The sequence below is a fragment of the Dendrobates tinctorius genome, unplaced genomic scaffold, assembly GCF_039654945.1.
Source record: "Dendrobates tinctorius isolate UK_male_01 unplaced genomic scaffold, ASM3965494v1 ptg000038l, whole genome shotgun sequence".
NCBI classification, from domain to species: domain Eukaryota; kingdom Metazoa; phylum Chordata; class Amphibia; order Anura; family Dendrobatidae; genus Dendrobates; species Dendrobates tinctorius.
Genome location: NW_027361706.1, coordinates 24,734,593 through 24,856,488, shown reverse-complemented (window position 1 = coordinate 24,856,488; position 121,896 = coordinate 24,734,593). Strand labels below are relative to the sequence as shown.

At 42.7% G+C, this 121,896-nt stretch overlaps 1 protein-coding gene across 5 annotated transcripts; it reads left to right on the top strand.

The window, feature by feature from the left end:
- The first annotated feature begins 2,863 nt into the window (after positions 1–2,863).
- LOC141088278 (inter-alpha-trypsin inhibitor heavy chain H3-like) lies at positions 2,864–94,858 on the top strand. Of its 5 annotated transcripts, XM_073574290.1 has the most exons (23): positions 2,900–2,944; positions 3,276–3,367; positions 5,130–5,242; positions 13,095–13,112; positions 14,931–15,097; positions 18,177–18,281; positions 27,046–27,208; positions 30,281–30,391; positions 32,416–32,541; positions 38,323–38,439; positions 41,897–42,065; positions 43,253–43,378; positions 44,525–44,706; positions 48,555–48,740; positions 50,681–50,820; positions 53,528–53,688; positions 54,797–54,838; positions 71,102–71,143; positions 74,955–75,068; positions 84,351–84,555; positions 89,065–89,237; positions 89,407–89,518; positions 94,424–94,858. In XM_073574290.1, the coding sequence occupies exons 3-23, from the start codon at positions 5,150–5,152 to the stop codon at positions 94,563–94,565; spliced, it is 2,694 nt and encodes an 897-aa protein (XP_073430391.1). In that variant the 5' UTR covers positions 2,900–2,944; positions 3,276–3,367; positions 5,130–5,149; the 3' UTR covers positions 94,566–94,858. The 5 variants fall into 5 exon arrangements, with proteins under 5 accessions (XP_073430392.1, XP_073430391.1, XP_073430393.1 ...); XM_073574291.1 differs by lacking the exon at positions 3,276–3,367 and having other exon boundaries at positions 2,864–2,944; XM_073574292.1 differs by lacking the exon at positions 13,095–13,112.
- Positions 94,859–121,896: the final 27,038 nt, after the last annotated feature.

The window sequence follows — 121,896 nt, the reverse complement described above, 5'->3', positions numbered from 1 at the left end:
AGTGGGTGAATGTGATCAGTCTTCATCTTTTGCCACGAAAAACCTATATTTTTACTCAATACAGACCAGATCAAGTTGTATGAAGTGGTTTCAGGAAATGGTTGAGAGGGAACTGCTCAGTCTTTATAACCAGACTAAATCTCAAAGTAAATTGAACAAAAATGTATCCATTCATCAACATAAAATATTAAAACAATTAAAGGAGAATTCTAATCTGGTTATAAAAATGTCCGATAAAGGTGGTGTTGTAGTGGTGTTAAATTCAATGGACAATCATTCAAAAATGATGGAATTATTGTCAGATAACAGTACATGTAAGAAATTAAAATATAATCCTACCCAGGAATTCAAACAAAAAAGTGATGCCATAATCAAAGAAGGTCTTAGTCTGGGAGTACTGACAACCAATCAGGCCGACTACTTAGAAGTGAAAAATCCTGTTCTACCGATTATACACGGGGTCCCCAAAATTCATAAATCCAATGGTGTTCCACCAATGCGCCCAATAGTATCGGAGATCGAGTCAAATAACGAACACTTGTGCCAGTGGGTTGATTCGTTACTTCAACCTTTGGTACAACGAACCCCAGGATACATTAGGGATTCCAAGCAGGTTTTGAGTGTTTTTCTAAAAAAATTTGGTCCTCCAAGTATACATGGCTCACATGTGACGTGATTTCTTTATACACCTGTATTTTCCATGATGTGGCGATACAAGCTTTGCAGTATCATTTCTCAAAACATAGTAATTTTTCGGTCAAACTACAAAATTACATTTTACAGGTTGTATTCTATCTAATGACACATAATTTTTTTATGTTCAATGATGAATTTTTTTTACAATTAAAGGGAGTGGCAATGGGGGCCAAATTCTCACCAAGTCGTAGATATCCGAACTGGACTCTAACTAGGGCGCAACAAATAGTGCAAACCAAAAACGGGAAAAATTGATAGCGCCAACCCCGGTGAAAAACAGGGATAAGAATATTGAGAATAAGCCCTACATCTGTTTCCAATACAGTCCGCAATTTTCCAGTATCAGAAAAATTGTCCATAAATATTTGCCGGTACTATTTGAGGATGAAAAATTAGCGCAAATCTTGTCGCCCGGCGTTAATGTGGTGTCTAGGAGGGCTCCATCGCTGGGTAGTATATTATCGCCAAGCATGTTTTCTTTGGATCGCAATAAACCTAAGGAAAACTGGTTGACTACTAAAGGTTTTTATAAGTTCGGTGCCAATATTTGTAAAACATGCAAGCATGCGCAGGTGTCTAAAGATTTTAGCAATAGTGATCATACCTTAAATTTCAAAATTAAAAATTACGTTAATTGCAACTCTAGTAGCGTAATATATCAAATTAATTGTGACCGGTGTGAGTTGTCTTATGTTGGATGCACGTCCAGACAACTAAAAATACGAATCAGAGAGCACCTGCATGATATAACCAATACAAATAATTTTGAAAGAAACATCTCAGCAGCCTCAATGCACTTTATAGAATGTCATGCTAGAAGCACATTACATTTTAAGGTACAGGGGATTGAGCGGGTGAATTTGTCATCTCGGGGGGGAGACATCAGACGATGTCTTTTCACCCGAGAGGCATTTTGGATCTATCACCTAAATACAAGATATCCGAAAGGTCTAAACAAAAGACATGATCTAGTGTTGCACTATTGGTAATGTTTTTATTATTTGTATATGTTGTGTTCTGTTTGAACTACGATGTCTGCCTGAAATGTCTTGTGATTACTGGGAGTAATTCTATTGGACAGGTATACATATACAGTATACCCTACCCAAGGTGGAGTCTGGATATGGCTATGACAAAGACCATGTAGGTCGAAACGCGTAACCTCATCTCGTTCTAACCTGGTATGGTTATATGGAGAGACTCATGATGTGTCTATTTTAAACCGATTTAATATAGAAGAATTTTAAGCAGCTGGAGCTGAACTTTCTCCTTTCCTAACTGTTGACGTCGGTCTGTACGGAGCTCCGTGTTACTGCTTACTGGTGAGCTGGCTTCCTTTTCGTTTGCCACAATTTAACATATGATAGGAGGGAAGGTGAAGTTTTGGGGGCCTTTTTGTTTCTTTATTAAAGGGCACAGTGGCAGCTAAAATTATTATACATTACAAGAGAGAATAATATGAGATAAGCAGCAAAGTGCTATACATAACAAGAGAGGATAAAAGACAGAGATATCATAGAATCATAAAATGTTAGAGTTGAGAGGGATCTCCAGATTCATCGTGTCCAACCCCCTGCTCAATGCAGGATTCATCAAACCATCTCAGACAGATGTCTGTCCAGCCTCTGTTTGAAGACTTCCATTGAAGGAGAACTCACTCCCTCTCATGGCAGCCTGTTCCACACATTGATCAACCTCACTGTCAAAAAGGTTTTTCTAATATCTAATCTGTATCTTCTCCCTTTCAGTTTCATCCCATTGCTTCTTGCATTTCCATGTGCAAATGAGAATAAGGATGATCTACATTGTGACATCCCGTCATAGACCGCTATAAAATCTCCTCTTAGCCTTCTCTTTTACAATATGAACATTCCTTGATCTTTTAACCTGTTCCTGATCTTGTTGGTGCACACACGGTAGTTTCAAAACATGCCCACCCGCATCTCTAAACTCCTGCATGATAATTGTTAGCTATAAGCAGAAATATTACACATAAAATTACTTTATTACCTCTTTAAAATACTGATGAATCTGAAACTTCAGGAATGTGGAGGATGTAGAAAGCATTTTATCACTCAAGATAAGTAAAGCATGACATATTTACAATACCTGCAATATCAGACATAGTTAGGACCTTTCGAGCCAGGGAAATGTTGTAGGCGGGACACAATACAGAAGACACTGGATTACTGGAGGGGGCGGAGGTCCTACACTCTGTATTTATTACATGTACCATCCCAGCAAAGCGGTGAGTGTTGTTACAGTTATGCTTGTGTTATGTTAATATGTTTTATGTTTCAGATATTGTCTTTTTAGTGACACTTCCGTAAGAATTGGTATACAAAGCTTTCCGTACCTTCGAAATCCACAACTGCTTTTTTATTCTAACTTTTCCATTCCACAACCGAACATCAATTACAAACAAGAAAATCCACAATCATTAACAAGCCGCGACGCAGTGACAAGTAGTTATACTTTCCTTCCTCACTTTTCCTGTTGGCAGCGCAAAGTGTTAAAAAAGTAATAATAAGAAAATGAAAACCCTTAGTGTTAACCCCTTTTGCACTGATCAATTTTAGGATTTCAGGACAAATCATTTCCATTCAAAGAGCCACAATATTTTTATCTTCTCCGTTGATGTAACCGTACGAGGGCTCGTTTTTTTTGCAAGGTGAGTTGTGTTTATCAGTGGCACCATTTTGTGATCATATAGCGTATGACATATATAATCAGCCAGCTTTTATTAATTATTTTATGGAAAAGGATAGAAATAAACATCAATTCCGCCATTGTTTTTTACCTTTTATATTTTACACCATGGACAATTTTAGGGTTATCTTTATTCTGTGGCAGTGAGGCATAAAAATATCTGTTATCTTTTAAATAAGACGACCGTACATTCCTTTCTGAATCTGTAGAGGAAACCTGCAAAAAAAATGTAATGCTGGCTGCTTCCTGTTGGCATTGTAGCCAAAATACAAAATATGTGGAGCGTACTCCCTCCACAGAGTGCCAAACACAAATGCAGGCCACCATGTGGAAGCGCATCCACATATATGCACATAGAAGAAAAAAATAAAAACAAACAATAAAGAAAAAATAAAAAAATTATTTTCCTTCTGCATTTTGCAAAAGTTTCTTTCACTTACACAAAGGAAAACAGCGTAAAGTCACCAATGTGATCAGTCCACCAGTACAATTTCATTAACTATTCTATCCATTCCATGAATACTTCAATCATTTATTTCCTGTTTACTCTCAACCAAAAAAAAGTAATTAGGACCCCGACTCTTCAAACAATTTTCAACTGTTTTGGGGCATAAAACTGCTTGATAAGTCACCCAAAAAAAGCAAAAGTTGAATAAATTACGACAGAAATATACATCAGCTACTGACGAGAGCACATTTCTGGCGGTGGCATACGGCAGCTGCAAGATGCGCCAAATTCATTCAGAAACGTTGGTTGTAATTCACTTATGCAAAATTGTATTTTGCAGGAAAAAAAAATTGCACATGAAGATTCTTGTATTGATTTTGTTGGTTGTGTTATTCTCTGGGGTTGTCTGTCAGTCAATAAATTAAAAAATATGTACTGTTAAATATCCCAAAATTTGGAAAGTCAATTTCCCGCCAATGAAGAAGCCGGAAAAATGTTGGATATGTTGTACCCGGGGCAGATACAGACATCAGAGAGCTTCTATGCAGGAACAGTAGATGTGCAAGGTATATCCTGGTATAATGTCCCCTAACCTGGGCCCCTTTCAGTAATATATGCCCCCATCCTGGTATAATGTCCCCCATCCTGGACCCCCTGCAGTAATATACTGTACGTTCCCCATCCTGGTATAATGTCCCCTAACCTGGGCTCCTTTCAGTAATATATGCCCCCATCCTGGTATAATGTCCCCCATCCTGGACCCCCTGCAGTAATATACTGTACGTTCCCCATCCTGGTATAATGTCCCCTAACCTGGGCTCCTTTCAGTAATATACTGTACGTTCCCCATCCTGGTATAATGTGGCAAATACTGTATAATACTTTTTGCTTTTAATATATTTGAAAGTCTTGATACATCTCTAACATATTGCCAACCAAAGGATATTTCTAAACTAAAGCAAAATACGAGCAGATACAAATCATCCTAAGGCAAGAATACTGAGAATGCTATCTGGCTACAAGAAACGTGTGCGGAACTTAGGCTCCCTTTTGTCAAAGTGGATATTCAAGTGATAAAGCGAATCCAGCAGTTAGAAAACATTTATTCTGTTTTAATGAATACATTTACAACAAGGAAATAAAATTTCTAATTTAATTATCTACTGTAGATGTGGGGAATTAATGTGACAGATTCAGTCCTCACAGGCAGAGATCCTGCTGATCTTTAACTTTCTATTGCTTATTTATTACACCCTTTTTATACCTAAATACCCAGGTAATAGCCAGGTTTCCAGAATGGATCAACTCCTGCTGCTTTTTACAGTATTCATGCATGTTCTATCTCCAATAAATGGTGACCTACTGATTGAAGGACTTAGAAACATTCAGGTCAGTAAAATCTTCAATGGGCATAACTGTTATATGCAGACGTACTTTTGAATATATATATATATATATATATATATATATATAAATACACATATCAGCCATCTAAATCAGCAACAACATTAATGATCTTAATAATAATAAAAAATAACATTAATTATTTTGTTACAATGTCATATGTTAAGGTGCACTATATTAGGCAGTAAGAAGCCAGTCAGTTCTTGAATTTAACATTAATTAGGCAAAAATGGAAGGATTTGGGACACTTTGAAAGAGTCAAATTGTGTTGATTAGCTGAATGGGTCAATGCAATTCCTTAGCAGAAGGGTATTCTCGATACTCGGTGAACAAAAAATGATTCAAGAAAAGGCAACAGTAGAAGTATTGGTAGGATCATGGGTGTTCAGGGCTCATTGATACATGTGGGAAGCAAAAGGTAGTCTACATAATCCGATCCAACAGTAGAACTACTGTAGTACAAGTCTCTAAAAAAGATCAATGAATTGTCTGATTCTTAAATGGAATCTGTCACCTATTTTTCGAGTATCAGCTGCCGGCACCGCCATCAGGGGCTTATCTACAGCATTCTGCATTGCTGTAGATAAGCCCCTGATGTAACCTGAAAGATAAGAAAAATAAGTTATATTATACTCACCCAGGGGCGGTCCGGGTCCTTTTTTGGTCCAATGGTTGTCATGGTCCTGTCCGGTGCCTCCCATCTTCTAACGGTGACGTCCTCTTCTTTGCTGCCTGTCATGACTCCTGCGCAGGCACACTGCTCTGCCCTGCTGAGGGCAGAGCAGAGTCCTGCAGTGCGCAGGTGCCAGGAGAGGTCTGACACCTGCACACTGCAGTATTTTGCTCTGCCCTCAACAGGGCAGGTAAAGTACACCTGCACAGGAGCCACGACAGGCAGCAAAGAAGAGGACGGCATAATTAGAAGATGGGAGGCGCCGGACCGCAACACCCATCGGACCAAGACCGGACCACCCCCCGGTGAGTATAATCTAACTAATTTTTCTTATCTTTCAGTTACATCGGGGGCTTATCTACAGCATTAAAGAATGCTGTAGATAAGCCCCTAATGGCGGTGCCAGCATCTCATACTCGAGGGTATGGGGTGACAGATAAACGTTGGCGCTTGCTGGGCTTTGTGCAGCGCCGACGTTTATCTATTGTCGGCGGTTTTGTGCCCCCCGGGACCCCCTCATACCTTATAACGCGGGGATCCCGGTGCACAATGCATGCTGGGACCCCCGACGTCATCGAGACCTGATTGGTTCAGGTCCTGATGAAGTCGCGTCACAGCAGCCAATGAGAGAGCTCGCTGGGAAAGCTGCTTGTTTCCCGGCGATCTCCCTCATTATAATGCAACTTCTCCTCTGAGCTCATGCTGACAGATGAGCAGAGGTGAAGCAGCGTTACAGTGTGACTAGATCGCTGCCTGGCACAGCTGATCGCTGCCTGGCACAGCTGTGTCAGGCAGCGATCTTGTCACACAGTAACGCTGCTTCTCCTCTGATCATCTGTCAGTGTGAGATCAGAGGAGAAGTGGCGTTACTATGTGCCGGGCAGCGATCTTGTCACATAGTAACGCTGCTTCTCCTCTGATCATCTGCCAGTGTGAGATCAGAGGAGAAGTGGCGTTACTATGAGTCAAAAATACAAAAAATAAAAAACACAAAAAGAAAAAAAAAAGTAAAGAAAAAAAAAGCAGGTAGGCAGGCTAGGGCTATGTCTAGGGTTAGGGTTAGGGTTAGGGCTAGGGTTAGGGCTAGGGTTAGGGTTAGGGCTAGGGTTAGGGCTAGGGTTAGGGCTAGGGTTAGGGCTAGGGTTAGGGTTAGGGTTAGGGCTAGGGTTAGGGCTAGGGTTAGGGCTAGAGTTAGGGGTGTGTTGGGGTTAGGGTTGGAATTCGAATTGGGGGTTTCCACTGTTTAGGTACATCAGGGGCTCTGTAAATGCAATATGACGCCCGCAGACCATTCCATCAAAGTCTGCATTCCAGAACGTCACTACTTCCCTTCCGAGCCCCACCGTGTGCCCAAACAGTGGTCCCCCCCACATGTGGGGTACCAGCGTACTCAGGACAAATTGGACAACAACTCTTAGGGTCCAATTTCTCCTGTTACCCTTGTGAAAATAAAAATTGGGAGCTAAAAGATCATTTTTGTGGAAAAAAAATGATTTTTTTATTTTCACGGCTCTACATTATAAACTTTAGTGAAACACTTGGGGGTTCAAAGTGCTCACCACACATCTAGATAAGTTCCTTGGGGGGGTCTAGTTTCCAAAAAGGGGTCACTTATGGAGGATTTCCACTGTTTAGGCACATCAGGGGCTCTGCAAACGCGACATGACACCCGCAGACCATTCCATCAAAGTCTGCATTCCAAAACGTCACTACTTCCCTTCCGATCCCCACCGTGTGCCCAAACAGTAGTTTTCTTCCACATATGGGGTACCAGTGTACTCAGGACAAATTGGACAACAACTTTTGGGGTCCAATTTCTCCTGTTACCCTTGTGAAAATAAAAAATTGGGGGCTAAAAGATCATGTTTGTGGAACAAAAATGATTTTTTATTTTCATGGCTCTACGTTATAAACTTCTGTGAAGCACTTGGGGGTTCAAAGTGCTCACGACACGTCTAGATAAGTTCTTTAAGGGGTCTAGTTTCCAAAATGGGGTCACTTGTGGGGGTTTCCACTGTTTAGGCACATTAGGGGCTCTCCAAATGCGACATGGCGTCCTATCTCAATTCCAGCCAATTCTGCATTGAAAAAGTCAAACGGCACTCCTTCCTTTCTGAGCTCTGCCGTGTGCTCAAACAGTGGTTTAGCCCCACATACGGGGTATCGGCGTATTTGGGAGAAATTGCACAAAAAATTTTGTGGTTCATTTTCTGTTTTTACACTTGTGAAAATAAAAAAAATGGTTCTGAAGTAAAATGTTTGTGAAAAAAAGTTAAATGTTTATTTTTTCCTTCCACATTCCATTCATTCATGTGAAGCACCTGAAGGGTTAATAAACTTCTTGAATGTGGTTTTGAGTACATTGAGAGGTGCAGTTTTTAGAATGGTGTCACTTTTGGGTATTTTCTGTCATATTGACCCCCCAAACTCACTTCAAATGTGAGGTGGTCCCTAAAAAAAATGGTGTTGTAAATTTTGTTGTAAAAATGAGAAATCGCTGGTCAACTTTTAACCCTTATAACTTCCAAAAAAAAAAAATTATGTTTCCAAAATTGTGCAGATGTAAAGTAGACATGTGGGAAATGTTATTTATTAACTATTTTGTGCGATATCACTCTCTGATTTAAGGGCATAAAAATTAAAAGTTTGAAAATTGCAAAATTTTCAAAATTTTTGCCAAATTTCGATTTTTTTAACATATAAGCGCAGTTCATATCTAAGAAATTTTACCACTATCCTGAAGTACAATATGTCATGAGAAAACAATGTCAGAATCAGCAGGATCCGTTGAAGCGTTCTAGAGTTATGGCCTCATAAAGTGACACTGGTCAGAATTGAAAAAATTGGCCTGGTCACGAAGGCAAAAACAGGCTCAGGCGCGAAAGGGTTAAAGAAAGAAAAGACAAATTATACAAAGTAACAAAAAATCTACTCACCTTTTTGATCCCATACTAACAGATGATGCAGCGGTCCCGCCTCTTGTCGCTGCCAGTGACAATGTGATCACTTCACCAATACAGCCAATGAGTGGCCTCAACAGATGTGTTGTACTGACTGGCATGAACTATTGAGGAGTCACAAGTGCATCTGACCTAAATTAGTGAAAAAATTAAGTGTTAGCAAGTGTGTTTTTTTTTCTTAAACATCTTTGTCTCTTTTTATTTTTAAGCAAGACAATCTATTTGATTCTAGATACTGTAACATCTGCTGGTGCCTCCTCATGGTTCCCCTCCTTCCCACATGCAGTGATGCCAGCTTACACAATGCTCTGGCTGCAGCAGCTTCCTTGCATGCCCCCTCCTCCTTCCCTGTGTATGCCGCAATGTGTTTTGGTGGTGTGCCTAGTGTGCATGTGCGCGCCCTCCTTTGCTCTTAAAGGGGCTTCAAGTGCACATGGTAAATGCCCCCAGCTAACAGCTGTGGGGCATTTAGTTAATGTGTTCCACATGCAAGATGTCTCCCAGCCAATAGCTGGGAGGCATCTTATATAAAAGTCACCCTCCCCAGTAGGGAGGTGCCTGAGCAACCCCTAAAGTTACTGTTAGGTGGTTTGGTGTGTGCAACTGTATGTTACCAGGTCCCCCGTCACAAGTCTGTTAAATCTATTCCCGTATCCTGTGTGCCATTAGTTCAGTATAGGTTGTCATTGTTTTAGCGGTATCCATATCCTGTAATCACGTCCATGGTTTCTGTACCCCGTAACCACATCGGCGGTAGCAGAACTGTTAATGAGACCTATATGTCTGTACCTGTCCAAGTGGTGGTCCTGTCTGCACAGTCTGAACTCATCTCAAGTTGCCGTCTTGTCTGCACAGTCTGCTCTAATCCCAGTGGCCGTCCTGTCCTGTCTAGGAATTTGGATTAACGGCTTAGTCCTTTGGGGTCAGCTGCTGCTGCCGGACGCTTCCTTGGAGTGGCACCTGGCAGCTGCCTGCTGCACAAGCCTGACCTCACCACTATAGGCTCCAGTGAACATCAAGGTAGCTGATTAGTTATGTCCCTCCAAGGTAGGTCTGGTCCGTGGCACAGTGGGGCCACGAACCATGTGCGCCACCTGCGAGCATAACAGTTATCATAGAAAGACATGAAATGCAAATATACATTGAGAACAGCTCAACAAAGAGGCAGCAATCTTGATGGTTACAAACGTTCTTACAAAAGGCAACCACTTGACCAGAAATAGATTGGTACAAACATGAAAAGTGGGCTTCCACTGGGGTCATGTTTTCCAGCACCTTTTCTGGTACCGTCCCTGTGTCACTTCTATTATAGCACAGTTCTCTCACTCTCCGTGCTTGGAACAAGTGCTTCCCCCATCCCCTCTCTTGACAGCAATGCACTGCAATAGCTTGTCTGGCAATCTTGTGCACACCTACAATCTACTCACACAGTTATCCCATATGAGTTCCTCACAGTCAGGCATAAGTTTGTACAAGATTCGGGCTTTCCTGCTTTGCTCCTGTTTCCCTCTCTGTAGCAATATTGTTGGGCAGCAAATATGCAAACCCCAAATATGACAAAAAAAGCTGAACAATCAAAGTTTATAAACCCTCCATGAGTCAAATGATTTTATCAGTTTTGGAACAAATCAAGCCAGACATGTCACTTGAAGCAAGGATCACCAAGCTATGACTTGCCGTCTTTGGACACATCATATGAAGAGAACAATCACTGGAGAAGGACATCGTGTTTGGAAGAGTAGAAGGAACAGTGCAAAGAGGAAGACCAGCAACCCGATGGCTTGATACAATGAAGTTAACGGCAGAGAAAACCCTGGTGGACCTATCTAGGCTTTCACAAGATCGATCTTCTTACAGAAGCATTTATCAATCAAGTCTCCATGACTCGAGTTCGAGCAGAAGGCCGTTAATAAATAATAAATAAATGGCATATCGGTTTCCAGAACAAGTAGAGAAAAATAACTATAATTTTAAGGAAATTAAATATGAAATAATCAACAAAAAATCCTCATTAGTTTTCTGTAGCTCCCCTCCAAACCTGAATTTGGGACTGGTATAGAAAAATGAGTCAGTAATGAGCAGTCATAAAGGAGTGCTTAGGAAGCAGCCCAGGGGTGGACAGGATGTCGGGTCTCCACCGCAGCTCCAGCTGAGAACCTCCGATGGAGGATGGGAGACACAGACGAGAGATGGGATAAACATCCACCTGATGAAGACGGATCCTCCATCGAATCGCGTTGTGGTTTAACCCCATCTCTCGTCTGTGTCTCTTTCCTACGCTCCTAAGACCGTTTTGAATTTTCTCATTGGTATAGAAAAATAACACTGTGCTCCTTTTTGCAGTGAAAAAGAATACACTTATTATTGTGTCATCATGTCATGATCAAGGTAGATCACAAGTCAAAGGATAGCAGCTTTCAACATCTCCATTGACCAAAACGTTAGTCACCCTGTGATGTCTAATTTTCCTTGAATATCACATGCTGAGACATCAATAAATCTAACCTTCACTGTAAAAATGGAGTGCCATGGTTTTTCCTATACTAGAATTAAGCAAAATGTCCTACCACCATGCACCACCATCTATCTGAAATGTCAACCATAATCGTTCTGAATTCTAGACTGGCATCACTAATATTTTTTCTACATCAAGGTAGTGTCAACTTTCTTAACTTTCTCAAAGACGAATTGACAGATCAGCTTTAGGGCTCGTGCACGTGACCATAATTATTGGACGAGTGCTATGCATACCCCATGTTATTCTGTGGGACTGTGCATATGTCTGACTTTTTCATCAGAACGAGTCAGTCTAAGGAAAAAATCACAGCATGCATGATTTGCCATTGAATCAGATGGCACTTGCCCATTCATGTCTATGGGTCCATGGAAAGGATCAGAAAGCACTTGGATGACATTCAAGTGCAGTCCGAATTTCAAGGACACACTTAATGGACAAATGGAAAAAAAATAATTATCCGCATTTGAGAAAATTGGATCATAATCTGTTCAAACTCTGATCAAAATCTGATCAGAGTGTAATTGGCATAATCGGACCGATGAAAGAAAATCAGTCGTGTGACCCTAGCCTAAGGTGATACAGCCTAGTGAATTTTTTTCATTTCCAACAAAAATGTTCTATCACATGGATCTAAACTGTTTTCTAGCCATGCCATTGAGTTCATATGTCTTTCCTGTGTAACACAGGTATTCAGATGCAGTGACACAGAAGCACAGAGAAGGGGTTAACAATTTCTCGTTTTATAAGTACAGGGGTATCCTCCACGCAGGGAGCAACAAGGAATAAACAGGTAAAGAATGAGTGGTAAACAGGGAAAGAGTAATTCAAAATGACAGTCTAAAATTCCACTTAGCGTGACTCGGTTGTCTGTTTCTTTTCCTGGGTCAGATGGTTGGTTGGTTGCTGACTGAGGCTGATGCTGAGTTCTTCCGGCTTCCACGCCTAACAAATCAGTCTCACTTCTGGGGGCAGCGGGCGGTCACCGGTCTTACCTGCTGAGCCTCTAGTCCGTTATGCTGCAGCGCTGCAGAGTGGAGTCCTCCGCAATCCTCCACTCGGCGTGCATTCCTCCGTACACCCGCCGAAACCTGGGAGTCCTCGCTACACCACTACTATGCAGCCTATCTTTCCCCGCAGCCTGGCATCGGTACTGTCTGACTCCTCTCTCTGGCGGGAAGCCCCCTTCTTTTACTACGTAAACCCTTTTATACCTCCCTGGCTCGACACGCCCCTGCTACACAGGTTGAGAGTCTGCCCCATCTCCAATTTCCTTTCCCCGGCAACAGTAGGTTTGGCCCCAGCAGTTCTGGCCCCAGTGCCCTGTCAGAACCCACAACCTGGTCTTCTCCTCTACACCTGACAAAAACTTCAACACTCTTTGCTGAATGGCAAGTTGCATTATCCTCCTAAAAAATTACTTTGAAAAATGCTCATCACTTGTCGGAGAGCAGGGAACCATCAGCAGGCTTTTTGCTCTGTTTCTCTTATTGTCTTGTATCTACAATTTTCAACAGACTGGACACAGGTGTTAAACATCTGAAGTGAAAAACATCTAAATTGAGAAAACGCAATATAAAAACAAAATAGCATTATTGTTTTACATAATTCAGTCATCGTTGGTAAGATTTGTTCCATTTTTTTATATTTTTAATATGTAATTTTTTTTCGTTTTCATCTCTTCTACAGAAAAGAAGCAACGATAAGGTAAGTACTGGATACAACACAGCACATACACAGGTATAGAAAAGAGACTGGGACATTACATGGAGGTACAATAGTTCTCAATGCCAGACAGTCTTTATACATTTTAATCTTTGGCTTGGTAGCATGGATGAAAAAGAGTATGACACTTTAGGAGTCCCCACTTCACTGTTCACTGTTTGTCTTAAGACCCCCATAACTACTTGTTGATATTGATGGTCTTCTGATTCTCCCCCAACAGATGATGTTGGGGGGCTAAGGATCTGGCATGTCCAATTTCAGACTGTAGTTGCTCTTGTTCTTTAAGAGTTAACCAGCTACCAGAGAAGTTCGGCAGTGTCTCGCTAATAAGGAACACAACAGGAGTACTCGGAAGAGCACATGCTCATGGGTAAGGGTTGAAATCAAAAAAGGTTCAAACCATCGGACGTTCTGCAAGTAACCCCTTTATCGGTTACCACATACAAAAGGTAAAAGGCACATGCAACGTTTGAGCCACACTGGGCATTTTTCAAGCCAACTTCCCACCTTTTTACTACATTTGGCTTGAAAAAGACCCTCTGTGGCCGATACGTTGCATGTAGTTTTTATGTTTTGTATGCAGTAACCAATAAAGAGGTTCCTTGGAGAAGAAGATTCAGTGCCTTGGACATTTCTCAATTATTATTGATCAGGTAATAGTCTGCAGAGTTGCACCAAGACTGCATAGATCAGGGATTGATTAATGGAAATAAACATTCTTCAAACATGGGTAATTGGTGAGACAGATGAGATAATTGCTATCTAATGACATATGTGTACTTCGAGGCAAGGCACTCCAGGACACTTACATCATGGAGCGCCAAGCAGTTACATGGGTTGGCCACTTAATATATCGAAACATGCCGGAAGCAACATAACAAAAAAGCCACTTAGACACAAAGTCACTGATTTATTGTTATTATGCTCAACTCGCATTGCCGTGTAGAGTGCCATTTTACATTATACAAGACTTTGAAGTAAAATGAAAATGTACCAAAGATCAGCTGACTGCTAGTGTGTTGAGGACTCTCACTATCATCTGCCTGGATCTGCTTACTTCTCAGTCCCAAACATAGAAAAAGTCTTGTTTGGCGCTTTTTTTGTCCATCATAGAATGGAAAATGTTACTGGCCATTTCATGGGCTCCGGTATTTCTTGATACCCTACTGGAGACATGATGTTAAATGGGTATTCACAAGTTTGAAAGGTATACCCCCTATCCAAGGGGAGTCTGACCGCCGTGGTCCCCAGCAATTCCAGGAATTGTAGCATTGAATGGAGCAGAGGTTGATCATGAGCCCTGCCGCTCCATTCATTCTAAGCTGAGTGCAGAGCTTTGCAATCATTGGTGTTTCCATTAGTTGTAATAGTATCAGTGCATATGATAGATCACTGCTCCATTCAGCCAGGAGCCTTCAAACCTTACCTGGATGCGTACATTATCTACTCTATTACCAGTATGCGACCATTGAGCCGCTGGGGAACTGATTATTTGCAATATACTGTATGCTTTTCATATTGTTGACATACTGTTTTTAGTTACCCTACTGTGGTGTATATATATTTTCCTTTTACCAAGTAACCAGATTTATTTGGGAATTTCAATCCTGTAGTTAAGGAAGGGAGGCACCTTTTTTAGCCTCTTGTGTACTTGTATTATGTGTTGATTAGACAATTTGGAGTGTTCGCTCATGCTTGCTGGACCCATGGTTGTTGCTAACGTAGCGGCATTATTGATTATCATATAAACATTTCTCATACTATAATAACCTATTTTCTGTTCTGTGTTACACCATTCAGCCGCTGAATGATATCGAAGTCTACAGTACAGACATCAGCAGCCTGGTGACATCTCGCTTTGCCCATAATGTCATCACAAGCAAAGCTGTTAATAGAGCCAACGTATCAAAAGAAGCCAACTTTGATGTGGATTTACCAAAAACCGCTTTTATAACTAATTTCACGATGTAAGTACAACAAAGGTATATGTCAAGAAGTGGTAGGATTACATTTTATGGCTAGTAAAGCGCTCACTGGTACCAGGAGTCAGGGGCATAACTACAAGGAGGGCAAAGGTTGCAGATGCATCTGGGCCACAGAAACCATTAAAGGGTTTATCCAGGACAATTTTTTTCTCTGTGGACCTAAAAACTAACAGGCAGGTAGTTGCTAACTACCGGTGGTCATTGGTCACTCCTGCCGGTGACTCAGCTGCTCAACATCAACAGAGCAGCTCTTCTTCTTCAGGTCTGCTCTATCGACAGGGCGTGACTGCAGACATCATGCTGATTGACAGTCAACCCTCCTCAGCTATGCAGCAGGGAGCATCTATCAATCAGCATGACAATGGCAGTTACGCCCTATCAACAGAGCGGAAGAGAAGCTGCCCCTCTGTCAATGGGGCGTGACTGCAGACATCATGCTGATTGACAGTCAACCCTCCTCAGCTATGCAGCAGGGAGCGTCTATCAATCAGCATGACAATGGCAGTTACGCCCTATCAACAGAGCGGAAGAGAAGCTGCCCCTCTGTCAATGGGGCGTGACTGCAGACAGCATGCTGATTGACAGTCAACCCTCCTCAGTTATGCAGCAGGGAGCGTCTATCAATCAGCATGACAATGGCAGTTAAGCCCTATCAACAGAGCAGAAGAGAAGCCGCCCCTCTGTCAATGGGGCATGGCTGCAGACGTCATGCTGATTGACATCTAACTCCTCGCAGCTATGCAGGAGGGAGCGGCTGTCAATCAGCATGACATCGGCAGTCACACCCTATCAACAGAGCAGAAGAGAAGCCACTGTCCTGTCGATGTGACATCAGCAGAAGCCGTGGAATGTCTGGTAGAGATCAGTGTTGGAAACAAAAGGCAGGTAGTTAGTAATTACCTGTCTGTTAGTTTTTATGCCCGTAGTAAAAAAAAAAAATATAGTCCTGGATAACCCCTTTAAATCCACATAAGGCTATGTGCACACGGTGCGGATTCTGCTACGGATCGGCAGCGGATTTGGCCCTGCGGATCCGCAGCAGAACTGCAGGTGATGTACAGTACCATTCTAGCCTATGGAAAATTGAAACCGCTGTGAAGACGGTGCAGATTTTTCCGCGCAGTTTTGCCTGCGGTTTCAAATCCGCAGAAATAATTGACATGTCATTCTTTTCTGCGGATTTTTCCGCGCAGTTTGCCAGCTCCTCCATTGTGTAGGTGATAAACCGCAGGGTAATCCGCAGGTAAACCACAGGTCTTTTGACCTGCGGATTTACCTGCGGATTGTGCAAAATCCACAGGTGAATCCACACCGTGTGCACATAGCCTAAAGAAATGCCAATGTTGGTTTTCCCTGATCTGTGAGATCACAGTGATCCTTACCTTTTATTTCTCCAATGACTCAATGGTCAGTCATCAGTACTATAAATTTCATGAAAGTTTATGGACCTTGTTATAGAGTTCGATTCAAGGCCCAGAAACTTTAATATGCAACCCTGCCCTAAGTCCTCATTGCAGGGATTGACACAAGACCAACGTACACCTACTCAGCCCAAGGAGCTTTCTGCTTCCTTACAAGAAGTAGAAATATTCTCAGATATTCCTCACAATTTTGTCTCATAGTAACAAGTTTGGAGTTGTCTTTATTATTATTAGAGAGACTGGACCCCCCAGGGCTACGGTAACCCTTTCCTGTAAAATTGACATACATGTACATCATTGCTATCATATGGGCATAACTGCTGTGGGTGTGTAGACCTAAGCTGATTAATAGAAGAAATGACGACTGTGTCAAATATGCAGCAGCGCATCATTTTATAAGATATAAGACAATTTGACATTGAGCTGGCAACGCCTATCGGTCTGATAATTAATAGACACGGTCACATAATAGCTGCAGGCAATCAGCGGCTGCAGATCAGGTGCAACTTTTACTGTTGAGTCCAATGGAAAGAACAAGTTTCCTCCACTCCGCAAATTTGACAAAGTTGTACTGGGCTCTTATGATGAGTTGACTCTTAAGACTTGGAAGATCACTGACAATCCTGTTCCGGTGGCTCTTGTATAAGATATTATATTTTTTATTTTAAAGCACAATAAATTCCAGTGCAATTTATATATGACAAAAAATTGCTGGCTGAGAATGAGTTAACTAAGAATCTGTCAGTGAGCTTGTTCCGAAGAGGAGTCTACCAGAGTTTCTCAGCTGACTTATAATCATGTGAAAGTTCATCTCTCGTTTCATGTGGTTTGTGGTCACGCATCAGCTGAGCGCTGTAAAATACAGATAAAAGAGTTACAATCTCCCTGCCAGAACCAGCTCACTGACAGAAGGAAAACAAGAAGCCTAGAAGCCAAACGGTGCAAAATGGCTCATGAAACACAATTGCAAAATTAAATTTTAGCCAAAAAAAGTGAAAAAAAATTCTCCAAATCCTTTGTTTCATCTATATTTTCCCTTTGTTATCATCAGGACCCATGATACACCAATCCTTATATGTGACTTTTGTCTTAAAGGGAATCTGTCACCAGGCTTTTGCTACCTCGTCTGAGAGCCGCATAATGTAGGAAATAGACCCTGATTTGAGAAAGCTAACACCGCCCACACCAAGCTCTATATATACAGTGTCTATATACAATGAGCTGCTAATCAGAGGGTGTGGTCTGTCCAGGGCCCATGTGAGCTGTAGTCCAGGCAGTGATAATCTCCTAGTGAGAAACCACTCATGGTATGGAAACAACAGCACACAGCCTATTAAGACCCTACATTATACTGCTCTCAGATTACATAGCAAAAACTTGTTGACAGATTCCCTTTAATGGATCGTTCATTTTATGTCATGTTCTAGGTTATTATTTGCAATATGCTAAATAAAGCCTTAAAACATGTAAATTGAAATAATGTTAAAAATCAATAGTATTTGGCCTAAAAGCATTTCTGGATAACTTGGCTCCTTGCCGTGACATATTTATTGTTGCTATGAGTTGATTTAAAAGTTAGATATATTGTAGGTGTTTTATTGTTTTACTTGTAATGGCCATTACTTATATTAAACACATAGGATAATAGACGGAGTATCATATCCAGGAGTGATTAAGGGAAAGGAAGATGCAAAGAAACAGTATGATAAAGCTGTATCTAGGGGCCAAACAGCCGGACTGGTGAGGTAATTCTTACTATTATACAGTATGTATTCATTTTTAATGTATTGCATGCTAATATTCATTAGATAAAAGTTACATCTTTCTGAGCAGTTTAGAAAAAAAACATCTAGTTTAGGCTACTTTCACACATCCGTTTTTTTAAATCCGGCAAGATGCGGCGAAAATTGTGAAAACCAGATCCGGAATTGGATCCGGTTTTTTCACATAGAATGTAATAATCGCCGCATCGTGCCGGATGGACATGCGGCGCCTCCGGGTTTTGCCGAATACGGCAAACATGCGTCGTCCGGCGTCTGCAAAAAACGTTGGCTGAAACTTTTTTTGCAGCACTGGACCGGCTTTTTCAACAGCGCATGCCCGGGCACTGTGAGCTTTAACCCCACAAGTGCCCGGCGCGCATCTCTCTCTCCCCCTCCCCTTCTCTCTCTCCTTCTCTCTCCATATGCTTCATACTTTTCTTTGGCTGGCTCTCCCGTCCCACGCTGTCTCTCTGGCTGCTCTCTCGTCCCCCGCTGTCTCTCTGGCTGCTCTCTCGTCCCCGCTCTCTCTTTGGCTGCTCTCTCATCCCCCGCTCTCTCTTTGGCTGCTCTCTCGTCCCCCGCTGTCTCTCTGGCTGCTCTCTCGCCTCCCGATCTCTCTCCGGCTGGCTCTCTCATCCCCCGGTGCTGCGGCCCCTTTAAATGTCGTCCAAGCCGCATCAGGCGCCGCATGTACATCCGGTGTCACCGCTGCAGGCCGGATCCGGCGGCCCGACTTTTCGCCGCACGCCGCCGGACCCCTGACACCGGATGTCTGAAAGAGGCCTTAAAGGGCATTTGTGAGTAGGATCATCTCCCCTAAGCCATCTGTATGGGCATGCAAGTCATGTAGGAAAGTTGAACAAAATGATACCTTGATATCTTCAAACCGATATCTTATTCCAGAGGATCCATAAAAAGTACAAAACACAGGCCCTGACTTTGGTGTAGTCAAATAACCCCTACATGGTAGCAAATCAACCCTCAACAGGATTAAAACCATATGTATACACTAAACCAAACAGTTCATATCAGAAAATAATGCAGTATCATAAAGCTAAAATGAAGTGCTTCAGACCAATATACCACGGAAGGATAGTTCCAAAGAGCCCATGTTGATGCAGGGTCTTGGAGATTCTCTGGATCATTTGTTTGCAGCCTGATGAAGACCTTCTAGCGCAGGTTGATACTGTCACGGCCATCAGTTCAAGCTGCAAGTTGTAGTGTCAAATTGGAGAAGACTGGAATAAAGGGAACCTGTCAGCAGATTTTCAGACCCAAAACTAAATTCATATACGTAAAGCATCTGAAATGCTGATGACTTCCATATGTTGGTTTCCAAATGAGATGGCCAGTACAAGGGTCTTGGCCCTACGCTTACAGTTATCCGGTCTCTTTCTCCTTCCTTGTCAGTGACTAACAGTTCGTTCTTCTCTGTGACCTACTCTGCTGCCCGATGTTTCACCTAGGCACCGTCATTCCCAGATGCCGAGCACACATAGTGATGTCCTGATGAAATTAGGGGAGCCGGACTATCAACGAGTGCATGCGCTGCCCCTGGGAATGACATCACTTGCGTGAGATCTCGGGTGGGGAGCGGGTCAGAGAGAGGAGAGACCTATCAGTAACTGCCAGGAGGCCGGCGGAGGGATGAGAGGCCGGAGAGTTTAGTTGCAGGCCAAGCCCCCTGCACTTATGAGCTCATTCGCATAAACATTCGAGAAACAGACTTATAATACAAAGGTATGAACATAATCAACATTTCTTGTGCTTTTCAAGATGACGTTAGTTTATGTAGTTTATGGTCTAGAAAACTGCTGATATATTCCCTTTAATGCTGGTAGAGAGCTATGAGCAAAAAATTTAGTGGATCCCCATCACACCTGTATTTGACCACAAATAGGAGAGGCGTATATATTCATATATTTATAACAGTCTATGGCAGTTATCAGTGATACCCCCCCCAGACTGAAAAAGAGAGAGCCACATACAAGCATAGCCACTTCTGCACCTCTTTTTTGCTGGTCAAGATTAACAAATGACCACCAGGGAAGGTGCATGGTGAAGGCAAAGGGGGATGCTTTCTTTAATATATATCTAGTATTTCATCTATGTAACATGGATCAGTGCTACCCTAGTTTAGTCTACCGGATTTACTAAAAATATATGATGAAAGTAGCAGGGTAACGTTCACCTTCCCTTTGGTTAGGCAGCACTATTGTCATCAGCTATTTTATTAATGGTGGTAGGCCATTTGGGCTTCAGATTATCCGAATGACAATCCTGATGCTGCCATATTGGCTTGGCTTCTGTGCTGTCTGTTATCTCCACAAATTAATATTAGGTTGGTTATGTAATATTATAGGTATGCATACACAAGGAGAAAAACGAGTGACCGAATCCAACAGTTTTTTATTATAAAAATATGAGAATTTTATTATAATTGGTAAGTATAGAAAAGCACAATAATCATAATATAATTACACATAAAATATGACACCATACACCAGAAGAGGAGATACACAACAATGATAGGGGGCACCAACCCACAAAAATGCCTAAGATATAATAGCCCTTATGGGATATAATTAGCAAACTACTGCCTATGTAATAAATCCTATCGTAACCATAATATGTCTAGGGTGGCAGAGAGCTCCCAAAGCGTGCTGACATTATGGAAATGAAAACGGTAAGAGTTCAGCCATACATAATTATGCCAAAAAGCTAAAGAGATTATAATGCGAATGCTTACCAGATGATGCCCACTAGCCCCCGATTGTAAAAAGAATCTCCAACGCGCGTTTCGCGCTTGCCACTAGCGCTTTCTCAAGGAGATGCCGCTAGTACTGGCGCAGGACCTTTTGTAACCATAACGATCGTCACATGTCTGACCATGTGATATTAATGAACCAATCAAAAGCGGTTATAGCGACGCATGCGCCGCGGCGCCAGCCAGTCCTCTCACATAGAGACAGACGCCCATCGTTGGACGCACACTCAAAATCAGCGCTCACGTCACAAGTATAAAGGGCACCGCCCCCATGGGGAGGAACACGGGAGGGCACACAACGCATGCGCGCAACCGCCGAGTCACGGTCTGTCATGAATGTCTGTGGGTCACAGTTGTGCACCAATTTGAAGTGACGAGGGATCGTCTTTAAAACAGAAAGCTCGGTCACTGTCTTCGCCCCCAGAATGTCACGAACGTGCTCCCGGATCCTCACCCGGAGTTCTCTCGAGGTTAAACCCACATATATAAGAGAACACCCGCAAACGGCATAATATACCACATTATCACTGCCGCATGATATCCGTTCTGTAATCTGAAATTCTTTCGACCTGTTCGAATTATGGAATGTTGAGCACCGTGAGACATTGTGGCAGGCCAGGCAGTGGCCGCACGGGACCGAACCAGCCACAGGGCCCCTAGTGCCAAACGGGTTGATTGTGTCAGGGACATAATGGCTCTTAACCAAAAGATCCCTTAAATTCTTAGATCTTCTTGCAGTCATCAAGGGATGATCACCAACAACCTGATTCAATGCCGGTTCAGATTTCAAAATGGCCCAGTGCTTCGTAAGAATATCTTGCATATGTCCCCACTCATGATTGTGAGTAGAAACAAAACGAGAAGGACCGTGTGATCGAAAAGTACCATTTCTCCCGGAACTCTCTCTGCCAATTTGTGCATGAGGGTATAATAAGTCCCTACGTGCAGTTCTCCTCGCCCGGTCGTAACCCCTCCCTATACATCTGTTACTATACCCACGATCCTGAAAACGTGTTCTCAGGTCGCGGGCTTGTTCCTCAAATTTAACTTCTGTGGAGCAGATCCGCCTCATTCGTAGAAACTGCCCGACAGGGACGGCCCTGATGGTAGACTGATTATGTGCGGATGTGGCGTGTAACAGAGCATTCACTGAGGTAGGTTTTCTAAATACGTCAGTCTGAATGCGACGTCTATGATCTACCTCCAAGATAACGTCCAAGAAATCAATGGACCTCGAATCATATTTATAAGTAAGCTTAATGTTAAAATTATTCACATTAAGACACGCCATAAAGTCCCCGAGCTGTTGCGCCGTCCCATCCCAAAAAAATAATATATCATCAATATAGCGGTGCCAGCACAGCACATGGGAGGCGGCCGTTGCGCCTTCGTCGCCAAAAATGAATCTTTCCCATGAACCGAGGAAAAGATTAGCGTACGAAGGCGCACAGGCCGCGCCCATGGCCGTGCCGCACCGCTGAAGATAAAATTGATCCTTAAAAACAAAAAAATTATGGGTAAGGACAAAACGCAACAGCTCTAGGATCAAATCGCACAAGGAGCCGTCCAGGTCGGACATCCTCAAGAACAGGCGGACTGCATCCACCCCCAAACTATGATCAATACAGGTATATAGGGATTCGACGTCAGCCGTGACAAGGAGAGTATGAGAATCCACAAGAACGCCATCGACCCGGGTCAGGACATCCGTCGTGTCTTTGATATGGGATGGTAGTGATTCCACCAACGGTTTCAAATAGTAATCAAGAAATTTACATACTGGGTCACACAGGCTTTCCATACCAGACACGATCGGACGGCCCGGAGGGTCGAGGGTGTTCTTGTGAATTTTAGGCAGAAGGTAAAAAGTTGGTGTCTTAGGGTATTTGACCATTAGTCCCTCAAAAACTGTCTTGGAAATGATGTTTTCATCCAGGGCACGGACCAAGATACGCTGGAGTGAGAGCGAGAAGGAGGTAGTGGGGTTATATGACAACTTCTCATATGTATGAGGATTTTTCAATTGTCTATACGCCTCGCGCTCATAAAGATCCATAGGCCACACCACAATATTCCCGCCCTTATCAGCAGGCTTGAACAGTATCCCTGGGATTGACTGTAATTCTTTAATGGCCTGCCGTTGCTTATAAGTCAAGTTGTCAAATTTCCGCAGGGGGGAAAGTTTCTTAAAGTCCTCAATTACTAACTTAGTAAAAATATCAATGGCGGGACAAAGTGATAGGGGCAGGAATCTTGTGGATCTAGGCAAAATATTCGGAGGAAACTTACCCCGGATAGGAGGTTCTTGTTCACCGAGGAGATCCTCAAGGGCGCGAAGTGCCTCTCTCTCGCTCTCACTCATCATCTCTCTACTTTCATCTTTATGATGCAATTTTTGCAACAATAATTTTCGTGAGAAGAGATGTAAGTCTTTTAACGCTAGAAAGAAATTAAAGGAGTTAGTTGGGGAGAAGGTCAGACCTTTGCTCAAAACCTCTAGCTGTGGCTGGGTAAGACTATATGATGAAAGATTAATCACCTGGAGACTAGTGGCATGGCCCTCCTTAGTATACCCCGTATGATTTTTATTTTTGGCGGACTGACGAGTCACTATACGTCGTGACATGAAGTCACGTGCAGAATTCCCGCTGCGATTAGAAGCCTGCGGTGCAGTATCTTCCTCCATAGTCACATTAGATCTAGTCGATGTTGACCTTGACCTCGAACGTGAAAAGTTTCTATATGGGTAGCGAGAACATTCTACCGGGTTCCGCCATCTATACACCTTAGCGGTCGTTTTATCCTGAATATCTCTTTTTAATTTTTTAGTTTTTTGAGCCTGGATGTCCGACACCCATTTTTGCAGGTCGACATCCAGCTCATCGTTAAATTTTTTTAAGGCATCACTAGTAAGATCCTTCTGAAGTTGTACTTGTAAGGTTTCAATTTCGCTCTCGAGGGAGCTTAATGTTTTTAAATCATATTCTCTCAATAGATTCAGAAACCCTTTAGAACAGGTATTAACCAGGATTTCCCATTTATCTTTGAAGTCATTATCCTGAATCGGGAAGGAGGGAAAGACTTGGATACGAAGTCCCCTCGGGATAAGATCTTTTTGGATATATTTATCCAGAAACTCGCAATTCCACCAAACTCTGGTGCGTTTCCTTAAGAGATCTCTGAACTCGGCCATGATCTCCTGCATGTCAACACCAAATCCACCACTGCCCACACTATCACCCTCCTGGAAGGCATCATTAAGTTGTGCGCGCCAAGTAAGGTCGCGCGCCCGAAAATCCATAGTAGGGCTGAGAAATTCTGTAAAAAACACAAAGAGCAATTAGTAAAACACAATAGCCCAATACTTTACAGAACACGAATGGCAGTAACCTAAATATATGGTCTGCCATGATAAGTGGTTCCACTCCATGGAACTATGCATACACAAGGAGAAAAAGGAGTGACTGAATCCAACAGTTTTTTATTATAAAAATATGAGAATTTTATTATAATTGGTAAGTATAGAAAAGCACAATAATCATAATATAATTACACATAAAATATGACACCATACACCAGAAGAGGAGATACACAACAATGATAGGGGGCACCAACCCACAAAAATGCCTAAGATATAATAGCCCTTATGGGATATAATTAGCAAACTACTGCCTATGTAAAAAATCCTATCGTAACCATAATATGTCTAGGGTGGCAGAGATGCTCTGTTACATGCCACATCCGCACATAATCAGTCTACCATCAGGGCCGTCCCTGTCGGGCAGTTTCTACGAATGAGGCGGATCTGCTCCACAGAAGTTAAATTTGAGGAACAAGCCCGCGACCTGAGAACACGTTTTCAGGATCGCGGGTATAGTAACAGATGTATAGGGAGGGGTTACGACCGGGCGAGGAGAACTGCACGTAGGGACTTATTATACCCTCATGCACAAATTGGCAGAGAGAGTTCCGGGAGAAATGGTACTTTTCGATCACACGGCCCTTCTCGTTTTGTTTCTACTCACAATCATGAGTGGGGACATATGCGAGATATTCTTACGAAGCACTGGGCCATTTTGAAATCTGAACCGGCATTGAATCAGGTTGTTGGTGATCATCCGTTGATGACTGCAAGAAGATCTAAGAATTTAAGGGATCTTTTGGTCAAGAGCCATTATGTCCCTGACACAATCAACCCGTTTGGCACTAGGGGCCCTGTGGCTGGTTCGGTCCCGTGCGGCCACTGCCTGGCCTGCCACAATGTCTCACGGTGCTCAACATTCCATAATTCGAACAGGTCGAAAGAATTTCAGATTACAGAACGGATATCATGCGGCATTGATAATGTGGTATATTATGCCATTTGCGGGTGTTCTCTTATATATGTGGGTTTAACCTCGAGAGAACTCCGGGTGAGGATCCGGGAGCACGTTCGTGACATTCTGGGGGCGAAGACAGTGACCGATCTTTCTGTTTTAAAGACGATCCCTCGTCACTTCAAATTGGTGCACCACTGTGACCCACAGACATTCATGGTGAGGGGGATTGATAGGGTTCATCTAGGGATCAGAGCCGGTAACTATAAGAAAATTTTGGCGCAAAGAGAATCTAAGTGGATTGTTATGCTGGATACGATTACCCCGAAAGGTCTTAATGAGTCTCTGAGCTTTGCCTCTTTCCTGTAAAATAAGTTACCCTTTTGGGTTGTCCATGTCCACCACTGCCCATCATTTTCCCCGTTTGTATTTTTATTGTTCTTAATTTCTAATTGTTTCTCATTTTTTATTTCTTAGTTTTATTGTTCCTGCCACTGTTCTGGTATACATGGATCCACCGTTTTCTTTTTCACCGGCTCCAGCCATTCAGTTGCCATCGATTGGATACTGTATTTGAATCTCCCCCTGCTCTATGTATTGAACTTTTTTTACCTTTGGTTATATCTGTTAATTGAGCTGGGGATGTAGAGATCTATTCTATATCTTTGATTTTGATGGCATTCTGTGTGGGGTGGGACTGTGTGGGTGTAATCGCTACTTGATCTGTGTGTTTTTTTGACTTCTCCATGTTTGTATGTAGCCTTATTAATAGCTGTCACGTCTGTACCGTGACTCTGCGGTTGCGCGCATGCGTTGTGTGCCCTCCCGTGTTCCTCCCCATGGGGGCGGTGCCCTTTATACTTGTGACGTGAGCGCTGATTTTGAGCGCGCGTCCAACGATGGGCGTCTGTCTCTATGTGAGAGGGCTGGCTGGCGCCGCGGCGCATGCGCCGCTATAACCGCTTTTGATTGGTTCATTCATATCACATGGTCAGACATGTGATGATCGTTATGGTTACAAAAGGTCCTGCGCCAGTACTAGCGGCATCTCCTTGAGAAAGCGCTAGTGGCAAGCGCGAAACGCGCGTTGGAGATTCCTTTTACAACCGGGGGCTAGTGGGCACCATCTGGTAAGCGTTCGCATTATAATCTCTTTACCTTTTTGGCATAATTATGTATGGCTGAACTCTTACCTTTTTCATTTCCATAATGTCAGCACGCTTTGGGAGCTCTCTGCCACCCTAGACATATTATGGTTACGATAGGATTTTTTACATAGGCAGTAGTTTGCTAATTATATCCCATAAGGGCTATTATATCTTAGGCATTTTTGTGGGTTGGTGCCCCCTATCATTGTTGTGTATCTCCTCTTCTGGTGTATGGTGTCATATTTTATGTGTAATTATATTATGATTATTGTGCTTTTCTATACTTACCAATTATAATAAAATTCTCATATTTTTATAATAAAAAACTGTTGGATTCAGTCACTCCTTTTTCTCCTTGTGTATGCATAGTTCCATGGAGTGGAACCACTTATCATGGCAGACCATATATTTAGGTTACTGCCATTCGTGTTCTGTAAAGTATTGGGCTATTGTGTTTTACTAATATTATAGGTATGTGTGATAATACATTTGAATCGTGTGGATGGTTTACGCAGCTCCTCTGGAAGAGCGATGGAGAAATTTACTGTGTCCGTTCATGTGGCTCCAGAAAGTAATGTTACTTTTCAGTTGGTCTATGAAGAAATGCTGAAACGTCGTCTTGGAAAGTATGAGATGTTCATCAGAGTTCAGCCTAAAACTCTTGTTAAAAGCTTCCAGGTAAAGGTTATGTAATATTACACAGACTGACAATAAAATATTGCGTTAATTGTATTTTTTAGCTTTTCTTACTGGTACACATACAGTAAGTAGTAAAGGTGTGTCAATGCACTGGATAGAGCAAAATTTGGCACATTATTGTCTTATCGTGATTTTATCATGTGTTGCCTTTAGTTTATCATATATGAAAATGTACATTCTCGACATTAGCAAAATACATCTTCTGTCCATATGCTATTAAGGCCTTGGTATATCAAAGAGGGGACTCCCAAGTATGAGCAGTCAGAGGGAAAAGCCTCTCTGTATGAGCAACTTGTGTCCTTTTTGGCACAAGCTACCCTTGTATTACATAAACACAAAGAAAAAACACAGTATGACAAAAGTGCAAAAATGCTCTGTTGTAAAAAATATAACAGTAGACAGCAAGTGCTAATAAAAAATGATAACAAAAACAGGGTATTTAGTTGATACGTTTTTTGCAAAAAATGTATGCTAAGCCACTCCACCAACGTCACGGTATACCCATCTCGGAGCAGATTTTAACCTTGTATTACATAGATGGTCATTCAGTGATGGAGGTTGCTTGTAGCGATGGAAAGTTTTCATTGCAATACAACACAACAGAACCAGGTGCATAACAGAACCATGTCCTCTTATGTCAGCTTGCTGAGGCCGTGTAGCTCTTTAGTATAGAGCACAGAGGCAAACATATCTTTGATGAAACCTGTGCAGCATCACAGTGGCCCAAGAGATAAGGAGCACCTACTGGACTGCAAAGGGTCCTTCCTTGTATATCTGGGTCCGCCATTAATGGAGCGGAACAGCCTCCATGCACTGCTGTGCAAGCTGAGTATGGTGCTTGATGAACAAGGATGTTCTCCCTTTATTGCTAAATTCCTAAAGAATATGGAGACATTTGGAGGAACATGGAGGTCCTGTGTATCTGTATGGCATCCATTTTATAGGTCCATTTCAAATTGAACCTGTTTATGATCTCTAATGTAGAACAATGATCAGCAACTAAAACTTATCTGCATCATCTAATAGGAGTCCGAGGCAATCTAAAATCCATCTTCTGTCTCATCAGAGGCACAGGTTGCTACTTTATCTCTCATAAGTGCTTAAAGAGAATGTGTCACAAGGTTTTTGCCACCTCTTCTGAGAGCTGCATAATGTAGGCAAAGAGACCCTGATTCCAGTGATGTATCACTTAACTTCATGAGTGCAGCAGTTGCAACGCAATCATAGTTTTTAGCTGTAGCATGTAGCAGAGCTAAGAAAGCTGCCCCCGCCCACACCTGGCTCTCTGTGTACATTGTCTATTGACAGTAAGCTGCTTAGCAAAGGAGGGGGCGTGGTTGGTCTAGCAGAGATGAGCTGTAGTTCAGGCAGTGATAATCTTGGATCACCCGCCAGGGCAGCGGGGTACTCGGTACGGGGCCGGTATCTCAGAGGGAAGTGTCACAGTAGCGGTGACCCGGTCTGTGGCCCTGGGCGTCTATGTAAAAGGGGTTAAGCGTGGCTGGTTAAAGTTTATAAGTGGATGATACGTGATGCCACCTGTGGTGATCGGCAATGAAGGGGTTAAACCGACGCTGCAGGCAGATCCTCTGGGACAGATGGTATAAGGCAGCAAGATGTAATAGCTCCCCACAGGTAGTCCCAGGGCAGTGAAAATAGGTATTGAGGAAGAGGGTGTAGTGTCTGGCACAGAGATGTAGCAGTGCTGGAGGGTTTGCAGGAAGAATGCAATGACACAACAGGGTGCAGTTTCCGTTACCTTTACTGTGCTTTGTATGTGCAGTCCAGGGTCCAGATTACAGATGGAACAGAGGCTTGCCAGCTTGGAAGCAACTTAAGGAATCTCTCTATGCAGATGGGTTGTGTAGTCTCCTTTCTAGCGCTTATCTGAGGTACTTGCAGTACTGTCTTACACTGAAGTTCCACTTGCTTGTTCTCATTTAGAACTCCCTCGTATGGCAGACAGCCATAGCCTCCTTCTTCTGGCTCACACGTTGCTGTTGTGCCTCCGAGTCTTATGTGGGAACAGAGTATTTACAGCGTCCTATTCCTCCGGTTTCTGCTGCAGGAACATCAGTATCTGTACAACCTTGGAGACCAGACACCAGATCATGCGCTACAGCTAGAAGTGAGCCTGAACTCTGCTCAATCTTCCAGCTCTTCTTCTCACGTCTACACACATTTCCCTCCTCACACAAACTAACTAATTTCCCCTTCCTGGCCCCCAGAGAGCAGCTCCTCCCCCAGTTTTGGTTCAGAGCTCCCTCTGCTGGCCTGGAGTGGGAACTGTGCTGTGTGTTGTATTTAACTGATAGAGCGATCCTGCTATGCTTCCGAGCATGACATCACACTCCCTAGGAGGAAGGTAATGCCACTGTGGCAATCATACTCCTGGGGGGCCACAATCTCATGATAAAACCTTGATTGTGTAAAAACAATAGCACAAAGCCTAATAAGTGACACATAACTGAATTCAGTGTCATAACCCCTACCTCATGCTGTCCTCAGATTACATAGCAAAAAAAGTCTGACAGATTCTCTTTAAAAGGGGTTGTCCATTTCTTGAAAGAAAAGCAGCTGTAAATAATGTAAAATAGCAAAAAATACCATTCCCTTCTTCAATCGCCAGCCGATTCCCATCATGGTTTATTTATAAACTGCCTGCTATGACACTAGTCACTACTCACGGACAAGCCGAGAGGTTGGGTAATCAAAAGGTCCGAGGTCAGAAGCCGAGAGAGTATGTCATAGACAGAGGGGTAAGGCAAAAGAATAGTCAGGTCCCGGTCCAAGTGTCAAAAGCAAGGAGGGTACGTCATACACTGAGGTATGAGACAAAAAAATAGTACATGGTGTGTTGGCTTCCAATAAAGCAAAGATAAAATGATTTTCACCTTCTTAACCACCAGCCCACAATAGATTACCATTTAACTACCCTATACACGATAAAATAAACCTAACTAAGGATGACGTTCTGGAAATTAATTTACAGGTTGAATCACAAAGTTTATACATTTTCTGAATAAGCTGAATTTTGTTTCCTAAATTTAGATTGACATAAATATACATGAACCGCAAGGCATCAGCTTTCTAGATGCTCAAGCGTCTTTCATAAACAATGATCTGCGTCCTGCTATCAAAAAAACTCTTCTTGGAGAAAAGGTAATTTTTTTGTGAGCTATGAAATAGCAAATATAAGTAATAGATAAACATCAGAAGGCACAGAATGAATATATAATAATAATTATAATAATAATAAAAACCTATTAATACCTGCATGTTGTAACAGTATACTTCATAATAAGAGGATTTCATTGCTCTCCCAATACATGTTTTTTTTGTAAATTCTTGTAATTCCAATGAAATACCAATGATGGAGAAACTCGGAGCTTTGTACCAAGGGCTGCAGAGCCGTAAGCCAAACTTCAACCTCCACTGTTCACCCTCACTCCGACTCCACCTCCGACCTCTTCATAAACAGCTCATGTATTTACTTTAGTAATGACAAATTTACTGTAGTAAATGGTAACATCACACTTTTCATTACCATCACCATCATAATCTAATTCCTATGAAAGTAAATGTGCAAAAAGTTGTGCATTTAGTAATAAATTATTATACAATATTAAGAATATATTATTTCATATTTTTATTTTGATGTAAAAGTTGGAGTCAATACATTTCTACCAGCTGCAACTTCACCCCAGAACAGTGCAATGTGGTTGCTCCTAATACTGTACCACCTGTGTACCCCAACACTGCACCAAATGTCTGCCAAACCTAATTTAATTCTATCCATGCAGTCATGTCTGACCCTTTGACACTCTGTGGGCCAGTCCTCACCAGGATTTCTTGTTTTCCATGGCTTCTTTCAATTGCATGATGTTCATTCCCATGTCATTCTTGATGGTGTCCAGCCAACAGGCCTTTGATCTCCCGCATTTCCTTTCACTACTGACCATTCCGAGTAGCGTCTCCTTTTCTAATGAATTTGCTCTCATCATATGTCCAAAATATCGACTACATCTTCAGCAAAAATTAAAGAGATACATTTTCTCTACAAAACTCTACTAGACACAGACTGTGGCTCTGATCACCAACCGCTCGTAGCCAAAGTCACGATCCGACTATGCAAGATCAAACATGCAGCCATTCAAAAGAAGTTTGATGTTAGTAAGATCTCTGGGCAATATGCATTCATAGTGAGCAACAGTTTCAACTTGCTTTTCCAGGTAGAAGTGGGTTCAGGTGAATTTTGGACAGAGATTAAAGGAGCCATCACTGAAACTGCTGAAGACCATGTACCATACAAGAAGCCAATAAGTGGTGGGAATTAATTAACTGCAACCACCCTCTATATTGCTAGTAATAGGAGCGAAGCCATGGTTAAGGGAAGATTGAATGAGGCAATGAGACTTATAATGACGGCTTCCAAAGAAAAGCGAGGAACGACAAGAACAACTTGTCATGAATGCATGAACCTCAAGGAAACCTAGAAGTAAGATCACACCAAGGAATTATTTGCCATGGTGCAACAAGTAAAGAAGCTTTTATTTGCACACCAAAGAATGATCAAAGACCATGATGGGAATGAAATTAGTGACCGGGACATGAAGCAGAGATGCAATGAATATACAGATGAACTATACCAGCACTGACAATCATCATAAGGAGCAAATGGCATTGAAGCTGCTCTCACCAGTCTCAAGAGCCACTGGAGAAGTCTTCTACGAATCTCGGTAGGATCACGAACAAAGATATTGCCAATCATTTAAACCCAGAGATGTTCCTTGAAGTCAAGATCATCAGACAGACACTTCCAAAGGAAAACTATACCTTTTCCTGAACCTGAGCCATGTTTCATGAAAATCCTCAACCAACCGGATCTCAGAAGGCCCCTCATTCACTAAAATGATCAATTAAAATTAGGATATATCATAATTTTCAGTTGAGACATTGTTAGTGCAGGTGAAGGTGAAGGCACCACTCAGTAGGAAACATTTCTAGATCTCCTTTGTAAGGGCTGTAACATATTGAAGCATCAGTAAGCTACAGAACTATATCTATAATAAGGATGTTAGTGATAGTTTTCGTTTACTACAGTCCCTCTTTAGTTTTTTGAAAACCTGAAAAGCGCTGGCAGCATGAAAACCTTCAAATTGGTCTGTTTGTTTTTTTTACTTCAGGGTCACATCTCTTTTAAGCCCGCCATAGATCAGCAGCGCTCATGTGCCAACTGTACAACCACTTTACTGGATGGCGATTTTACTGTGACCTATGATGTTCGTCGAGAATTCCCTGGAAACATAAAGGTGAGGGTGGGATCATTTGGCTTTTATTAAATTGTAATATATAATAAATTTTGAGTTGAAAATCAGCCCTGGCATGCAAACCTTGCAAAGTGGCCTACATACAAATCTCTATTTTTGAAATGGGATTATATCGGTTTGATTGCTTGATTATTTGTATTATATAATGCAATACTTTAGTATTGCAGTGTATAAAACTAGTCCAATTTCCCCTTCCTTTTAGGCTAAGTGCACACGTAGCAGAAAATTTCTGTTGAAAAACCTGACTCCCTTCCCAGAAACCGCGTTTTTTGCGCAAAAAATGCGCGGTTTTTATGTGTTTTTTTTCGCGCGTTTTCAAGACGCATAGAAACAGCCAGAAATGCGGAAAAATTTGCGAAATTAATGAGCATGCTGCGTTTTTTACCGCAATGCGGTTTTTTCGCGGTAAAAAACGCATCAGTATGCATAAAAAGTGCAAAATGCATAGAAATGAATGGGAAGCTTATTTTTAGCGGTTTTATAGGAAAAAACACTAAAAATACCGCTAAAAAAACGCTGTGTGTGCACACACACTTATAGTTATACCAAGATGTTGACGACAGGGATCTTCAGAATATCCCTGGTAGCATTGGTAACACATAGGTCACTTTTCCTAGTTGTGAGTAACCATTTAAAAGCCATGATTGACAGCTAGTATAAATGGTGAAAATCTTGGCTGTTAGACACAAGTTCTGGCTGTATAACACAGCTTGCACCTGCACCTGCCCTGTATGGATGGAGATCTTTCCATACACCTGCACCATGCATATGATGTACATGTATATCTGGGGGTGAGACGTGACTAAGGTTTTACCCATGTGGGAAATCTATGGCATATTCATTGCACGTGCCAGAAAGGCATTATAGATATTGGTCTCTGGCAGTGGCGTAGCTACCGGGGGGTGCAAAGGGGGCATTATCCCAGATGGGCCCACCTGGAGCTACAGCTAACATAAACTGTATACAATTAGGCTGGACGGTAGATCATGGAGACACTGTCTCCCTCCACTACTACTCAGCATCAGGGCCATGTCAGGATGATGCCGAGGCTGAGGCGCCAGTGAACTCATAGGACATCAGAGTCCCAATGACATCATTGCGCCACATTGAGACTCTGATGGCCTGTATATGCACTGACTCCTCGGCGATGGCATCATCCCGACGTGGCCGAGAGGCTGAACGGTAGTGCAGGGAAATCATCATGTTAATTCACTTGGTGAACTCGTCAGGATCCTGGATTAGGAGTATATGATGACATTTATTTTACTTAAAATTTTTGTTGTGGGAAGAGGGCTCTCATACATTTTAGGGGTTATTGTGGGGGGCCCGCAAAGTGTGAGGGACATTATACAGCATTTAATGAGGGGCCCTCATACAGTGTTGGGACTAATGTGGTGGCGATCATATGGTGTGGGAATTAATGAGCTGGGCCCTCACACAGCATGGGGGTTAATGTGGAGGACCACCATATGGTGTGGAAATTATTGTGAGAGCCTTCATACAGTATGCAAGTTAATGTTGGGGCAATCAGATGGTGTGGAAACTATTGTTAGGGCCCTCATACAATACAGTATATTAGTGTTTGTCATTGAATAGAAATTTATTTTTAGTAATGGTATAGTCATCTGCTGAGGTTCCCCTATGCCTACTTTTAGGATCCACCACCAAAGCTGTAATCAGGGATACTAGGATAGGGGCCCACTCAGAGGTTTCTTCCCCATTTAACTGAACACCTAGCTACGCCTCTGGTCTCTGAGAACCGCGTTTATATAAAGATTGTGTCTGCGACTCACAATTTTTGGGTAATGAGTGGTGGCATACCTCAAGGAATGTAGCTATAGGATCTACAGAATTGACAGTTGTTGCACCTTGTCACTGATAATATAGGGAACCGCTTTCCCCTGATCAGTGGTGGACAGGGCCGGACTGGCTATTTGGCAATCTGGCAAATGCCAGAAGGGCCTGTCTGGTCATGGGCCACCTTGTCTGCTATGTTGTTAACAGAATCGGTGTTCTTAAGACACTCATACTGTTAGGAGGTATCATTAGAAATATTGGTCTTGTAGTATATCTTGCTTTCCTCCATCCAGGGTAATATTAGTAATATATCCCATCTGGTGCTTGGAGACAGGGACAACATGGGCCTGTGTGATTGCAAATGCCAAAGCTGAATTTTAGCCCCAGTCTGGACCTGGTGGTGGACATCTCATTGGTGCACCTGTAAAGCCACACAGGGGCCCAAGAGGCAATGGGGTCCATTTCCATCTCCAGAACAGGTGGAATGGTGCATTATGATCAACTTTTGGACTGTAAAGGGTCCATACATTGTTCTTGCACAAGTGCCTTTTCTGTCTGTGTCTGTCAATGCCCTTAATATATTACAATGTTTTAGTTATAGGTGCGGCAGGGCAGATTTATGATGGGCTACTGCTGCAGGGGGACAGAGAGTCAGGTTATTATAGCGGCAATAATTTATTATCTCAGCCCTTCCTTTGGATATCATATCGGTGTGGGTCCGGCACCTGGCATCCTCACTGATGGTCTTTCATAAGCTTCGATGGCAGCTGAATGTAAACATATTGAGCACAGCTGCACCGATTAGCTTCATTCCATGTATTGCTGCTAGATACACCAGAACAGCTGGTATTTAAAGGAACAGAATCTATTCTGCAGTACCCGACAGCAGCTACTACACATTGAATGGAGCTGTGCTGTGCAGCTATCTGCTATGTGTTGTAAGATAGCCCTCACTGAGTGCTTTGGGGGACACTCACTTGGCTGCGATATTGAGGCACACAGGAACACTTTCACTTAAAACAGTCCAATGCAGTTTATTATGGCATTATAAACTGCACCGTAAGCCATGTTATACTTCACAGGCTTACACATAGTCCATCACATTTCTTAACATACAGCTTAACTCGCGGTCTCTAAACACGCTGGACTTCTCATTGTCCAGTTACTGGGGTGACCGCATGCTGTACAGTTCATTAATGTCCATAGAACATGACAGGCACCAACAGTCATGTCCCCATGTCCGGGGTTACCTTACAGGAGCTCCTGCTCCGACTCTTTGGTAGTACAGTCATGGCTAAAAGTTTTGAGAATGACACAAATATTAATTTTTACAAAGTCTACTGCTTCATTTTTTCTAATGGCAATTTGCATATACTCCAGAATGTTATAAAGAGTGATCAGCTTAACAGCAATTACTTGCAAAGTCAATATTTGCCTAGAAAATTAACTTTATCCCCCAAAACACATTTCAACATCATTGCAGCCCTGCCTTAAAAGGACCAGCTAACATCGTTTCAGTGATTGCTCCATTAACACAGGTGTGGGTGTTGATGAGGACAGGGCTGGAGATCAATCTGTCATGATTAAGTAAGAATGACACCACTGGACACTTTAAAAGGAGGCTGGTGCTTGGCATCATTGTTTCTCTTCTGTTAACCATGGTTATCTCTAAAGAAACACGTGCAGTCATCATTGCACTGCACAAAAATGGCCTAACAGGGAAGAGTATCGCAGCTAGAAAGATTGCACCTCAGTCAACAATCTATCGCATCATCAAGAACTTCAAGGAGAGAGGTTCCCTTGTTGCCAAAAAGGCTCCAGGGCGCCCAAGAAAGACCAGCAAGCGCCAGGACCGTCTCTTAAAAGTGTTTCAGCTGCGGGATCGGGCTAACAGCAGTGCAGAGCTTGCTCAGGAATGGCAGCAGGCAGGTGTGAGTGCGTCTGCACGCACTGTGAGGCGGAGACTCTCGGAGCAAGGCCTGGTCTCAAGGAGGGCAGCAAAGAAGCCACTTGTCTCCAGAAAAAACATCATGGACAGACTGATATTCTGCAAGAGGTACAGGGAGTGGACTGCTGAGGACTGGGGTAAAGTCATTTTCTCTGATGAATCCCCTTTTCGATTGTTTGGGACATCTGGCAAACGGCTTATTCGGAGAAGACCAGGTGAGCGCTACCACCAGCCTTGTCTCATGCCAACTGTCAAGCATCCTGAAACCATTCATGTGTGGAGTGGCTTCTCAGCCAAGGGAATGGGCTCTCTCTCATTCTTGCCTAAAAACACAGCCATGAATAAAGAATGGTACCAGAATGTCCTCCAAGAGCAACTTCTCCCAACCGTCCAAGAGCAGTTTGGCGATCAACAATGCCTTTTTCAACATGATGGAGCACCTTGCCATAAAGCAAAGGTGATAACTAAATGGCTCAGGGAACAAAACATAGAGATTTTGGGACCATGGCCTGGAAACTCCCCAGATCTTAATCCCATTGAGAACTTGTGGTCAATCATCAAGAGACGGGTGGACAAACAAAAACCTTCAAATTCAGACAAAATAAAAGCATTGATTTTGCAAGAATGGACTGCTATCAGTCAGGATTTGATCCAGAAGTTGATTGAGAGCATGCCAGGGAGAATTGCTGAGGTCCTGAAGAAGAATTGTCAACACTGCAAATATTGACTTGCTGCATTAACTCATTCTAACTGTCAATATAACCTTTTGTTACTCATAATATGATTGCAATTATATTTCTGTATGTGATAAAAACATCTGACAAGCACATAAAAACCAGAGGCCAGCAGATCATGTGAAAATATAATATTTGTGTCATTCTCTAAACTTTTGGCTATGACTGTACTCTCTCCCAGGGAAGCTGCCGAACTGGAATCACCGTCCCAGACAACGCCTTGCTCACCAGACCAACTGACAGTCCAGATCCATGGATGGATGGGGGCTCCCCCAAAGCAGTGCCGACACTGACTCTGCAACCACGTGGCCACACCGGGTGCTGTTCAGGACGTCCGTCCCCTCCGGGGACCGTCCAACACCCAGGCCTCACCGGGTGCTATTCAGGGATCCGACCCTACTCCCAGGGTCTCCCAACACACCGACCTCACCAGGTCCAGGGCCTCAGCGGGTGCTATTCAGGACGTCCATCCCCTCCTGAGACCGTCCAACACTCATGCCTCATCGGGTGCTATTCAGGGATCCGATCCTCCTCCCAGGATCTCCCAACATACTGGCCTCACCAGGTCCAAGGTCGCAGCATGTGCTCCAGGGATCCGATCCTTCTCCCAGGATCACCCAAAACAGACCCTCCAGGACCTTGCACCCTGAACCATTCAGGTATACACTCTCTCTCCTTGTGACCAGATCTCAGGCACATTATATGGTACATAACCACGCCCACAGCTGAGATAAAGATCACATGGTCATGACCTCACTACAGGTCCTTTAAACACACCCAGTCACACACACACACAGGTTTTACTTTGGGCGTTCAGACACACACCCCTGGGTGGGTATGTAGGTGACTGGTCCCACCCATCTTACCAAGTCACCTGGAAGCTTCCCTAATACACAGTAACAAACCCTCAGCAGTAGATCTGCTGAACAACACACATTCCAGCTTCCATCACAAGACCATCTATCCTTGTGATACATATCGGCCATTTACAACCGGCCGCTTACCATTTCCCCATCATATTAAAGGAAACGACTGCATGCATGTCCTGGGCAGCCCATACAGCGCCCCCTAGCTGTCACAGGGGTCACTGCATCACAGTGTTTTCATCTACCCATTGTCAGAGCTTGTAATGTCTGATCTGTATTGGACCTGTACCAAACTCATATTGATGCTCTATCCTTAAGCATAGGTCATCAATATATTTTAACTAGATAAACCCTTTAGTATTTGTCAATAAATATATTATCCAACATTAATCAAATATAATTGTTCTGTATTTTTTAGGTTGTGAATGGATATTTTGTTCACTTTTTTGCTCCCCCCAAGTTATCCGGTGTTCCAAAAAATATAGTTTATGTCATAGACAAAAGTAGATCAATGTGGGGTAGAAAAATGGAGCAGGTAAGATATGCTAATTTTGATTTAACTCACATTTACATTCACATTATTTGTCGTAATTATAGAGTTATTCCCTATTTTATGTTTTTAAAGTCATTAGAAATAAGCAAACCATATCAATACTTATATATCAATATATAGTTATTATAAATATATAAATATTTGCGCTAAAAAATGTGTCCTAAAGTACAAAGACAAACACCCTAAAATTTGACATACAATACCCATAAAAAGTAATAGACGAGAATAAACCACTAAAGGGCCTGTCACACAAACGATATCGCTAGCAATATCGCTATAACGTCACTGGTTTTGTGACGTAGCAGCGATATTGCTAGCGATATCGCTATGTCTGATACTTACCTCCGACCGGCTCCCCCGCTGCTCATCGCTGGTCGCGCGAGAACGTCCTGGACCGTTTCTCGTCGGGCGCTTCCTGCTGGGCTTCCTGTGGCGCTGACAAGCGTCGCGTGGACGTGGTCGGGAGGACGTCAGGATCGCCTCGTCTGACAGGTAAGTAGCGACCCCCGACCCCTGCTATGTCGCTGGTGAGATCTGCCTGTGTGGCAGCTCACTAGCGACCACTTAGCGATGCACCAGCGATCCATATCGTTGTCGGGATCGCTGGTGCATCGTTAAGTGTGACAGTACCCTAATATGCTTGGAGAAATAAGCTCAGGGAGGTTTTAAGATGAAACACAATTATGTTAACTGGACAAATACCTTTCAACACCAGAATAAAGCCATGTTCAGACGATGCTCTGTAGTCCCAATTCAAGACTGAATACACAGAGTGGCTGCTCCCACTGGAAGCCGAAGGCCTTGTGCTGAAAAGATGTCCCGTTGTAATCCAAGTGAAAAAGCATCCAAAATTGGTGTCAAGGGTTAAATAATAGAGTGCCCCTAATGTGATGGCAGGTAAATGACGATGCCCCGGGTGGTGACAATCGTCCACCCTGTTAGCAAAATCACACCGCAGCACAGCGACAGACACGCTGTGTAAAGGCTGAAAGCCGGCAAGGAACAGGACCTTGCGTGACGTCACAATCACGTGATAGGTCACGTGATCGGCTAAGGCGCACTAGAAGGACCAAATTTCCTTCGTCAGGGATGGTCCTTGTTTCAGAGATAGCACTTAAATACCTGCCCCACATGCAGAGGAATATTAAACATTAAAAGCAAATAATTCTATTTCGCTATTTAATCCATTTGGCATTAAAGTATTCATTTTAAATATCCACTCACTTTCGTCTTTGGACATCAGGTTGATATAGTTACCCTTTCTCCAACTTTTTTTTTAACAATTTTGATCCCATTTACCTTAATGTCTCTAATAGAACCTCCATGGTGTAAAAAAAAGTGGTTAGACAAAGTGTGACCAGTGAACTTCTTAGTAATATTTCGAAGATGTTCAGCAATCCTTATGCACATTGGACGTATAGTCCTGCCAATATACATTTTCCCACATGGACATGTGATCCAATAGATGACTCCTTTAGTTTCACAAGTAATAAAATCCATAATATTAATTTCAATGTATTTGTTGGCAATTACCATTTGTTTTTTCGTGCCTAATTTTTTACACGGACCACATTTTTTACATGGGAAAAAAACCGTAAGGGGTCTTGATTCACCTATATTACTTCTCGTTAGATTTCTTGGAATTAAAGGCGCAATCATATTTCCCAAATTATTGGTCTTTCTGAAAACGAACCTCGGATGTGTTGGTAATACTTCACCCACAATCTTGTCATTTTGTAAAATATTCCAATGTTTCCTGACAATATTTTTAATTATTTTGACATTGGAATTATATTGAAGGATAATCGGAATTTCCTCTCTAGAGTAAAAATTGTCCTTATCCTTTTCTTTAGGGTTCTGAAGTTCTTCCCTTTGCATTTTACCCACCAATTCTGTAGTTCTTATCAGGGAGTCCATATCATAGCCCTTATGTTTGTATAGTTATATAGGTTGTAAAAAGTCACAGGTCCGTGAAGTTCAAAAAGATTATGCACACTACCACATTACGGCTCCATGAACGCTCCAAGAACCACTAAACCATTTTATGGTGCCCTTTAAAATCTATGTAACTTTACTGTATTTCCATAAGTCTCCTATTAAAGTTTTTTCCAGACCTTGATCCATCACACCTTGTATTTTGAACCAATGACTTTTGGAGAGAAGAAGTCTAGAATCTGGCACTGTACTGAAAAATCATATGTTTCTGAAATATTCTAAGGCCAAATGCCAAAGCCCTGCACAGATTTAAAGGTGTTGTCCACAAAAAAAGTACATTTTAACCAATAGATGCTGGAATATTAAGAAGTTCCACAGTTGGATGTGTTTAAAAACTGTTGTGCTGAGATAATCTTATGAAGGTGCTTCTGCTGTGTACTGTGTAACTAGCTGTGCCTGACCATGTAGAGATGCTGCAGCTTAGGGTCGTGCACGCACAGCTTATTGCCTTGGGGGGAAGCATATGTGCGTATACTGATGTCACTGGCATGGACTCTTTCGACTACGGCTTTCTGCGAGGTAACTCATTTTCCTGCCTAAGGACTCAATCAGATATCAGTTTTTCTTGCACAAGTACTATCTGTGTTTTTCGCTAGTACTCACTCCTATGATGGTCTTAAGGGGTAGTTTACATGTCTGATTTTTTCATCGGCTTGAGTGGTCAGCACAAAAGCACAGATACTTATATGATATTGATCCGAGTGTCAGAACAAACTCATTAATGCAAGTCTATGGTCAGTAAAAAAAATTAGACTCTGATGCCATGTGTGTGCTGTCCATTTTTCATGGACTGATAGTTGAAGCTTGAGAAACCTCCATCAGTTTGTTTTTTTTCATCCAATTGAGGATAGGTACACGCGAGCGTATAAAAAATCTGTCATCGCTTATCCAGAAAAGTGGGACTTTTTTTCTCACTTGTTGTCCGTATACAATCAATTTTTTACACCAGCTATTAATCCTTTACAAATAAATATACAGTTTTCTATGTTACAGAATCACAATGTATCTCCGTAAAATCGGATGTAATACTGTGGCTTCGTATGACATCTGATCTTGTTTACGCCCCTGTAGAGTTGAACAGGCGAGTCTCATCCGATTTATGTAAGAAACTAGTACATATTGCAATTTTGTTTCATGCGCAGATTAGGTCAGTGAAAAAAGAATCGCTTATCTGCACTACCCCATTGGTACGAAGCGTGTCCGTTTTTTTTTTTTCGTGGACCGAAAATATAGTCAGGTGCATGAGCGCTAAAACTGACAAAACTCTAATGGTAAAAACTGACATTGACCAAACTCTGATCAAAAACACTGATGAAATTTGGACCTTTTTTGTGGACGAGAAAAATCACTGAACCGCGAAGGAGCCCTTATTGCAGAGTCACGTGAGGATCCAACATATACCCTGTATAAATGCATGCTTACTTAAGAATTTATCTGTACTTAGACTAAAGAAGCCCTTCTGCGAATTCTGGATGACACTTCGGAGCATGATCACTTTAATTTCATTTTGTTTTCCTACAATGGTGACATTTGGAAAGATTCTTTAGTAGAAGCTACTCCAGAAAACCTAGACAAGGCAAGAACATTTGTCAAGGAGATTACTACAGATGGCAGTAAGTACGGTAAAATTGTCTCCTGAGCCGCAGTGTAAAATCTGTTATGGACCTTCCTTTCCTTATGTACAAGGCGCCATTTAGCATTGGCATATTCTTATGTAAACCTTGAGCTCCCTGAGGCACCTGGGTCTGAGTGAAGGCTGTACGCATTATAGCTACATCCCCGATCAATGGTGTGTATGCAAATTTTAGTCGAATGACAATCGATACCCTATATTGCAGAACGATACTCTATAAGGATGCATTCAGATGGCCGTAAAAAAAATCAGACCGATATCGAAACGTAGTGCATGACCTGGCCGGCAGCTCTCTCGACCCGAGCTTGAAAGCTTCATGTATTTCCATGGAGCTACCACGCCCTGGTCGTAAGAGCCTCAGCAAGTTTGAGCATTACAGTCCAATCTTGCTTCCAATTTTTATGACCGTCTGACTGCACCCTGATTTAAAGGCTTTGCTGTGCACAATCTGCAATACTTGTGTATTAATAAATCTACAAAACGAGGTGTACAATCCGCCTCTGTGCACGCCTATATGGAGGCAAAAAAAAAATACAATTGTTTCCTGTTATAACGAATTCTGTATTATAGAACCTTGATCATCCTAAAGGATTCATCCCACCTTTCCATAGGTTAGGTGATAAGTGTATGATTGGTGGAGAGATGATCTTGAGAATGAGGGTCCTTTGTCCCCCTTGTGAATGGAAATTGTGGAGTGTATACATTACCACTGCTGCATTGAAGGGAATTTGTCACCAAGTGTATGTTTCTGGACCTATTATAAAGTAGGAACAGAGACCCTGATTTCAGCGGTGTCACTTACTGGGCTACTTGCTCCAAATTTGACAAAATCACAGTTTTATGTGCTGCAGATCTGCTAGTCCTCTCAGTGATGACCTTTATGTAATCCTACCCACACCAAATGAGGGATTTCTGAATAAACTGTGCACGGGCAGAAAACCGCCAATCAGTTGTGAGGCTTATGGTTATCAAGGACTACATAGCAACAGTTCATCATTGAGAGGACTAGCAGAGCTGCAGCAGATATAACAGGGTATAACAGCATTTTATCACCAATACATTAAGAAGTTCAGTTTCTATAAACATTAATTCTATGCAGGAACTCTAAAATTTCTCTAAATTGTGAACATAAACCTTAATCATTATAATGTGCCTTATTGATTGTAGGTACAAACATTAATGACCCTTTATTAATGGCTGTTGAATTGCTGAATAAAGCCTACAATTCTAAAATTGTACCTGAGAGGAGTGTTTCGTTAATTATACTCCTCACTGATGGGGAAGCCAATACAGGTGGGTAAAATAAAAGATTTTGTAAGATTTTTATAGTTTATATACCGACATAATAGTGAAATTTTATGCACCTGTCATGAGAACAGTTAAACAGGTCAGAGGACAGAGAAAAGTGATACGCACCATGGCATAATACAGGTAGACAAGGTCTCCCAACATTTGGGTATATTTTAAACACAAATTAGGTTCGAAGCTGCACTGCAGATAAGGCCTGTTTCACATTTGACATACGGATGTTAGCTGACCACTTTTTAGGACGGATCCGCGGAAGATGCAAAGTGGCGTAATTTAAAGCGACCGCGACCTGGAAAAGGAGATAGAGAGAGAGAGAGAGAGAGCAAATCTTTGCTCTGATTTGTTTGGGCACCTTGTCTTGTTCGGTGAACTCTTGGATTAGATCTCTGAATTTGTGTCCAATATTGTTTTTTTGTCTCAGATTCTGTCAAATTCCAGAAATCAAATAGTATGATCTCCCACAGGCTACATTTTAGAGATATTCCTTTAGAAAATCATTGCTTATGTGGAGAACCATATCATTTGATTCATGCTTCCCAAACCAGGGGCAACATGAATCAGAGCCTGGCTACCCGTTTGCAACCGGGTATATATTTCTCTGAAATGCTCCAGCCACGCGCCGATCCAGGCGATTGACACGTGTCTTGCATGTGTGTAATGTACTTATCAAGAGAACTGTCAATCTCCTGGAGGGGTGTTAGGAAAAGCTGGAAGTGATGGACTAGTCTTGTATTTGTCTATGGTCCCCAGTTATTCAAACTATATGTTCTTTGACAAGCTGGAGCTTTTCAGAGAAAAATATACCTGGTTGCAATTGTGTAACTGGGCTCTGATTCATGCTGCCTTTGGTTTTGGCAACATGCACAGAGTGACAGGATCCCTATAATGCAATAACATCATATTGCAATCACTATCCAACAACCTACAGACTGTAGGGAGTCCTTGTGCTGCCATACAGGGTCTGCACACATAGCAGTGCTACGTTCTTCAACCCTTAGCAAATTGAAACCCTCCCGTGCTTTAGTGCAATGGTCAATTCATAGGTCATCTCTTCTGCATCATTGAGGAATTGAGGAAAAGACAGTGTGCAAGACAAAAATAAAGTAAAATTCTACACCATTTTCATTTAAGGTGAATCTAACCCTGCAAAAATACAGGAGAATGTAAAGAAAGCCAATCAAGGAAAATACACCTTATACAGTCTTGGTTTCGGTCATGGGGTTGATTATCCTTTTCTGGAGAAGTTAGCACATGAAAATTCAGGAATTGCCCGTCGCATATATGAAGACTCAGACGCTGCTTTACAGTTACAGGTAACTTTGTATAGAGAAGGAATATTATTATTAAATATTATTAGTATATAATTCCCAGGATAACCAGGGATAGTAATTAGGAAATGGACCACTAGGTAACCAAGAATATCTAACGAACCAATGGATAATTAGGGAAACAAAAATAGCACTGAGCCACCAGATCACCATAAAGAACTGAGTTAATTGGGTAATAACTCATTAGAAATAATAATAATATTTATATAGCGCCAACATATTCCGCTGCAACTCATTGGGTCAGGATGGACTGTGTATTGCATCATTGGTTTGGTTTAGGTGTGTAAAAGAGCTTCATAAAATAGTTATACCCACTTCTCGGATAGTGCTTCCACATGGCGTATGTAAGGCTAGTTTCACACTAGCGTTACCAGGCGCAGCGCAGGGCCGCTGCTAAGCTCCGCCCCCGGCCGTACCTCCTCCGGTCACCTCCTCCTCTGGGCGCATGACGCTGCATGCAACCAGCTTACCCTATATTTAGCGTTGGGTATGCTGGCCGTGCGCTGGTATGTTTTTGCCATCGCATGCGCCCTTTTTGCACTGTGCAGAGCGCACAAAAATGCAACACAGTGCGTTTGGCGCACGTCGGCGCAGCGCAAAAAGGGCACATGCGCCGGCAAAAAATTACCAGCGCACGGCCAGCGTACTCAACGCTAAATATAGGGTACGCTGATCGCATGCAGCGTCATGCGCCCAGAGGAGCTGACCGGAGGAGGCGCGGCCTGGGGCAGAGCTTAGCGGCGGCCCTGCACTGCACCTGGTAACGGTAGTGTGAAACTAGCCTAAGGCAGTGGCTTTCACGTCCATTTGGTAATGAGGCAGTGAACCAAGAAAGTTCAACATAATGTCTTTATTTGTCAATTTACAAAAATAAATCCAAACTTTATCATGTGGTTCGCAGCTGGAACATCCATATCAGTCATATCAACCCGTTGCCGTGGTTGACTGCACCATAGTATAACTTGTGGGTTCGGCAATGGCTGTGTTTTAGTCTCTGGCTCTCGTCTGTGTTCAGTCTCACACAGACAGGCATACACAAATCCTCCTGCTCTGATGCTTGTGGGTCACCCTCTCAGGGCTGTGGGGTACTCGGTACCGGGCCGGTCTCTCAGAGGGGAATGTCACAGCAGCGGTGACCCAGTCCGTGGCCCTCGGTGCCCATGTAAAAGGGGATTGAGTGGTGGAATAAAGTTTATGAGTGATTCGTGACGCCACCTGTGGTATTCGGCAATGAAGATGTTAAGCCGACGCTGCAGACAGATCCTCTGGGACAGATGGTGTGGTGCAGCAATGATGGTGTAGCCCTCCACAAGCAGGGCTGTAGTCCCAGGGCAGTGTAGATCGGTGTTGGGGAAGAGAGTGCAGTGTCTGGCACAGAGATGTAGCAGTGCTGGAGAAGTTGCAGAAAGAAGGCAAGGACACAGCAAAGTGCAGTTTATTTACCTTTACTTTGTAAGTGCAGTCCAGGGTCCAAATTACAGATGGCACAGGAGCTGATTAGCCTGGAAGCAACTCAGGAATCTCTCTATGCAGATAGGTTGTGTAGTCTCCTCTCTAGCGCTTACTTGAGGTACATGCAGTACTATGTTACACTGACGTTCCGCCTTGTTTCCTCTCAAATCTACCTCGTATGGCAGACAGCTGTAGCCTTCTATCTCCTTTGGCTCACATGTCGCTGTTGTTCCTCCGAGTCTTAGAAGGGAATAGAGCATTTTTCAGCTTCCTATTCCTCTGGTTTCTGTTGCAGGACCGTCAGTATCCATACAACCTTGGAGACCAGGCTCCAGATCATGCGCTCCAGCTGGGAACGAGCTCTCAACTCTGCTCGGTCCCCCAGCTTCTCTCTCCGTGTCTACACACTTCGGCCTCCTCACACTAACTGACTAATTTCCCTTCCTGGCCCTCAGAGAGCACTCCTCCCCCAATTCTGGTTCAGAGCTCCCTCTGCTGGCCTGGAGTGGGAACTGTATTGCATGATATGGTTAACTGCTAGAGAGACCCTTCACTGCTTCCAAGCCTGACATCACCCTCCCTGAGGAAGGCAATGCCACTGTGGCAACCATACTCCTGGGGGCGCCATTTTTGCAAACCAACCCTTAACTGAAAGTTTAAATGGGAATCATGGACATGGGCCACTGCCAAGATCTGGACTGGAGGGAGAGATCCATCCCACTACCTTCCTACAGATCTCTCCAAAAATAAAAGTCCATGTGAGGTTTTGACCCAGTCCACATTCACTATTATTTTGTGTTATAACCACAGCCGTGGTTAAAATTACAACACTCTCCAGTGAGTTCAGTATGTTACTATATCCTGGGGGACACTTAACGACCATCGTATATGATTCTCCTCACTACTTTACAGTGAGACACCCAGTATGCACACAATTGAGAACCCGTAGCAGAGGTATCGGGGGGAAAGAAGATGCGGCCACTGTGGATTCCGAAGAATCTACAGATGAAGACCTATGAGGAGTGCATTATATTATATCGAGGCCTATGGGAGTGCATTATACTATATTGAGGACAATGGGTGCTCTATACCATGTAGAGGTCTATGGGTGGTGCATTATACTATATATAGGACTATGGGGAGTGCATTATACTATATTGAGGATTATGGGGAGTGCATTATACTGTATGGAGGTGTATGGGGAGTGCATTATACTATACCGAGGACAATGGGTGCATTGTACTATATAGAGGTCTATGCACTGTGCATTATACTATATGGAGGACTATGGGGAGTGAGTTATACTATATTGAGGACTATTGAATGCATTGTACTATATGGAAGATTATGGAGAGTGAATTATACTATATAGGGGTCTATGGGGAGTGCATTATACTATATAAAGGCCTATGGGGAGTGCATTATACTATATTGAGGACTATGGGGAGTGCAATATACTGTATAGAGGCTTATAGGGAGTGAGTTATACTGTATGAAGGCCTATGGGAGTGCATTATAGTATATGGAGGCGTATGGGGAGTGCATTATACTATATTGAGGACAATGGGGTGAATTATAGTATACAGAGGTCCATGGGCACTGCATAATACTATATGGAGGACTATGGGGAGTGCATTATACTATATTGAAGACTATGATGTGTATTATACTGTATGGACCACTAGGGAGAGTGCATTATATTGTATGGAGAACTATGGGGAGTGCATTATATTATATAAAGGTTATTTAAAGGCTCATCATACAGTGTGGGGATGTCAGTGTTGGGGCCATCAAAAAGTACGGCAGCAGCGGATCAGTATTGGGATATCAGCAGGATAAGGAGTTTGCAGGTTGGCAATAGATGGGGACGGTGTAGGAAATGTGAGAAGTGAGATGTGTCTTTGTTGTAATGTCTGCAGACGAGTCCTGGCTGGAAAATGTTGTCATGTCGTTCTGGGCCAGATGGGAAAGACAGTAAAAGTGAATGACTTCATCAGAAACAATGTCAGCTGTAAGTCACTATCTGTAGCTGTGCTGTAATTTCTTACATTTTCTGCAGGACTAGCATCTACCATTATATGGTCACCATATCGTCGTAATATCAGTGTTGGTCATTGTATAGGTATTTTCAGTAACATCATATTCATCTGTTGTAGTTCCTCTATACTCACTATTAGGAACTGCCACCCTAGTTGTAATCAGGGTTACCTGGTTAGGGACCCACTGAGAAGTTACAGCTTTCCTGAACCAAAACCCTAGCTGCGCCTCTGAGTGCCGATTCTGCCACAATCAGGTTTTGGGCAATTTGTGGCTTGCCTAAATTGATGCATTCAAATTATTCTGAAGATTTCCGTAAGTGACATTTTGCTCTCACATTTCAGGGCTTCTACACTGAAATTGCAAACCCAACACTGATTAACATAGAAATGCAGTATCCTGAGAACACAATCGCTGACCTCACTGAGAACAACTTCAGACATTACTTTGAAGGGAGTGAAATTGTCGTTGCCGGACGAGTAACAGATAACGACCTGAACTCATTTACTGTGGATGTAAAGGCTGATGGGGTAAGTATAGATCGTGTTCTGTGAGTGCTATAAGATAATATGTTAATTTCTGTATGTCAGTAGTCAGCTGAGTGTTTTTAGTGTTTCCTATGGGGAAAGTGGAGAACAAGAAGGTTTGGGATTTAAATTAAAACTATCCAATTTTTATCATCCCCGACATTATCTATCGGGGGAGACTTGGGAGGTCCCCATACACATTAGATTGCCAGATGATCCAGTTGAAAGGTAACATGTAAGGGAGCCTTTAGGCTTTGCTCTAGTTTTTTGTGATATTTCCTGCAATCCGAAAAAATTTTTTAAAAATAAAGTTACAAATTGTACTTTTTTTAATGTAGTTATTTAATTGCACCAACCCTATATCTAGCCATAACTCTAACTCTTTGCAAAACCCTATCCCCACATCCTAAACCTAACCCTAGCCCTAAACCTATGCTTAACACTAGTCCTATCCCTAACCCAAACCTTAAACCTAATCCTAGCCATAGTTAGGGTTACAAAAAGTGTAAAAATGTATAAGTTGCTCTTCATAAAAATGAACGCAGTATTGAATCATATGCAACTTGAAATCTTGGTTGCTGCCTATGCAGAGTTCAGAAACCAATCACAAACTCATCTCTTTATTGCTCTGGATAGGCAGGGTGAACACTTACAGCTTGCTGTTGCCACTCCTTTGACGGTAGATGTGGAAGGGAAAAGAGAAAAATGTTGTACCCCCATAGACTTTCTCATCATACTATTGGAAGGCAAAGTGCTTTCTAAGCATAAAAATATCTATTGTTGTATACAGATGTAGCAAACTTTAAATGGACATTGATTCAAGGTACCAAGCAATTGCGGCATCAATACAAAGTTATTAAAGGGAATCTGTCGGCAGGTTTTGATATACAATCTGAAGACAGCAGGAGATAGGGGCTGAAACACTGAATTGAGAGATGTGTAAAGGTCCTGTTACACTAAACGATGCACCAGCGATCCCGACAACGATACGACCTTGTCAGAATCGCTGGGGCATCGCTACATGATCGCTGGTGAGCTGCCAAACAGGCAGCTTCACCAGTGATCAGCGCCAGCGAGGACGCTCGTATCTAAGGTAAATATCTGGTAACTAAGCCAGCGCGTCACTTAGTTACCCGCTGTGTAGCTTGGTTACCAGCTCCCAGAGCGAGCACGCAGGTTTCTAAGATACACATCGGGTAACTAAGTGATGCGCTGGCTTAGTAACACGATATTTACCTTAGATACCAGCTCCCAGCGTCGCTGATCGTTGGCTCCCGCTGCCACACGCAGCGATGCGTGCTGGCGAGCGGGAGACCAACGATCATAAAATGGCCCAGGGCGATCAAGCACGATCAGCGATACATGGCGGGGGGGCCGGTCGCTGATGCCTGTCACACACAGTGAGATCGCTGGTGAGATCGCTGTGGCGTCACAAAATCAGCGATCTCGCTAGCGATCTAGCTGTGTGTGACGGGCCCTTAACTTATCAGGCTGTGTGCTGTTGCTTACTTACAATGAAGGATTTATTACCATGAGATTACCACTTCCAGGACTGGTGCAGGCATGTTGAGTGGTCCAACCACGCCCCTTCCTCTGATAAGTAGCTTACTGTTAATATACAATGTACACAGAGAGCCTGGTCTGGGCGGGATTAGCTTTCTAAATTCTTCTACATGCTACATCTAAGAACTTTGATTGTGTCACAACTGATGCATCCAGTATACTAAGTGATACATCGCTGCAATCAGGGTCCTTCTTCCTACATTACGGTGCTGTCAGATGAGGTAGCAAAAACCTGGTGACAGATTCCCTTTAAGTGGATGTTTGCGCCGATGCACTACCACACCACTGTAGCATATACTTGTGACTTTCTACATCTGTAACGTGAACCGTTATGCAGAATGCTAAATTTTGTTCAGGTGTAATGTAATGTTGTTATGTAGGCAGATACATCTTTAACATACGCTGAAAACGTGCAACTGAAAGAGAATGATGACATGAGCGAACAGCAAAAATACATCTTTGGAGACTTTACAGAGAGGCTCTGGGCATATCTCACCATACAGCAGCTCTTGGAGAAACGGTATGTAGAGGGATGAATGGTAGTGATCATAGTGTTATCTACTAGGACAACATACTGGGATATGCCTAAGGCCGGAGTCACACTAGAGAGAAATACGGACGAGTGCTATGCAATAAAAAAATCGCATAGCACTCGGACCAATGTTAATCTATGGGGCAGCTCCCATCATCCGATTTTTTCTCGCCCGTATTATAAGTGCAGAGGAAATCACAGCATGCTGCGATTTGCACCGTATTACGGCCAAGACTCGCCAATGCAAGTCTATGGGGGCGAGAAAAAAAAAGATTACACATGGACCATGCATGTGACATGCGAGAAATACGCACCGGTGTCCTTTAGAGAAGTCGGCAATTCAGTGCACTATACTGTAAAATCACACTGGCAGGTTAACATAGAACAGATAGAATACATGTATACACATAGTATAGGTGTATATAGCAGAATAGGTGAGAATTCAATTATTGGCATCTGTAAAATCATTACAGAACCAGACAGGATATGAGACATGGTTTACATATAGTAAACCATTGCATATCCATTATTATTATTATTTTTTTTATATGTCCCGCACAAATAATGTTAGTAGTGTATGTGTGTTAAATTTCGGAGCTGTAGGTGTTAAATTAAAGGATTAATTCACAGAAAAAGCTGGCGTGGGCTCCCTCCCAATTTTCTCCGCCAGAGAGGGCAAGCCAGTGACTGAGGGCAGATATTAATAGCCAAGAATGGGACCATTGTTTTTGGGCCACCCCTGGCTAAAAAAATCTGCCCCCAGCCACCCCAGAAAAGGCGCATCTGTAAGATGCACCAATTCCGGCACTTACCCGCTCTCTTCCCATTACCGTGTAGCGGTGGCATATGGGGTAATAAGGGGCAAATGTCACCTTGCTATTGTAAGGTGACATTAAACCTGGTTAATAATGGAAAGGTGTCAATAAAACACCTATCCATTATTAATCCACTAGTCTGAAAGGGGTTACACACTTTAAGAAAAAAGACTTTTAATGAAATAAATAAATATACATTTTTTCCATTTTATTATTACACAGCTAATCCAATATCGAAGCCATCGTCCTCCTGTAAGAAAAACAAAATAAAAAAGCAACAATATCCATACCTGTCCGCTGTACAGTCAAGTCCCACGCTGCAATCCATCTGAAGGGTTTCCCAAGCTGTCAGTTCATCGCAGGTCAGGCAGGGAGACTGCGCAGCCTCAGTGACTACCGGTGACATCAATGAGGCTGCGCAGACTCCCCGCTTGACCTGAGGTGAACGTGAGAGCATGGGAAAATGTTCAGAAACTTTCCCACGCTAATCAGTTCATCTCTGGTCAGGTGGGGAGGCTGCGCAGGCAGCTTTTACTTCATTCCTCCGTGGTTTCCAGCTGGGCCGGTCACATTAGCACCGGTCCCATTTGTAAACTATTTAACTCCTTCAGATGGATTGCGACATGGGACTTGACTGTACAGCGGACAGGTATGGATATTGTTGCTTTTTTATTTTGGATATTTTTACAGGAGAACGATGGCTTCGATATTGGATTAGCTGTGTAATAAAGATGAAAAAATGTGTGTTTATTTATTTCATTAAAAGTCTTTTTTCTTAATGTGTGTAACCCCTTTCAGACTAGTGGATTAATAATGGAGAGGTGTCTAATTGACACCTCTCCATTATTAACCCGGCTTAATGTCACCTTACAATAGCAAGCAAACCCCTTATTACCCCATGTGCCACCGCTACACGGCAATGGGAAGAGAGCGGGTAAGTCCCGCAATAGGCGCATCTTACAGATGCGCCTTTTCTGGGGTGGCTGGGGGCAGATTTTTTTAGCCAGGGGTGGCATAAAAACAATTGTCCCATTCCTGGCTATTAATATCTGCCCTCAGTCACTGGCTTGCCCTCTCTGGCAGAGAAAATTGTGCGGGAGCCCACGCCAGTTTTTTCCGTGAATTAATCCTTTAATTTAACACCTACAGCTCCGAAATTTAACACACATAAACTGCTAACATTATTAGTGAGGGACATATAAAAAAAATAACGGATATGCAATGGTTTACTGTATGTAAACCATGTCTCATATCCTGTCGGGTTCTGTAATGATTTTACAGAAGCCGGCAATTCAATTACTGGCTATTCTGCTATGTATCTCTCTCTGAAATATAAATATATATGTGTGTTTCAATGACATGTGTATATATATATATATATATATTGTGTATCATATGTGTATATATCTATTCTTTATTTTCTATTTTAACCTGCCATTGGGATCCATTATATGTCCATTTTGCAAGCCTGCAAGAAAGTCTTGCCATACGGATGCCGTACGGATGTCACACAGATGCTTAGATGCAAGAAAATTGCATCCTCGCATTGCAACCGGATGACATAAGTACAGATCACTGTTCATGAAACATTTGTGCGATTCTCGGCCGTGTAAAATGGACCGATTTTTTTTATGCGTTGTGTGTGACTCCAGCCTAAAGCTAAAATTCTTAACCTATTCTTACGAGTATTGTTATGCCCCTGATTCACTTGATGCATAGGCTATATAGTATAAGTACAGAAGCACTGACCATATTTTATTATCCATAATGCATTAAAATATGTGAAAAAGATCTTTGCTAAGAAATCTCTTTTGTATTAGTTATAGGCGATGTAAAGCTGGTTACATGTCGGTCTCTAAATTAAGTTTGTTTCCTCTAAGACTCCTGGCAGAGCCATCAGAAAAAGTGAACCTGACAGCGCAGGCGCTTGAGCTTTCGCTGAAGTTCAAATTTGTGACTCCATTAACTTCAATGGTAGTTACTAAACCAGAGGAAAAAGATGGGGAAGAAGAAACATTAATTGCTGACAAATTTGTGGAAGGTAACAAAAATTTACGTAAAGCAACACAAAAATTTGTAAACAACATTGGTTTTGTTGTAGTTTGAGGTTTAGGCTTCATCCTGATGTCTGTTTCATGTATGGTATGAGCCCATTATAGTATACAGGGTGATTCAAATGTCAGTGTCTGCAAAAAAAATAATAAAATGAAGACATGTCCAATTTTGATCTGAGCCACAAAGCAAAATTGCACATTTCAAGTCTTAGGGTCTATGAAAAAACTTGGACAGCACACTGATGGCATCCTAGTTGCATCCTAGTGCTGTCAGGAGTTCACAGTTGCTAGGAGAAAAATTGACAAAAATATGATCCAACACACTGATGGAAAAGTGTCGGATTTTTTTCACATATGAGAAATAATGTATTTGTAAGCCAAAATCAGGAGTGGAACAATCAGAGGAAAAGTCTAATAGAAACACGTCACCACTTCTGTATTTATCACCCACTGCTGCTTTTTTTGACTTAAGGTACCGTCACACATAGCGACTCACCAGCGATCCCGACAATGATATCAGCGTGTCAGGATTGCTGGTGAGTCACTATGTGATCGCTGGTGAGCTGTCACACAGAGTGCTTCACCAGCGATCAGCACAGCGACGCCGAGCGCCCGGCGTCGCAGTGTACTTTAGTTACCAGCGCACTGATGCAGGGAGCTGGTAACTAAGGTACACATCGGGTATCTAAGGGACGTGCATCAGCTGATCGCTGGTCTCCCGCCTGCCACATGCAGCGATGCGTGAGGGCCAGCGGGAGACCAGCAATCAAAGAAATGTCCAGGGCTTTCCAAGAGCGATCAGCGATACCGGCAGGGGGGCCGGTCGCTGATCGCTGTCACACACAGCGTCGCTGTTGCGTCACAAAACTTGTGACTCAGCAGCGATCTCGCTAGCGAGATCGCTATGTGTGACGGGGCCCTTACAAATACTGATGTAAAATATTGACCAAATACAGAGTTTGTGAACGTGGTCTTAAGGTGTGGTTATTCTGGGCACTATACTTAGTGCCTCTTGAAGCCTATTAAAGTTGATTTTCTACCAACATTTTTTGTAACATAATATTACCCTACTAACTTTTATTCTGTTGTTTGCAGAACAAGTTTTTTCTGAAGTGTCCCATCTAAAAGGATTTTTTGGTAAGGGTTTAAGTATGGAGAAATAATATCATCACGAATTTTATGTTCAAAGTGGATCTGTCACCGGCCCTGATGTCTGTGTTAGTAAAATCTTGTATTTCCTATTAAATAACAATTTTAGTACCTGATTACTTAGAACTGTGCATTGTGCCACTGCTTCGCTAAGCCTCGTTGAATACATTAATCAAAAAGAATTAGGCTGGGTTCACACGTAGCGGAATTCCATTCCACGGGAAAATCGCATTTTAAATTCCCGCGATTTTCCCGCGGAAAAACTAGCATTTTGCAAGCGTAATGCTAGCGTTTTCCAAGCGATCTGTAGCATCGCTTGGAGAACTGATTGACAGGTTGGTCACACTCGTCAAACATAGTGTGTGACCTATGCGGCCTCAGTAGTAAAAGATAAAATGTAAAAAATAATAAAAAAAATAAAAAATGGTGTTATTCTTACCTTCCGACGTCCCGCACAGCCTTCCTACCTCTCTCCACGCTCCCGTTCCTAGTAATCCTTTGCGAAAATGCCCGCGATGACGTCCGTTCTCGTGGGATCACGACATCTCGCGGTTATTCGCGATGATGTCGCGCAAATGACCGCGAGACTTCGCGATCCCGCGAGAACGGACACCATCGCGGGCATTTTCGCAAAAGCTTGCTGGGAACGGGAGCATGGAGAGAGGCAGGAAGGCTGTGCGGGACGTCGGAAGGTAAGAATAACACCATTTTTTATTTTAAATTCTATTTTTTACAGGGATATGGTACCCAAAGCCCGGAGGACAGTTTCCTCTGCTCTGGACCGTGGGCACCATCCGCAATTGTTCTGCTTACTTTTCGCATGGTGGGCACAGCCACATGCGGAAAGTAAGCAGAACAATGCATTCCTATGGGTGTGGGATCGCCGCGATTCCGCAAAATTAATGAGCATGCTGCGGTTTTTACGGCGAAGCGATTCCGCCGCGGTAAAAACCGCAGCATTAGCACAGCATTGCGGAATCCCATAGGAATGCATGGGATGCTTAGTTTTCGCGTTTTCGCGGCAAAATCGCGCGGTTAAAACCACCGCCGAAGCGCGAAAAAAAGCCACGTGTGAACTCAGCCTTACCCTTTCCTTGCCTATGAAAGATATTCCTACATAACCTACTGACTTAAAGGTACTTTTCAGAAAATTAGAATATCATCAAAAAGTTAATTTATTTCAGTTCTTCAATGCAAAAAGTGAAACTTATCTATATAAAGTCATTGCAAGCAGAGTGATCTATTTCAAGTGTTTATTTCTGTTAATGTTGATGATTATGGCTTACAGCCAATGAAAACCCAAAAGTCATTATCTCAGTAAATTAGAATACTTTATAACACCAGCTTGAAAAATAATTTTAAAATCCAAAATGTTGGCCTACTGAAATGTATATTCAGTAAATGCACTCAATACTTGGTTGGGGCTCCTTTTGCATCAATTACTGCATCAATGTGGCATGGCATGGAGGCGATCAGCCTGTGGCACTGCTGAGGTGTTATGGAAGCCCAGGTGGCTTTGATAGAATCTTTCAGCTCATCTGCATTGTTGTGTCTGGAGTCTCTCATCTTGCTCTTGACAATACCCCATAGATTCTTGATACGGTTAAGGTCAGACAAGTTTGCTGGCCAATCAAGCACAGTGATACTGTTGTTTTTAACCCCTTTACCCCCAAGGTTTGCATGTTAATGACAAGGCCAGTTTTTGCAATTCTGACCACTGTCTCTTTATGAGGTAATAACTCTGGAACGCTTCCATGGATCCTGGTGATGCTGACATTTTCTCGTGACGTATTGTACTTCATGATAGTGGTAAAATGTCTTTGATATGACTTGCGTTTATTTGTGGAAAAAAATGGAAATTTGGCAAAAATTTTGAAAATGTTGCAATTTTCCAACTTTTAATTTTTATGCCCTTAAAACAGAGAAATATGTCATACAAGATAGTTAATAAGTAACATTTCCCACATGTCTACTTTACATCAGCACACTTTTGTAACCAAAATTTTTTTGTTAGGAAGTTATAAGGGTTAAAATTTAAACAGCGATTTCTCATTCTTACAACACCATTTTTTTATTGACTACATCACATTTGAAGTCACTTTGAGGGGTCTATATGATAGAAAATACCCAAAAATGACACCATTCTAAAAACTGCACCCCTCAAGGTGCTCAAAACCACATTCAAGAATTTTATTAACCTTTCAGGTGCTTCACAGGAATTCTTGGAATGTTTAAAAAAAATGAACATTTAACTTTTCTTCACAAAATGACTTCAGATCCAATTAGTTTTATTTTGCCAAGGGTAACAGGAGAAATTGGACCCCAAAAGTTGTTTAACTATTTGTCCTGAGTATGCTGATACCCCATATATGCAGGTAAACCACTGTTTTGGCGCATTGCAGAGCTCCGAAGGGAAGTAGCGCCATTTGACTTTTCAATGCAAAATTTACTGCAATAGAGATCGGACGCCATGTCACGTTTGGAGAGCCCATGATGTGCCTAAACAGTGGAAACCCCCACAAGTGACACCATTTTGGAAAGTTGACCCCCAAAGGAACTTATCTAGATGTGTGGTGAGCACTTTGAACCCCCAAGTGCTTCACAGAAGTTTATAATGTAGAGCCGTAAAAATAAAAAATCATATTTTTTTCGCAAAAATGATTTTTCTCCCCCAATTTTTTATTTTCCAAAGGGTAACAGGAGAAATTTGACCCAAAATGTTGTTGTGCAATTTGTCCTGAGTATGCTGATATCCCATATGTGGGGGTAAACCATTGTTTGGGCGCATGGCAGAGCTTGGAAGGGAAGAAGCACCATTTGACTTTTTCAACGCAGAATTGGCTGGAATTGAGATCAGACGCATTTGGAGAGCCCCTGATGTGCCTAAACAGTGGAAACCCCCCAATTCTAACTCCAAGCCTAACCCAACACACCCCTAACCCTAATCCCAATCCTAACCATAACCCTAACCACAAACCTAACCCTAACACACCCCTAATCCCAACCCTAACCCTAAACCTAACTTCCCAAGAGGATTTGCCTGCAGGATCTTTAGGAGGAAGGGGAGAGTTAGTGACACGATTAGAGGCTGCAAATCTCTCCTGTCTATGTTCTGTAATATCTATGTCAATGCGCAGGCAATGCTGTGTGAATGCCTCTAACTCTTGAGAAGAATCTGCATGGGCTAACTCGTCCTTAATCACACTAGAAAGTCCCCTTTTAAAAATGGGTAATTGAACATGACAGTTCTAAACCGTGTCCACCTCCAGCCATCTAAATTCAATAGCGTATTCATCAACAGAACGCTTACCCTGACATAATGACAACAATGCAGTTTCAGCTGTAGTGCAACATTAGGATCACCAAACATCATAGTCATTGCAGCTAGAAAATCATCCAAGTTATTCAGATGGGGGTCAAGAGTCTCGATTAGCAGATTTTCACAAGCGAGTGCTCGTGAGGTAAGTAACATGATTATACATAAAATTTTGGATCGATCTGTATGGAGGTATGCAGCATGTACATCAAAATACAAAATGCACTGATTAATAAACCCACAAAATTTGTAACAGTCTCCATTAAATCTAAATGGCGGTAACTTGAGAGGACTAGCTGGCGGTAACTGTCCCGGAGGTGAAGGCGCCCATACTTTTATTTGATTACCTAAGTCCTGAAGCACCTGCCCGAAATGGGCTTCCTAGTTATCAACCTTGTTCTGTACAGCCTCCACATCCCCTTGTAAAGAGTTATTCATGGAAAATAACTGATCCAACTTTGTCTCAGTCGACATTATCCCAGCCTGAGTATCCTGTAACAATTATGTGGGTACTGTGGGATAAAACAAGTCTGTGTTAGGAATCTGGGTCCTTCTATGCCTATGCTGAGACCCAGATTCTCACATTTGTCTCCAGAGGCTGTCCTTTTTCCCTGCTTCTGAGCATGCTCACAGGACGAGCTCTCATTGGAGTTCAGGAGTCAGGTGCTCAGGTCCTGCTCCTGATTTCATTGGTTCTGCTCTGGGCTCTGGAGATTTCCGGAAGGTCCTGTACGCTATAAAAAGTGCGCATGGCTGTTCTGCCATGCGCTAGTATTTTCTATACTTGCTGCTGTGTTTGATGATGGATGCTTGGACTGGTGACTGACTCATTAAATATCCCCCTCCTTGGTTATTACGAGTGTGTGAGTGATTGGGTCAGCTAGTAGCAGCGCTAGCGCCAGCGCGCTCAAGCTCCATCTGTTGCAGCAGCCAGCATCCTGCTTTGCGCCTGCTACATTGCGCTTGCAGTCCATTTTGGCATTCGCAGTTGCGACGCCGTGCACACCTCCAGTTGCGGTAAGTCTGTTCGGTTGTAGTGACGTTACCAAACTACTCCGGTCTCTGACTACCGTACGTGTGCCGCTGTGATCCTGTGCACTTAACAGGCTCAGCGTACCTTTTCTATTTCATAGAATCATAGAATCGTAGAGTTGGAAGGGACCTCCTGGGCCATCTGGTCCAACCCCCTGCTCAAAGCAGGATTCGCTAAATCATCCCAGTCAGTCTGTCCAGCCTCTGTTTGAAGACTTCCATTGCAGGAGAACTCACCACTTCTCGTGGCAGCCTGTTCCACTCATTGATCACTCTAACTGTCAAAAAGTTTTTTCTAATATCTAATCTGTGTCTCCTCCCATTCAGTTTCATCCCATTGCTTCTAGTCTTTCCTTGTGCAAATGAGAATAAAGTTGATCCTTCTACAATGTGACACCCCTTTGTTTTTCTGTGCAACTCTGTGTTCCTAAAACAGAGATTGCTTGGTTGCACTTGGGTGATTCAGAACCCTGTTCACACTACCGTTTGAGTGTTCTGCCTCTCTAGCAGCGGTTTCCACACCTGCCGCACGGTGGACCCCGGGCGGCGAACACGCTTTATTTATATTTTTTTTAGCGTGTTCCGCCGTCCAGAGCAGTCTGAGACCAAAGATGAGAAAAATAAGTGTACTTAACAAAGCAAAAAGTAGAACATAAACTAACAGAGACCTTCCTGAAATTGTAACGAAGTGACAGCACAAAACAGAAAAGTCCAGCAAACTTAGTAGCGGGGCGCGACCGCTAATACAAACAAGTCCAGCTGTAAAATGCAGCAAGAATGCGACTTATACGTGGAAGTCCAGCAGTAGCATGCAGCAAGAGTGCGACCCGCAATTATACGTGGAAGTCCAGCAGTAGTATGCGGCAAGAATGCAATCGGCACTTATATGTAGAAGTCCAGCAGAAATAAGAAGCAAGAGTGCAACTGGCACTTATATGTGGAAGTCCAGAACTATGTAGATAGAGGAGTTGACACTTTCAGGGAAGCCCAGAAATACATGGGTGGAGCATTACAGGGAGAAGGTCCTTAAATGTACTTTTTGGGCTGAGAAGTCCCTCTCAAGTCCCACAAAGAAGCCTGCTACAGACACAGTCTCAGAAGTCAGGACATTAAGTAACCCCAGCTAGGATCCAGAAGCTGCTTAGAAGACTGAAGGTAACTGGAAGTGGTAAGGCAGTGCACTGAGTAACGAGCAGCAGCAGGAACTCCAGAGGCAAGCCAGGAGGAAGCTCAGAAACAGACAGCAACAAAATACTCAGGCAAGGACTGACCTGGACTTAAATAGCAGGACAGACAGGAAGTGAAGTACCAGACTCCATCTTGGACAAGGGCAAAACAGGCTCCATGGAACATCCGGAATCCTTACACTGGGACCTTGATTTCCAAATGAAATGCAAAATTTACTTTCATCTAAAAACAACACCTTGGACCACTGAGCGACAGTCCAGTTCTTTTTCTCCTTGGCCTAGGTAAGACGTTTTTGGCGTTGTATATTGGTCATGAGTGGTTTGACACAAGGTATGCAACTCTTGTAGCCCATTTCCTGGATAAATCTGTGTGTGGTGGCTCTTGAAGCAATAACTCTAGCAGCAGTCCACTCCTTGTGAATCTCCCCAAAATCTTTGAATGGCCTTTTCTTAAAAATCCTTTAAAGGCTGCTGTTTTCCCGGTTGCTTGTGCACCTTTTTCTACCACACTTTTTCCTTCCACTCAACTTTCCATAAATATGCTTGGATACAGCACTCTGTGAGCAGCCAGCTTCTTTAGCAATGATCTTTTGTGGCTTCCCCTCCTTGTGGAGTGTGTCAATGACTGCTTTCTGGACATCTGTTAAGTCAGCAGTAGAGTTGAGCGATACCGTCCGATACTTCAAAGTATCGGATCGGAATGGATCGGCCGATCTTTAAAAAAAGTATCGGTATCGCCGATTCCGATACCGGAAGTCCCATTCAAGTCTATGGGACTTCTGGTATCGGAATAAGAAAAACCCTGTTTTTGCCTTGTACAGCCTCTCTGGGGTCTGTACGGGCCTTTCGGGGGGCTGTGCCGGCCTGCCAGGGGGTCTGTGCAGGCTCCGGTGGTCTGTGCCGGCCTGCCGGGGGGCTGTGCCGGCCTGCCGGTGGTCTGTGCAGGCTCCGGTGGGCTGTGCCGGCCTGCCGGGGGGCTGTGCCGGCCTGCCGGTGGTCTGTGCAGGCTCCGGGGGGCTGTGCCGGCCTGCCGGGGGGCTGTGCCGGCCTGCCGGTGGTCTGTGCAGGCTCCGGTGGTCTGTGCCGGCCTGCCGGTGGTCTGTGCAGGTTCCGGGGGGCTGTGCCGGCCTGCCGGGGGGCTGTGCCGGCCTGCAGGTGGTCTGTGCAGGCTTCGGGGGTCTGTGCAGGCATCGTCCGATGGGACTACAAGTCCCATCGGGCGATGCCTGCTACCATGACAGTGATTGACACATTAGCCAATGATGGGACAGTAGTAGTCCCATCATCCGGCTAATGTGTTAAATGTTAAAAAATAAAATAAAATACTACATACATACTACATGCATGCTACATACATACTACATGCTACATACATACTACATACTACATACATACTACATATATACTACATACATACTACATACATGCTACATACATGCTACATACATACTGCATGCTACATATATACTACATACATACTGCATGCTACATACATACTACATACATACTACATACATACTACATGCATGCTACATGCATGCTACATACATACTGCATGCTACATACATACTACATACATACTACATACATACTACATGCATGCTACATGCATGCTACATGCATGCTACATACATGCTACATACATACTACATACATACTACATACATACTACATACATACTACATACATACTACATGCATGCTACATACATACTACACGCATGCTACATGCATGCTACATACATACTACATACATACTACATACATACTACATGCTACATACATACTACATATATACTACATGCATGCTACATACATACTACATGCTACATACATACCACATACATACTACATACATGCTACATGCTACATACATACTACATATATACTACATGCATGCTACATACATACTGCATGCTACATGCATGCTACATACATACTACATACATACTACATGCTACATACATACCACATATATACTACATACATACTACATACATACTACATGCTACATACATACCGCATACATACTACATACATGCTACATGCTACATACATACTACATACATACTACATGCATGCTACATACATACTACATACATACTACATGCATGCTACATACATACTACATGCATGCTACATACATACTACATGCATGCTACATGCATGCTACATACATACTACATACATACTACATGCATGCTACATACATACTACATGCATGCTACATACATACTACATGCATGCTACATGCATGCTACATACATACTACATGCTACATACATACCACATACATACTACATACATACTACATACATACTACATGCTACATACATACTACATATATACTACATGCATGCTACATACATACTACATATATACTACATGCATGCTACATACATACTGCATGCTACATACATACTACATACATACTACATGCTACATACATACCACATATATACTACATACATACAATACATTCATACAATACATACATAGACATACAGTACATATAACATAGAGTAACATACTTACCAATACTTGTCACATTGTTCCCCGAAGCCATTGTCTTTTCCGGAATAAATATTAACATAACAAACCACAAAAATACTCACCCACGATCCGAAGCAGTCCACGAGTGTGTCCCACGACGATCTTGGGTAGAGAACTGCAGCATCAGATGATGCTGCCATTCTCTACGGGCTGCAGGAATCCAATGACGGAAGGATACCTACCTTCCGTCATTGGATTCCTGCAGCCCGTAGAGAACGGCAGCATCATCTGATGCTGCAGTTCTCTACCCAAGATCGTCGTGGGACACACTCGTGGACTGCTTCGGATCGTGGGTGAGTATTTTTGTGGTTTGTTATGTTAATATTTATTCCGGAAAAGACAATGGCTTCGGGGAACAATGTGACAAGTATTGGTAAGTATGTTACTCTATGTTATATGTACTGTATGTCTATGTATGTATTGTATGAATGTATTGTATGTATGTAGTATATATGTGGTATGTATGTAGCATGTAGTATGTATGTAGTATGTATGTAGCATGCATGTAGCATGCAGTATGTATGTAGCATGCATGTAGTATATATGTAGTATGTATGTAGTATGTATGTAGTATGTATGTGGTATGTATGTAGCATGTAGTATGTATGTAGCATGCATGTAGCATGCATGTAGTATGTATGTAGCATGCATGTAGTATGTATGTAGCATGCATGTAGTATGTATGTATGTAGTATGTATGTAGCATGCATGTAGTATGTATGTAGTATGTATGTAGTATGTATGTAGTATGTATGTAGCATGCAGTATGTATGTAGCATGTATGTAGCATGTATGTAGTATGTATGTAGTATATATGTAGTATGTATGTAGCATGTAGTATGTATGTAGCATGCATGTAGTATATATGTAGTATGTATGTAGCATGTAGTATGTATGTAGCATGCATGTAGTATATATGTAGTATGTATGTAGCATGTAGTATGTATGTAGCATGCATGTAGTATATATGTAGTATGTATGTAGCATGTAGTATGTATGTAGTATTTTTTTTTTTTTTTTTAACATTTAACACATTAGCCGGATGATGGGACTACTACTGTCCCATCATTGGCTAATGTGTCAATCACTGTCATGGTAGCAGGCATCGCCAGATGGGACTTGTAGTCCCATCGGACGATGCTTGCACAGACCCCCGGACATCAGCACAGCCCCCCGGCAGGCCGGCACAGCCCCCCAGCAGGCCGGCACAGCCCCCCGGCAGGCCGGTACAGACCCCCACAGGGTGCACAGACCACCGGCAGGCCGGCACAGCCCCCCGGCAGGCCGGTACCGACCCCGGGCAGTCCACACAGCCCCCCGGCAGGCCGGCAGAGACCCCCAGAAGGCCCGAAATGACGGCGCATCATGATGCGCACACACCGCGCATCATGATGACGTCAGGCCGTCAATCAACTTTGAACTTCCGATTCCGATGCCGAATTCCGATATTGAAAAAATATCGGAAGTCGGTATCGGAATTCCGATACAGCAAGTATCGGCCGATACCCGATACTTGCGGTATCGGAATGCTCAACACTAGTCAGCAGTCTTCCCCATGATTGTGGAGCCTACTGAAATAGACTAAGGGACCTTTATAAATGCTTAGGAAGCCTTTGCAGGAGTTTTTTGTTAATTATTCTAATTTACTGAGCTAATGACTTTGGGGTTTTCATTGGCTGTAAGCCATAATCATCAACATTAACAGAAATAAACACTTGAAATTGATCACTGTTTGTTACGATTCTATATAATATATGAGTTTCACTTTTTGTATTGAAGAACTGAAATAAATTAACTTTTTGATGAGAAGTGAGAAGCACTTGTATTGGTTAATTTCCAGGAGGAATAACAAAGTATACAAGTGCTTCCGGCTACTGCACATCCCCCCAGATTGAAGTCAGGGCATTGCGGGAAAATTTCACGTGACATCAAGTTCATGGTTTCATAGTCCGAAATCACATCTGATGCTTTCTTATGGTGTCACATTGCGATCTGTGACCTACCGTGACTCTGACAGAGTAACTAATGATTCCAAATGTGTTGGATTTTCTGTCATTGGTTGCAAGTGATTTAGCTGCTTTTCTACAGCTCTAGAATAATGAAACAGCAAGTCATAGATTTTTTTGTTGCTCGACTTCCCTGAAATTGCTTTATCACTGTGTTGCTTCCAGCTGTAAAAATATTTTCTAGTTTCAGAAAAACCTTGTCTCACGGCTGCAGTTTGTTTTACAAAAAAACATAAACTGTTCTTTGCTCACTCTCCCCAAGTCCAACGCATTGGATGTGTTTAAAAAAAAATGTTCCTGTGCTGAGATAATCTTATAAATGTGCCCCTGCTGTGTACTGTGTAACGGCTATATCTGACCATACAGAGACATGGTCTGATCATACCACAGCTCCTGGGCGGGGAGGAAGCAAAAGAGTGTACAGACATTACAGCAAGGCAGAGGTGTAGCTAGGATTTTGGTTCGGGGAGGGGGGGGGGACTTCTGAGTGGGCCCCAGCCCCTAGCCAGGTAACCTTGATTATAACTGGTTGACACACCCTAATAGTGGATGTAGGAGAACCTCAGCAGATGACTGCACTGTTGCTGAAAATAATCTGCATACAAAGACCACCATTGATATTACCACCATATGGTCGTGGTAAATACCAGTCCTATGGAACATATAACAGATTACAGTACAGGTATAGATGGTGACTTACCGCTGACGTTCTTTCTCATGGAATTATTCACTTTTCCCGTCTTTTCCATCTGGTCCACACGGACATGATTTAAATCAACTTTGAAATTAACTTTATTAGTGGGAAAACCCCTTTAAGGCTTGAAAGTGCTTGATTTGGTTAGCATCCTCAATAATCAGAACTTCCAACTCCCGTTTCCAAGACTTTACACGTGCTGCGCCAATTCTTTGGAATGCACTTCCCAGGTCAATACGATTAGTCCCCAATCCCCACAATTTTAAGCATGCCCTGAAAACGCATTTATTCAGACTGGCCTATCGCCTCAACACATTAACCTAATCTATCCCTGTGTGGCACAGTCAAAAGTTTTACCATAACCAGGTTCCCCGCATCATGGTCCCACATGCTTTATGCATCTATTAGCCCTCTGTGTCTGTACTGTTACACACTTAACATTATGGCTGGTCCATACAATCAGGGCAACTGTTACCACCCACCATTCGTGTCTCCCCTTTTTTCCTCATAGACTGTAAGCTTGCGAGCAGGGCCCTCATTCCTCTTGGTATTTGTTATAATCTATGTGATTATTGTTATGCTATAATGTCTATCGTCTGTACAAGTCGTCTCTAAAATGTAAAGTGCTGCGGAATATGTCGGCGCTATAGAAATAAAATGTATTATTATTATTTGCTTTATGAACAAACGCCACTGTCGATACTAAACTCTTAACAGTAATTGGTTGTCCAACTGAAATTCTAAAAGTCTGTTCACAAATGACACAGGGGAAGGGGGTGCCACAGGACAGGGAGCAGGGGAATCAGAGGGACAGAGGGTCCCACAGGACAGGGGACAGGGGCATCACAGGGGCAGGTGGCCCCATGGGGCAGGAGACAGGGGGTCCCATGGGGGCAGAGGGTTCCACAGGACAGGGGGCAGGCAGCACCACATCACAATGCTCCTCTGTGCCCCCCACTCTGCACTGGCACTGCCCTGGGCATCACCCGCCCCTGGCACTACTACAATGCTGGCAGCGGGTTCAGCAGTTTGTGGCACCAGAGCGAAGCTTGTCCTCTGAGGCCCCGCTCACACTGACATGTGGGGGCCACAGCGATCTGTCACAGGACAGTGATGTCCCTCGTGGGACAATGTAATAAAGTTAAAAAAAAAAGTGTCAAAATAATTTTAAAAAAATCGCTAAATAAATTAGTGAAAAAAATATTCCCCAATAAATTCATTTTTTGAATATGAAAAAAAACAATAAAAGTACACATATTTGGTATCGCCGCGTCTGTAACGACCCACCCTATAAAACTGTCCCATTAGTTAACCCCTTTAGTGAACCCCTTAAAAAATAAAAATAAAAAACGAAGCAAAAAATAATGATTTATTATCATACCGCCGAACAAAAAGTGCAATAACGCGCGATCAAAAAGATGCATATAAATATCCATGGTACCGCTGAAAACGTCAGCTTATCCCGCAAAAAACGAACTGCCATACAGCGTCATCCACAAAAAAATAAAAAGTTATAGCTCGCAGAATAAAGCGATGCAAAAATAATTATTTTTTATATAAAATAGTTTTTCATTGCATAAAACCGACAAAACATAAAAAAACGACCTAAATGAGGTATCGCTGTAACCGTACCGACCCGAAGAATAAAACCGCTTTATCAATTTTACCGCCCCTGGAACGATGTAAACGCACCCCCCAAAAGAAATTCATGAAACGCTGGTTTTTGTTCATTCGTCAACTCGTCCCGCAAAGAATAAGACCTCACATGACTCGGTGGGTCAAAATACGGAAAAATTATAGCTCTCAATATGTGGTGATGCAAAAACTATTTTTACAATAAAAAGCGTCTTTTAGCGTGTGACAGCTGCCAAACATAAAAACCGCCATAAATAGTAAATCAAACCCCCCGTTATCACCCCCTTAGTTAGGGAAAAATAATAAAACTAAAAGAAAATGTATTTATTTCCATTTTCCCATTAGGGTTAGGGCTAGGGTTAGGGCTAGAGTTAGGGCTGAGATTAGGGTTAGGGGTGTGTTGGGGTTAGGGTTGGAGTTAGAATTGGGGGTTTCCACTGTTTGGGCACATCAGGTGCTCTCCAAATGCAACATGGCGTCTGATCTCAATTCCAGCCAATTCTGCGTTGAAAAAGTCAAATGGTGCTCCTTCCCTTCCAAGCTCTGCCATGCGCCCAAACTGTGTTTTACCCCCACATATAGGGTATCAGCATACTCAGGACAAATTGCAAAACAACTTTTGGGGTCCAATTTCTCCTGTTACCCTTAGGAAAATAAAAAATTGGGGGCAAAAATATCATTTTTGTGGAAAAAAATGATTTTTTTATTTTCACGCCCAGGCGTTATAAACTTCTGTGAAGCACTTGGGGGTTCAAAGTGCTCACCACACATCTAGATAAATTCTGTGGGCGGTCTAGTTTCCAAAATGGTGTCACTTATGGGGAGTTTCAATAGTTTAGGTACATCAGGGGCTCTCCAAATGCACAGACCATTCCATCAAAGTCTGCATTCCAAAACGTCACTACTTCCCTTCCGAGCCCCGACGTGTGCCCATACAGTAGTTTTCTCCCACATATGAGGTATCAGCGTACTCAGGACAAATTGGACAACAAATTTTGGGGTCCAATTTCTCCTGTTACCCTTGGGAAAATAAAAAAATTGGAGACTAATTGATCATGTTTGTGGAAAAAATACAATATTTTTATTTTCACGCCCGGTCGTTATAAACTTCTGTGAAGCACTGGGGGGTTCAAAGTGCTCACCACACATCTAGATAAGTTCCTTAGGGGGTCTAGTTTCCAAAATGGGGTCACTTGTGGGGGATTTCCACTGTTTAGGTACATCAGGGGCTCTCCAAAAGCAACATGACACCCGCAGACCATTCCATCAAAGTCTGCATTCCAAAACGTCACTACTTCCCTTCCGAGCCCCGACGTGTGCCTATACAGTAATTTTCTCCCACATATGAGGTATCAGCATACTCAGGACAAATTGGACAACAAATTTTGGGGTCCAATTTCTCTTTGTACCCTTGGGAAAATAAAAAATTGGTGACTAAAAGATCATGTTTGTGGAAAAAATACGATTTTTTTATTTTCACGCCTGGGCGTTAAAAACTTCTGGGAAGCACTGAGGGGTTCAAAGTGCTCACCACAATCTAGATAAGTTCCTTGGGGGGTCTAGTTTCCAAAATGGTGTCATTTGTGGGGGGTTTCTACTGTTTTGGTACATCAGGGGCTTTCCAAACACGACATGGTGTCCGATCTCAAATCCAGCCAAAAACGTTAAATGGTGCTGCTTCCCTTCCGAGCTCTGCCATGCGCCCAAATAGTCATTTACACCCACATATGGGGTATCAGCGTACTCAGGACAAATTGCACAATAACTTTTAGGGTCCTGTTCCCCTTGGGAAAATAAAAATTGAGGGTGAAAAGATCATTTTTGTGGAAAAAATATGATTTTTTTAATTGTACCGCTGTACGTTATATACTTCTGTGAAGCCCTTGTGGGTTAAAAGTTCTCACCACATATCTAGATAAGTTCCTTGGGGGGTCTAGTTTCCAAAATGTGGTCAGTTGTGGGGGGTTTCCACTGTTTAGGTACATCAGGGGCTCTCCAAACGCGACATGGCGTCCGATCTGAATTCCAGCCAATTTTGCATTGAAAAAGTCAAACGGTGCTCCTTCCCTTCTGAGGTCTGACATGCGCCGAAACAGTGGTTCCCCCCCACATATCAGGTATCAGCGTACTCAGGACAAATTGCACAATAACTTTTGCCATCCAATTTCTCCTGTTACCCTTGGTAAAATAAAAAAAATTGAACCTGAAGTATTTTTTTTGTGAAAAAAAGTTAAATGTTCATTTTTCTTTAAATATTCAAAAAATTCCTGTGACGCACCTAAAGGGTTAATAAACTTCTTGAATGTGGTTTTGAGCACCTTAAGGGGTGCAGTTTTTAGAATGGTGTCACTTTGGGGTATTTTCTATCATATAGACCCCTCAAAGTGGCTTCAAATGTGATGTGGTCCGTAAAAATAAAATGGTGTTGCAAAAATGAGAAATCGCTGGTCAATTTTTAACCCTTATAACTTCCTAACAAAAAAAAATTTTGGTTCCAAAATTGTGCTGATGTAAAGTAAACATGTAGGAAATGTTACTTATCAAGTTTTTTGTGTGCCGTATCTCTGTGATTTAAGGGCATAAAAATTCAAAGTTGGAAAATTGCGAAATTTTCGCCAAATTTCCATTTTTTTCACAAATAAACGCAAGTTATATGAAATTGTACCACTAACATGAAGTACAATATGCCACGAGAAAACAATGTCAGAATCACTGGGATCCAGGGAAGCGTTTCAGAGTTATTACCTCATAAAGGGACAGTGGTCAGAATTGTAAAAATTGGCCCGGTCATGAACGTGCAAACCACCCTTGGGGCTTAAGGGGTTAAGTGGTCATAAAAAACTGTGGCATCTATAGTGCAACATATATAGTTATGCTATAATAAATAGCTCCCCAAAATTCTCTTTCCAGAGCAAAGCCTCTGAATTAATTCAAACCCCAGACAGACCAGTTAAATTACTCCGCATTCATCTAAATCCACTGCTTGATTTTTGCACTTTTTTCATCCAAGAGGGACATTCCACACATACCTTACTCATAGCATGACCAAGGGTACATTACCCGAAATGTTGCTATACATCACCCTGAAGTGTAACAACATTTTTTGGATATCAGAAAAGAAAATTTCAAAGCATTCAAACCATTTTCCTATTATGATTATTCTTGGTTTGCTCGATGTGTCCAAATAAAAGTGAAAACTTGATGATCGGTAAGTGTTCGACCACTGGGGCTCGCACTGAGTGGCAGATTGGGAAACTTTTATCCCCATTACAAAATGAAGTGGCAAGTCAAATGCCTAGTTATTCCTTATGGGGATGCTGGAAAAGCTGAGCACAGAGCCTAGCCACATAGGGCATGAGTTTAGCTCAGGTCTCATATGTGCACTGATAAAAATTCCCCATCCTGATAGAGCAGTTGGACCTCCACTGATCAACAAGTTATCACCTGTCCTGTGAAAAGGTAACTTTTTTTCACTAAACAACCCCTTTAACTCAGACCCCAGGCCAGAAACATAAAATAAATTGGAACAGACCAGTCACCTACTGTTAATTAAACCCTAAGATCATGCATAAAAATGAATACATGTAGACCCCTCTATATACCAACATAATTCCAATCTGTGAACAATTGCGTGTCCTGCTTCTGAGCCTGTACACCACTACTGCGCTTTATTTTATCTTAGTTGCATGGAACATAACTTGTCATGCGGTTTGCAAGACTGTTATACAAAATTAAGCAGAATAGATAAATGCAACAGTAAAATATGTCATAAGTCATATGCCATCAAACTATCATGATAAACCAACGGTTTCTATCACTCTTTTAACAGGACACAATTTTCTTGCCAAAAGGTCACGGTTACAAAATTGGGGTAAGATATTCTTTATATCTAAAGGCTATGTGGATAACCTTCACAGAAATTTTTTTTCATATATTAATGGTTAAAGGAATTGTCATGGACTGAACTACTGATGGTCTATCTGTAGGAATGGTCATCAAAAAGAGATCGGTGAAGATCCGACACCTGGCACCACCATTGATCAACGTATTTGCTTCAATGGTCAGATATTAGTGATGTACGGGGCAGGACAGAGCAGCTCCTACATTGCTGAGTGACTTCTGCCAAGTCCTGCTGTATTTCTACCATTCAAATGGGAGCTCAGAAACAGTAATTATCAGTGGCAGCTGCTGTGTAACACCCCATACATCACTCATTTCAGGTCTCTACTGGAGCAAATTTCATCAGATCAGTCAGGGTGCCAGGTGTCGATCCTCACCGATCTCATACTGATGTCCTTTCTCACAGAGAGGCCATCAGTAGTTTAGTCCTGGACAAGACAATCCCTTTACCAGGAACCTTTCACGTCCCCAAACATTAATCTGAAGGTTAATAGTGTTCCAATGCTACCTAGCCCCCTTACTTAAAGTGTACAGTAGCTCCTGTAAGAAAGTAAGCTTTATTTCACCTGGGAGCCGCTGGTTTTCAGTCATAGAGGTGTGCCCACAGCAGTTACAGTCAGGGTATGTGCACAGATCCAGAGTTGCTGCGGGTTGGACGTTGTGCAATAACGCAGCGTCCAACCCGCAGTGTCCAGATGTTACAGCATAGTGGATGGGATTTCAAGAAATCCCATGCCCATTATGCGTCCAGAGATACCCGTGGCTCACCTGCAGAAATGGACATGCCGCACGGTCTATTTTTCTTGCGGAGACACGAGTCTCCGCAAGATAAATTTCACCCGTGAAATGTATTGGACGTGGTGAATCCAAGATTCAACTGCGTTCAAAAGCAGGCAGCACTTTGGACGCAGCGGACATGTGCTGTGTCCAAAGCGATGCGAATTCCTGAATGTGTGCACCTACCCTCACTGCTCAGTACACAGTGGGCGGCAGCTCTAAGCTCATCCCAGCACTTTGATTGACAGCTCACACAGATGCACCACAGAGCCACCTGTAAATCAAAGTGCTGAGGCTCACGGTGTGCTGAACTGTGACTGTAGCCACTCAGCCACGCTGATATATAATTTACAATCTGTTCCTACTATGATTTCACATTTTGCTCATGTGGTCATGTCCCTCTCTTTAATATATGGTTGATGTGGGTTCACCATGTTGCAATGTTTACTAGCTGTCATGCTCTCATTGCTTTCCCCACTTGTAGATATTGTGCTGTTGACAAATACTTCAAATGGGTCATGTCTGTGTTAATTTTGATGAATGTTTCACCATTTCCTTTGCAATTGTGCATGTCTAATATTAGATAATATTGGATGCTAAGGCAGTGACCACTCTGGAATCTACAGGGTGGGCCATTTTTATGGATACACCTGGGTGGGCCATTTATATGGATACACCTAAATAAAATGGGAATGGTTGGTGATATCAACTTCCTGTTTGTGGCACATTAGTATATGGGAGGGAGAAAACTTTTCAAGATGGGTGGTGACCATGGCGGCCATTTTGAAGTCAGCCATTTTGGATCCAACTTTAATAAATGGCCCACCCAGGTGTATCCATATAAATGGCCCACCCTGTACTTTTACTTCTCTTATGAAAAAGATCTAATAAAGTGATACACAGTTTACTCTAACGCTGACATTGAAGTCTATCTTTACTACTTGCGTGAACAAGATCTGATAAAGTTGTGCTCAAAAGTTTATATACCCTTGCTTTCTTTGTCTTTTTTCAGAGAATATGAATGATAACATCAAAACTTTTTCTCCACTCATGGTTAGTGGTTGGGTGAAGCCAGTTATTGTCAAACTGCTGTGTTTTCGCTTTTTAAATCATAATGATAACCGAAAACATCCAAATGACCCTGATCAAAAGCTCACATACCCCATTTCTTAATACCATGTATTGCCCCCTCTAACATCATTAAAGCTTGAAGTCTTTTTTGGTAGTTGTGGATGAGGTTCTTTATTTTCTCAGATGGTAAAGCTGCCCATTCTTCTTGGCAAAAAGCCTCCAGTTCCTCTAAATTCCTGGGCTGCCTAGCATGAGCTCTTAAGATTTCCCCAGAGTATCTCAATGACATTGAGGTCAGGAGACTTCACTTAGTTCTGCTGTAGCCAATGACAGGTCGACTTAGCCTTGTGTTTTGGATCGTTGTCATGTTGGAATGTCCAAGTACGTCCCATATGCAGCTTCTGGGCTGATGATTTCAAATTTGACTCCATTATTTGCTGATAACATGCTGCATTCATCTTTCCTTCAACTTTGGCCAAGTTTCCTGTGCCTTTGTAGCTCACACATCCCCAAAACATCTGCAACTCACCTCCATACTTTACAGTAGGAATGGTGTTCCTTTCGTCATTGGCCTTGTTGACCTCTCTCCAAATGTAACGTTTCATCACCCCAAATTACCTTGTTCCAGAAATTTTTGAGGCTTGTCTCTGTGCTGTTTTGCGTATTGTAGGCGAGATACTTTGTGGCATTTGCGCAGTAATGGCTTTCTTCTGGAGTCTTGACCATGCAGCCCAATTTTCCTCAAGTTCTTCCTTATTATGTATCTTGGAACAGCCACACTGCTAGTTTTCAGAGAGTCCAGTATTTCAGCTGATGTTATTTGTGGATTTTTCTTTGCATCCCAAACAATTTCCCTAGCATTTGTGGTTGAAATTTTTGTTGGTCTACCTGAATGTGGTTTTGTTTTACAGAGTCCCAGATTTTTCATTTATTAATCACAGTTTGAACGCTGCTGACTGGCATTATCGATTTCTTGGGTATCTTCTTGTATCCCTTTCCTGTTTTATACAGTTCAACTACCTTTTCCCGTAGATCCGTTGATAATTAATTTGCTTTCCTCATGACTCACAATCCAGAAACGTCAGTGGCTGAATAAAAGATGCAAGAGTCTGTCTGGATCCCAGGTGGTACCTCCTGATGAAGGGGGCATGAGACCCCTGAAACGCGTATAATAAAACCACTGCAATCATACAGCGTTCTCCTGGAATTTGTCTAAAGCGGCAGTGCGGAAAATAGCTACGAACTCCCTTTGGATTTATGGATCCCAGAAACTCACTCAGCTTTTATGCACACACACTGATTAGAAGCAAGCAGGTCACAGGTGAGGATTTTACCTTTAGTAGCCATTCAAACCCATTTGTGTCAACTTCTGTGCATGTTATCAGGCCAAAATCACCAGGGTATGTAAACTTTTGATCAGGGTCATTTGGATGTTTTGGGTTGTCAATGTGATTTAAAAATATAAAACACAGTAGTTTGACAATAAATGGCTTCACCCAACCACTAACCATGAGTGGAGAAAAAGTTTTGGTGTTATCATTCATATTCTCGGGAAAAAAAGGCCAAGAAAGCAAAAATTCTGCTGGGGTATGTAAACTTTTGAGTGCAACTGTAGTTTGAATTAATTAACTTCTTCACTCTCTATGATGTATATGTCTGTCTTGGAGTGGGTATAACTGTATGGAGCAGGCACAGGAGCTGAGCCCAATCACTCAGGGCAGGTACCAACTATCAGCAGTAGTTCCAATCTATGGGATGCTGGAAAGACTGTTTAATCCAAGTACAGGCACTCAGTTCATCTTTGGCATGGACAAACATTGATGTGCACCTTCCCAATTAGTTGATTTCCATATTTACAAATTTGCCATAAGTGACCATAAGGTATTTATTATGCTTACTTACTTCTATGCTTTTTCATCATTTGTGTATTACAGTTGATTCAGACCCTCATTTTGTGATAAATGTTCCTCAGAAGAGTGATGCTTTGTGCTTTAATATCCAAGAAAAGCCCGGTGTGATCCTAAGTCTTATTAAGGATCAAGAGCTTGGTAATTCATATATAAATTCAATTATCATTAAAGATATTTTCTTCAGGGTTTATTAACTCGTCACAGTCATATTGCACTTTTTTGGCCACAATTTTGCAAAATTGTGTCAAACCTGCAGGGTCCTGCTACCAAGGACACCACTTACAAAGTGGGAGCCAAACACGTAGAATCCTATATCATTGCCTTCTGAACTGTAGATGATAGACTTGCAGCCAGACCAGGACCCTGTTTAGACTTCGGCCAATCCATGCTGCAGGTTAACAGCAAAATGCCCTAGTCCACAGATTTAGTAGAGGAGTGGGCAATTATTTTTCCCAAGTGGTCTTATGAGAGAACCTGACTGTTAAGGAACTAATGGTTGAACTAAATTTTTCTTATTATTTTATATTAATATTTATCAATTAATATTGAGCAGAGTTTAGTATATTGAGCAGAAACTAGTGCTCATACAGTACATGCTACCACAGGGCTAACTGTAACTTGTATTCTTACCTGTAGCAGCGAATCAAAACTAAATAATTGACTGCATTTTATAATAATAATAATAATAATAATCTTTATTTATATAGCGCCAACATATTCCGCAGCGCTTTACAGTTTAACAGTTTCAAAACACAAGTCATAAGTAACAACGCTAACAATGCAATAATTAAAGCAAAATAAGACGAAATAAGACGACCCTGCTCGTGAGAGCGTACAATCTACAATGAGGTGAGGGAGATACAGAGTACAGGTGTGTATTTACAATGGTGTATTTACAATGAAGGTCCAGCCATCTTGCAGGAGTGAAGGATGGATGGAGATAGTGAATGGGCTACGCACGCACACTTACACAGAGAATGACTTTGATTAGTGAATGTGATAGGCCGCTCTGAACAGGTGTGTTTTGAGGGAGCGCCTAAAACTATGCAAATTGTTGATAGTCCTGATTTCTTGGGGTAGAGCATTCCAGAGGATAGGAGCAGCATGGGAGAAGTCTTGGAGTCGGGAGTGGGAGGTACGGATTAGTGCAGAGGTTAGTCGAAAGTCGTTTGCAGAGCGCAGCGATCGGCTAGGCCGATAGACAGAAATGAGAGAAGAGATGTAAGGGGGTGCCGCACTGTGGAGAGCTTTGTGGGTGAGAACAAGTACTTTGAATTGGATCCTATAATGAATGGGCAGCCAATGTAAGGACTGGCGAAGAGCAGACGCGTCCGAGTACCGATTACCCAGATGGACGATCCTGGCTGCTGCATTGAGTATGGACTGGAGAGGGGATAGTCGAGTGACGGGGAGGCCAATTAATAGAGCGTTGCAGTAATCCAGGCGAGAGTGGATCAATGCAACAGTGAGGGTTTTTGTTGTTTCCATAGTGAGAAAAGGGCGGATTCTAGAGATGTTCTTTAGGTGTAAGCGGCAAGAGCGGGCAAGGGATTGTATATGGGATGTAAAGGAGAGATTGGTGTCAAACATAACACCCAGACAGCGCACCTGCTGCCAGGGTGTTATTGTGGTACCACCCACGGAGAAGGAAATGTCAGATTTAGGGAGGTTAGTAGACGGCGGGAGCAGAAGAAGTTCAGTTTTGGAGAGGTTGAGTTTCAGATAGAGAGCGGACATGATATTGGAGACTGCGGACAGACAGTCACTGGCGTTCTGTAGTACAGCGGGGGTAAGGTTGGGGGAAGACGTGTATAGTTGTGTGTCATCAGCATAAAGATGGTACTGAAAGCCAAATCTGCTGATGGTCTGTCCAATTGGGGCCATGTAGAGAGAGAAAAGAAGGGGGCCAAGGACTGAGCCCTGAGGTACCCCGACAGCAAGAGGAAGAGGAGATGAAGTGGAGCCAGAGAACAAAACACTGAAGGAGCGGTCAGAGAGATAGGAAGAGAACCAGGAGAGTGCAGTGTCCTTAATGCCTAGTGACTGGAGCCTAGAGAGTAGGAGATGGTGGTCAACAGTATCGAAAGCTGAAGATAGGTCAAGAAGAATGAGCAGAGAGTGGTCACCGTTACGTTTTGCTGTCAGAAGGTCATTGGTCACTTTGATGAGTGCAGTTTCAGTCGAATGTAGGGGGCGGAAGCCGGACTGTGAAGGGTCTAGAAGGGAGTGAATGGAGAGGTAACGGGTAAGGCGGGAGTAAACTAGGCGTTCCAAAAGTTTAGAGATGAAGGGGAGATTGGAGACTGGTCTGTAGTTGTTTGTGCAGGATGGGTCGAGAGCAGGTTTCTTTAGTAGTGGAGTAACGATGGCGTGTTTGAAGGAGGATGGGAAAATGCCCGAGGAGAGGGAGAGATTAAAGATTGTAGTTAGGTGGGTTGTGACGACTGGAGAGAGAGACTGAAGGAGATGTGAGGGAATGGGGTCGGTAGTGCATGTAGTCGGACGAGAAGAAGAGAGGAGTCTGGAGACTTCTTCTGTTATGGGATCAAATGTGGACAGTGAGCCAGGGGAGATGTAGGAAGGGATGGGAGTCACAGCACTTGGTGGTTGGGAGCAGATTTCTTGATGGATATTATCTATTTTTTCTGTAAAGTGGGAGGCCAGGTCATCAGCACAAATGCCTGTGATAGGGGCTTGTGCTTTTGGCCTGAGGAGGGAGTGAAAAGTGTCAAAAAGTTTCTTGGGGTTGTTGGCTAGTGAGGAGATCAGGGTGGTGAAGTAGGTCTGTTTGGCAAGGTGAAGGGCAGCGTTATAGGTTCTTAACATAAATTTGAAGTGGATGAAGTCTTCTGGTGTGCGGGTTTTTCTCCATAGGCGTTCAGCACTCCTGGAGCATCGCTGGAGAAGTTGAGTTTGCGATGTGAGCCAGGGCTCTTTTACTCTGTGTTTGGAGGTTCTGAGGGTGAGGGGAGCTACTTGGTCAAGGGTGCTTCTAAGAGTGTCATTGTAGTGATGAACAGCCAGATTAGGACAGGAAAGAGAGGAGATTGGGGACAGAGATGAGTGTAGGGAATCTGAAAGTGTCTGAGGGTTAATAGCTTGTAGATTTCTGACTGTGTGGTAGGTAGGAATGAGCTGGGGTGGGCGAGAATTTGTGAGCGTGAAGGAGAGAATGTTGTGGTCAGAGAGTGGAAGCGGTGAGTTGTTTAGGTGGGAGATTGAACAGAGCCGGCAGAAGACCAGATCAAGGGTGTTACCGTCCTTATGTGTCTCAGAGGTTGAAAGCTGTGAGAGGCCTAGAGAGGTGGTTAGTGATAGAAGCTGGGATGCAGATGTGGAATTAGGGCTGTTAATGGGGATGTTGAAGTCTCCCAGGATGAGGGTTGGTAGTTCTGAGGACATGAGGTGTGGCACCCAGGCTGAAAAGTGGTCAAGGAAGAGGGTGGGTGAGCCTGGGGGCCGGTATATGACCGCTACCCTGAGGGAGAGGGGACGGAAGAGCCTGATGGTGTGGACCTCAAAAGAAGGGAATAAGAGTGATGGGACTGGGGGGATGACCTGGAAAGTGCATTGTGGGGACAGGAGTATGCCAACTCCACCACCAGGTCTGTTTGTGGGTCTCGGGGAGTGAGAGAATTGTAAGCCACCGTAGGAAATGGCAGCAGGAGAGACAGTGTTAGAATCCTGAATCCAGGTTTCAGTGAGGGCCAACAGATTAAGAGAGTTGTTCAGAAAGTAGTTGTGTAGGAAAGGAAGCTTGTTACAAGCAGACCGTGGATTCCAGAGGGCACAATTAAAAGATTGAGATGAGGGAGTGCAAGTAATGTTAATCAGATTATTGTGGTTTCGATATGAGGTAGGGTAGGGGTCGAGGTTGGGGGATGGTGGACCAGGGTTGGGGGAGATGTCCCCTGAAATCAGTAGGAGAAGGAAGATAAAGAGCCAATAGTTGTTGGAATTGTAAGTAGTTTTTTTCTGCGATGTGTTTGGGCAAGATGGGCTGAGGTTTCTCAGGAAGGTGAGGAGTGTGTGGGAGCTGTACATGGGAGAGGGAAGTATAGAGGGGCTGATGTGTATGAGTCGTGATGGAGGGGGGATAGGGTGATGAATGTGGATGGCAAGGGAACACAGGAGGATAAAAATAAAGCACATGGTTAAGGCCGGTTTCACACTAGCGCATTTTCAGCGCGCGCACGGCCGGGGGTAGCTCCGCCCCCGAGCCGGCTCTCTGCCCGGCGTGCCCGCCCCTTCCTTGTAGCGCCGCCTCCTAGCGGACAGCGGCGCCTGCGATCGGCGCACCCTATCTTTAGCATAGGGTGCGCCGATCGTGCGCAGGCCGTGCGCTAGTTGCGCTTTGACCTGCGCTGCGCACTTTTGACGGTGCGCCTTGCGCGCCAAAATCCGAAAAGTTTGATTTTGGCGCGCACGGCGCACCGTCAAAAGTGCGCAGCGCAGGTCAAAGCGCAACTAGCGCACGGCCTGCGCACGATCGGCGCACCCTATGCTAAAGATAGGGTGCGCCGATCGCAGGCGCCGCTGTCCGCTAGGAGGCGGCGCTACAAGGAAGGGGCGGGCACGCCGGGCAGAGAGCCGGATCGGGGGCGGAGCTACCCCCGGCCGTGCGCGCGCTGAAAATGCGCTAGTGTGAAACCGGCCTAAAGGGGAAGGCAAGGTGTGGGTTACCTGACTCCTGCCCTGACTAACTGCCATGTATAACTGCCGTTTTGCTGGATGCTTATCTTCTGTGATGCTTTGCTTATGGGATGCTTGCGTGCTGTACCCCACACTGCGTGCTTCCCCTTAGCAACTACTACATATATAGGCCACACTACAGGGTCAGGAGAGAGGGATTGTGGGAGATGGTTGGGTATAATTTGGCAGCTGGGGCCAGCACACCAGGGGATGGTTAGATGATCAAAGGCACTAGACCAAGATGTGGCAAAATGCTATAGCACCTTCCACCTGATAAGATCTAGAAAGGCCCCAGTCACAGATCTAAAGCAGTAAGTATTACATACAGTGCAACAAATGAATTATACCAAAGCTTTAGCAAGCACATTTAAATATGCAGCAAAATGGTCAAGCAGCAGAAGTATGGAGTTGTACCATTTGGATATATTACAGCAGAGAAATAGAGGCAGCAGAGGTGGGAAGTTGTATCATTCAGGCTGCTTGCTGGCAGTGAATGGAGTAAATACATGCAGGGTGGCTCAGTTGATTACCATTTGGATATATTACAGCAGAGAAATAGAGGCAGCAGAGGTGGGAAGTTGTATCATTCAGGCTGCTTGCTGGCAGTGAATGGAGTAAATACATGCAGGGTGGCTCAGTTGATTACCATTTGGATATATTACAGCAGAGAAATAGAGGCAGCAGAGGTGGGAAGTTGTATCATTCAGGCTGCTTGCTGGCAGTGAATGGAGTAAATACATGCAGGGTGGCTCGGTTGATTACCATTTGGATATATTACAGCAGAGAAATAGAGGCAGCAGAGGTGGGAAGTTGTATCATTCAGGCTGCTTGCTGGCAGTGAATGGAGTAAATACATGCAGGGTGGCTCAGTTGATTACCATTTGGATATATTACAGCAGAGAAATAGAGGCAGCAGAGGTGGGAAGTTGTATCATTCAGGCTGCTTGCTGGCAGTGAATGGAGTAAATACATGCAGGGTGGCTAGTTGATTACCTGTGTGAAGAGAGAAGATGAATGTTAATTCCATGCCATGTATAACTGCCGTTTTGCTGGATGCTTATCTTCTGTGATGCTTTGCTTATGAAGTTTATAAATTATACTGCTCCTGTTATTCACCCTTAGATATAGTTAATAAGTATAGATGTACATTGATCAACACTCACCCACACACAATATGAAGTCCCCACAACAGTTTGATGCCCCCAAACATAGTATGATGCCCCCAAATCTCCACCACACACAGTATTGTGTCCCTACAGCCCTGACACACAATATTGGTTCCCCCTAAACAGAGTATGAAGTCCCCACAGCCCCCACACAGAGTATGATGCCCCCACACACATTATAATGCTTCCACAAGGAGATGTTGATAGGACATGTCGGATTTTTGACTGCCAATCGCATTGTTCTCCCGGAGACAAGCCGCCAGCTGACATGTTATCTAGCGACTTTCTGATAGAGAACACAGGTGTGCTCAACCAAACGAGCACTCATCTGTATGGCAGAGTCAGTTGAGAAGGCTGCTGGCAGAATGATCGGCCAAAATGATGCTTCAATCTAATGTGTATGGTGGACTTAAGTCTCTCGGGATGAATCATTGTATTCACTCATATCTTCTAACTGAGGGCAGGGGTCGGCCGCATGATTTGAGTCACCAATGTATCCAGCACTTTGGCTGACCTGGTCCGTGGGTCACAGTTTGACCAGGTCTGATTTAGGAAAACAATTGAATGGGATTGTACAAAATGTTTGTATTCTGAACAGTGAACTGTGTGCAATTTCATACAGTGCACCCAATGTCTACATCATATCATCATAAGTCTTTTTGTAGACATCCCTTTCTGGTAAAGGTACTTTATAACTGTATTCAATTCACTTTTATCCATTTTCTTAAAGTCTCTTCTTTCACGTTAACAGCCGATAAAAAAAGAAAGATCTATGAATTTGCCTGAAACCTAGTGTCACGTGCCCCATCCTGATTGACGCGGCCAGCAGGCCGGTAACTGATACAACAGGACGCGGCACGTGTAATTGTCCTATGTGACACGGCCCGCAGGCCGGTAACTAAAACAATAAGACAAAGGGAATGGGGAAAACCTGGGTAACAATAACAATGGTGGCCCTGCGATAGGGAATGGGAACGTGGAGACCTCCTGCACTCCCGAGTCAGTGTCTCTACACTCCTAGCGTTCCCTAGGCCGGTTCCGCACCAGGCGACGATCAGGAACCTCAAAACCCTGACTCGCCCTGCACCTAAACCCTCGCTAGGGAATTGGTCGGTGCGGAAACTAATCCCACCACTGCACTAAACACACATAAGGAAAAGAGACAAAACAGGGGAACACCACTTAGCTTTGCTCTGTTGCTTACGCTCCCAGCAACAGAGCCCACCACCTGCGTGCATCTTCTCCTCCACCGTATCCGACATCTGGGTGCACTGTCCAGAAACGGACCTTCTCAGCATCATAGTGAAGCCTTGGAGCAAACAGAGTCCACACCTGCGTGCAGCTGTCCAGAAACAGAATCCCGCCAATGAGTCCAGCTTTTCTGCCAAAAAGTCCAGCATGCTTGAGTCCAGCTCTCACCAACAACGTCCAGCATTTTGAGTGCAGCTCTACACCATAGCCGCCACGCCACCAATCCATGCTTGAACACTTTGCTGACACCATAACTGCGACTCCACCACGCCATGCCAGCCCTCCTTGCAGACACCATAGCTGACACTCTCGGACTCTCACTGAGCTGCCCGTGACTCTCCTTTAGCTCCATCCTTCACCCAGGCTTGCTTGCAAATGAATACGTTATCACCAACAGTGATTAACACACCTGATACTCTCTTATAGAGCTATCACACCTGTTACATAATTACGTGCACAAACTAAGATAACCAGAGTGTAATGACCCTAATGGCCACCGGGGGGGAAACCTACAACTGACATCACCACAGTGCAATGACCCAAATGGCCACCGGGGGGGCAAAACCACCTTTGGCACACAGCCAAGGGGAAAAAAGGTTACTTTGTGCATTTACTCTGTCAGATCCAACCTGGATCATGACACCTAGTGTGGCGCCCCTGAGGGTTCAGTCGCCACAGAGGTACTGCACCTCCTCCTGAGGTGTGGTACCCCACCATCTAGGTAAGGTGGAGACACCTGACCATGCTCCAACACCTGCATCCCACACAACATAGTAGTGTAGCAAAGCACCCTTTGGTGGCTCCCTGCTTGGAACACGAAGCATGCTGGGAGGTGGGTGGAGTTTAGTCTGCACCAAAAGAGCGGGAAGAGTTTAGGATTTAGTCAGTCTGACAGAGTGAGTGGAGGAGTGAAGATCCCCTGAGTGGGATGGATGAAGGAAGTGCTGCAGCCGACCTCAGTGACCTGGGTCCGCTGGCACAGGAAAGATACATTGATGGGAAGCCTGACTCTCTCCATAAGAAAGAAGGATTAGTACGGAACGTAAGGAGAGGAGGACTAAGGATCAGGGTTAGAGCAGAACCCTTCCCAAGTTCACAGCGCAAGGCCGGGGTCTGGTTCCCGAGGTTGTACGGATACTAATGATCCTGCAGCAGACATCGGAGGAATACAAGTTGTCACCACTTTATTCCCACACAAGACTTGGGGGCACAACAGCAACGATAGTGAGTCGGGACTTGGTAGCAAGGATTCCCCGAAGCAGGCTACAGCTGTCTGCCATACAAGTAGAGTTCATAGGAACATCTGACAGGAGGAACTCCAGTGTAACTCAGTACTGAGAGTACTTCACTATAGGCGCAAAAGGGAGACGTTCAGAAAAGGCACTTATGTTGGCGGAGTGTTGGAACGGAGTAATTCATCTTGCCTGGTGGTTGGCTGAGCCCCTGACCTGGAGGACACAGAACCGAGGCGGACAACTGTATGCATCACAGACTGTGAGTAAAGCTTTGGAACTACATGCCATGGTGTCCTCCACTTATTCCTGCGCCAACATACTCAACACTGCTACATCGCTGTGCCTGACACCACACCATCTACGTCTCCTCCCTATTTCTTCACCTACACTGCCCTGGGACTACTGCCCTACCTGTGGAGGGCCACACCATCATTGCTGCACTACACCATCTGTCCCAGAGGATCTGCTTGTAGCGTCGGCTTAACATCTCCCTTGCCAACCACCACAGATGGCGTCACAAATCATTCACTAATAAACTTTAATCATCATCCACACACTCCACACCCCCCTTTTACAATGGACGCCAAGGGCCACGGACTGGGTCACAGCTACCGTGACAACTCCCATTGAAATCCACCGGGCCCGGCTCCGAGTACCCCGCCGACCTGGCGAGACCCTGGGGGCACTCCACCTAGCTCACCATTTCATAAAGCTAAAATTCCTACCATATCTGTCAAGTGTGAACATATTTTCTTAAATTGTAAAATGAAATCAGACGTAGAGATTTGATCATTTTTGTTTAAAAGACATTTTACTACGAGTTGAAACAACCATTTTTTTAAAAGGGAAAAATGTGCAACCGTATCAGTTATCACTTTTAACTGAAATATGAAAATGTTCAATCACCCAGAAAGTGACAGTTTTACCTGTGGATTCTAAAAAGTTAATTGAAAAATGAAAATTAAGTTTCTGTACTTCCTATTTCACTGCCAAACTGTTGCCCTAACCAATGTAAAAATGCAGCATTTTTTTTTAAAGAATTATCTTGACATTTGATTTGCTGTCTTATGCTAAAGGTGTATCAGTAAATGGAGAACTCATAGGTAAAGAGATAAGAGGCAACAATGTCTTATCAAATGGAACGTTTTTTGGAAGATTTGAAATTATAAACAGTGATATGAAAATAAAAATCGAGGTGACCACTGCCAAAATCACAGTTCTGCACCATAAAAACAAGAAAATGTTCACATGGCACGAAACAAGGTTTATAAGCAAGGAAGGGTAAGGAACTTTTTATAATATACAGTGGTTTTATAAAGGGCTTAATCATCAGCACCACAAACCTGGCTCCTGAATCTTCCAGTGATATTCTGTTCATTGTCAGATGTACAGTTCATCCAAACATTTAACCTGCAGTGACTGCTGCTTGGTATAGTGTAGTATTACATGTTGTAATGTATAGAGATGGGCAGACAACTGGAGGATCGGGTCCGGCGGGTTTGGCCAAACAGTTACAAAAAGTTTGGGTTCGGGTACCAGAACAGTACCCGGACCCGAACTGGGACCCCATTCGCTTGAATGGTGGCATCGAACATCCAATGTTTGCCATGCTGTCATGTGCATGACAGCGCGGCAAACACCACTTATGATTGGCAGTAAAATCATTACCGCCAGTCAGACAGCAGCAGATCCCACGCTGTTAAAAGACAGTAAGAGCCCACAGCTGTAAATGGAGGCATAAAGTTTACCTCCGGTCACTGGTGTCAGCTGATGGGACGACTGATTGCATCAGCCGACGCCTGCTGCTTCTAATAACAGCGAGAGCAGACGGTGGCTGATGGGAGTGTTCATCAGCCGGTGCCCGCACTGTAAATAAATAATTAAAATAAAAAACGGCTTGAGTTCCCCTGTATTTTTTATAACCAGCCAGGTAAACCTCACAGGTAGAGATTGCAACCCTCAGCTGTCAGCTTCAGCAAGGCTGGTTATCAAGAATAAATAATTTTTAAAAATGGCGTGGGGTCCCCCCATTTTTTACAACCAGTCTTGCTAAAGCAGGCAGCTGGGGGCTGGTATTCTCAGGCTGGTAAGGGACCATGGATATTGCCCCCCAGCCCAAAAAAAACAGCCCACAGCCACTCAAAAAAGGCACATCTATTAGATGCGCCAATTCTGGTACTTTGCCCTGCTTTTCCACTTCCGCTGTAGCGTTGGCAAGTGGGGTTCATATTTGTGGGGTTGATGTTACTTTGTATTGTTCGGTGACATTAAGTAATGTCTATAAGACACCTATCCATTACTAATCATATAATTGTATTCCCATCTCTAAGATCTTATCCTAATATGTAGTAGATGAAATAATATTAATATTCGCAAATACCTCCAATTAGAAATGTCGTATAGTTTTTCTGATTCACTAGGTCTCTTTCCTCATGTGAAGGCATTACAAGGACCTTAGGTATCCATGGTTACAACCACTGATATAGTGACAGGCAGCTTGCTATTGCAATTAGTCGTAACTATGGATATTTAACCCCTTCCTGACATATGACGCACTATTCCGTCCATGCGCCCTGGGATTTAATGCCAATGGACGGAATAGCACGTCATAACCAATCAGCCACGCTCTCGGGGGGAGCACGGCTGATCACGGCCGGGTGTCAGCTGATTCTCACCGATGACACCCGGCACTAAGTGCCAGGAGCAGTCACAGACCTCTCCCAGCACTTTAACCCCCGGTACACTGAGATCAAACATGATCGCAGTGTTCTGGAAGCAGGCAGAGGGACAGTCAGCTGTTACAGCACCTCTGCCTTTGGATCGGAGACCCCGCGTCATGAAGCTGGGTCCCGTTCACTGTCATGGAGACCCGATGTCGCCATGACGACATCCAGGTCGCCAGAGCTGTGAAACTTCCTGTCATGCGCAGTGCATGGCAGGAAGTCTCACAGGTCAGTGTACAGAAGCTGAACCCCTGCAGCTTCTATAGCAAGCAGCTCTGCATGCTATAGAAGCGATCAGCCTGCACAAAATGAGTGTCCCATAGTAGGACACAGTGTAAAACTATGAATTAAATTAAAAAAAAATAAAATAATTGTAAAGACATTTTTAAAAATAATAATACAAAGTCAATATTTATTCAATCAATAAATATTTAAATTAAAAAAATCTAAACAATAAAAGTACACATATTTAGTATCGCCGCGTCCGTAACGACCCGACCTATAAAACTGTCCCACTAGTTAACTCCTTTCGTCAACACCATTTAAAAAAAGACAAAAAACAATGCTTTATCATCATACCACCGAACAAAAAGTGGAATAACGCGCGATCAAAAAGACGGATATAAATAAACATGGTACCGCTGAAAACGTCATCTTGTCCCACAAAAAAACGCCACATAGCTCCATCACCGGTAAAATAAAAAACTTATAGCTCTTAAAATAAAGGGATGCAAAAATAATTATTTTTTATATAAAATAGTTTTTATTGTATAAAAGCGCCAAAACATAAAAAAGATAAATGAGGTAGCGCTGTAATCGCACTAACCTGAAGAATAAAACTATTTTATCAATTTTACCACACGCAGAACGGTATAAACACCCCCAAAAAAGAAATTAATGAATTGCTGGTTTTTGTTCATTCTGCTTCACAAAAATCAGAATAAAAAGCAATCAAAAAATATCATGTTCCCGAAAATGGTACCAATAAAAAAGTCAACTCGTCCCACAAAAAAAAAACCTCACATGACTCTGTGGGCCAAAATATGGAAAAATTATATCTCTCAAAATATGGTGATGCAAAAACTATTTTTTGCAATAAAAAGCATCTTTTAGTGTGTGACAGCTGCCAAACATAAAAACCCGCTATAAATAGTAAATCAAACCCCCCTTTATCACCCCCTTAGTTAGGGAAAAATAATAAAATAAAAAAAGTATTTATTTCCATTTTTCCATTAGGGCTAGGGTTAGGGATAGGGCTATAGTTAGGGTTTGGGGCTAAAGTTAAGGTTGGGGCTAAAGTTAGGGTGTTTGCTAAATTTAGGATTACGGTTACGGTTGGGATTAGGGTTAGGGTTGGGATTAGAGTTAGGGTTGGAATTAGGGTTATGGGTGTGTTGGGGTTAGGATTGTAGTTAGAATTGGGGGGTTTCTACTGTTTAGGCACATCAGGGGCTCTCCAAACACGACATAACGTCTGATCTCAATTCCATTCAATTTTGCATTGAAAAGTCAAGCAGCGCTCCTTCCCTTCCAAGCTCTGCCATGCGCCCAAACAGTGGTTTACCCCCACATATAGGGTATCAACATACTCAGGACAAATTTCAAAACAACTTTTGGGGTCAAATTTCTCATGTTACCCTTGGAAAAATTAAAAAAATGGGGCAAAAAGATCATTTTTGTGAAGGAAATTATTTTTTATTTTTACAGCTCTACATTATAAACTTCTGTGAAGCACTTGTGGGTTTAAAGTGCTCACTACACATCTAGATAAGTTCCTTAGGGAGTCTACTTTCCAAAATGAGGTCACTTGTGGGAGGTTTCCACTGTTTAGGCATATCAGGGGCTCTCCAAATGTGACATGGCGTCTGATCTCAATTCCAGCCAATTTTGCATTGAAAAGTCAAACAGCGCTCCTTCCCTTCCGAGCTCTGCCATGCGCCCAAACAGTAGTTTACCTGCATATATGGGGTATCAGCATACTCTGGACAAATAGGACAACAACTTTTGGGTCCAATTTCACCTGTTACCCTTGGAAAAATAAAACAAATTGGATCTGAAGTAATTTTTTTGTGAAAAAATGTTAAATGTTAATTTTTTTTTTAAACATTCCAAAAATTCCTGTGAAGCACCTGAAGGGATAATAAACTTCTTAAATGTGGTTTTGAGCACCTTCAGGGGTGCAGTTTTTAGAATGGTGTCACTTTTGGGTATTTTCTATCATGTAGACCCCTCAAAATGACTACAAATGTGATGTGGTCCCCCAAAAAATGGTTTTGTAAATTTTGTTGTAAAAATGAGAAATCGCTGGTCAACTTTTAACCCTTATAACTTCTTAAAAAAAATTTGGTTCCAAAATTGTGCTGATGTAAAGTAGACATGTGGGAAATGTTACTTAAGTATTTTGTGTGACATATCTCTGTGATTTAAGGGCATGAAAATTCAAAGTTGGAAAATTGCGAAATTTTCAAAATTTTCACTAAATTTCCATTTTTGTCACAAAGAAATGCAAGTCATATCAAAGAAATGTTACCACTCTCATGAAGTACAATATGTCATGAGAAAACAATGTCAGAATCACCAGGATCCATGAAAGCGTTCCAGAGTTATTACCTCATAAAAGGACAGTGGTCAGAATTGTAAAAATTGGCCCGGTCATTAACATGCAAACCACCCTTGGGAGTAAAGGGGTTAAGGTCCTGAAATGCCTGCACATGAGGAAAAAGACATAGCGAATCAAAAAACTATACTACATTTGTATTTGAAGGTATTTGCTAATATTATTATTATTATTATTACACCTACTACATATTGGGATAGGATCTTGGAGATGGGAATACTCCTTTAACTCTGCTATGTACTGTGATACATAGAGGATGGACGTGGATGCCGAACAACCAAAAGGAAAAAAAATCCCCACTGTTAAATGCTTTGCAGCTAAAACACATGTATTTAACAAAAAAAAAATGCACTGAAGGCAGTCATAACATGCAAAATGCACTATAATCATGGACTATATAATTGTTCAGGTTTAAGGTAAAGAAAGGATCTAATGTATTATTCCTTTCAGGTTTAATCTAGTAATCAATATGGAAACAAATCTGACATTTTCATTTGGAGATGGAGCAACATTTTTCATTATTTTGCATGAAGTTCGGAAACATCATCCACTCCCTATGAAGTTTCTTGGCTTTTACACTTTAGATGATCATACATTTTCTAAAGGAGTCCATGGACTGTTAGGTAAATACCGTAATTCAATCATACTATATTCTGCCATTTCAATACTTTATTTTCAATTGATATTTAATCATTGAGTAATATTTATAATCCGTTTTATATCACAGATTTTATCGTTTTATCTATTCTATTTTTTTATTTTCTGTTGTCTATTTTATTGTTTGTCTTTTAGGACAATTTTTTCATGGTATTGATTATGAAATATCCAGAGTTCACCAAAATGAAAAATCGGGCAAACAAACTGGGACAATGAAAGTGAAGAATAAGCTCCTGACTGTAACAAGGTAGAAAATGATTTGTAATAAATATTTCCCTGTAAGGGCCGAAGTGTATAAAATAGTTCCCAAGTGTAAATGACTCTCCAGTTGAAATTGAAAGTGTGACTATATGTGCTCAAAAGTTTATATACCCCGGCAGAATTTTTGCTTTCTTGGCCTTTATTTAGAAAATATGAATGATAACACCAAAACTTTTTCTCCACTCATGGCTAGTGGTTGGGTGAAGCCATTTATTGTCAAACTACTGTGTTTTCTCTTTTTAAATCATAATGACAACCCAAAACATCCAAATGACCCTGATCAAAAGTTTACATACCCTGGTGATTTTGGCCTGATAACATGCAGAGAAGTTGACACAAAAGGGTTTGAATGACTACTAAATGTAAAATCCTCACCTATGACCTGTTTGCTTGTAATCAGTGTGTGTGCATAAAAGCTGAGTGAGTTTCTGGGATCCAGATAGACTCTTGTTTCTTTCATCCAGCCACTGACGTTTCTGCATTGTGAGTCATGGGGAAAGCAAAAGAATTGTCAACGGATCTACGGGAAAAGGTAGTTGAACTGTATAAAACAGAAAAGGGATACAAAAAGATATCCAAGGAATTGATAATGCCAGTCAGCAGCATTCAAACTGTGATTAACAAATGGAAAATCAGGGGCTCTGTAAAAACAAAACCATGGTCAGGTAGACCAACAACAATTTTGTCCTCAAATGCCAGGAAAATTGTTTGGGGTGCAAAGAAAAATCCACAAATAACATCAGCTGAAATACTGGACTCTTTGAAAAGTAGCAGTGTGGCTGTTTCAAGATGCACAATAAGGAGACACTTGAAGTAAAATAGGCTGCTTGGTCACGTCACCAGAAGAAAGCCATTACTGCGAAAATGCTACAAATTATCTCTCCTACAATACGCAAAACAGCACATAGACAAACCTAAAAACTTCTGGAACAAGGTAATTTGGTGTGGTGAGACTAAAATTGAACTTTTTGGCCACAACCATAAACTTTACATTTGGAGAGAAGTCAACAAGGCCTGTGATGAAAGGAACACCTTTCCTACTGTAAAGCACGGAGGTGGATCACTGATGTTTTGGGGATGTGAGAGCTACAAAGGCACAGGGAACTTGGTTAAAGTAGAAGGAAAGATGAATGCAGCATGTTATCAGCAACTACTCAAGTCAAATTTGCAATCATCAGCCCGGAAGCTGAGCACGGGACGTGTTGTGAACTCATTTTCTGCTCCACTAGTTGAGAGTTCTCCTTCCATTCTCCCTCTGGTGGTGACAGGAGGTAGTGAGGTTGGTTTAATTGGTAGTGATCTGTCATCTGATGAGGAGGATAACGATTGGATCTCTGGAGTATCAGACTGGACATAAGACAGCCGACACCCTATCCTGGTGCTGGTGATTCAGTCTGCTTCTCAGGTCTTGGACTTCAGCTCTGTTCCAGTCTTCTCAAGTTAAGTTTGTTTTTGCTAATGTTCACACTTGCTCTTGCTGGTCAATTCAGTTTTTTGTGTAGTCAGCCAGCCCCGCCAGGGGCTGTGCTGAATTTCCACTCTTATTTATCTGTATTTGCCAATTTGCCTTTTTGTCCCTTATTAGATTGGCCTCTTTTTGCTCTGTCTCAGAATATTTCAGAGTGCTGATATAGTGGGAGAAGTCTAGTGACTTCAGGGTTAATTTTGTTATCAGAAGTGTTGGACATTATTTTGGTAGGGTTTTTGGCAGATTGCAGACAGTGTCTTTCCTTTCCTGCCCTTTCAAGTTAGTTTGGCCCCATCGTTTGCTCAGCCTATTTTCCTGCCTTTGTTTGTATTTTCATTTTGTTTTTTCCGTCAATACATGTGGGGGGCTGTCTTTCCTTTGGGGTCTGCTCTGGGGGAGTTAGTTTTCCTCTTTTCTTGCTTTAGGCTTATTTAGCTCTCCGGTTGTGACGAGGCATCTAGGACCATCGTAGCTACGCTCCACGACTGCTGCTAGTTGTGTGTTGTGATCTCATTTTCGGGTTTGCCTCTGGCTTCTGGTGAGGGTTATGGAGCTGGCTGTGCTGACAGAGGAGTAGTGAGTTATCTATCTGGACTCCCCCAGTTGGTGAAGGGAGGTAATGAAGCTGATCTAAATGGTAGAGACCGGCCACCTGAGGAAGAGGACTGCGATTGGACATCAGGAGTTTCTGATTGGATTGAAGGCAGCCGACTCCCTAGTTTCTTGCTGATGATTTTTCCTGACTGTGGCTTCTGGTTTCCAGTTTGGTTCCTGCTTTCCTAAAGCAGTTTTCTCTGCTATTGTTCATATGAGTTTTTGTCTGGTTTACTTAGTTTTTGTGTTCAGCCAGCCCTGGCTGGGACTGGGCTGAATCCCCATTTTGTCTCTGATCAGTTGATCTTTTTTGCTCTGTCTTCAGAATATACCTGAGTGCTGATATAGTGATCTGAAGTCTAGCGACTTCAGGGCCTTTTTCTATCAGACGTGTTGGACATTTTTTTTGGCAGGGTTTTTTGCGTGATTGCAGACAGCAGCTTTTCTTTCCTGTCCTTTCTAGTTAGTGAGGGCCCCATCGTTTGCTCAGCCTATCTTTCTATCTGTGTCTGTGTTTTCATCTTGTTTCACCGACAATACTTGTTGGGGGCTGTCTATTGCTTTGGGGTCTGCTCTGGGGCAGTTTAGATTTTCCCTTTCTTTCTTTAGGCTTATTTAGTTCTCCGGCCGTGACGAGGCATCTAGGACCACCGTAGGCATGCTCCACGGCTACTGCTAGTTGTTGTGGATAGGATCAGGGGTCTGCAATCCGCTAGTTACCAACCTCTCCGGTTTTCTGGGCTGAGCTTGCTTTTTGTTTTTTCCTCCTCAGTGACTCATTCATAACAGTTGTGTGGTTTAGATCAGGGATCGGCAATCTGCATAGTTACCAACCTCTCTGGTTTTCTGAGACTTAGCTTGTGTTGTTTTTTTCTCCTTGGTGACCCATTCATAACTGGACGTACTTGGACGTTCCAACATGACAACGATCCAAAAGACAAGGCTAAGCCGACTAGTCATTGGCTACAGCAGAACAAAGGGAAGGTTCTGGAGTGACCATCTCAGTCTCCTGACCTCAATATCCTTGAGCTACTCAGGGGAAATCTCAAGCATGCAGTTCATGCTAGACAGTCTAGGAATTTACAGGAACTGGAGGCTTTTTGCCAAGAAGAGTGGGCAGCTTTACCATCTGAAAAAATAAAGAACCTCATCCACAACTACCACAAAAGACTTCAAGCTCTTAATGTTAGAGGGGGTAATACACAGTATTAACCCCTTACCGACATCGGACGTAATAGTATTTTGAATAGCTGACATGTGCCCGCAATAGCCACGGGTGGAATCGCGATCCACCTGCAGCTATTAACTAGTTAAATGCCGCTGTCAAATGCTGACAGCAGCATTTAAATGGCACTTCTGGCAATCACGCCGGAAATGCGCTGACCGGTGACTCATGTCACGTGATCGCGGGTCACCATTGCGTCGGCATGACAACCCAAGGTCTCCTGGAGACCTCTATGGTTGTCAGTGCCACCTTGTTGTGAGCGCCATCCAGTGGTCAGCGGTCATAGCAAGTGAGTAATTCTGTTACATAGAGGCGATCTGCTCATCGCCTCTATGTAGCAGAAGCAATCGAGTTGTGCCAGCTTTTAGTCTCCTGAAGGGGATTGAAGGAAGATGCCCTTTAATGTCACCCCCTTTAAGAAGGCCTAATATAAATGTGTTGAAAATATGTACAGATGTAATTATTCTATGGTACTGCTACACTCAGTGTATTACCATTGTTTGTCTGACTGGTACCGCTACATCCTAAGTTGCAATTTTCCAACTTTGAATTATTATGCCCTTAAAACAGAGAAATATGTCATACAAGATAGTTAATAAATAACATTTCCCACATGTCTATTTTACATCAGCACAATTTTGTAACCAAAATTTTTTTTGTTAGGAAGTTAGAAGGGTTAAAAGTTAAACAGCGATTTCTCATTGTGACATATTCTACTTTATGATAGTGATAAAATGTCTTTGATATGATTTTTGTTTACTTGTGAAAAAATGGAAATTTGGCAAAAATGTTGAAAACTTTGTAATTTTCCAATTTTGAATTTTCATGCCCTTAAATCACAGATATGGCACACAAAAAAACTTAATAAGTAACATTTCCCACATGTCTACTTTACATCAGCACAATTTTGGGACCCAAATTTTTTTTTGTTAGGAAGTTATAAGGGTTAAAAAAAAAGTTGAACAGCGATTTCTCATTTTTACAACACCATTTTCTTTTACGGACCACATCACCAAAAGTGACACCATTCTAAAAACTGCACCTTTGACGGTACTCAAAACCATATTCAAGAAGTTTATTAACCCTTCAGGTGCTTCACAGGAATTTTTGGTATGTTTCTGGAGAGATAGTTTGGATGACCGCATCAGGCGGCCAGAAAGCACTCCCTGCCAGCTTTGTCCATAGCAAATTCCCAGCCGTTCCCCCTAGATAGGCCCCTGATTGCTGGAATCTTTGGACAAATATATGACCCCTTTGTATTGGAAGGACGACTGAAGAGAAGCTTCTTTCATCATATTCTCCCTCCTGCTGTTATAGTAGGTAGACTTTGCAACTCATTGGGGGACATGTAGACTCTTGGTAATTATTATCGTAGTGGTGGGATCTAGATATGGAATGTTAGAATGCCCATTTCAGTTATATGAATTCATCTTTCTTTTTCAGTGCAAAATCTACAGTTTAAATATGTAAAGAATCATTCTTCTCCCTTTGTATTAGACCAGAGTGTTTCTTTATACAAGAAATATGGTCTGTTACTTTTATTTATAAGTAATAAATTATTTTAATAAATAATGCTGTTAATATTATTTCTTATTATATTTTAGGAGTTCAGAAAAAGACTACAGACAAGACCCGAGGAATGGTGCTAAAACTCCTTGCTGGTTTGTGAATTCCAATGGAAAAGGGCTACTTGATGGAACCCATACGGATTATATTGTGCCTGATGTCTTTAGCTGTGCCTACTAGCACATTAAACTGTGTTTCATTGAAAAAAATTCTGAAAATTCAACTTTATTTTATTCAATGGGTTGTCCCATCAGGATAAATAAAATGGTGATTCTAGCAACATACAGTATGTCCCTATGACATCTCTGCATTATCTTTAAAGAGACTGTCCCTTCAGGACAGCTTCTTTCCAAATTTCCCATTTCGGCATATATTCATTATATAGAGGAGTCTCCCACTCCCACTTGAGACTCTGCTCCTTTTAAAGGGAATCTGTCACCTATTTTTATGACTATCAGCTGCCGACACCGCAATCAGGGGCTTATCTACAGCATTCTGTAATGCTGTAGATAAGCCCCTGATGTAAAACTGAAAAATAAGAAAAATGAGTTATATTATGCTCACCCTGGGGCGGTCCGGGTCCAGTTTTGGTCTATGGGTGTCGCAGTCCGGTCCGGCGCCTCCCATCTTCTAACAGTGACGTCCTCTCCCGATGCATACACACTGCAGTACTCTGCTCTGCCCTCAACAGAGCAGAGCAGTGCGCCTGCGCATGAGCCGCGACGGGAAGCAAAGAAGAGGACATCACCGTTAGAAGATGCGAGGCGCCGGACCGGACAGCGACACCCATCAGACCAAAACTGGACCCGGACCGCCTCAGGGTGAGTATAATATAACTTGTTTCTCTTATCTCTCAGGTTACATCGGGGGCTTATCTACAGCATTACAGAATGCTGTAGATAAGCCCCTGATGGCGGTGCCGGCAGCTGATAGTCGAAAAATAGGTGACAGATTCCCTTTAACAAGAGCAGATTGTCACTACATTTAAGAGAGGTGGCGGGGGATTGGTTTTTTTTTTAGGAGAAATATGAAAGCTACTATTTTTGTATTAATATCAGTTTTTCTTGAGTAGTTTTCATCCACACTTCAAAATTATATTTTCCTAGTTAGTAGTTTAAACTACTAAATCAGTAACATAATAGTTAATTAGCATGCAGACTATACTCTAATGTATCCAGTATGTTGTGTCTGAAAATATATATTCTATGTATGCTTATATTAAAAAGTTTATGTCAATCAACTTTTGTCATACATTTTTTTCCTCTTTAGTTGTTGCTTTTCCACCCTGAGAAAAAAAACACAAACATGGTAATATGTAGCAAGTATATACAGGGTGGGCCATGTATATGGATACACCTAAATAAAATGGGAAAGGTTGGTGATATCAACTTCCTGTTTGTGGCACACTAGTATATGGGAGGGGGAAAACTTTTCAAGATGGGTGGTGACCATGGTGGCCATTTTGAAGTCAGCCATTTTGCATCCAACTTTATTGTTTCCAATGGGAAGAGGGTCATGTGACACATCGAACTTATTGAGAATTTCACAAGAAAAACAATGGTATGCTTGTTTTTTTACATAACTTTATTCTTTCATGAGTTATTTACAAGTTTCTCTTTATTTACAGCCATTGACATGTCGCAGAGGATAACACGTGAGGAGCGGATAGAAATTGTGTTGATGTCTGGTGAATGCAGTACCCGGGTAATTGCAGCAGATTTCAATGCAAGACACCCTATGCAAGAAAACTGTCACCATTCCCATTTTATTTAGGTGTATCCATATAAATGGCCCACTCAAAAAAGTTTGCCTCATCACTGAACATAATGTTCTGTGTAAACTGAGGGTCCTGTTTCAATTTTGTTTTGCCCATTCTGCAAATTCAGCGTGCCGATCTGGGTCATCCTCGTTGAGATGCTGCAGCAGCTGGATTTTGTAAGGGTGATATTTGTGAGTAGCTAATATCCACCGAAGGGATGTTCAACCGATGCCAGATCGGCGCGCTGAAATTGCAGAATGGGCAAAACAAAAATCAGTTCAGGGATTTCTCGCCACACCTACGGCGCCATCATGGGATTTTCCAGCCTCCTCCGTCCGGGAACCACAGACTGATAAGTTAACCCATTATTTGAACTTATACTATTGCTCTATAACTGTACAAGGAAAAGGAAGAATTGGTTCAAGCTGCGTATAAAATCCTTTTCATCTTTATTGAAAAAACGTATTAAAATGCACAAATAGCTTATGCGCTCTCCACAGGTGCCATAACAGACAGAGGCTACACGTTTTGACCTTATCCATCTTTAACCAAGCCATACTAGTACATATACAGCTTATTTCTATATAGAAAATTGTAACCAATCACAACACAATAGTATATCACATGACAGATAAGAAGGTCCTATACAAAATTTAAAAGCATTAACCATGATATTTAAGGTGCAAAGCAAACAGAAAAATGAATGAATAAAAAAAATGAACAAAAAAAAAATTAAATTAAAAAATGATGAATGAATGAGAAAAAAAAAGCATGGTAAATTAACAATAATGTAGCATTAAATCATTTCTTTTGTTGAGACCACCAGGGATTCTAGTGTTTAAGCGGTAGATCCAATAAGCTTCTCTGGTAAGGAGACGCCGTCTGGCATCCCCTCCCCGAAAAGGTATGGTGACACGTTCTATTCCCTGTACCCGAAAATGCGCTGTATTGCGAGCATGCTGGGATACAGAGCATTTTCAGGTACAGGGAATATAACGTGTCACCATACCTTTTCGGGGAGGGGATGCCAGACGGCGTCTCCTTACCATAGAAGCTTATTGGATCTACCGCTTAAACACTAGAATCCCTGGTGGTCTCAACAAAATAAATGATTTAATGCTACATTATTGTTAGTTTACCATGTGTTTTTTTTCTCATTCATTATTTTTTTATTTAATTTATTTTTTGTTCATTTCTTTTTTATTCATTCATTTTTCTGTTTGCTTTGTACCTTAAATATCATGGTTAATGCTTTTAAATTTTGTATAGGACCTTCTTATCTGTCATGTGATATACTATTGTGTTGTGATTGGTTACAATTTTCTATATAGAGATAAGCTGTATATGTACTAGTATGGCTTGGTTAAAGACCGATAAGGTCGAAACGCGTAGCCTCTGTTATGGCACCTGTGGAGAGCGCATAAGCTTTTTGTGCATTTTAATACGTTTTTTCAATAAAGAAGAAAAGGATTTTATACGCAGCTGGAACCAATTCTTCCTTTGCCTTGCTCGTTTCCACGTTTGTCTGCACGGGGTTCCGAGGATCTGCGCAGGTGGCTGGTGAGCTGGCTTACTTTTCATTTTGTCTCCTATAACTGTACACCATGTTCCAAATTATTATGCAAATTGGTTTTAAGTGTCATAGCGTTTGTTTTTTTTGTCAATGAAACCCATTGATGGTATTGTGTCTCAGGGTTCTTTGGATCACTGAAATCAATCTCAGATACCTGTGATAATTAGTTTGCCATGTGAGCCCAATAAAAGGAAAACTGGATGTTCCACATTATTGAGCAGGCCAGAGTTTTCAAGTAACATGGGAAAGAAAAAGGATCTCTCTGCTGCCGAAAAGCATCAAATAGTGCAATGCCTTGGTCAAGGGTTGAAAATATTAGATATTTCCTGAAAACTTAAGCGTGATCATCGTACTGTTAAGAGATTTGTGGCTGATTCTAAGCACAGACGTGTTCGTGCTGATAAAGGCAGAATGAGGTAGGTTTCTCCTAGGCAAGTTCATCGGATTAAGGCTATGTGCACACGTTACGGAATTCTCGCAGAAGTTACCGCGGGAATTCCGGAATTCCATTCCATGGGAAAACCGCATTTTAAATTCCTGCGATTTTCCCGCTGAAAAACTAGCGCTTTGCAAGTGTAATTAGCTTGCAGAACACTAGTGTTTTCCAAGCGATCTGTAGCATCGCTTGGAGAACTGATTGACAGGTTGGTCACACTCGTCAAACATAATGTTTGACGAGTGTGACCAACTTTTTACTATTGAGGCTGCCTATCAGTAGTAAAAATATCTAATGTTAAAAATAATTTTAAAAAAATAAAAAACTGTGTTTGTCTCACCTTCCGGCATCCCGCACAGCGTTCCCGATCCTCGCAATGCTCCCGGCAAGTCCCGTTCCCAGTGATGCATTGCGGCAATGACCTTTGATGACGTCGCGGTCTAGTGAGACCGCGACATCATGAAAGGTCATTGCCGCAATGCATCACTGGGAACGGGACCTGACGGCAGCCTCGCTGAAGCCTGGTGACGCTGCGAGGGACATCGGAAGGTGAGAATATGACAATTTTAATTCTATTTTTTACAGGCATATGGTACCCAGAGCCCGGAGGACAGTCTGCTCTCCTCCGGACTGTGGGTACCATCCGCAAGTGTTCTGCTTACTTTTCGCATGGTGGGCACAGCCACATGCGGGAAAGTAAGCAGAACAATGCAATCATATGGGTGCAGAATCGCCGCGATTCTGCAAAATTAATGAGCATGCTGTGTATTTTTCCGCGATGCGATTCCACCGCGGGAAAATCCGCAGCAATAGCACAGCATTGCGGAATCCCATAGGAGTGCATGGGATGCTGTTTTTTTGCATTTTTAAAAAATGCTACGTGTGAACACAGCCTAAGAGAGCAGCTGCTAAAAAGCCATTACAAACCAGCAAACAGATATTTGAAGCTGCTGGTGCCTCTGGAGTCCCTCGAACCTCAAGGTGTAGGATCCTTCCTTCAAAGGCTTGCTGTGGTGCATAAACCTACTATTTGGCCACCCCTAAACAGTGCTCACAAGCAGAAATGGTTGCAGTTAGCCCAGACATACATGAAAACTAATTTTCAAACAGTCTTGTTTACTGATGAGTGTCGAGCAACCCTGGATGGTCCAAGTGGATGGAGTAGTAAATGGTTGGTGGAAGGCCACCATGTCCCAACAAGGCTGCAACGTCAGCAAGGAGGTGAAGGAGTCATGTTTTCGGCTGGAATCATGGGGAAACAGCTGGTAGGGCCCTTTAAGGTTCCTGAAGGTGTGAAAATGACCTCTGCAAAGTATATAGAGTTTCTGACTGACCACTTTCTTCCATGGTATAAAAAGCAGAAACGTGCCTTCAGGAGCAAAATCATCTTCATGCATGGCAATGCACCATCTCATGCTGCAAAGAATACCTCTGAGTCATTGGCTGCTATGGGCATAAAAGGAGATAAACTCATGGTGTGGCCACTATCTTTCCCTGACCTCAACCCTATAGAGAACTTTTGGAGTATCATCAAGCAAAAGATCTATGAGGGTGGGAGGCAGTTCACATCAAAACAGTAGCTCTGGGAGGCTATTCTGACTTCATGCAAAGAAATACAAGCAGAAACTCTCCAAAAACTCACAAGTTCAATGGATGCAAGAATTGTGAAGGTGATATCAAAGAAGGGTTCTTATGTTAACATGTAATGTTCTGTCCTCACTAAATGAAGCAGAATTCATGTAGCTATACAGGCAGCTAAAACGCTATACCGTGGTCCAATAAGGAGACTGTAGGTTGAGTCTGTGCTTTTATTGAACTTGATATATTGGCGCGGTGAAACTACAAGCAAAACATATATGCATACAATCAATACAGGGTTCAGCAGGAATACATTATACATAATACATTATAAATCAACATCTGCACTAATAGCTAACCAGGGGAAGGACTAATTAACCAGGATAATATGAGACAGGAATTAGATACAGGAAGCATAAATATGTATCAGCGATGCTATCACAAGGGGAGAAGAGAAATGAGATGCTTCCTGAATGCAGGCTGAATGAAAATGGAGAACTGGAGGGAAAATACCATAATTCTTTGCAAAGGCTACGAGGATGCATTGCAACCTTACCAGAATGCACTGCAAAAGCTTACCAGAATGCACTGCAACGGAGAGAAAAAACACGAGCATCAAAAGTGAAAGTAAAACAACACAATAAAACTGCAGTTATGACTCTGGTCACTAGAGGGAGCCAGAAACAATGAAAACGATAGAATCTATGGAAAACTGAACATTCTATATATTCTCCAGTAAATCACTGTAAATATAAACAAGCAGATAGTCCAAGGTTATGAATTAGATGTCGGAGACAGAACACTCCCCGTCTGGCATCAACAGATGTCACTATCCTTTTTCTCCGAAGACAACTATAAGACCAGTTCAGTTACTGGTCTGAAGAATGTCTTAAGTTCATTCCCTCTGGCCATTCTCAGTTCAACTTTGCGGACGTTGCCATCCTTACTCGGGAATGTCGCGGTCACTAGATGAAGTGGCCACTGGTTTCGGTGGACTTGACAATCTTTCACAAGGATGAGGTCACCAATCCTCAGATTGGGCCTAGTAGATTGCCACTTTGTCCGTGGCTGCAGGGTAGACAAATATTGTTTGCGCCACCTGTCCCAGAAAGTATTGGCAAGACTTTGTACCTTTCTCCATTGACGCTTGTAGAGGTCCTTGGCGTCAAATCCTCCTGGAGGGGCACTGGACAGTCCTGTTTTTTGGGTACGAAGAGTAGCTAGAGTCATGTATGAAGTGTAGACACCTGAGGGCGCATTTCAACATCTGAGTCCTCTCCCACTAGTTCAAAGGTGTCTGGAAAATGTTCCTCAGTGTACAATAGTTTTGGTCGTGAGAGCCATGTTGTACTTCCTAGTCGACTTGCATAAACTGCTCTATTTGTGTGATCTGCAGGATTTTGGTCCATGGGAATGTAATGCCACTGTTTTGGATGAACTGATCTCCTAATTCGTAGCACTCTGTTGTTGACATAAACGTAGAATCGCCTATTTTCATTGTGGATATATCCCAGGACTACTTTGCTGTCTGAGTAGAACTTGGCTTGTGTCAGGTCGATATCCGTCTTGGATGCGATGAACTCTGCTAATTCGACGGCTAAGACTGCAGCACAAAGCTCTAACCTGGGTATAGTGTGCTCTGGCTGTGGAGCAAGTTTGGCCTTCCCCATAACAAATCCAATGTGGCTCTGACATTTGGAGTCCACAGTTTTGAGATAGGCAATAGCAGCAATTGCTTTGACAGAAGCATCTGGAAATACATACAGTCTTTGGCTTTCTGTAGACTGCAAAAAATAAAGAGAGGGAGAGCGCACTAAGGCGGTAAATGAGGGACACCAGCATGTTTAACAAAGGTAATCCACTCACCTGATGTGGTTGTGAAGGGTCACAACCACCTAAGGAAGTTTTGGCCGCTGCAGATCCCGGGATGCAGATAAAACAGTAGAGAAGAGAAAAGCCAGGGTTCGTCCGCGCTAGACCACAAGGAACAAACCGAAGAAGCAAGCAAATCTTTATTCACACTCAAGCCAATGCGTTTCATGGCCTCCTGGCCACTTCATCAGGGCAGCAATGTTACAGTCAGTTAACAAGAAACCATTATATACATTACACAGATGACATCTGAATGATGTCAGTTACTGTGGGAACGCCAACATTGAACTGAAAACCCTAAAAGTTATCATCCTGATGAAAAAATATTATAAAACTGTAGATAAAAACATTTATATAATATAAGATGCTAAAGCTGATATCAGGGCAGCAATGTTACAGTCAGTTAACAAGAAACCATTATATACAGTACACAGATGACATCTGAATGATGTCAGTTCCAGTGGGAACGCCCACATTGAACTGAAAACCCTGAAAGTTATCATCCTGATGAAAAACTATTATAAAACTGTAGATAAAAACATTTATCTAATCTAAAATGCTAAAACTGATATTTAACATATATAAAAAAATATAAAATTATGTAAATCGATGTGCAATTCAGCAAAAATGATTGGAGCTTAGAACCCATGTTTCAGAGGCTAAACAATGGATTAAGAACATAATTACCAATTCTAGCTTCTGCAGTCATCATCTAAGGTTACTTTAAAGTTTCAGCACCATGATTACATCATCTAGGTAAAAGAACATTGGGGGGTTTTGAACTCATATAAGGTAGCCCACACTCCAATCTACACTGATGACGCCGCTAACCCGTGGCTCCACCAGAACTTCATCTGATTTGACACCACCAAAAAAGTGATATCTATTAGAACACCCATATGACGAAGAGAAATTTCATTACCAGTTGGACCAGCACAGGGAGTAAAAGGACCAACAGCAAAAAGGATAAAGAGAAGAGAAAAAGGTAAAGATAACAACGGAAGAGGTCAGTTGGAAGAAGAGGGCACCCACCTAGAAAAGGAGGAGAACCAAAAAAAAGTTGCTTTTTTTAAATGTGAAATTGAAAGAACATGATGATGACAAACTAAACAGACCTGCAGGTGACAGGGAAGGGGGACGACACAGTCGAGAGAACCCCAAAACATACACCAAGGTTCAAGGGCCAAAGGTCACACCAAGACCTATTCCCAGGGTGACCACGCAGGGTGGACCAAGGAGGTGGAAAGAATTTAGTTGAAGAAAAAACAAAAAATGAATTACTAAAACAAGTCAGAAATTTCATTTAGCCCTCCAGGATTTATCGTGTCTAATTTGTAAATCCAAAAAATTTCACGTTTATTCAAGGCTTGAACCCTGTTCGGAGTATCGATGGGAATATGGTCTATAGGGGTAACCTTCAATTCGACATGACCCCTATGCATAGTACTAACATGCCTCGATAACCCATGTTTTAAAAAGCTTATTTTAATGTTGTGTCTGTGCGCATTAATCCTTTTGTGTAGGGGTTGGATAGTTCTACCTACATACTGTTTACCGCATATATGCGGCGCCCCCATGAGTATGGTGGCCACAATGGCATTGCCTTCCTCCAGGGAGGGTGATGTCATGCTTGGAGGCAATGAAGGGTCTCTCTAACAGTTAATCATTTACATGCAACACAGTTCCCACTCCGGGCCAGCAGAGGGAGCTCTGAACCAGAATAGGGGAGGAGTGCTCTCTGAGGGCCAGGAAGGAGGAGAGAGTTAGTTAGTGTGAGGGCAACGAGTGTAGACGTGTGGAGAGAAGCTGGGGGTTGAGCTGAGGAAAGAGAGCTCCCTCCCATTGATAGCGCATGATCTGGAGCCTGGTCTCCACGGTTGTATGGATACTGAAGGTCCTGCAACAGAAACCAGAGGAATAGGTAGCTGTAAATGCTCTATTCCCAGCTAAGACTCGGAGGCACAACAGCGACGGGTGAGCCAAGAGAGATAGAGGGCTACAGCTGTCTGCCGTACAAAGTAGTTTTAAGAGACGTTAAGAAGTGTAACACTGTACTGCATGTACCTCAAGCCAGCGCTAGGAAGGAGACTACACAACCCATCTGATAGAGAGATTCCTGAGTTGTTTCTAGGCTAGCCTGCTCCTGTGCCATCTGTAATCAGGCCGCTGGACTGCGTTTGCCAAGTAAAGGTAAAGAAACTGCACCCTGTTGTGTCCTTGCCTCCTTCCTGCAACATCCTCAGCACTGCTACATCTCTGTGCCAAACACTGCACCCTCTTCCTAAACATTCCGCTACACTGCCCTGGGACCAACAGCCCTACCTATGGAGGGCTACAACATCATTGCTGCACTACACTATCTGTCCCAGAGGATCTATCTGCAGCGGCGGCTTAACACCTCCCTTGCCGAACACCACAGGTGGCTTCACGAATCACTTATAAACTTTATTCCCATCTCAACCCGTTTTTCATGGGTGCCCAGGGCCATGGACCGGGTTACCGCTGCTGTGACAATCCCCTCGGAGAGACCGGCCCGGTACCGAGTACCCCACAGCCCTGGGAGGGCGACCCATATACACTCTACAAGGTAGATTACAAAACTTGACTGGCAATCTAGCCTGTACTTGATGTTAAAAATTGTCTCTTTATCATTATGAGAAAAAAGGTGGACGCTTTATGATTAATCCAGGCGCAGCACAAACAGTTTTTTTATTGCACCTATACGAACCCACTGACATTATCCTAGAGAAGGTATTAAATCCCTTTATAGCCGATTTTATTTCCTAAGTCTACTGGGGGCCAATATACTTTTTAAGGAAGGTGCTATCTTGTATGTCTCCAATGGGGTACGGGGTAAACATTTCTTGCATATGGGGTCATTTAGCAAGATCCCCCAATATTTATGAATGATATCCTTAATCTCTTTATTTTGGGATGAGAAGGTGGTGATAAAATTAACTGAAACCTCTAGAGTATTTTTATCTTTATTTTCTAATAACTCGGCCTGAGGGATATCCTTAGTTTCATTATAGGCTTTTCTAATCAGGTGTTTTGGACATTCCTTTTCCAAAAATCATTCACGCAATATGTCACTCTGGTATTTGAAATCTTCATCACGAGTACAATTTTTCCTAATGCATCTATACGGATTGCTAGGTATGTTTTTTAGCCACTGAACATAATGGTTACTGTTAAAATGTACATAACTGTTAGCGTCTACTGTTTTAAAATAAGTTTTTGTGTTAAAATTAACACCATCATGCCAGATGGTTAGATCAAGAAAATTGATTGTCTGTGTACTAATTTCTGGAGTTAACTCAATACCCCAATTGTTATTGAGAATCGGCCTCTGGAAAGACTGTAGGGTGTTTTGCTCATTATCAAAGATAATTATGATGTCATCAATAAACCTTTTGTTTAGGATGACATTCCCATAGTAATTATTATTATAAACATGCCAAATCTCAAATACTGCCATAAAAAGGTTGGCGTAAGTAGGAGCTACCCTGGACCCCATAGATGTACCTTTAATCTGATGGAAAGTGGAATCCTCAAAGGAAAAATAATTATTTTTTAATATGAAATTCATGCCCTCTAAGAGAAATTTTTTTTGAGGGATTGGAATACGAGAATCACCCTCCAGGTACAAAGCAAAACAGGATAGGCCAATCTCATGCTGGATGTTGGAGTATAACCCCGTCACATCCATGGATATAAATTGGAATGAGTTTTTCCATGGTATTCCAATGATCAGTTTAATTAAATGTGTGGAATCTTTAAAGTGACTTCTGAGATTAAAAACATTAGCAATCATTATTTTATCTATATATGCCGAAAGATTAGAGGTAAGGGAATCAATCCCAGAAATGATAGGTCTATCAGGCGAGCTTTCCATCCTTTTGTGTATCTTTGGTAAATGATACATGAAAGCCATACCTGGTTTACTTTTGGTCAGATAATTTTTTTCCTGCTTATTTAAAATACCCATGTTAAACGCTGCTTTGATCATCTTATTATACTCAGCAATGGCCTTTAAATACTCATGTTCCTCACTTTTTCTGTAAGTTCCAATATCTGATAAAATCCTCCAAGCCTATTTTAAATATTTATCCCTATCCTGTACACAGATGCCCCCACCTTTATCGGCCAGTCTAATAATTATATCATCATTATTTTTAAGATTATTAAGGGCATTGATTTCTTCTCTGGTTAGGTGACCTCTTTTGTCAAAGGATATTTTAGGGTTAATACCACCTTTTGTTAATAGATTTTTGAAATTATTGAGCACCAAATCTGTATAAGTTTTAATATGGTGGCCCTGACTTTGGATGGGATAAAAAGTGGACTTTTCACGTAGATTAACATGTACATTTGAATCTTTAGTTGCAGGAATCGGATTTATAGGATTCAATTCATAATGTCTCTTTAATGTGAGTTTACGAATAAATTTTTGGAGGTCAATAAAAAGATCTACTTCTCGACTGTTATTTCTAGGGCAGAAAGATAGGCCCTTTTGCAACACCGATTTTTCCGTTTCTGATAAATTATAGCTGGAAATGTTAAATATATTATGTATTACATTTCTGTGAGATTCGTTTGTTCTGTCCGGGGCTGAATTTGATGCAGTCTCATCTTTTTGCTGTTCTTGGTTTTTTGACCCGTGCCTTTTACCCCCTCTCCCTCCTCTTCCACATTTTTTCTTTTTGCAGGCTTTGGGAAGAGGAATTGCCAGATATTTGAATTCCCCCCTGCAATTCGAGGTAAAAAAGGGACAGACAGGGATGAGGATTTGCTATTGTCAATAGTAATTTTTTCTTTGGTCATATCCCCAAACCGTCCTTAATGGATGTATCAGATGGAATTGAGTTATTTGTGTTGATGAGACTTACACATACTGGGGATAAAGAGAGGTTACTTTCCTCCACCACCTGTACAGGAGTGTAAAGGATGTTAGTTATCTCACTCGAATTTATCCTATTTGCCTCAAAAATTGATTGGTCAAGGGGTGTCCCCTGGCAAATTGTGTTTAAATCAAGTAAGCTATCTTTCCTGATCTTTTCCAATTGGCAAAATAAAATGCTCCTCCATAGAGTGAGCATCAGTACAGGCTTTATCAGTCGGCAAAGAATTTTTATTTACCTGAGTTTCAGTTACCTCATTCATATTAAGTTCCAAATCCTCCTGATTGGAGGATTTCACCTTCTCAGATTTCTCAAACAATTCCAAGAGCTCCAAATGGGAGGATTTTACCTTCTCCCCCTTTTCAATATACCCTTCCTATTTACTATCAGTTCCATCAACGGGGAAAGGTTCAGTGGTAAAAGGCAAGCTCCTGGGCTTGGACAGGACAGGGGTTCTAGGGTGATTTAAAGGAAGGTTTCCTACTGGAATTAACTATTTTTAAGGATCGAAATGGAGTGGTCAGGGAGTTCTTTCTCATAGTATTTTTTACCTTCGGTTTAAGGGGATCCGGTAGTTTTGGATTACCTGATTGAGCTACCACATTTACGCCTCTTGATTTTATTTTTCTATAGCCCTCCCTATCACGCTGAAGTTTTTTAGACTTCCTAGAGATAATCTCTTGCTCCATCTTTAATGTTCTAGCTGCTATATCAGATTTCAGCTTGTTGAAGTCTGGATGTGTTCCAAACTCAAGGAGCTCATTAGAAAGTAAGGTAATTTTCTCAACCAACTTATCTGAAGTCATGACCCTCTTTTTAAAAAGTAAACACAGCATATTAAACATACACTCAATTAATAATTTGTCCCATTGACCAGTGAATTCATTATCATTACTAAAAGGAGAAACACGATTAATCCTTAGGTCCCTAGGGCAGATCTTTTCATCCATATAAATTGATAAAAACCTGGAATACAATTATGAGAGAAGCTCCTCTCTCAAAAGGTCCTCAAATTCATTAAATTTCTTCCTGATATTCATAGTCTCCTCCTCTGTATAGTAAGTCGGGGGTACAGTACCCAAATCATCATATAAACTTCCATGTCCTATAGTCTGTAGAATCAGTCTCTCCCTGGATGACAATATGTGCTGGAAATAATCCATTTTGTTTGTGCTGCTGCAACCCCAAAGGAAAAGGGCTTGACAAACCCTCAGAATACAACTGAAAAAAATAAAAGACGGCACAGAGGTGTATGGTCTTGGCACATTCAGGTTGGAGAGGGCTGCTAAAGAGTTCTTCCACACTTCCCACTGGATTCTCTTATGAGGTGGCAGAGGTGCATCCCAGTCAGATGTTTCCTTAGTTAAGTCTCTTAGTAAGGCTTTGCCTTGTATAGTAACAGAAGCTGCAAACCCCAGGGGATCGTACAGACTGTTGATGGTAGATAGGACACCTCTACGTGTGAAAGGCTTTTCTTCCTGGCTGACCTGAAAGGTGAAAGTGTCTGACTGTAGATTCCAGAGAAGCCCGAGGCTGCGTTGCATTGGTGTGGGGTCTGACCCCAGGTCCAGGTCTCTGAGACCGTTACACAAGTATTGTGAAGGGAATGCTTCCATGAGTTCTTGGCTGTTTGAGGCTATTTTGTGAAGCCTGAGGTCAGAGCAAGTAAGCATCTCTTGGGCTCTCCTGAGAAGACTGATGGCAGTCTCATTTGAAGGCATGGCTTTCAGACAGTCATCAACATAAAAGTCTTTTTCTATGAATTGTCTGACATCTGATCCATATTCTGTTTCTCCTTCTTGAGCCGACCTTTTGAGTCCATAAATAGCGACTGCAGGTGAAGGACTTTTGCCAAAGATGTACATTCTCATGCGATACTCTGTGACCTCTTTTGTAGGATCATTGTCTCTGTACCAGAAGAATCTTAGGAAGTTCCTGTCTCTCACTCTCACAAGGAAACAATGGAACATTTGCTCGATGTCAGTGATGAAGGCAATGGAATCCTTCCGAAAGCTCATAAGTACTCCCAGCAGTTTGTTATTGAGGTCTGGTCCTGTCAGTAGAACATCATTCAGGGAGACATCATCAAACTGGAGTCAAACACCACTCTAGTCTGGCCCTGTTTCTTAAGGTGGTATACTCCAAACATGGGTAGGAACCAGCATTCTTCAGAGTCTTTGAGAGTGGGAGCTAGTTCTGCATGGCAGTTCTCAAAAGTCTTTGACATGAAGGAGAAGTGATCTCTCATCTCCGGTTTCTTTTGCAGATTATGTTTGAGAGAGGAGAAACGTTTTAATGCTTGATTTCTGTTCGGTAGACGTGGTCTGTGGGTTCTGAAGGGTAGAGGTGCGACCTAGCTGTTGGTCTCATCTTTTACAAGTCCCTTGTCCATTACCTCTAAGCACAACTTGTCCTCTACCGACATTGCTACTTGATTGTCTTGCTTAGTTCTCTGGAAGACTGTGCACCCCAACTGATCCTCATAGCTTCGTGACACCATACCGCTGTCATGAGTAAAGTCTATTAAATGATTGGGTAGTTGGATGCTGTGTGGTAGTTCCTTGACATGAAACTCGTAGCTGCAAGGTTGAAACAGAGATGGGCGTCCTTTCTCTAATGTATTTGTTAGCATACTTGTCACAGAAGATGGGGCGTGCATATGTCCCAAGCATATGTTTCCTATTATGACCCATCCTAGGTCTAGCTTTTGGGCATAGGGAGCATTGTGGAGTCCATTGATATGACTTCTCACTTTATGAACCTGTAGGATGTCTCTTCCCAACAGCAGTATTATCTGTGCCTGATGGTCGAGTTCTGGTATAAGGTGTGCTATGCGTTTTAAGTGAGCGTGATGGATTGCCACATCTGGCGTAGGTATTTCAGATCTGTTGTCTGGGATCTGATTACACTCGATGATTGTAGGTAGTGGTAGGCAAAATTGTCCGTCTAAGGACTAAATTTGGTAGTCAGTGGCTTTCCTGCCTGCTGTTGTCACAGTAACTGCACATGTATTTAATGAGTAGGAGTGCTTGGTCCTTTGATGTTGAATAGGTCAAAGAATGTTGATCTAGCCAAGGATCAATTACTTTGATCATCCAAGATAGCATACAGTCTTACAGCTTTGTCTCTATGACCCTTTGGGTTCACTCTGACGAGGCATATTTTTGAACAGGACCTACTGTCTATTGTCTCTTTACAGACTTCAGTACATTGTGAAGTGATCTCTAGCGTAGCTGCATCAGTGTTACTTTCCTCCCCGCCATGCTGTCAGCTGGCGAGTTTTGTGCACTCCATGGAGTTGGGCCAGGGTATAGAACAGTGTTATGATCTGTGGTGCCACACTCTGAGCATTTTACACTGACCTTGCAATCCTTGGCAAGATGACTGGTGTGGTGGATGAGCAGCACTTGTAGCAGATACCATTCTCTTTCAGGAAACTTCTGCGATCTGGCATAGATTTTCCCCTGAAGGCTCTGCGTTTCACGAGAGGATGAGGCTTCTGATGAAGCGGGCACTGCTTGTCAGGGTCCTGTACCTTTGTCTTTGATTGAGAGCAGCCAGCAGACCTGTAATTGGAACTTGGAGAAGAAACATAAGTCTTGTGCACTGCCACAGACGTTCTGCGTGGATTTGCAGCTGGTGACGGCGTGGCATATGACATTGCAAAGTCAAAGCTTAGATTGTTTCTAATTGTCGTTTGTTTGTAAATAAAGTCTACAAAAACAGATAAGGGAGGGAATGAAACACTGTGTTTATATTTGTACGTGGAACCATGTGTAAGCCACCTCTCCTGTAGATTGTAGGACAACTTTTGGACTATAGGGTTAACACCTTTGGCTGTGTCAAGGAATGCAAGTCCTTGTAGGTCACCTTCACATTTGGCAACTAGGACTTCCTTTAGCAGGTCAGTTAGTTCTCTAAGTTTTGGGAGACCTCTGCTAGATATTTTAGGAAAGTCATCGATTCTTTTGAACAAGATTCTCTCTATTACCTCTGCTGAGCCGTAACACTCATCTAGCCTCTTTCAGATCTCTTTGAAGCCGATCTCAGGGTGATTTATATTAATGTCTCTGATCCTTACTGTGTGTTTGACTGACTCTTCTCCTAGGTATTTGACTAAGAGGTCTATCTCTTCCCTGTGTTGTAGCCCCAAGTCTCTAGTGACATTTTGGAAGGAAGCTTCCCAAGCTCGGTAACCTTTAGCTTGGTCAATGAATTTCATGAGTCCTTTGTCAACCAGTTCACGTTGTGTTAAGAACTTAGCAAATTCTGTTATGAACCGGTTGTCAGCAGAGTATACTGGTGATGAGTCACCCTGATAGTGATGTGAAGTGCGTTCATACCTGTTAGTATCCTCATCGTGGCACCAGCCAGTGTCATATTGCTTAGGTCTGACGTGCGTTGTGTCAGCAAGGTGATTCACGTTGGTTACCTGGTGGGGGGCAAGGTAGTCATTAGCAGAATTGTTTTGCTCCACGTTTTTCTGGAGCTGAGCCTCATGATGACTCTCACTCGCTTCACTGGATGTGTCGTGTTGTTTGTTATAGTTTGGATCAGGAAGTTCATTAACATACTGAGATGTGCGTTGTGGCGAATCTTGCAGTGGCAACTTCAGAATTGACGTACTGCTTCGGCTATACAGCTCAGGGTTTTGCGCGGCTTCTAGCGATTCTGCTGCAGCTAGGGCTGCGGCAGCTTCTCTTTTTGCTGCTAGGCTCTCTAAGGCGGCATCCACGCGTGCCTTCTCTAACTGCGTCTTTCTCTCTTGCTCATCTCTTTCTAAGAGTAACCTCTCTCTCTCTATGTGTGACCTTCTCTCTTGGTCTTCTAGGTGTGCTTTCTCTAATTTAAGTTCAATCTCTTCTACAGCAAAGCTTGCTCGTATTTTGGCAGCCTCCGCATTTGCGCGGGCAATGGCGACCGCGCTGCTGATGGATGTAGTCTTTGAGGAGACGGAGGTAACAGATTTTGTCCTGTGTGATTTGTGGGACATGGTATCTTGGGGGAATGCTTGGCTGTGCAGAGGTTGCTGTAGCTGTGTTAAGTCTCTGTGTAGCTGGTGACTTAAATCTCACTAGGTGGATGGCTGCAGTTTCACTAGTTCCTGCAAGCTGAATGGAAGGCTGTCTTTTCCCTGAATTCCCACTAGCTGGATGGCCGCCATTTCACTGGCCCCTGCAAGATGGAAGACTGTCTTTTCTCTGAATTCCCACTAGCTGAATGGCCGCTGTTTCACTGGCCCCTGCAGGATGGAAGGCTGTCCTTTCTCTGAGCTCTCACTAGCTGGATGGCCGCTGTTTCACTGGCCCCTGCAGGACGGAAGACTGTCTTCTCTCAGAATCTCACTAGCTAAATGGCTGCTGTTTCACTGTTCTGTCCTCACTAAATGAAGCAGAATTCATGTAGCTATACAGGCAGCTAAACCGCTATACCGGGGTCCAATAAGGAGACTGTAGGTTGAGTCTGTGCTTTTATTGAACTTGATATATTGGCACGGTGAAGCTACAAGCAAAACATATATGCATACAATCTATACAGGGTTCAGCAGGAATACATTATACATAATACATTATAAATCAACATCTGCACTAATAGCTAACTAGGGGAAGGACTAATTAACCAGGCTAATATGAGACAGGAATTAGATATAGGAAGCATAAATACGCACCAGCGATACTATCACAAGGGGAGAAGAGAAATGAGATGCTTCCTGTATGCAGGCTGAACGAAAATGGAGAAGTGGAGGGAAAATACCATAATACTTTGCAAAGGCTTCCAGGATGCATTGTAACCTTAGCAGAATGCACTGCAAAAGCTTACCAGAATGCACTGCAACGGAGAGAAAAAATATGAGCATCAAAAGTGAAAGTAAAACAACACAATAAGACTGCGGTTATGACTCTGGTCACTAGAGGGAGTCAGAAACAATGAATACAATAAAATCTATGGAAAACTGAACATTCTATATATTCTCAAGTAAATATCACTGTAAATACAAACAAGCAGACAGTCAAAGGTTATGAATTAGATGTCGGAGACAGAACATGTAACTTTGCCTGTTAGAATGTTTTGGAGTTAAATAGCATTTTTGTTCAGTGAATGTGACCTCCTAAGGCTGCAAATTCCACAAATGAGCATTTTCAGTTCTTTAAAACATATCAAATGTTTAGAAATTCTACTGTGCCTAATAATTTGGAACAGTGCATTTTGAGTTTTTATTCATTTTGGAGATTATATTGTTATCATTGGGATGTTTCTTCAATAAAATTTGATGTATACTCTAACGGGTGATGACTTTTATTAGACTGACTGTCATTTGCACCGACCACTTGGGAAAATCAGAGAAAAATATCATTTGCATAATAATTTGGAACATGGTGTATACGCTTTGTTCACCTATATTCCCTCATTCTCGCTCTCCCTGCGTGGAGTATTAACTGTTATAATAACTCTTTATTAAAAAAAAACGGTAACTCTTGTTCTGCCTCCTGCTCGTCACTGCATCCCATTTTCCTGCTAGAACCTTATATTTGTATCATAGTATATACTAGATCAGGGGTGGGCAATTAATTTTCCCGAGAGACTACCATGAATGTTGTGGAGGCTGAACCAAAAGACTGAGTTAATTCTGCTCAATATTAATATTAACATATTAAGTATAATTATTTTACAGTATATTAATTGTATCACTTAATATCGGCCCCGCTGAAAACCATTGCAGAATGAATGAATTCATCTCTGCGCAGGCGCCCCGGGGATGAACTAATAAGCGTGGGAAAGTGTATGAACTTTATCCCACACTGTCAGTTCACCTCAGGTCAGCCAGGAACTCCGCGATGCTTCACTGACTACTGCTGACGTCAGTGAGGCTGCGCGAAGTCCCCGGCAGACCTGAGGTGAACTGACAGCGTGGGAAAAAGATCAGAAACTTTCCCACGCTATCGAGTTCACTTCAGGTCGGCCAGGGATGGGCGCAGCCTCACTGATGTTAGCGTTAGTCACTGAGGCTGCGCAGACTCCTCGCCTGACCAGCGGTGAACTGACAGTGTGGGAAAAAGTTTGTACGGTAGCATTAGCACCAGTCCCCGCTGTAAACTAGTTAACCCCTTGTGAAGAATTGCAACGGGGGACTTGACTGAACGGCGGAGAGGTATGTATATTGTTGTTTTCCTTTTTGTTTTTTTACAGAACAAGGGCTTTTTTGGATTAGCAGAATAATAAATTTGGTCAAAAACTTTGTGTATTTATTTCATTAATAGAATTTTTAATTAATGTGTGTATCTTTTTTTAACCCTTTACTATTCTAGGATTAATAATGAAAAGGTGTCTTATTGCCACCTTTCCATTATTAACCCGGCTTAATGTCACTTTTCAATAGCAAGGTGACATTAACCCCTTTATTACCCCATATGCCACCGATACACGACAGTGGGAAGAGAGGGGCTAAGTGCCAGAATTGGCGCAACTTATAGATGCGCCATTTCTGGGGCGGCTGCAGGCTGGTATTTGTAGCCAGGGGAGGGCAATATCCATGGCCCCTTCCTAGGCTATGAATATTAACCTGCAGCTGTCTGCGTAGCCTTTCTGGCTATAAAATATAGGGGTACCCCACGCCATTTTTTTGGGGGTCCCCCTATTTTAATAGCCAGTAAAAGCTATGCAGACAGCTGCGGGCTGATATTCATAGCCTGGGAAGCGGCCATGGATATGCCCCCCCGGCTACAAATATTGGCCCCCGGCCGTCGGCTTTCCCCCTCTGGTGCAGAAAACTGCGCGGGAGCCCATACCATTTTTTTAAAAATATATATGGCTATATATCTATGGATATATCTATGTATTCTATCTATCCCATATCTATCTATAGATCTGCCTATCTATCTGTCTGTGTGTGTATTTAAAAACAGACAAAACGGATGAAAAAACGGACGCGACGGATCCGTTTTTTTGACAGATCCGACTGACGGATCCGTCAAAAAAAACGGATCCATCGCATCAGTTTTTCACAATCTGCGACGGATCTGATCCGTCGACTGACGGATTGTGACTAACGTCAAAAAACTGAAGTGTGACAGAGGTCTAAGCAAACAGTATGGGAGTAACAAATGAATACTGGGAACTTTGGTTGCATGTGGCCATCCAAACCGTGGGTTCAAATGCTTTTTGGGATGCATGTAACTTTTGGGCAGGGCAGGTCTTGCATTGAATGCATAAGCAAACAGTATGGAAGTACCAAATGAATACTGGGAACTTGGTTTTCCTGTGGCTATCCAGTACGTGCGTTCAAACTCTTATTGGGGTGCGTGGAACTTTGGAGCAGGGCTGGCCTTGCATTCAATGCATAAGCAAACAGTATGGGAGTACCAAATGAATACTTGGAACTTTGGTTGCATGTGGTCATCCATGACGTCTGTTCAATGAGTTGTTGGGGTGCGTCCAAATTTTGGGCAGCCCTGCCACTCACTGCATACACAACAACAGTATAAGGGATCCACTGTTTAATAATGGGAACAACAAAGCATAGCCGCCCGATGGCTCTTTAAGAATAGTGAGGGCCGACATCTCGCCCTATAAAAATAGACTTTGTGACTTTCAGAGTTCCTCCTTCATAAATGAAACAGGATGTGTCTGATGATGTGTCACACACCACATGGCCAAATAAGGTTGTAAAATGTTAAAATGACATTTCCCAGAGAATGCATTTGCCTTGGTTGAAAGCAATGCTAAAGTTGAAAAATGCATCAAAAACACTACGTGTGAACATAGCACAAATGGTGGAGGAACATTTTTGTTTTGGGTTATTTTGCTTTGCATACAAATCATTACCCTGGAAAGGATGTTCCTTAACATTTTTCCCATGAAAATCCATTTTGATTTTTTTTTTGTATGTTTTATTGTGCGCCTCTAAAAATGGTATAAGACTCTGATAACATTGTTCACAGCTGTGACCTAGGAGTCAGAAATGCTTCCAAGGGTCTTCCCCATGATGTTCTTATGTTATTTGAGCACTGTTCCCATCGATTTCGGATGTTTTTAGACCACAAAAATGCTCGGTTTTCCCATAGACTTACATTGGGCTTGTTGATCGGGCTGAGCTCCCGAGCATTCCAATTTGCTTGACCCGAGCACTCGAGTATTTTAGTGCTCGCCCATCACTAATCATTATCCATTTGTAGAAGCTTTCCTCTTTTCAACTTCAGCTTATTTACAGATGGTGTTATTTTTGCATCAAGAATTTGCTGAAATTTCATTGAATCCATTCTTCCCTCTGAATGTGAAATGTTCCCTGTGCCATTGGCTGCAACACAACCTCAAAGCATGTTTGAACCACCCCCATGCTTAGTGGTTGGCGACATGTTCTTTTCCTGAAATTCTGTGTCTTTTTTTTCTCCATACATACATTTGGTGATTGTGGCCAAAGAGTTCTATTTTAACCTCATCAGTCCACAGGAATTGCTTCCAAAATGCACCAGGCTGGTTTAGATGTTCTTTTGCATACTTCTGATGCTGAATTTTATGATGAGGATGCAGGAGAGGTTTTCTTCTGATGACTCTTCCATGAAGGCCATATTTTGCAGGTGTCTGACAGCAGAATAATTTACCACAACTTCAGAGTCTGCTAAATCTTTCTGAAGGTCTTTTGCATTCAAGCGGGCATTCTGATTTGCCTCTACAGCAATCCTACGGGCAGATCTCACTGAAATTTTGCTTGGTCTTCCTGACCTTATCTTAACCCCCATTGTTCCTGTTAACTGCCATTTCTTAATTACATTTTTAACTGAGGAAAAGGAAACTTGAAAATCTGCTATCTTCGTATAGCCTTCTCCTGCTTTGTGGGCCTCCACCATTTCCATTTTTAGAGAGCTAGGTAATAACCTCATAAAGTGACACTGGTCACAATTGTAAAAATTGGCCTGGTCAGGAAGGTGAAAACAGGCTTCGGGGTGAAGGGGTTAATATTGTGGTGCTAACATATTTGACATAGTTATACTAGTCGTACAGGTGTGCACGTAGTTTAAAGAGTTATGAAATGATTATAATTATACATCAGTTATCATAGAAACATTTGACTAAATGATCTAAAAACACTGATGCAGAAAAAAACTTTGTGAAAACCAAAATTTGCCCCAGTGTCAAAACTTTTGATGGCATCTATATATTCAACAGTACTCTTCTGCCATCTAGTGGTGTAATTTGGAAATACATTCATCATCTCTTAGAAAAGTAACCAAAAACTTCAAATATGATCTTTCATATTTTGCAGGCACTTTAAGTGGGTGGGGGTAATGTTACTGAGACTCCCATGATCATTTAATAGATCTCCGAGCAGTGCGCCCCTCAGCAGACAGCACTGCGCAGCTCCTGCCTGTGCATGCACACAGATCGGAGTACGGATTCAATAGAAAGCATAGATTGAGTAGCTTTTTCTCAAATGCAGATCACTCTGCTATCAAAATGCCTCTAACATTATCTAACGTAGGGGTGCATAAACTTTCCTGGTCTCAGGGCCACATTGCCATATTTCACCACTTCTAAGGGTTGCAATAAAACTGAAAGGGGCATTACTGTTTGAGAAGTTTATGGTATATCAAAATAATTTGCACTTGGCTGCATTTCACAATTAATTTTGCCATATAGTGTACTGGAAAATGGGAAGAGAATTCCAAGTGCGGTGAATTTGCAAAAAAAAAAATTAATTCCACAATTGTTTTTTAGGGTTTTTCATTTACCATGTTCACTAGATGCTAAAACTGACCTGCCATTGTAATTCTCCAGGTCATTACGAGTTTGTGGATACCAAACATGTCTAGGTCCTTTTTTATTTACAGGTGCATCTCACAAAATTGGAATATCATCAAAAATGTAATTTATTTTAGTTCTTCAGAGGAAGATGAGAGACACCAGACACAACAATGCAGACGAGCTGAAGGCTGCTATCAAAGCAACCTGGGCTTCCATAGCACCTCAGCAGTGCCACAGGCTGATGACCTCCATGCCACGCCGCACTGATGCAGTAATTAATGCAAAAGGAGCCCCGACCAAGTATTGAGTGCATTTACTGAACATACATTTCAGGTTTTAAAACCATTTTTCAGCTGTGTTATCAAGTATTCTAATTTACTGAGATAATGTTGTTTGGGTTTTCATTGGCTGTAAGCCATAATCATCAACATTAACAGAAATAAACACTTGGAATAGATCACTCTGTTTGTAATGACTCTATGTGTGAGTTTTACTTTTTGTATTGACGAACTGAAATAAATTAACTTTTTGATAATATTCTAATTTTGTGAGATGCACCTGCTGTAAGTGGTGGAAAAAAAATCCAAAATTTGGAAAAAAAAAAATATTGCAATTTTCTGAGACCAGTAGTGTCTCCCTTTTTTGAGATCTGTTGCTGGATGAGGGTTTATTTTTTGAACACTGAGCTGATGTTTTTATTGATTTTATTGATATCATTTTGGTGCAAATACTATCTATTGATTGCCCGCTATTTCATTTTAATGCAATGTTTTAGTGACCAAAAAAACTTTATTCTGGTGTTTTGATCTTTTTTTCTCGTTACTCCGTTTACTGATCAGATTAATTATTTTTACATTTTTATAGATCAGACAATTCTGAACGCAGCGATACCAAGAATGTTTTGTTTTTTTATTGTTTTATTTTGACTGGATCTAATGGGGGTTGATTTGAGCTTTTCTTTATTTATTATTATTTTTAAACTTTTTTTCACTTTTCACTTGCTTTAATAGTCTCCTTAGGAGACTAGAAGCTGCGATCAGCTGATTGCCTGTGCTCTGCTATGTGTAGCAGAAATTATCATTTCCTATGAACTGAACGCAGACCACAGGTCGGCGCTCATAGCAGATCAGCAATGACATTCACGGGGTCTCCTGCACACCCTGGGTTGTCATGACAACCCATCGGCGACCCGCTATCATGTGACAGAGGCGCCGATGGGCGGGATTAGTGACACAAGTTAAATGCCAGAAATAAATTCAGAGATTGACAGCGGCATTTAACTAGTTAACAGCAGCAGATGGATCACAATTCCACCCACGGCTGTTAGGGCACATCAGCTGATCACTTCAGTTGTCATGTGAATGAACAGATGCAGGCTCATCGCTGGAGCCCGCATCAAAGAGGGAGACACGACATATGATGTATATATACGTCATATGTCCTGAAGGGGTTAAAGGGAGGTGCACCTGTCTTACTTGCTTCCTCTTGTAAATTCCAGGTTGCTAAAGCATTGTTGTAGGTGAATATTACAGGGCGGGCCATTTATATGGATACACCTAAATAAAATGGGAATGATTGGTGATATCAACTTCCTGTTTGTGGCACATTAGTATATGGGAGGGGGGAAACTTTTCAAGATGGGTGGTGACCATGGCGGCCACTTTGAAGTTGGCCATTTTGTATCCAACTTTATTTTTTTGAATTGGAAGAGGGTCATGTGACATATCAAACTTATTGAGAATTTCACAAGAAAAACAAAGGTGTTCAAAATAGCTGCCATGGTCACCACCCATCTTGAAAAGTTCCCCCCCTCCCATATACTAATGTGCCACAAACAGGAAGTTGATATCACCAACCATTCCCATTTTATTTAGGTGTATCCATGTAAATGGCCCACCCTGTATATTGCATTAGAGAACAGGTTGCAGGGATTGCCGCTTTTATGTAATGTGTATGCTCCAAACATGGCCGAGATCTCCTTCTAGCATAGTTTTCACTCTTATTCAAATCCAGCTGCCCTCCACTATTAAAAGGAACCTGTCATGTCCCCAAATACTATTAAGCTGCATATATCTGATTAATCTGCCAGTTAATATCATCACAAAGCCTTCTGGCCACCTTACTGAAGGTGTGGCTACCAGAAGAAAATTTACTTTGTTGCTCCTAGTAGCTTTGGTGTGCATGTGACGCGCCCCAGGGGCCATGGGATACTCGGTACCGGGCCCGTTAACTTCAATGGGAATTGTCACAGTGGCAGTGACCCGGTCCGTTGCCCCGGGTGGTCATGTAAATTTGGTGTGTAATTAAATGAGAATAACATTTATATGTGATTCGTGATGCCACCTGTGGTATTCTGGTCAGAGGCGACCAGCGCTGCAATGTCGTTCCCCTGGGACCATTGGTATGACGCAGCTGAGGTGAAAATGGCTCTCCACAGGTAGAGCAGTAGTCCCAGGACCGTTGAGAGTAGTTTTAGAGGCGGTGATGTAATGTGGAGTGAAAATGGAAGCAGTGCCGGGTTGATGACGCAGGAAGGAAATAGATGAAGCAGTTGAATGTACTTCCAAGGCTTTACTCACAGTTCTGTTCTGCAGTAGATGCCCGCCTCAGTGCTGTGTTCTTTAGGTGAGGGGTCCAGTCAACTCCCAGACAAAGGAGTACACCCTTCCAGCACTCCCTGTCAGTTTGTACCTTCCCAGGCCGTCTCCACAATGCTGCTTTCCACTTTCCTTCCTTTCAGCATCTCACAGTCAGTGTCCCAGGCCAGCTGCCACGGATCCTGTCAGATAAAATGACTCAGGCGTTTCTTTGATCCTATGTGGCTCCCTTTCTGGCAAAGATAGCTGTGGTAATTCGCTGTGGCCAATAAAGTAGCCACAGCTGTCAGCTTGTTAGTTAAGTCACGATGTACACTCCACTAGGCTAGGAGCTGAGACCCTTCTGTGACCTGGATTCTTCCCCCACCTGATGGCTATTAGCGTGGGATGAGCCCTACCTGGAGCACTCTCCACCCGTGCATCTAGAAGAACCACTCTTTCCTTCAGGGAGCTTTCCTTCAAAGCCAATCCGTCCAGCAGCCTCTAATCTGTGGAGCTGCTGCAGACACGTCCTTCTCCTTCCCTCCCTCAGAGGGATCTGACCTTGCTTTCTATCCTTCTCCCGCTCTCAAGCTATGCTCCGCCCACCTCCCAGCACTCTTCGTGTTCCAAGCAGGGGCCATAAAGGGTGCTCTGCTACACTACTGGTGTGTGTGGGATGTGGGTGTTGGAGTTTGGTCGGGTGTATCCACCTTACCTGGTTGTGGGATACCACACCTCTGGGTGAGGTGCAGAACCTCTGTGGCGACTGGACCCTCAGAGGCACCACATTCCTTCCCGTTGAACCCAGCACGGTGGCGGGCTGAAAATAAAGTGCAAGATGTTACAGAGGAACATACAAAAAGAACATTTTTGAAACATTACTACCGGTAGGTAACAGTATAGACAATACTATAAAACTTCTCCTGCGAGAGGTACTTTTACTTTAAATGTTACAAACATCTTTATTTATACTATGACTCTAAGTACTGCCTGGTGACAACTGCTAACTTTAGTTCATCACCTGTCCTAGATCTCTACTTGTTAACCTTACATTTTTATTAAATATTACCACTGCAATATATTTTGTGGAAAAGTGCTTCTGATGCTACCACTATAAAATACTATCAACATTTTTACTAGACATTACTATAATAATATAAGGTGCTTTATTAAACGGCAATTATTATTGGTAAGTGATAGATACTGTCCCAGCCGGGGTATCTTCAAGTGTCCTTTTTGCTGGTGGAGGACCCGCTACAAACCTCCAACGGTGGTCCTGGGTGGGCTGCAGGACATAACTGGTCTCCCCCTTTAGACCCTGTCTTTGGCCACACCCAACGGGTTTTTGTTCAGGTCTGAGGTAGTTGTGCAATGATGGATCCTTGTTTTTCAAAGGTTTAGGTAAAACCAAAAGGGAGCAGCGGCAGGTGGTACCGGTAGTGAGGGTACCTTTTCAGCAGACCCCTCCTGGGCGTGCTGTCTCTGCTGCTTTAGCAAAGTCTGCTGCAGCTGCAAGCTGTTATTCAGCTGGACAAACTCCTCCTCCAGCTGCTCCAGGTCCATGGCTTCTAGCGGGCCAGAGCCTGTAATTATTGCGCCGGGAGAGAGGGGTTCTTCTCCACTGCACTCTCCAGGCCTCCGTCCGCTCTCCATCATGGCTGCCTGGGGTTGTGGCTTCTTCCTGGCCCTTCTTCCCACCGCTGAGCTTCTCTCCTCCCTATGGGGGCGGTGTCTCTTCCCCTTTCCACCCTACTAGGCCAAGACCCGGACTCCTCTGGGCATTGGCCATGATGCTGTCGCGTAGAAATATAAACAGGGGAGGCCCAGGACGGTTCTCGCCTTTTTCTGGGTGCCACCCACGATGACAAGCCTCTCTGCACTGCTCTGGCGGCCATTTTTAGAGTCCAATTTACAGTCTATCATTTCGGTTCTTTTGCACATTTTCAGCAGTTTTCAAATGCATAAATTCTTCAGCACACAGGACCCGGTGATACCGGGTTTCGTCATCCTGTTCGTGACGCCAAAATGACGCGCCCCAGAGGTCATGGGATACTCGGTACTGGGCCGGTCATC

Bases quoted from the DNA above. Each gene is read 5' to 3' on its own strand.
- LOC141088278 (XM_073574291.1), top strand. From the start codon at position 5,150: ATGGATCAACTCCTGCTGCTTTTTACAGTATTCATGCATGTTCTATCT. The intron at 32,542-38,322 runs GTGAGGGTGGGA...TGTATTTTTTAG, and splicing joins AATTCCCTGGAAACATAAAG to GTTGTGAATGGATATTTTGT. The intron at 43,379-44,524 runs GTGGGTAAAATA...TTTTCATTTAAG, and splicing joins TGATGGGGAAGCCAATACAG to GTGAATCTAACCCTGCAAAA.